At 33.9% G+C, this 144,179-nt stretch overlaps 5 protein-coding genes across 6 annotated transcripts; all 5 read left to right on the top strand.

Annotated features, from left to right (window-relative positions):
• The first annotated feature begins 8,901 nt into the window (after window positions 1-8,901).
• LOC106710952 (esterase FE4) lies at window positions 8,902-11,883 on the top strand. 2 transcript variants are annotated; one of them, XM_045678206.1, is made up of 4 exons: window positions 8,902-8,952; window positions 9,493-9,620; window positions 9,683-10,953; window positions 11,201-11,883. In XM_045678206.1, the coding sequence occupies exons 2-4, from the start codon at window positions 9,561-9,563 to the stop codon at window positions 11,370-11,372; spliced, it is 1,503 nt and encodes a 500-aa protein (XP_045534162.1). In that variant the 5' UTR covers window positions 8,902-8,952; window positions 9,493-9,560; the 3' UTR covers window positions 11,373-11,883. The 2 variants fall into 2 exon arrangements, with proteins under 2 accessions (XP_045534162.1, XP_014358629.2); XM_014503143.2 differs by lacking the exon at window positions 8,902-8,952 and having other exon boundaries at window positions 9,409-9,620.
• Window positions 11,884-14,391: 2,508 nt separating this feature from the next.
• LOC106710949 (esterase FE4) lies at window positions 14,392-17,169 on the top strand. The gene is made up of 3 exons (XM_014503140.2): window positions 14,392-14,719; window positions 15,228-16,498; window positions 16,989-17,169. The coding sequence occupies exons 1-3, from the start codon at window positions 14,540-14,542 to the stop codon at window positions 17,167-17,169; spliced, it is 1,632 nt and encodes a 543-aa protein (XP_014358626.2). The 5' UTR covers window positions 14,392-14,539.
• Window positions 17,170-34,620: 17,451 nt separating this feature from the next.
• Window positions 34,621-35,598, top strand: LOC106710974. The gene is made up of 2 exons (XM_045678451.1): window positions 34,621-34,928; window positions 35,420-35,598. Exons 1-2 carry the CDS (start codon window positions 34,710-34,712, stop codon window positions 35,558-35,560), a joined length of 360 nt encoding a protein of 119 aa, XP_045534407.1. The 5' UTR covers window positions 34,621-34,709; the 3' UTR covers window positions 35,561-35,598.
• A 22,864-nt stretch (window positions 35,599-58,462) lies between these two features.
• On the top strand, window positions 58,463-99,562 carry LOC106711997 (lachesin). The gene is made up of 11 exons (XM_045678380.1): window positions 58,463-58,633; window positions 70,228-70,405; window positions 72,315-72,421; window positions 80,837-81,044; window positions 82,161-82,322; window positions 85,750-85,878; window positions 87,830-88,004; window positions 88,904-89,013; window positions 89,271-89,333; window positions 92,876-93,043; window positions 99,471-99,562. The coding sequence occupies exons 2-11, from the start codon at window positions 70,333-70,335 to the stop codon at window positions 99,560-99,562; spliced, it is 1,287 nt and encodes a 428-aa protein (XP_045534336.1). The 5' UTR covers window positions 58,463-58,633; window positions 70,228-70,332.
• A 27,106-nt stretch (window positions 99,563-126,668) lies between these two features.
• On the top strand, window positions 126,669-131,301 carry LOC106711999 (ionotropic receptor 75a). The gene is made up of 16 exons (XM_045678379.1): window positions 126,669-126,674; window positions 126,751-126,895; window positions 126,968-127,155; window positions 127,227-127,380; window positions 127,460-127,555; window positions 127,856-127,935; window positions 128,004-128,131; window positions 128,349-128,406; window positions 128,501-128,616; window positions 128,899-129,107; window positions 129,408-129,455; window positions 129,699-129,883; window positions 129,963-130,101; window positions 130,301-130,463; window positions 130,590-130,778; window positions 131,214-131,301. The coding sequence occupies exons 1-16, from the start codon at window positions 126,669-126,671 to the stop codon at window positions 131,299-131,301; spliced, it is 1,992 nt and encodes a 663-aa protein (XP_045534335.1).
• Window positions 131,302-144,179: the final 12,878 nt, after the last annotated feature.

The following is a 144,179-nucleotide window of genomic DNA, read 5'->3' as shown; positions in this document are numbered from 1 at the left end:
ACTTTTGTTTCTTTTCATCATACGCATTTATCTGTGTGTAAACTTTGATCTACATTTTTGACATTATGTAATGAAATAAATTTGAGTAATATCACAAGATGTTGCACTGCTTGTCTTCATCAACTGTCGCAACATGTTGGGGAAACTATTTAATCTTTTAACAAAGTAACACATAACCTAATCCATCACATCACATCCCCAATACCAACTTTGGCATAAAAAAATTGTTTAGGAATAGAGCTACTAGGCTAGGCTACTTTCGCTAAAGTTAATCGCTCTCGCTTATCAATAGATACAGAGTCGATGGCATTCCCTAGAGCCGCGAGCAAAGTATCGGCGCTGGTGTCTGCATAATTCACTACATTGCTACCGACTGCAGCTCCTGGCTGCCACGATGCCTGCAAGATATACTGTCATAACTCTATTTGGTAACATCCCGCAAAGGCATTACCCAACGTATCTAGAATCCACTCGAGACCAAATACAAAGCAATTAAAATTGTTCACTTTAACTTAATTGAGATTGAGCGCAACAATTTGAGATTCACTGCGTTGGTTATTTCCAATTTACCTTGAAATACGAATACCTCTGCGGAATATATAGTTTGTTAGCAATCAGGATGTTTCTATATAAAGTTTAATAAATAAAATTTTAATTAAGTAATAAACAAATAAAAATATGACCGCTACAATACTCTTCATTGGTAATATATGTTCGAGGAAAATGTCATTATCGAAAATTAAGTTAATTTTTTTTTTTTGTAATTAATATATGTACATATATTTGAAGATTTGACTATCAATAAGACGAGAATTATGTAACAGTTGAGCGATGCTTACTTCCGCTTCCTAAACTTAACTTCGGCAAATGGGTTTACGTTCCATTGCTCTTATTTCCTCTGGGAAATCATTCAGAGCTTTGTAAGGTGTCTTCAACATTGTAGAACATCCACACCTCCACAGCTCTACAACTTGCACGCTCGCACACTGCATTTATTTTCAGTTTCAAAAGCATGAAGTCATTTTGACGCCATTAAATAGATCTCCGATGTTCTTTTGTTTTTACAATTCCAGTTAAACTAAAAAAAAACGTTAAAATTTTAGAAGTGCATTTTGACACCACTAATATTTTTATTTTTTTATTTGAAAAAAGTTTATCCACCAGCTGATATATAATTCAAATATATTTCTTAATCTAAAAAAAAAAAAACGGTACAAACAAATTTATTTTGCTTACAAACACCTGTGTCTGGTTAAATTATTTCCTAACTCGATCACGCAACGTCAATACACATTGTATTGAATAACCACGTCCATATAAAAGATATTTATGTTAACAGAGTGTAGTTTAGACAAGCTTTAAAAGTGTATTTCACTTTTATAGCCGTTCGTTTCGCGTCCCGCGCTCCTTATCGCGAAGTGGGTTGTTATTTTATTATTGATATCGTCAATGGTCTGCGCTCTCCGCTGTTATGGAGGTAATATATTTTTTAATACTTCCGAATGTAGGTGGAAAAAGCCGATAAATGGATACTAAACGTATTTAGAGATATCTTCAACATTTATCACAAAGGGCCTCTTCACAAATTTTCTATTGTTACGACCACAACTTCCGCACGGAAGGTGCAACGTAGCAATGAACGTCGAGGTTTCTTTATTTATGATACTCGCGTTACTTTATTTGATTTCAAAGCAATATATTATGTAAATATTGAGAATGTGGTAATTTTGATAGAAATCATTTAAAATGTTAGAAAAATTAACAGCATTGTATAAATCGATCCGACTTACAAATTTCAATTACAGAATAAAAAAACAGACGAATAATGTTAATACATACTGTATTGTGCAATATTAAGGTTATCGCTCTGTTTTTTTTTATAAACTCTGCTTAATCTGACACGCCGACAACGAGTGCATGTAAAAGTAGATACATTTAAATGAAATTATTATCTTAAAACTATTTACATCCTTTAAATATCAATTTGTATAATATATTATACTAGCTTTTACCCGCGACTCCGTCCGCGCGGAATAAAAAAAATAAGTAGAAAACGGGGTAAAAATTATCCTATGTCCTATTCCTGGTTCTAAGCTACCTGCCCACCAATTTTCAGTCAAATCGATTCAGCCGTTCTTGAGTTATAAATGGCGTAACTAACACAACTTTCTTTTATATATATAGATATAGATGTGCAAGCATCTGATTGACACAGTGTATAGATCAGGAGGCCGCCATTGTCTTTGGTACACGGAGCAGATAGAGTGGAGCGTTCGACGAAATTGAATGGGACGAGAAACGCATTATAGTGTTGCTGGGAAACTAATTGCAGCTGCAGGTGTTTCGTTTTAATGAAAATAGCATTTCTATTTCGATTAATTTCTCTTGAAGTAATAGAACTCTTATCTTAGACCCCCTAGCTCTTACGTGGTAGGTAGTTTGTTTCAAGTCATTTTTAATGTATTATTATTTTATAACTGGGTTTGTATAAACTAGAATATTATAATAGATATATAGAATATTATACGATAAATAAATTACAAAATCAAAGGAATGGTTTTGTCAGCGCGGTCTGTTCTAACCGTTTCTGTATAAATTTAATCGAACGGTAATAGCCGCGACAACCGCAAGCCTTCGACTCTCAGCTTGACGTAAGAGAGGAAAATTTAACCATTAATTAACTTTTAAGTGCAAATGCTATTAATATTCTCGGAAATTGCAGTTCAAGTTTTATAAAAACACACAGCAAACCATTTCTAAAGTTATTCCACGCTAAAAACATGCAACTCTTTATGCCTACATCTTCTGAAATGATGAAAACTATGAATATTTCATTTTCCCCTCGCGTACCCGCACTCGAGGCTGCCGCTCGAGATGACGCGGCGGCGGCAATGGCGGCGGGCGGCGGCGGCGGGCGGCGAAGAGCGCAGTCGAAACCGAAATGTAAAAATTTTATTAATTCTTCTTTTCAATTTAATTTCGCGAATGAGTTTCAAAGCTGTAGAAATGTTTGCAGCACAAGAACGTCTCGACGCAGCGGCGCATGTACAACTTCTAAAGCCTTATGACACAAGCCACGCTAAAATGTCTCTTAATTACCACTTAGTAAGGACACTAGTCGCAAATGTTTTTTCCTTACAACTTTGTCGGCGCGGGACTTTGAGTGCTGCACACTTCAATTTATCGTGTGGTACGAGGTAACTGTTATTCGCATATAAAAATAATGACACTAAAATTTCTTTAAGTTTGAATTGAAAATTTACAACAGATGTCCGTATTAACATCATTTAGTTTTCATTGTATCATTTTATAAATAACTAACTGTCATCCGCGACTCCGTCCACGCGGAATTAAAAATAAACTTAATAAGTAGCCTATGAGTTCTTCCAGACTATGTTCTATATACATACCAAATTTCCGCTCCGCTGAGACGTTCTGGAGATAGCTTCAAACAAACATCCATCCATCCATCTAAACATTCGCATTTATAATATTAGTAAGAAGTAAGACACAACTTCTGTATTAGCAAAAGGCCTAAGTACTTATATGTATTATGTATTCCTAATTATTCCCATAAGAACAATAATATGTAAGTATATTGTGTTTGCACATAACGTTTTTTTATGTGTACAAATATCAAAATATAGTTTCAAAATAAATTAGTTTTCTGCATTTTTTGATACTGGAAAATTACAAACTTTAAAATGTCTAACATGTTAAAGATTTTAATTGGTTAAGGAATATTTTTATAGTTATATTATTAGGTACATATATCTGTATCAGCAAGTCGCCACAGCTCATGGCGCGCGCCGCGGTGTTTGTTCAAAAACGAAGGTTTTCTTGAGACGTCCTAGTATTAATTTTCCAGCTGCATTTATGTCAGTTTATTTTTCAACTGTAAGCTAATTTTACGCTGGATGTTGACGTTTATGAAAATTAACCTGCGGAAATCGTTGAGGGAAAAATAAACATTGCCTCTCACTAAGACTTTTTTAATTAGTTATAATTAAATGTTACTTATATACATAGATAATTAATATTTGTAAAGGTGTTAGTTAAGTTTGAGACTTTAGTTAACTTAGATATTATTAATATGACAAACAGTTTCTTAAATATTTTTGTTATAATCTTGATTATTTATTTTGTTTTGACATATAAATAAATAACAGCACCAAGGAACACAAAATAGTTTTTGCATTTGGTTATGTTAAACTTAACCACATCCGAGTTACTGAGGCACAACATTCTGGTTAAAATACAAATTTGTGTGTGTGTGTGTGTGTGTATCAATAAGATAATTTAAGTTCATCATGGTACAGTCGCGTTCAGTTGACATCTTATAATATGCTGCATACACTCGCAAACAGTGTAACCGACGTGCGTCACAATTTACTAGCGGCAGAACTAACAAGACGCCCATTGTGACGGGACAATGGGAGCTTAACGCGAACCCGTTTAGCCTTTGTCAACGATGACACCGTCGGCGCGTTGTAGTGACGTGCCTGATCAATATTAATCTTCTGATAAACAGATCGAGATCGAACGCACTTTACATGTAAATGCGAGATAATGCTTTTTGTGGTATTGGGAATTTATCAATATCAAATACACTATCGGTCGTTACTATAACCGATGATTTATGTTGTTACTAGATTTTTTTTTATATTTCCTTTAATTGACTTAAGTAGCCAACTGAGAACCTAATATAATGATGATAAGAGTACCTTAACGATAATCAATACGCGAAAAAATATAATAATGAAATAGTACACTTAAATAAAATATATATGTATTTGTGAATCTCTACAAATGTTGACAATAATCTTCAAAAAAAATTGTTTTAATTACTTGTATTTTACTTGACAGGTTTCACATCACTACTTCAGAGAAGCGTATAGGTTCAGATAGAGAGTTATAGCACTGCTTCGATCCAAGATATGTGACGTCATGTGTGTTTTAGAACTACAAAGTAAAATCGCTGTTTCAGAATTACCTACCCGGTAGTAACTGACAATGTAGATACGTATATAAATTACTCTGTCATCTTTCGACAACAGTATTCAAAGTCAGTACGTTTTAGAACATATTGTCGTTGGTGTAATTAAGGCCCTTCGTACACAATTTTAATCGCTAAGCGGCATAGCCAATCGCCGACATTTCTGTCTGTCCTCGCCAAAGAGGTGCGCAACCTTTTTTGTCAAGATCGTCATGAGAAAAGCCTAATTATGATATATATTTTTTTAATGATTCATGTTGCAGTTAATTGAGTTTTGGTTTGAGAAAAATGGTTTTTTTATACGAAGATTTTGTCATTCTCACTTAGTTTTAAAAAAAAAGACAAGTCACAATATTATACTCAGATATTGCAAATGTTATAAAATGACTGTAAGTGATTTCACTTAGAATGTATTTAAATTAAAAAGTGTAGAGTGAACGTGAGAGGTGGTTTGTGTTACAAGCGATAACTTAAGGAGGGAGCTTAGAGCTTAGGGTTTAAAGTGTAACTAGCTTGCAGACACATTATCTTGGCCTCCTGTGATCTCGGCGTCACTTGAATTTATTCCGGGGAGATTCCTTTCAGGTGAGGGAAGGAATAGTTAATGCGGGACTTTGCTGAATTTAAGGAGGCGGGGTTTAAAGGAAGTGAACGTAGCACGTTATGTTTTAAAATATTCTTATAACGTCCTGGATATATAAAAGGTTTTTTTTACCACTTTTTAAAAGGGTTTCAGGGTAAAATAGATTCAATTTGAAAGATGTCGTCCAATGAGAATGTTGTATTTAATGGGTTTCAACATTTAAATGAGTTTGGAAGTTTCCTCATATCAATAGAATTTTGTTTTATTAAGAAGTTATTAGGAATTTATTAGCTTCGTTTTAGACATGTCGTTTCAATTTCTTTGCCCCAATTCACATTATTGGTATTCCTCGAAAACAAATTAGACATCTTTTCTGCCATTAAAAGACTATTTATATACTTCTATTACATGTATAAATAATTTGCAAAATGCATTTAAATTTAATTTTTACAACATTAAAAGCATTACGTAACATCTAGCTAATGGCACAGCACTGACTTGAATACTTGGAAAATGCAAAGCTATTGCTGTCTCAGCGGAGTTACAACACTTGAGAGCTTGTTTCAATCTATTCATCGCCGAAAATATTGTAATTGGAAAATCGGGAACAAATTGCGAACTTTTGATCGCTCAGGAGGCTGTCGTTACGGACGTTAAAGATTACCTTTAGTCCCTGTCAATCTGTCAACGTCATTTTACCCAGATAAGGTATTATTTTGTTACTACAGAGATTTATGATGATCTAATAAAATTATTGAGTACTTTTTTATGTTATTACATTAACTATACTGAAGTATTTCCTTCCTTTACCTTTACCTGCAATAAAAAAGATTAGTGACGCTTATATTCCTCTACTCCGTGAAACACTAAGAACACTTTTAGTTTTATGCAATACAATAGTACAAACATTTCATATGATAAGCTTGCACTCAGCAATATTACGTAACGTATTTTTTTAAACAATTAAGATATAATTCTCAATTAAACAACGGTTTATAAACACTAATATTTTGATAATCCTCAAAGCGATAACTCATACGTGTCCCACAACATTGTTGCTTATCTTGTCAGTCTTTCTCAATAAGATTAAAATATTCAATTAATAACAAGACAAGGGGCTCAGGTTAACGTAAATAAAGACTTAAACCTAGGAAGTGTCGCGCTCGCTCTTCAAGTTATAAATGAATGAAACGCGAAAGACTTAGCGGATGATCAATCAATGTCTCCGGGGATAAAATGAAGTTATGTCTGCGCCGTCGCTTTCATTATTGTCTCGAAATGTTTCGGTTGTTTGCTGTTTCTTTAAATGTTAGTCTGAATCATTTTCATTTTATGCAAAGAAAAATAAATTTCATAATAGTATTGACTATCTCATACGCTTAGAATAAGATCTCAAATACTTAGATAAAATAACTATTGTAGAATCGCAAAATGGCTGTTTCATCTTTGAAAAATGTTTATTAAACCTTTATAATTGTGTATAATTTGGGTTTCCACAGCCGAAACACTTGTACAAAAACATACATTAACACAATCTCCTTGGACAAAAGCCGGTTACTGTTTAAAATGTTAACCTGGTTAGTGTTACATACTGCGAGCTATTCTCCGGCTCATCCGCGTTGCACACGAATAAATTTAAATGTCCGCGGCGAGGATCACGAGCGGGTAACATAATATGTCTACGAGTTAGTTATAGTTTATACGCGGTAGCACCTTTATTGTACGAGCATAAGTTATAGCTTATTACAACAACGAGCTTTCCAATTTATTACCTGACTTATGTTTAATATTTGGACATAGAAACTTCGCACTCGCCTCATTTTGTAGTCAGCAGAAATAGGATTAGATAGTTTGAATCTAACATTCTAACCATTTAAAGTTCACAACACGTTCAAAATAACATGATAGGTATTTGTGTACTTTTTGATCTTCAGTAATTGTATTATTTTGTTAATAATTATAGTACGTATGTATTGTTATACTCTTTATAGACTAGCTATTTGTAGTCTATGGTAGTCTTTGATGGATGACTTTCGATTTAAGTTCGCACGTGAAAAGGTCGCTTACAATAAAGTTTTGTTTAGCTTCTGTAGTATTTATTCTTGTTTCAAGATATTGCGGACGAAAACTCTCCACAAGTTTAAATTTCTTCGACTTGTTACTGTCTGCTCAATTCCTTCACAAATTATTAATTACTTATTCGGCTTAACTTAATTAATTTTTTTTTTTTTTGTAATCCGTTAACAATGAAATATAATATAAACTAAATAATTCAAAACAAGAGTATAATAAACGTATATAATAATAGTATAAAAAAGAAGCAAATTGGGTAAGTAATTACATCAAGTATTATTCAAATGAAGCTCACATTCCTTTACCAACGTTGCGGGGCTAAGACTAATATACAAGCGGTTAGTTACAGAGCTCGGTCAGTTGAATTTATTCCTCAGAGATAACTCTCGTGTGAGCGTTACAGTTAACCTCGTAATTTATGCGACCTTAGATAGCTTCCATTTGCGTCACCTCCTATTACTAGTAGCTAGATATTATCATCTATAATTCTACTCGGACATCTAACTATTGATGTGTGGAATTTTAGCATGAGTCTATTAAAAATATACAGGTATCTACCATACTCAGAGTCTCTTTTAGTGGAGAGTTAGTAAAACAAACTCAAAGTTCGTGACATTTCGGTACTCAGACTCAAATTAACCCATAATATACATTTTATTAGTTTAGTATGTACATTTAATTGGAAGAATAAATAACGTCTCTTTGTGTATGAATCTGATCCAGAAATATGAACGCTTTTGTAAATTGTCTCTTGCTTTTTTTCCTTTTGAAATTCTATATTGAAAAAAATTATAATAAACGAAGTTAATGAATGACTCGTTGCTCGTTTGAATAAATATCTGATGACAGGGAAACGGGGTTAGTTCATTACGAGCTGCGAGTTGCGAACTGGGAGCTGGTAGGTGGTAGGTGGGAGGTCGCCGATAGCAGGCAAGCGGCAGCGGCAGCGGCACAATGCGGCACCACTTCAGCACGTACGCGCGCACTTTGTGTTGTTATTAAAAAGCCCAAAACTCGTTCCATTTCGACTTTTCACCGTTATAAGTTGAATCTTCACAGTTTTAAATGAACCCGCAACTATTGTTTTAAATTGTACATTTATGTAGGAATTAAACTTCATTGAACTATTACGTGTTTTCATTTGTACAGTCTTTGCTAGTAGACTTTCTCGTACAAGGTATAGTCGTTACATCGAGTGATCCGGAACTATATTAGTAGCTAAACACTATGCTAGCCTGTCCGTATTCAGACAAGACCAGGAAACCAGGATAGTGTTTAAGTTGTCCGACATTTGTTATAGGTACTCATTATTAATTATAAAACACTTGGGACGTTCTGGTCTTATAGCAACAAAACCCCATCACAAAAAATATGGTAGTAGCTCTTTGCATATTAATAAAATTTCTATGAGACGTTTAATTTTTATAAATAAACTTTCAAATAAATTTTCAAAGAAGTGGTGATAAAAATTGCAACATTGTCTGCAGTTTACAATATTATTTTCAACATTAAACCGCATATTGAAATAATTTGATTAATCGATTAATTTCGAAGGTCATGAAAACAATTAGTAATGTCGCAACTTTTTAGTCAATAATTAGGTCGAATAACAGTCAATATAAATAAAAGATAACTATATGAATAACATCTCATCGCTAAATGTAGCAAATTAATCAGTTGTTTATAGGCAGCGTACGATTCTACTGTTTGATACGTTCAATTAATATTTTATATTGCTACGTTTTGTTATATTTTTTAACTAATAAAATAATATGAATGTATTAAAAAATGCGACACAAAAAGAATTTAATTTTGTTTACTCTACTCGTCTCAAACTTAGTTGAACAACCGGCACCAGAAGTGGCGATCGAACAAGGAGTTCTGAGCGGAAAATTGAGTACTAATGGAATGTTTTACGAATACATTGGTATTCCTTATGCTACTACAAACAGCAGTACGCGATTTAAGGTATTTATTATTTGAAAGAATATAAAAATAAATGTTTAAAGCTAATAATGATATATTTTTAGGCCCCTGGTCCACCGCCTTCGTGGCAGGGCGTTTACAAAGCGGTGGATGAGATATACTTCTGTCCACAACCAATTTATATCGGATACATTGGTGTTGAAGATTGCCTCAAGATAAATGTTTACGTTCCTACAATGGCCAAACCACCTTTTCCAGTCATGGTGTACATCCACGGTGGTACTTTTATTGTTGGAGGCGGAGGGAAACTGATATATGGACCTGATTACTTGATAGAAAAAGATGTTATAGTAGTAACGTTTAACTACAGATTGGGCGTACTCGGATTTTTATGTCTCGGTATTAAAGAAGCTCCCGGTAATGCAGGTTTAAAGGATCAAATAACAGCATTACGATGGGTTAAGAAAAATATTGCTGCTTTTGGTGGAGATCCTGATAATATAACGTTATTTGGTGAAAGTGCAGGTGCTACATCTACTGCTTTGTTGTTAGCGAGCAATGCAACGTTAGGTTTGTTCAATAGAGCTATAGTTCAAAGCGGACCGGCTCTGTCTAATTGGGTCATAAACAAAAATCCCGTGCAAGTAGCAAGACTTCTAGCAAAAGCCTTAGGTTACAACGCTGATAGTAGATTAGATTTATATAAAATATTTTCTAAGTTATCAATAAGAGAACTGGTTGGAACAAATGTAAGAATTCCTTCTTTAAAATACCTCGATACACAACTAATGCATTTGCCGTGTGTTGAAGAGAATATTGTTGGAGAAGAAGCAGTATTGACAGATTTGCCGTATAATTTATTTAACAATAAATCTGAAAGTGTTCCAGTCATTTATGGATCTACTAGCAATGAAGGTTTATTCTTGATATCCGAATATCGGGCAGATATGTATGAAAATAGAAATAATTTTTACATGTTTGGGTCAGATTTGAGTTTTAAAAAGGAAAATGATGCAGCAAATGAATCACAGAAAATAAGAAACTTTTATTTCGGAAATGATGAAATAAATGCAAAGAACATGAAGAATTTATCCGATATGTACACACATTTGTATTTTGAAATGCCTTCCTTGTTTGAATCGAGGCTTCTAATAGAAAGAACAAACACAACAGTATATAATTACTATTTCGATTATTCGGGATCAAGAAGTTTCATGAAGATGCGTAGTGGTTACGTAAATGAAAATGGAGCTTGTCATGGCGATGATATATTTTATATATTCAAAGCATTGTTTTTACCTTTAACTTTATATCAAAAGGACCAAAAAATTATCAATACAATGACAACTTTATGGACTAATTTCGCAAAATATGGGTAAGCTTAAATATATTTTTGATTCTGGTGTTTGGTAGATTAAGCGATCTAGGTATGGAAAATAATTACTTTTAAAAATTAATTCTTTAACTTTGCAATTCAACAAAATCACTCATGTACATTTAATGCTTGCTTTCAACTTAACAAAAAATATTAATGCCATTGAAAATTGATTGGAAATTTAACAGAAATATATTCAGAATCAATTGTAATAAACGAATAAAAACAAAAGGATTTTTGATTTCAGGGACCCAACTCCGGATGAAACAGAACTTCAAATCAAATGGATGCCAAGTAACAAACACCAAATGAACTTTCTGTACATAGATGATGTCTTGAAGATGGGAAAAATGCCGAATCCGAAGCCTTATCAATTATGGAAAACTCTTTATGATAAATATAGAAAGCTTTCTATATAATAAACTTGAAACGCATCCGAGCTTTGCTGATTTCTATAAAACCGTAGTATCTAAGGTACTAAAGCTGATTGGAAAGATAAAGAGTTTTAAAATTGGTTCGGGAGCATGGAGTTAATATGGAACAAGCAAAGAAATCTGAGTTTCGTTATATTGGTAAAGACTATAATCGAAAAAAATGCGAATTTGACGGACTAATAAAATGTAACTCTAGAGTCTAGAGTGTTATAAATTTAAGTATACCCTTAAGAAATACACATATAAAGCAATTAACATTGAGCGGATAAGGCACAAATTGTACTAATAATAAGGGTGCGGGCACATATTAGTGACGAGCGGAGCGGCGCGTCGGTGGAGCGCGGCAACTGATCCGCTCTCGCTTGTTTTGTGCGCTACGCTGTTTTGTGTACTTTGATAACATCGTCCCGCTCCGCCCTTCCGTCGCGCCGCTCCGCTTGTCGTTTTCGTGTCCGCAGCTTACGTCACTTGTCTTACCTACTTGTCACTTAAGAAGTTAACGCCGTATATCAGAATAATTATAAAGAGTTGATTCAAGCTATTGTAACGTGTTTTAATTATTCATCACTTTCTCAATTTTCTTGCTTGCTAAATCTTGAGCAATTCATTATTAAAATTAAACTTCTTTACTTAAATTAATACTTGTTTGGTTAAGATGATTTTTCCTTAGGATTATTTGTTTTGATAATTAGTTAAGTGTACAACGCTACTTACTTTATTTTTTGATTTATTAATATTATCCAAGACTTTCTCACTAAAGAGTTAAGTATTGCATTCCCTTGATAACTCCCTATTTATTATTTTTTGTGGCCAATCTTACGTAAGAAAAATATTGAAATTTGATGAAATAAGCGCCATAATAGTAATACACATTTTTTGGCTTGTCATTTTAATAGTATGCAAACGTATAAATTATTAAAATTCAGCGCGACGCAATTCTTCGGGCGGTCACGTGCGGGATCGGGTTAAAATTCAACAGTTTTCGCCTTTCGTGTAATTTATTCAAGTAAAATTTCGGACAGGCGACGAGAAGAGAACGGCCTGTTTAGCTCGCCATCAAGTGGCAAGGGTGGCATTTCATATTAGAGATATTACCTTTTATTTTTCATTATCCTTATCCGTCCAAATTGGCCTAATGTCTAAAGTACATTTATAATTTTTTTATTTATTTTCCAATTTTGTTTTACTAAAGTTATATCGTATATATATAAAAAAATATTACTTTTGACCAACATGCCAAATAATTTCTAACGTGATTTTATTTTAATATCAATTATACGATCGCATATTTCGTTCTTATGTATTCCATATATGTAAATCATTGTTTAAATCAATTTATATCTGGATACGAACATTTTTTATTTCCTTAATCATTGATAGGGGATTCAATAGGCATGGGTCAAATTACCATAAGAACTGAAAGACTCTTGGATTTAAAATTTCCTCGCCAGCCTATAGAAAAGAGACGAGATTCCGAGCGGAGGTTGCTTTATTTGTGTTGAGATAGAAATCGACACGTCCATTAAGAAAAGTAAACGGTATCCTTCGGGGAGTCCTTTCATTCAATAAAGCTGATTTTCAATGCAAATAACACTTCCACTGCCGCCACTTCTTTTCTTGTAATTTATTCTTCGCGATAATAACATCAAACCAAATAAAACATTACTGACTATGTCTCAATCTGGAACACAAAGATAATTAAAATTAGGATTACGATTGAAATAACTTTGTTAATTAAGCGGCGAAACAAAACAAATGATGAAATCTTTGTTATTTAGCTGCCACAATTCTCAGTAGACAATGATGTGATTACAATCTGGAAAGTGGACCTAGCAGATCTAATAAAACCTGACGATTAAACTTACCTTAAACAATACCGATATTCAATTGCCTCAAATAAATGTAACAAATAAAATTACAATGATGTCGACTCTATGATATTCATAGTTCCAATGACCAAAGGCCACTCAGTTCTTAGCACTTTGAGGATTAGTTTTTGAGTCGTCGGTAATAGCTGACTGCGCTCTCCGTCTGCGATGCAAATCGCTCCACGGCGAATCAATTCAAGGGTCCGCCTCTGTCTCAGCAGAATTCACCACTTTTATATTCATAAGTGATGAGAAAGAAAAAAATGTGAAAATTACTTAAGAAAGTTCTAAGTCAGAAATTAATCATACTGGAATAAAGTTTTGATTACAATTCTTTATTTCCATCGCCTTGAGTAAACCTCTTAACTTCTTAACATTCGGAACGTATATTTTTGTGAATAAAAAATAGCAAAGTTTCTTCTATGCAACGTTTGCTAATTTGTCGCAAGGGATAAAGCAATCGTAAATAATCCACATGAAAATAATATTTTCTTTTCCACAATGTTAGCCAAGTCATGTCAAATATTATAAAAGGGACATATTTTTATTTATTATTTCATTACATTAAATACTAAAGTATATTAAAGTATGTTATGATAGCAAATCATTTATTTATTTACGATTTCCATTAGACAACAATACCTAATGCTTTCTTTATAAATACATTAGGATTTTGCCCGTGGTCATTTTGCTTTATAATATTAGTTAATACTCGTATGGCTGGGCACAACGCGATACTTACAAATTCCCTTTGTAAAGTCGACAAAAAGGCCCAACCTTTGAAAACATGAACCCTACAGTAGGCATACCACCAATAATTAATTAAGTAAATTCATATCAATTTAATGTTGAATTTTTATTTTTATTGCTTTGTTTATCGCCAGCGACGTCGAGCGAATAATTTACATTAATTATTTTTAATTACTAAATATAAATTATGTCAGAAGAAAATACATATAAAACAAAAAGAGTAACATTTACTGGTTGCTTTATTAATAAAAATATGGCTTTATGAAATTAATAGTATAAGAATAATGTACTTAAAATTATTAGAAGTGTCCAACAGGTGCGATGAAAAAAGCGATCAAATGTTCGTCGAATCTTACATATTTTTATGTACGTCAGTTGAAGGTCAACACGCTTGTGTAACGCACGCGTTTACAAACCCGAACTAACTGTCACGGAGATAATTCTGCTATAATCAGAACAACATGTCAATGATACTGTTACAAAGTTGACTTTACAACTATTGTGTTATTTGATAAAAAGTTATTGTGTGTGAACATGAAGTATAAAACGAATTTAGTACTATTTACATTGTTCGCTGCGAACTTAATCGACCAGCCGGCGCCCGAAGTGACCATCGCGCAAGGCATTTTGAGCGGTAAAATAAGCGCAGATGGAACTATTTTTGAATACATAGGCATACCTTATGCTTCAACAAACAGTAGCACGAGGTTCAAGGTATATTTTTCCATTAAACAAAGGTACCGTTGTAGTTCATACGCAAAGCACTCAGGTTTCACTTTAGTTAATGAATATTCTTTCATCAAATACTTCCTACGTTAACTTGTTAATTGATAAGGGCATTAATATAATTAAATGATTAACCGTAATTTAACCTTAATCAGTGAAAGTAATCAATATTTTAGTTCCAATTATTTACATCACATATAAACAAACCTGTTTGAGTAATTAACAATTCAACTGATTACTACTTGTTTAAAATAAACTAATATTTGATGATAATTTGTTATCAAAAAGAACAGTCAGAAGTTGATAAAACGTACAGGCAAAAGTACAGTTGATAATGTAATCTTTTGGCTTATGGACACGTAATCGTCATCCAGTTTGGTATGATAAAGAGGGATATTGAATTATTATTGTTTTCATTTAAATATACTAATTTTAATTTAGAATTTTTTTAATTCCTTTGCTATGCAAATTTAAAATGAAATGAAACAAATTCCAGGCTCCGGGTCCGCCACCATCCTGGCATGGTGTGTTCAAAGCAGTCGACGAGATACATTTCTGTCCACAATCAACACCCATCGGAGTTCTTGGTTCCGAAGATTGCTTAAGAATTAATGTCTATGTTCCGGCATTAGCTAAAAAGCCTTTACCTGTTATGGTGTACATTCACGGTGGAGCATTTTTATTGGGAGGGGGAGGGAAATTGTTGTATGGCCCTGATTTCTTAGTGAAAAAAAATGTTATTCTAGTCACGTTTAACTATAGATTAGGAGCGCTAGGTTTTACTTGTTTAAGAATAAAAGAAGCCCCTGGCAACGCCGGGTTAAAAGATCAAGTAGCCGCTTTACGGTGGGTCAAAAAAAATATAGCAGCTTTTGGGGGGGACCCAAATAACATAACTTTATTTGGCGAAAGTGCCGGTGCAACATCAACGGCCATATTATTAGCCAGCAACGTTACAGATGGGCTGATCAATAGAGCAATTATTCAAAGTGGATCATCTACCTCGAATTGGTCGATTAACAGAAATCCTGTCTGGGTGGCTGGCCTTATAGCTGAAACTTTTGGACTCACAACTAAGGATCCCTTGAAAATATATGAATTATTTTCTAAAATGTCTTACAAAGAATTAGTTTCAGCAAAAGTAAAGAAGCCACTTACCAAATATTTTGATACTCAGCTTTTGCATTTGCCCTGCGTCGAAGAAATAATTCCTGGCGAGGAGTCTATAATCAATGACTTACCTTACAATTTATTAACAAAAAAAACTAGCAGTGTTCCTTTAATTTACGGTTCAAACAGTAAAGAGGGATTCTTTTTAATATCCGGAGACACGGATGAATCGCTCGAAGAGAGAAACGGACGATATTTATTCGCGTCCGATTTGCTATTTCAGTCGGAGGATGAAGCAGCTATTGAAGCACAAAGAATACAAAAGTTTTATTTCGGCGATGATAAAGTAAGCATGAAAAAATTAATGAATGTGTCAGACATTTATACTCACCTATATTTCGAAATACCTCCTATATTTGAGACTGAAATGTTCATCGAAAAAGCTAATGCTGTCGTTTATAACTACTACTTCGATTATTCTGGTGGTAGAAATTTTGTTAAAAAGCGAGCAGGATATGCAGAAGAAAATGGGGCGTGTCATGCAGATGAATTGTTCTATTTATTCAATGCATTGCTGTTACCTTTTAGAATTAACAAAAAAGATATGGAATTAATTGATACGATGACAACTTTATGGACCAATTTTGCAAAATATGGGTATGTTGATATGAATTGATATTTCCATGTATTTAAATTTTAAAGTAATTTATACCAAGTCAATATTCTTTTAACTCGGTTAATTTTGTTAACGGGACTTTAATTTTCAAGAGAACTTCATAAATAATAATTATCAATTATTATGTGACAAGTAGATACATTGTGATAAGTTATAACAGTAATTGTTTATTGTTACGTTTCAAGTACCTACCTTCCTTAGAAACGTAGGCTCTAAGTTCTTTATATATGCAAGGATTACATCGCAGTGAATAATGAAACGTTTTAATGGAAACGTGATCTTAACACAGTGAAATTGCCAGATGTTATTGGTCCGCTAACTATCATCTGAAGATTTATATAATAAGTAAAATGAAAATAATATGCTGAATGTAAAAAAATATATTTTTGCAAGAAATTTTAACATTCCAAACACAAAGTGAACACAATTGTATTTTATTTATTTGCAGTTAAACATATTATTATATTTCAGGGACCCTACACCAAATTCGAAGTTAAACAATCGACACTTTCGCTGGACGCCAAGCACAAAGAAGCAGATAAACTTTCTGTATATAAACGATGATTTAAAAATGGGACCCATCCCAAATCCAAAGGCGTACAACTTATGGAAAACTGTATATGAAAAATATCGCAAATTAAAAGTTGACTAAATGTTTTTTATTCAATTTTATTTAAAAGGTCCAACAATGTTAATGCGTTTTTTACGACTTGTTGACTCAATTGTATTAAAAATTTAAAAGTATTACGACAACTGTCCAATGCTAAAAAGTTGACAAAATCTTTTATATTTTTTTTCTATTTCTTAAATAGGTACCTAGAATCTTTTAAGAAATTACAGCACAATATATTATATAGTTACCTATTTGTTAATTTTATACTAGGTTGATATTACTCGAGTAATTATTTTAAGCGATTGTTTATTTGACAAGTTAGTTTGTTAATTTGACAAGTGAGGTCCGCTGGGTTCTCTGGATCGCCGCGAGAAGGTTTATTGAAAAAGACATCATGCTACAGTTTCATTATGATTGAATTCCCTACAGAACAGAATCAGATATTCATGCTAAGAGATTAGAGGTAAATACAAATACGGTGAAATCTTAATACTCGTAAGTGAGAACTGGATAAACGAGAAACCTCTACATGCGAGAATAAATCGCGGTCCCTGGGATCCCTTATCCAGCTTCGTTTCACTTGCATTGTTTTTAAAAAGTATTTATGGACTGTGTTATTAACAGAAACTATGTTCGCAAATTAGAGCAATGTGAAGTAATTACGTCCTGAACTAAGTCCAGGTCCATTCGTGGCTGTGAAGATCCGATTTATATTAGTGTACAGGTTCCTCTGGTGTTGCGAATGTTCATTGACGTTGATGATCACCTCGGTGTTCTCGACGCTCGTTTGCTCCATTCTTATGAAACAAAAACAGCTACAATTGTCTTTAAAGACAAAATAATGAACTATGCTTAAAACAATATATTATATTATCATATAAATAATATTAGCATTCAGATTAATATCTTGCGTCAAGCACTTCAGTGGCTTTGTCATTAAAAACTTTTGAGGAACTCCGAGAATCTACTACAATGATTGGTTCTCATTTTTCTTTTCGATTATATAAGAAAACATATAAATTTACTTAATTAACTTCTCTTGTACAATCAATAAGGAAATATTTTTAATTTAAGGATATACATAATATTAAGAAGAAAATACTTTGGTCGTTGATTGAATTTTATAACTATTGATGTATCGAATAATTGACAGCATTTAGGTGTAAAAAAGGTATTAGATCCTGAAACATAGGACGCCCTAGATCTAAAGCTATGATTCTAAACAATTATGTATGTGGGAACTGAGATGACTCTGTCAGTCTAAAGAACCAACAATTTTCGAGATATTGAGTTGAACTTTTGAGTAGTGTGTGTTTAAATCCAAAGGTCCTCGTCCTTACAAAACATCACAGTTAATTTATGCTATAAAATGTGCAAAATTATTATTACAAATCAGAAGTATAAAGAACATTTGAAGTGTTCCCCTAAGGACATTCAATGCGCGGATTAACAAGATATCGCCCTTCGTTAGGATGTATGTTGCCCCGGAGCCGGTTAATTAGTATATTTTACGTGAATAAAGGTGATAAAAAGAAATTTATAAAACTTTTTACTGCTACGCGAAATTTAATAGATTTTAACAAGAATTTAGAGACAGAAAAATACTTATTTGCAATCATTGCAGTGATACTCGTATCTTTAAATGAAATTGCTGTTATTGCCTTTTGTGATGTCATAATATTGTACTTGTATTGTTGTACTTATTAATCTAGAGTTTTTATTTATCTTATTCTTTTTCTTCTACATGTACAATGTTTTATCAATATTATATACAATATTTTATTTATACTTATTTATTTCTAATATATTACTGTATAACATAATATTGTATTAGTAAAATAGTATCTTCAGTTCATATCTGCCCGGCACATAATTATACTTTCCTCTCATATACCGGATGACTGGTAGAGAATGCCTTTAGGCATTAAGTCCTCCTTGTACTTATAAAAGTGCTAAAGAATAAATAAATAAATAAATAAATAAATAATATGAGTACACATCTGTTTTATTTTAAATTTGATGCAGAAATAGTCAAGTACTTTTTTATGTTAAAAGAATAATATTAAATTCAATTACTTGTACAAAAACGTAATAATTATAAAATTAATCTTCGTTTTCGAGACGAGTTATTTTTCCTTGAATAATATACGTCAATGTTTTTCAATGAGAGTGAAATACATTTCCAAGTTTCGAGGATTCTCAGTTAATTTATCCACATCGCTCAGAGCGGGCGACAGACGAAAGCCCTTAAAGTGTTTTATTAGCAAAGCCATATTTTTGAACGTGAAAAATATCCAGGTGTTTGTCTTACGCAATCAAGCAGGTGCTGATGAGAAATGGTATCACATTACGTTTTCAATTCGACCAAATTTGATTAGAAAATACGTTCTAAATGAAAATGTATTTGATCTCGTTGCTCAAGGTACTAAATATTATTTTAATTAATTTTATGAATTGTTACGTCCAGAACTTATATAATTAACTCCAAGAGACTGCTTGTCTACAACTATACATAACCAATACAGCTTGACTGCAGTATTTAGTTTCTAGATGTACTATGACAATAATAATGACTACGAACGGAGGGATGTTAAGAGTTCCATACCCTTTATAGAGGAAGTTAGTCTACGGAAATTTCGACTACGTTACCAAGAACTTAGGAACTTAAGCGATAAACACCTCGTTATGTTATCTTTTCGTTTCAGCAAAGCTACTTTCGCCCCAGGATCTTACAATTGTGAAATTGCCTAAGTACAAAAGCAGTAAAATAAAATTAATGGGATTTGTAATCAAAGCTTTCATTGAAACGATAATAGGTTCTTCAGCGTTGGTTAGATTAACTCAGTATGTTTCTGAAAACCACTTCAATTGATTTGTAATTTAAGCCTCGATGAAATAGTTTGTTGTTTGCTGTTTTCATTGTATGTAATTTCGTTTGTCTTGTCCGTCCACTGGATTCATACGTTTAAAGTGGTTAAAAGGCAATGTACCCCACGTATAAGACATTCAGGATTAGTAACAAAACTTGTTAACTGATGTTATGGTAGTGTAAACATCTGTAAACAAATACTAACAGAGCGTAAAGCTTCCTAATTATGTTCGCTAAGACGACGGCCACGGCGCGGGCGGACGGGGCTGAAGGGCTTACCGCGATATCGTTCCACCAACAGATACAAGGTTGATACAATTTAATTTAGAATTTCGTATTGTATTTCGACTTATAACACAATACGAGTGAATATTCTTAAAACCGAGTTCATTTGTTCGCAGATTTTTTATGTGAGGATAATTAAATGTTGTTTTGCATATTTATGATTATAGAAGATGTTTTATTGTTTTTTTAATGTTGGCTTTTTTTTTAAAAGAACTGTTAAATTAAATTACATTATAAACAATCAATTTATCTAAACCTGCAAAGGTTTAGTCAAATAAATATTTTAAATATTCAATATAATATTTTGTTAGAGAATTTTTACCCTTTTCTTTTATCGTTTTAATTATAATGATTTTTATCAGTTTCAAATATCTTAATGTCTTTTATTCCCGTGTATATAGTCTCATTATCTATTCATGGTATCTTATGAGATGCAAATACGATCCGGAGCGTCGGCGCGGCGTCGGCCCTCACTTTAACATCCCTTAAAATCCCACTGGATACCTTAATCGTTTTAATTCCTGCTCTTGTTCACCTTTGGGGTCATGAATATATTATATAACAAATTATGCACAAAATACTTACATATATGTTTAACACGACATAATTTCAAGTATTTAATATTTTATTTGTCATACTTGATCTTGATCTTGAAATTACAGTTACAAAAAATAACTCGTTTCGTTTTTTTTTATGTGAATATGACTTGAAAGTAATTAAAATTAACTGATTTAATTAGCAATTTATAATCTTAGTAAATGACTTCATGGTCGATATTAAATCGTTTTCCACCGAATAATTTGATACTTACAGAAACTTTTTTTGGCAAATTAACTATTTTCACACCCTAAGCCATATTAACATAATTTTTAAACATGACTTTAATAATATGTAGTGTTCATAGAATACATACATACGTGTACAAGCCCCGGCGTATAACTCTCGACCCACCTAATTAGTTCGAGCCGGAACATTTGAGAACCGCTGAATAATTATGAAAGGCAAGAACCTTTGAATGATACCAAAAAAGTGACGCAGCGCACTGGGAAATTATTATTTAAACATCTCTGAATAACTGCTTCTTTTATATATAACGAGCTTTTACCCGCGACTCCGTCCGCGCGGAATAAAAAATAGAAAACGGGGTAAAAAATATCCTATGTCCGTTTCCTGGTTCTAAGTTACCTGCCCACCAATTTTCAGTCAAATCGCTTCAGCCGTTCTTGAGTTATAAATAGTGTAACTAACACGACTTTCTTTTATGTAATATATAGATAACTCATGAATTTATAACTCAACTGGATAAAACATTTTTCTTAGGGATTATTAATATGCACATCAAAAAATAAAGACTGACTTTGCAATTCTGCTAAGATATGCTAAAACTTCCGATGTAATAAAATGATTTCTGTTGGCTGTAGAAAATTAAAGTCAAGTAAAAACAACTTATCGCATTACAGTGCACTTATCTTATAGTTAATATAAAACAATTTTAGTTTTTTATACTAAATAATCAACGTATAGTGTTGCTGTTGTTTCAAAATAATGCATTTTAAAATATACCTTTCTATAAAATGTAGTGCTTTTAACACATGTCTAATTCAGATGGTTTTATACGCTAGAAGCTCTGAACCCTTTTTTAAAACATTTTCAAACTATAAACCGTAGAGTTTCGCTTTTAAAGTACATTTTGCATTGATGGAATATTTAAGATGAGGTCGTTTGAAAGTTTTTAAGTGTGAAAGCTAGTGTCGGCACAGGCGCGAACTTAGCCAGTAACATTTAATATTAAGCAGATTGCTTCGCACTTCGCAACGAGAGCAGGCTCCATGGAGGAGTATCTTACCACTTAAAGGATGATCTATACTTACTGTATAAATAAACCACTCTTTTATTGATACAAGTATTTCTAATACTAATTAATAGATTATTACATCTTAGACTGCAGAGATTGGTTAAGACGATTTTAGTCTTGTTCTCGATGTCGTTTCTTAAATGAATTTAATGCAATAGCAATAAGACGCATTTGAAGGACAAACTAAATCATTATACTGTGATAGCTTCGCTCAGCAAAGGAGCCGCTCATTCACTCTACTACTTGTCACGCAAAATTTGTTAATACACGTAGGAAAGTAAAGTGAGAAATGTTAATCCGTACAAAATATGTACTACATGTTTTTTATTATAACAGCACACGGCTCGTACGCAAATTGTTGGAGCTCGTTGCGTTATAATTGGTGTAGTTAGCGACATATTTGTGTGTTACGACGCGCGCCTCATGAATACATAATGGTTTGCGGGAAGAGGGAAAAATTATTCCGAGGGAACGAGTGGGGTTGTCATTAGAGAGAGCTCGTCTTCGGTAAATTAACTTTATATTTCAGTAACTACACGATGGAGTTACCTAAAAGCTGGCAATTATTTTTAGTCACTGGCGTTGGTCCGGGTATAATTACTTCAGGGCTTTGTTTGATAAATAATATATTAGGTTTGTATAAATTAGTGTTGTGTTCGTGGTCAATTAAAATGATTTTCATCGAACATGAAGTTTCTAATAGTTAAAATAAAAATCAAAGTAGTCAACTAATAAGCTGTTTACTGTTATGATGGACACAGTTTTCAGTGTTCTTCACCTATTTCAGTTTTCACGCTACAATCTTATTTTGTAAATGCTAAATATATTTTACTATATTGATAACGAGCAAGATAAGTTTAAAAGTAAAAACACCGATGTCGAAAGTAAGATTAAATGACAAGTTACAATTGTTATTCAACTGCAAGTTCAACAGTGAGCAATGCGCGCTCGCACTGCTTGCTTGCAAGAGGCTGCCTTGTGAGCGGCCACTTAAAACTTTTTGCAAGAATAACTTTCTACTACAAATTCTCGGAACTTGACTTAATATTTCTTATATTCTTAAAAGTCGAGAAAATGATACATTTCAAAAACTTATACATAATTTTAAAACTACTGTACCACATATATTACTAACAACTAAACAAATATCTAAAACCAAACATATGATAAAAAGTGTATAAGCGATATGAAATTGTTACATATTTAATGTACACATACGCTCTCTGGCGACTCGGGCGGGATTCATAGCCCGGTCCCAGGTGCCACGTCAATGTCACAATCATAAAATGGAAATAATAGGAATCCGGTTCGTTCATAACTCTATACCGAATGTACATAGTTATTTTTTTTTTCTTCATTTGTCTGTTGAATACAATTTATGTTACGTTACGTCACTAGAATTTCCTTGTAGTGTTTAAGTAAGCGACACAACTGCTTTTAAGTTCAAGGATTGGTTTTTTTATTTAATCTTGCAACTAGTACAATTCTGTTTACGGTCCTTTATACTAATACAAAAATTTGAAAAATTTAATTTTAATTGACATGAATTAATCCTAAGGAAATTCTACATAAAAATACAATAAAAAGCGTGTTGTGTTGTCGTGCAAGGCCAGGCCGCGCCGCATTTGTTCCTTTACACCTGCAAACTTGTTTAACAAATCAATAGAATGACGAAACAAATATAGCAATTCCTACCTATTTTCACTTTCCAATTGTTCAGCGGCGGTTGTTTTTGCGAACCCCGCGACCCCTCGCGGCTGATTGACGACACTGACAAGTTGAGATTGCTCCGCAACTCAACTTGTTACAATGTTTACTCAACATTTTCTATTTTATGCCTACCTGAAAAACATTTTGTTTATCCGCCTTTTAAGATTAATTCAGTTTTGGTTGTGTATACTTTTCCGTCACTTTTAGACAAATTATTTTTTTTATATAATTGAGTGATTTTTGTCAATGTTCACTAAATTAATTTTATACTTTACTTAAATGATAGGCTATTCTTGATGTTACGCGGATGCAAAATTTTTCACTTCTTTAGCAAATGTATCGCTTTCTTGAAATTGAAAGATACTATCATGTATATATACATTATCTGTGGATCAAAACAAAAACCTATGCCGCCTTATTACAAAACGTGGTCTAACTATAAAACCTGGTTTAAACCTACATTCGAAGTGGTTTATTTAAAATTCATATTACAAAACGTAGTTTAACGTTAAACCTGGTCTATCTATGGTAACAACTTTAAACCATTGCGTTCCCAGGTTTAACTATTTAGACCACAGATTTAGACTTATGTCAGAAGTGTCGAGTTACGAGTTTTGTGCCTTATCGGGTTTTTGTTAAAAATCTGATTTGGTTAATTTAATGGACATGGAAGACATTGAAGATATTGAAACAATGGAGATATTAGAAATGTCACGTCAACCTAATAAACGTTGAGTTCATTTGGATCCTTTTGTCGAATTGTCGAATGAAGATTTAAGACAAAAGTACCGATTTACCAAACGTTTTTCGGAAAAAATAGTGGATGGAAAAAGTAACGCACGATTGTGCGACTAATTGACGCAATATTTCCTAAAATATTAAAAATAAAATAATTCTTCTGGATCAAAGAAAGTTTTTAAACGTAGTAGTAAATTAAGTAGTAGGTAATTAATTATTTACTTTCTTCTCAGAAGTCCAATTTGCAGATCATTTTGCATATCGTTGATCCATTTTCAATTAGTTTATTGACAACTAGCTTTTACCCGCGACTCCGTCCGCGCGAAAAAAAAATAATAGAAAACGGGGTAAAAATTATCCTATGTCCTATTCCTGGTTCTAAGCTATCTGCCCACCAATTTTCAGTCAAATCGATTCAGCCGTTCTTGAGTTATAAGTGGTGTAACTAACACGACTTTCTTTTATATATATAGATACTCGTAGATTACACACGTAAAAACAAAGATCGGGCGGGGCGGACACTTTCAAAAGAATTCCGTTTGACGTGCTTTATTCTATTCCATTTTATATACATACCCGATAAAAGATTGCCAGATGTTACAACTTTCGCAGAAACGGAACGTTTATTATCGAATGACATTTAGTGAGCGAATGATTATCTGTCATAAGCGATTGACCGTGGTTCAAATTCATAGTTCATGAAGTTCTGGTTTGGTCTACGTTTTGTAATACGGATTCATTTAGACCATGGTTTTAGAGATTAAGCTAGACTACGTAGTTCGGGTTTAAACCAGAGTTGTTGAGATTTTTTGTAATAAGGCGGATGAAGTTTAGACAAAATTATATTACCTTATTAAAATGTTGTCATTGGTTTTAAGTTGACAATATGTTGTCATAAAGTTTCCATATTGAGAACAAAAAGATCTATCAACACTGATAGATATATTCGGTCATATAGTTTAATTGGTTCACATTTGGTCTAGACTCGAACATAAATAAAACAGTAGCCAATTTTCATACTTCGAAATGAGATAACCGATCTGCATAGAGACGACCCGTATATATTCAGCTGTAAAAGGCGCTAAACAAAGGGTAACAAATTCTGTGTGGACGCGAATCCGTTTGAAAATCAATATTTGTTTTAAAACGCATTTTCTACGGAGTTTGACTGCCAGTTTTATTTCACGTAGTTGGTTAAATTGTATGGACACGACAGGATTTTATGAACTTTACAACTATGGGCCCGAATAATTGTAACAAGCGCCATTGTATCGTCATCGACAAAGATTATGTCATAATTTACGCAGGGCCCCTATTAAATTAAATTAGTATAGTGTATTTTTCCTTTCAGACATTATAGTAATTAATGTGAGTTTTCATTCACATTCCGTTTTACCTACGATGTTAGATATGAAATGATTAAAAAGAATAACGGGTCTATAGAATTTTGTTTATATAATTAAATAATAAAATACTGGAAAAAGAAATCAGCACAAAAAATGACGAGCAGCTTTTTCCCACGGGGTGAAAAGAAGACTTGCGTTCAAAGTTAATTAGGCCATTCCGCGTGGATCACAGCAAAGCGACGGTGGAAGATTTAAAAAGAGCCTCTACACGTTGAAGTTCAACCTATTTTAATTGTGAATTGCAAAACGAATACCTGTAAAATAAGGCTCTAACTTCGTGTAATGGTTTATGCAGGATTTATCACAATTATACAGCACAACCCAATAATCTATCTAATCATTATTAGGTGGCGAAAGACATTTGGTTTTCAAAATCAGATTCGAGAGCTCCAGCTAGGATCATAACTCCATTATGGCGAATTTAATGAAAACCACTTTTGTTTTAAAAGTCCAGTAAAACACGTATTAAATTGTACACAATTATATTTCGAAGTAGCAATACAGTTTTTCGAGTTATACCGCTCTAATGAAACCTGGTCGGTATTATTGTTTTAAGTTGTAAAGAGCAGCGGCTGCGGGTGACAGCGCCACCTATTATGAACTTGAGAGCCGCGCACGAAGGCTTCAGTGCTGCGGCTCTATGGCTCAAGAGATGTAGCGAGAACCTCAACAATAGCGTTAAGTTATAATCAATTTAGCTTAATTTACAAGCCTTTTGTTAACAGTTAATCGCTTATTGCTATATAGAGGATAGTGGCCATGTTATAACGTGGATATTTTCGTTTCTCTTTAGTGGTTTATTATAAAATTAGTACAAATGGAAATATTTTTTTTGCAAATAAATGCAGAGTCATTTAATAATAACATCAGTACAGAATAAAGTGTGGTGGTATAAATCACTTGTGTAATTGATGCATTTCTACGCAGGATGGGTACTTAAGATTTAAATTAATAATGTTTATAAGGTCCCTATGACAGCCACAGGCAGTCATGTTAATGTTTTCAAAGGCATTCGCTTAGCGTTGGGTTATTATGATTAATCTACACTCAGCAACTATTTAAAAGACTGAGTTACTCGTATATGTACATCTGTTCAAAAACAATAAAAAATATAAAAACAACATTCGCTCCAAAATTGTAACTTACGTCGCAACTGGATTTGAAATGTTTTCAGGATATAAAAAAAACGATTCGGCCTGCTTTTGTTAGCGACTGCCTTTGTCTCAAACAAGATAGTTATCTGGTATTCACTTGTTTACCTGCTGTTGTTCTTTTTTAATAAGCCGTGTCTTATCTTTATAAAGGACTGGACATCTACTTTAATGACTTCATTGAAGTTACCTAGTTTATTCTTTTATTTTTAATTTAATGAACAGAAAATGTATTTTATGTAAAACTCGTATAAAACATCTAACAATAAATAAAAAAAAAAAACTTATTCGACACTCAGTACACTTAGCTTTAACTTGTAACGGCTTAGATTTGACTTGATTATTTCGGGCGATTGCTATTATTGGGCGATGTTGGTCTCGAGTGGAGGGCCCTTCCGCCGAGTGCGCTCGGCTAACCGTAGAGCACTTCATTGGCCCTTCGCTGCGAACCTATTACGGTGTTTAGTCGATACTCACGGGAATACAAACATTTTATTTTGTTGCGATTTTGTATCCATTTATAGATAGAACCTTGGAAGATTACTAATAAATGTTAAAACGTGTGATTAATATGTTGTTTGTATTTTACAGAATTTAAGTGTTTCTATTTTAAAAATATAAATAACATATCGTATTGTGTTGGTGCTACATATGCCTGTTATTTCTCGTGTTAATATGAAACCGTAAACTCATGCTCGTAATTTTCATCTCTTAAAGTAAGTGTTCTCATTGTATCACTGTAAAGACCTGTTTTATTTTTCGGTTATTAATGTGGTTTATTGATGTGAAACATCTATTGGATCACTTGTAAACCGAATTGTTGGCGTGGCGACGCTTGCCGTGGCGACGGGTCGCCAAGCTATACTAAGTGTTCGGTACAGTTGCACTGTAGTTCGCTACTTTTGAATTTGGCGGTTTTAATTGTTAGAGAAGGTAGGTCGACACATTTTTATTCTCCCGCACAAGCGGGTAGTTGGAAATCCCTCTCCGCTACGGACGGGCGCGGGGCCTGCGGGGGGCTTGTGCGGGGAAGGAGTGAGTCGACAGAGCGCATCGAGTCAGCATAAAAAGTGGTCGGCAGTTGGATAGTTCATCGGACGTGTCTTATATTTAGCGTACAGGGTCGCTAAGTTAACGGTTCCGCGTTCGGTTCGATAAAGGACGCGTCTATAGGGCGCTTACGGGAAGCGGTGCATCGGGTGCATCAGGAGTGCAGCATTGCTGGCGCCTTTAGACTGTATGACTGGGACTTATTTGACTCGACTGACACCGACAGAGTGACCAGGCACCTGCTGGCGGTGAACGGGGCATCGAGTAGGTGAGTGCCACTTCATATAACTACAATATTTACGCCAGGCCTTGTGATACGTAGTTTAAGGCAGGTTGTGCCGCGGGACCCGAACCCGTCGTGTACGGCACAATACGATGGTAGCAGAGCGTGGTTAGGTTAACACGTAGGTTATAACCGCGTGGTTATATTCGGGTTACGTGTTTTTCGGGTACGTATTTGCATTGCTTGGCGAAATATTGTAACGTCCTTCTCGCGCGGAATATAACGGAATATAACGGAATACAACGGAATACAGAATATTATAACATATTACGTCGTACAATATTAGGTTTTTAATCGGGTCGTTTACGTTAAATTTTTAATTGTACGATTGCTACGTAATATTTAATTATACGGCGGCTTTTAGGGTTCCGTTTATTGATTTCGTATAGTTTAGATTATTTCATTTAGGGTACTTTCATAATAGTTTTATATTTGAGTAATTTCACGGGTTTTTCTAGTATATTTAAATTAGGGCTTTTTTACGTAACGGTTTTTTTGTAGTTTATGTTACGGTGCATAATATAATTTGGTGATTTTTTAATTTGTTTTTTTTATATTACGGTTAATAATTTAATTTAGTATTTTTTTTCGTTTGGTAGTTTTTATGTTACCGTCGATAATTTAAGTTGGTCGGTTTTCATTACGGTTGTTTTTTTTTTTTTTTTGTTTTGTTTTTTTTTATTATGTAATTCTTTGTAACGGGTTTCATACATTTGGTTAAGGCGAGAATTATCTACCCACCATTTAGATTTTTCTTTATCGACTATTTGTAGTAAGCAGTTTCTGGAAGCGTCGATAATTTTCTACCTTCAATTTTATTTATTAATAAAATTTTGAACTTTATTAATTATGGCCGGCAAATATACCGCTAGGATATCAGGCGTGCTGAGATGGCTCGGCTCAGCGGTTTTGAATATTTCTAGGCCGGACCGTGCGCAGGCCCTTATGGCTAGATACCAGGTTTTAGACGATCAAATGGCGGATCTATATGCGGCGTACCGTGGCATTCTAGAGTTAGGTTTAGAAGCGGATGCCATGGCGAAGATTAATGCTGACATTGATCAGGCCGACGACCTGGCTGATCAAATTATTCAGGCTGTTGGTTGCCTTAAGGGGTCAAGCGCTGCTGACGCTCGCGTTGCTGCGGAGTCGGAGGCGTCACCAGCGCTCATGAGTAGATTGCCGCTGCTCGATTTGCCACAATTTAACGGTGACTTGGATCAGTGGGTCGCATTTAATAATTTATTTGAAAGCATTGTTCACAGTCGTAGGGATTTGACCCCTGCTCAGAAGCTTGCCTATTTGTTGGCGTCGTTAAAGGGAGAGGCCAAGGGCCTTGTCCAACATTTAGGTCTTGTTGACGGTAATTATGATATCGCCCGGGACTTACTCAATCGTAGGTATCAGAATGTTCGGCGATTAGCGGATAGTCATGTTGCTGCTATTTTAGGCCTACCTAGGATTTCGGTTACGCAGTCGTTGCGCACACGGCTTCTTAACCCGTTGTTAATAGCGGTCAACGGTCTCAAGGGTTTGGATTTACCTGTGTCCACGTGGTCGTTTTTATTATTACATATAATTCTTTCCAAATTACCTTACGATTTACAACATAGATTTGAACTGGAATACGGCGGGGACTCCGCCACTCATCTTCCCAGCTTTGACAACCTAATTTTATTCCTGGAGGATGAGTGTCGTCGATCGGAGAATGTCCCCCCTCCCCCTTCGGGGCCTCCCGTAGTTGCTCCTAGAGCGAGGCCCACGGGTAACGAACACCGTCCACCGGTTTGGGCGCGTAATAGGCCACGGATTTTTTACGCAGCGATACGACAGGCACAGGACGTTCACTGCAGTTATTGTCGGGATACAGGACACGGTGTTACGGGTTGCCCCAAGTTCCGGGAACTACGTTGGCAAGCTCGACGCGGTATTGCTCGCCAACGGTTTTGGTGTTATTGCTGCTTGGGGAACCACCCTGTCTCGCACTGCCAGTCCACTCGTGCGTGCGGTCAGTGTGGAGGTAGGCATCATCTCCTGCTGTGTGGAAACCGCAACGGCTCGCACTCGCCAACCATTCAGGGGCATGTAACTTCCCCTGTTCATAATAAAAATACGGAGGAACATTGGTCTGGAGCTATGCAGCGGACATCAGGTCGCCGTGATGTTAGGTCTCCACCACGGCTTAGGGCATACCACGGATGGCAACGTGTTCATGGTTCATCAGCGAGCACGGGCGGGGGGCCGCGTGACTCTTGTAGCGCCCCTCAAGCTGCGGCAAGGGAGCCTGGTGCGGCCGGCGCTCGCTCGCCACTTCACTTCATGGACTGGCCTCGGTTGGAGCTTCGCCAACCGCATCGATCGGATCATCAGGTGGTAAGTGATCAGGATCGCTTTTCCTCCACACCGCATATAAATAAATCTTCGCAGGAACGATAATTCGTTCCACTTTCCATCGCAATGCATCTCATCGCTTAGTACGGTTTCGCTGTCCACCGCTCAGGTTCGCGTCGGTTCTCTTCGGAGTAAATAGGTAACCACGTGCGCGGTTTTGGACTCGGGTTCATAGGGATGCATTGTTTAAATACGGTCGGTGGAACATTTACGGTCGCGGATCGACCGGGTACGGATTACGGATTTATTCGCGGAACGGGTAAAGCGAATTGGATAGTTACATGGATTTTATTTGGCCACTTGGTGATAAAGCGAGCAGTGGCAACTCTCCCCAAGCTTGTTTAATTTTGGGTTTCTAATTTCGGTTTTAGACGCAGCCAGATATCGTCTGGCTGGGGCGGGGGACTGTTCGGTACAGTTGCACTGTAGTTCGCTACTTTTGAATTTGGCGGTTTTAATTGTTAGAGAAGGTAGGTCGACACATTTTTATTCTCCCGCACAAGCGGGTAGTTGCAAATCCCTCTCCGCTACGGACGGGCACGGGGCCTGCGGGGGGCTTGTGCGGGGAAGGAGTGAGTCGACAGAGCGCATCGAGTCAGCATAAAAAGTGGTCGGCAGTTGGATAGTTCATCGGACGTGTCTTATATTTAGCGTACAGGGTCGCTAAGTTAACGGTTCCGCGTTCGGTTCTATAAAGGACGCGTCTATAGGGCGCTTACGGGAAGCGGTGCATCTGGTGCATCAGGAGTGCAGCATTGCTGGCGCCTTTAGACTGTATGACTGGGACTTATTTGACTCGACTGACACCGACAGAGTGACCAGGCACCTGCAGGCGGTGAACGGGGCATCGAGTAGGTGAGTGCCAGTTCATATATTTACCATATTTACGCCAGGCCTTGTGATACGTAGTTTAAGGCAGGTTGTGCCGCGGGACCCGAACCCGTCGTGTACGGCACACTAAGATATACATATGTATACCTATATATTATTATTATTATTATCATCATTATTATCATTATCATTATTATTTTTACTATTTATTTATTTATTTATTTATTTAATTATAATATGTAATATTTTATGCATATTACTTGTACACACACGATGTTTCACATCTGCCAGGCGTCCCATGACGGCTCACATTTTTTTATTTCAACAGTTCTGAAATGAAATTTGACTTAAAAGACCAAAAGTAATCGGAAACTCACCAGATATTGAGACCGCGAACTTATTGGACCTGTTTTTAAATACAAACGTAAATACTCTTATGCAAAAATAAACTGTGACATTACCTTTGTCCTATAAATCATTTATAGACCGCTTATGAATCTTAGTTGTATTATTTTATAGGATAATACTAAAATATTTGTTTCCTTAAAGAAATACGTGAAGCAGCTCAGTGTGAACACATCCGGAATGCCCTAATCACTATTTAATTATGCGTAACTTCACTTCGCGCTGCCGAAAAGAGCTAAAGTTGGTGCGATTACCCCATGTTTTTGTTATTAACCCCTCCTGTCTACACCCTTTCTGAGTACATTACAATCAAATGTCATATTAAATGGTTGATAACGACGAAATAAGTAGGTTTTTGTTATTTCGGAAGTTACATTACGCACATTTTATTGTTACTACCGAATTCGAATTTGATATTTATAATGTTTCATTTATTACTACGCAGTTTTTATTTCTATTTAAAATACAGAATTTTATGAAGATTATTAAATATCAATGACAGGAAGAAAAAAGAAATCGTGAGAAGTGGCCGAGGGAACTTGCTGAGCAATCTTAGTACACTCAATAGCAAAAAGTGCGGAGAGAAATGAAAAATATCGAATTTCACAGGCACCGTAGCGTTCTAATATTAATGCTGGCGGAGCTCAGGCTTACGAACGCAATAAAAACAAACAAATTGCACGTAAAATAATACTGTAAGCTCTGGCGGTGTCTCGCGGGAATTTGTTCTGATGCCCTCTTAAATCCTTATTTATATGATAACGTTATAATTCATCGCGGGCCACTTGGCCGCCTTGGAAAAAAACAACCTTTTTAAGATTTACCTTGATTAAACTTCTTTCTCTATTGCGAAAACTTCTTTCTTCATTTAAAACTCTATCGAACTAAATACTAACAAATGTTACTGTAATTTTTAAATTTAAATTTTCATAAGAGTAGAAATCTAGTCGGTAAATTTCCAAGCGGTATTAAAATTTTACATAATATATTAAGTAATAAATTATTTTAGCCGATCTTGATAAGTTCCTAAGGAACTGTATCTACAGGTTTTGGTAACACCATAACATATATATATATATATATATATATATATATATATATATATATATATATATATATATATATATATATATATGTATATATATATATATATATGGTTAATAAAATTTCATTACGAAAGTTGTCGTGGATACATTGCAAAGTTTCGTTCACAATTCATTATTAAAACGATGTATAGCGTCACTAAAAGTTTTGTTATAAACTGCTGACACGTTATCGCGTCGTAAAACAAAAGTAATGACCGCGCTGCGTGGCGCACTGTACACTGTATCCATCTCACAGAGTATCTCTTTGTGGTGCGGACTATTTACTTCTGAATATATTTCATAGCCGTTAGAGAGCACCAAACAATTTCTCACGGCAATATTTTACGTCCCCATATTTTATGGATAATAGCGTTACCTCTTTTATTTTTTTTTTTATTTGATTCAGCGTTCTTAGTATTGGTAAGGTTATTATCTTCTACAGTACATTTTTCGTAAAGTAGCATCAGTAAATTTTACCAACTTCATAGTTCTCAACCAATTAACATCATAAAAAAAGTCATAATGTGATTTATTGATTTTTGTTCCGACGCTCCCCAATTACGGGAGCTGCATGTGTATCTAAACTTTAACCAGAACTGTAGCAAAACTTTGCAGTGTGATGAACCTTGATTGATTTTGAATTCTTTTAAAACTTTAAGAATACTACACAATTCGTAGTACTTAGTTATAAAATTTAGTTCGTAAGAAATGGTCTGTCATAACTAAAAAGTAATTACCCCTTATCATTCAATGAACTCGAGTAAACTGTATTTATTCGTATTAATTAAAAGCTTATTTCTTACTTAATGATTATTTACTATAAGGCTAAAGAAATACGAAAAACGACATCAATTTTTAAAAGGCTTTTTTTTAGGAAAAAGGTACAACGAGCTAATTTATAACTTCAGTCTGAACACATTTTTCTTAGAAGGAAAGAATGGGAAGGGGAAGTGATTTGTCCTAAGAGCTGACGCATAGGTGGAGGATATATTCTCTTTCTGTCGATTAAAGGTAGGCAACGCATCTGCAATTGCAGATGTCTATGGGCAGCGGTCGCTCCCGGCAAACGAGCAAGCGGACTCAGGTGACCGCTTGCTCGTTTGCCAACTTATGATATAAAAATCAACTTATTAGTTCAGCATTTTTACGTAGTTTAAGCAATTACACAATAGAAATAAAGGAATTGCCGTTAATTATCTTATATGATTTTGCATTTTAAAAGAGTAACATTATTTCCATATCCTGCTTTCTTTTTCAAAAAGAGTTTCTTTTTTAATCATTTAAAAGAACGAAGGTTTTCATCACATACTCATTCAAATGATTTTATCTGAGATTACTTGGAATGTATCCGTTTTGAGAAATACCATTGACAATAGATATTGCGTTGTCATGATAAGATCAAAAACAGATATGATTCACAGAACCACTCGCTGATAATTCTAACTTTGCTCTAGTATAAAATACAGTGATTCCTACATATTTGCACGCGGCTACGCTATTAATAAGACGTTTATTGATTGATGCTCAAAATAGTGTTCAAAATGTCGCCTTTATCAGTGTCTGTTTTAGTGTTCTGTGTAATTTTCCTTGGATGTGTAACCACTGATCATCTCAATATAGGTACGAGCGTGAACGGACAGTTGGCATACGTCAGTAATGTAAAAATGTCCGCCATACCATTCAAGGTCCGAGTGAAAAATGTATTTTACACCAATGAAACTAGCCCTAAAGTTATAAAGGTATGTTATACGTACGTATGTTTGTAATTGTATTCGTAATGTAACAAATCAACAGATGTCTAATGTGTTTACTATTTTTAAATGAGTAGAAAGAATCATATTGGTTGCCTGTTGTTAAATCTTGACACACTCGGACGGTTGCTAATTGTAGTATTTTGCAATAGAGTCAACCCTCAATGCAAGCTGTGTCACGTTTATTGTATGCTGAGATTTTCAGAAGTCAGCTCGTTAGGACTGCTTCCATTTCGCTGGCTGAGTTTTAGAAGTGTATGTAAAGTTTATTATCAAACTAGCTTTTACCCGCGACTCCGTCCGCGCGGAATAAAGAAATGCACACAGGATAAAAAAGTTCCTTTGTCCGTCTCCTAGTTCTAAGCTACCTCCCCATCAATATTCAGCAAAATCAGTTCGACCGATCTTGAGTTATAAATAGTATAACTAACACGACTTTCTTTTATATATAGATAATAGATCAAATGTTTATATTCCAGGGTATAACAGCCATAGATTCCCTCAACTCAAAAGCAAAGGCGACAGTAACAGCAGGCGGCGTTGGAACCACTTTCGCTAACATTAAACTGAAGAGTGAACGCGGCGAAGGATTGGATTATCAAATACAAATATTTGTATAACATTTATAACTAATAATTTATCAAAATAAAAGTATTATTGAGCATGAATTTAACAAAACAGAACTTTTATTATAATAATACACAACAAGGTTACCTGTAACTGCTATCACTGTCATATGCTATGATTCGAATTAAATTTTGATAGTTCCAGAGCATTTTATAGCTGAGCTTGTGAAGGTGTTATGTAAATTTAAAGCGAGGTGAAAATGTTTGGGACACAGCTCGCTCGCCGGCCACCGGTAAGTGACGCGTACGATATAGACTAGGAGCCAATTAATTTCAGCCAAGCATTTTGATTTTTCTCTAACTTTAAAAGTAACCAATATTCACCGAGATGAATGACCATGTTGAGATGTTCGTTCACTGTTTGAACAATAAAGACAAATAACGTTTTCCATCACATCAATGTGTATAATTTACGAAAAAAAGAACTACGACTATATGAGGACATATGACGGGTAAAAATAAAGTTATTGGAGACAACACTTAGTACATTATTGGACACCTAAATTTGAAAATAGAGTATTATGAATATTGAAGATAGATCTCAATTTGTGTGAAGTTCTACTTAGACATAATTATCTTTTTTCACGAACATATATAATGTATTAGTAATAAATTATATATACGAAAAATTATCTGATGAATGAATTTATCTATATTTATACAATCAGTTTTTCGTGCACATTTTCAGGCTACAGTGCTGACTCTCGGCGGCGATGAATATGCAGCGAGCGGCGTGGATGTGGGCGTGGCCTAAACTCTTGTAAACCTTTGTTTGCCCGCCGATATTGGATCCCAGGCTTATCGTCCACTTTGATGCAGTCCACCGAAATATTTACTGTTTATCTCACGTCAACCCTAGTGGGACTACACACTCTCAAATGAATATTTTATGTGGCGTTTAAATTTTGTGAATTATTGGATTTTGTTGTCATTTGATCTGTTGGTTTGATGTTGGCACGAGGCATGGGTATGTAAAAACTAATTTAACATTATTGGATATCAAAGTATGAGCACAACTTTGGAATAATGGGGAAATATGTGTTACTATGTGCTTGATTGATACTATTGTGTACAATTACTGTCGTGCAAGGCTCTAGGGAACATAAACTAACCTATAAGCTGTAAGTACAGTTTGAACCGTAAATCTCTGGCGGACAGTCGCCGTGCGTCTTGCGTGGCCGATACGTTCATCCCTGAGGAACAATACGCTCTGGCACTTGCTTGAATTGTTGCGATACAGAAATATAATGGTGTTCTGTAATGTACCTACATATACATGCTACAATGTAAATTACAGAATCAGTTCTGAAATATTTCTAAAACAAAGGACAAGTGAATTTTAAACATTGTTTTCAGTTCAAATTTTAGTTTCAAATACATTTAGCATAAATCGAAGCAAAACCTTTTGTTCTTTTTTTATCCTTTTTACGAAATCGTGAACAGGATTTGTCTAAGTACTCGTATACCGGAATGTATATTCTCCGCTCTTGAAATGTTTGTTATCAGCGCGGAGCATTTATTGCACAAGTTTACCATATCACAAACTTCGTTTAGCTTGTTTGTAGACAAAATCTTCGAAACAAAGCCAAGTTTCCAGTCAAACTAACAAAGACTATGTTGCATTGGAGAAAATTATATTAAACTCTCCCGAAAGCTAATTTTGTAACTCCTAGATTAATTTCTATTGCGCTGCATATAAATATGAAAATACTAATGCTAACTAATTAATTAAATTTTAACTATTAAAAAATTTGAGTTGACATCAAGTGACGTGGATTAATGATTTCAACCATAATACAAAAATTTTAGTCCTATTTAAAAAGTTAACAAGATTACGCACAAATTGGTAATTAAATGGAGCTAAAACTATAGCAAGCATTTGGTAGAATAAGAAATAAGCAACTACTAACTTAATAAATCATATAAACCTCATGTTAAAAAGATATGAAAAGCGCAACAATATTTGCAGCACAAAACAGAATATCCTGCTGCAAATCCTAAAAAGAGCACTATGCGGAGAGAAAAAAAAATTATTTGACGGCGAAGACAAAGACAAGTCCGCGCTACACATTTGCGCTTCCCTCTCCACTCAGTTGTCCTTACATTTTACATTTCTGCATCATATTCCGCCGTCGCAATGAAAAGCAAAAACTTTTCAGGAAATTCAACGATTAAAGTAAAATGAACTATACGGCTTTAGCATTAGGGCTTAAAACTAAAAACCCGTATAATTCGTAAATTCGGACGCAAGGGAAGAGAGTGGCTGGTTTGAGGGAGACACTAAAGTGTGGAATAAAAGTGACTTGGAAAAAAGAAATAAACAAGAAATGAACATTCGCAATGGATCGTGTAAAAGATCGCTGGTGAAATTTATATCATATTAATGATTCAGATGACGGTTTCATTTCATTATTCCGTAAGAATAACTACCGATAATAAATGTGTGATGAGTTGATAGTTCGAAAACTATATTATATTTCTGAAACTGAATTGTATATGTAATAAAATTACATATAATAGATACAAAATTATTTCTACTGTGACATAATTAAACAATTGTAAAGCAAAGAATTTCATACGCATGAAGCCAGTGTAATCGGATTGCCTTTATAAATGGACACCGCAATCCTCGCCGCCGCCGCCGCCGCCGCGCAGTGGATCCAGTAATGTCTGCTTGTAATGCATTTATAACGAAATATGATCAATTTTGTGCCATCAGAGCCATGGCCGAGCGTGATAATACGATGTAATGCAGATTTTATTTTAGTTACCAACATTTAAATGTAAATAATTATGGTAACACATTCCATTGGACAATTTTGCTATTAATGGACATTAATACAAGTCACAGAAAACTGAGATAATAGAATACTAAGTTTACGTAAACATGACATCAAATTGCCATTCAATAAAACTTGCTTATATTCAAATACAAGTAAAAATTAATATCATGTTCGATTCAAAGTTGCCGTTTATATTGTTTTTTAATTACTTACTCCTTAGCCACGTGTACTCACTTGGTGGAACTTCATTCGTTCGAGTCACGTATCATTTTTACAACCGCCTCAGCTGCTCGTCGGGCGGGCAATTGGAAAAAAACACGTCGTTTAATATTTCATCTGGGCCTCTCCCCTCGCCCCCCGCATGCCGCAATCGATATATTTTAAATTCCAAATTCAAGTTAATAACCCCTGCTACTTTTACAGCACCAGTCTAATCCTCTGAACATAAAAGTCGCGTTGCCACTTTCTGCAGTTTCTTGCCATTTTCTGCCGCTGGGTGCCAAACTCAATAGGTCACCCAGAGGAAACGCAATGAATTCTTTAAGATCACTTGTCAACAATGTACCATTGTGATCACGTTCACATTTACCTGGAAGTGAGATAATTTTTATTTATTTGTATTATTTGATAAAAAAAAAATACTAACAGGAACAAATCTCTTGAGATGTCTTACGGAATAAATTAAAAATCTTTAACGAATTGAAGCGCCATTTAATAAATAGAGCGACTTTATAATGCTACTTCTTAAACAGATTTAAAAATCCAATTTTGACATCTAAGTACTACTCGTACTAGCACGTTTAAAAGTATTTCAAATTTAAAACCTTTTCAACGAGCGTTGGTAACTTTGAAGTGTTTCACGTTCACAGATAGCCTTTTCTCATACAAATTGTGAAATATTGCAAAACGTTATGTCAACTTTGGTTAGTGAGGAACAGGAAACTTCCCAGCGTCATTGCTGCCGGATGCAAGAGGACAAATAAAACGTGTACTTATAGTTGTAACATGAAACAAAAACTGCATGTCTTTTTTTGCAGTACTGTCATATTTTATAGTTGAAGTAAACCGTTGTTATAATTGATTATGAAGAATCTATTAAAATAAAAACAAACCAAGTATAATGTAATCGTAATTTTATTTGAGCTTCATTACTTCAATAGTGAATAATTTATAGTTTAGTTAATATTTTTTCAGTTATATTTTACTCATTTCTCATACTTTAATATAATTAAAAGCTGTTTCATCTTACATAATATAGTTTTAATTCACGCCGTTTTTTATATTCCTTTTTTATGTGCGAAGTAAAACAGAACACTTTAGTTTAACTTCACAAAAAGTGTTTATGTTCTTCAATAAGTTTAAAATAAACGTACGGCTTAGTTTTCTTAACAGTTCTAGTCTAAGCTGTGCATAAATTTGAAAAGAAATTCTTTGAATTTTGTCTGGGAAGTTCAAGGCTCTTAGCTATTTCAGTAGCAATTGAACACAGGAGATTGATGACCGCTGCCTTTCAAGTTACTAGACAGTCTTTTTTAATTTCCCAAGTTTAGAATATAATTTTTATTCTTGCCTATCACATTCAGCCTACAAATCATAACTAAGAACCACCCTTAGTGCAGATTTAGTACGAGCTACCTTTAGTATGGGCTACTTATTAGGTTACGTAATTATTAAACCGCTCTGCGTGGCAGTTATTAACGGTTTTGCAATCCGGTTTAAAAAAAAAAGTTCGAAACATATTAAGAGAACAATCGTAGTTTAAAAATGAATCGCGTGTACAAAGGCTGAAATATTAAACGGGTTCAGCGTATCAACATGATAATGGGCCTCCGATAGTGCCGGATGCATTCCGCGTCGATACATCGCCGGGAGTTCCCACCACCGTGCGGGATAAATTCGTAATGTGGAAAGAGCAGTTTTGTTCGAGGAGCGAGTTTGGACGCGCTGTAATGTGCGACGTGACTCGCTTTCAGTTATCGACGGTTTAAGTTTTCCACGGATTAGTTCGTATCGGCTTAAATATCTCAAACTTAAATCGTGCACGTATGGTTCAACCGTGCTTCAACTCATACAACTTTTGGGAATATTTAATTGGAGAAAAGACACGGATATGCAAAAGTAATGAAATTCTCTGATCACCAAATTGAGCTAATAACATAAAGTTAGTATGTTATACATAAAGTTAGTATATAACATATAAAATTAGTGATATTTCGGTGTTTGTGGTTATCAGAAGAGGAGACAGCAAAGATAATTAAATTCTAGGAATGTGTTTAACGATAGTAATAACTTGCACGGTAGCCAACGTGCAGCGAAATGTCACCTGAGTCGCCGCTCTTTTGTTTCCAGTGAAGTTTCTTTTTTCAAATTTATTCTACTGAATCTATATATTACATGCTTCAAAATAAAAGATACTTGGGAAATAAATGTGAAACTAATGATGTATGTTGTATTTTAAATAACAAATATGAATAATCGTGATGTTACATAACGAAATTGCTTATAATTAGTTTTTAAATTATTAAAATACTCTTATTATCTACATACAAAAATAATTTTATAACTGCTGCTTTGTCCGCTTTTGTTTAACTTTAAATAATAAAATGGAATATCGCTTAAGCGTTTCAAAATGTTAACCAACTTAAAGTCGATAGGATAATCCCAATTTAAAAAATTAAAAACTACTTTGTTGGTTGCATTTTTTTTTACCTCGCTTACCGTATTGCGGTACTTTATTAATTAAATGTTCAAAAACTGTGACGTAGCATAAATTCAAGTTAGGGCACAAAACAGGCGGCTATTCTGGAAAGCGCAGCTACTCAGTTTTCTTCCAGTAATTGCATTTATTTTTCAATAACATGATAAACTTGTCTTAATTTTTTATTATTAAAAATTTGTTTAAAAAAACCTTAAAATTTTCATTTATCAATTTATCATTTGTACCACTGCCTTTATATTTAAAACTCTCTCACGGTAACTGCTTTATCATTTTTAAACAAAGAACGATTTTAGAATTTCAATGTTATCCATTGACGTTATCATGAGATGTATACAATTCTTACAATAAAATAACAAGCAATGTACTGAGAACTTGTTATATGGTAGATCAACGATGGTTTTCATTGTAGTGGTAGCTGCTGTTGATTCATGGCTCGGCGGACGGTAGCGTGGAACTGGAATCATCAATATCGGTAAACGGCGAGTTTGATATCGCCCTGCGTTATTGCGGACCGTACGCTTCCTACGTATTGTGGTACCATTCTGTAGATACGTTGTTGTACGTTCTCTCCGGTAAATTATATGAAGGATAATTTCAAATTCCAATTGGATTATTGGAACGAAGTTCCTTGTCGCGCGTTGTGAAAGGGGGCTAGACGGAAAAAATTCTTACGAAAAGTTGTCACGACACTTTTTGCTATAGTGAGTATGTTAACGACGAATGAGCGCTACTTCACCATGGCAACGACGTGACAATATATAACGAAAATTCATAGAAATAAAATGTACTTCTTGTGAAGACTTAAGTTTTTTATTCATAGAATAAACATTGGTTCCTTCACTAATTAATCGAAAGGAACTTCGTTCCATCCGGGTGTCCCTTAACACCTCTCAAGTTTTTATATTACTTTTAAAGGTAATAATAAATATTTCTTGATTCGATATACATCTTACTAATATTATGAGTGCGAATGTTTGGATGGATGGATGTTTGTCGGAAGTTATCCCCAGTACGGCTTCATGGATCTCGGTAAAATTTGGCATTGATTTTGAACATAGTTTGAAAGAACATATAGGCTACTTATTAAGTTTTTTTTATTTAACTCCGCGCGGACTTAGTCGCCGGCAAAAGATTTACTTTCAGCAGTGGAATGTGTCATTGATTAAATTTAATAGTTAAACTCTAGCAGATTCAACTAAGATATTTGACGATATGTTCAAATAAGTGTGTCATAAATAATCAGCCAGTACTATCAATGGGTTCCAATTTTTGTTTTTTTTTTGGGCAAAGAAAATTTAACATCTTCATATGTTGTTTCTCTCAATTGTTCAACAAAAAGGTAAGATAACTTGTGTAATAATAATAATAAAGTATTGAATAAAGTTAACAATAATGATTTAAACTTTAAAAAGGTAACCGATAGAATATTCGTTCAATTTACGTTACTTTTTAATAAAACAAATAAAACGCTAGCGCTTTATTTCAGAGAATGTACCAGTTTGAAAGATAAATCGCTCGTCGTTTAACCTCGAAAGGGAATTGAATTTATTTTGATAGTAATTTTTACTTTGCTCATTGAACATCGCTATTGTGGCATTTATTGGGCGATTGCAGTTTTATTATTTTTAAATATTGTAATCATTTCACAAATTCAATATTACATTTATCTCACGCAGATGGAAACGAAAGTTGAAATTTAGTAAATATAGCACTTGGATATAATATTATGTACATATTAGCATGTCTAAAAGGGGATTTTGTTTAGTAACTTATATATAACTTGCTGTCTTATCAAAAATAAATTTATATTGGTATGAAAAATAAATAGTAGCCTATTCTCAGACCTACTGGGTATGAATATAAAATTTCATACAAATCGGTCAACCCGTTTCGGAGGAGTATGGTAACTAACATTGTAACACGAGAATTTTATATCTAAGATAGATTAAGATCATATCACTTTTCTTGGTAGTATTATTACAAAAATAACAAAAATTCCGCGCCGGCAGTAACTACACAAAAAATGAACCCTTTTTTTATTTTAGTGTAATAATATTGTGTAAATTATATTCCATGCTAGAGTTTCATAAGTTTATAAAGTCATTGTTGTCATATCCAACACGAGCAAAATTTATTGGAAGCTACATGTTGTATTCAAAATTACATCGGAGTATGTTTCCCGGGGGATCGGCTGGTCGGGGTTATTTTCATTAATACGTAATACAAACTATACGCGGCCATTTTGTAACCGATATCTAAATTTTATCGTTTACAATGTAATTAACTCTCTAAAATATATGGCTTAATATCCTTAGATGCTTTCATATTTGGTTTATATATACATACAATAGTTAACAGTTATTTAAAATTGCTAGATCCCGTAACAATAATGTGTGTCTTCTAGCTCGATTTAAGGTAGGTAACGCATCTGCAACTGCAGATGTCTATGGTCGTTTCGATATTTTGACGTATTTAGGTGGCCACTTATTCCTTTGCCACTTTAAAATTTAAAAAAAGAATTATGCGGCATTATTTGCCATGTGATTTACATTGAATTTTCGTATGACGTCTGCATTTTGCCTACCATCTCTTAAATTCTCTAAAAAAAACAGAGTTAGCAATTTTGTATATAAGTTCGTATATACGTGTCGCACAATTGTAAATACACAGCTATGTACTTTGTATTTATTAAAACGTATAATTCTAACCTTGGCACTAGTTTTTATGCGACTTGCTCTTAAAAAATCCCTCCGTGTTTTCTTTGGGATACTAAAAGCATCCGCCTTTTCAATTTTATTACAAAAGACTGAAAAAATACAATTGTTTAACATGAAGCGGAATATTTATTTTTAAATCTGAGAGACCAAAGTATCTCTAGTTATTTTAAAAACAATACGCTCTCGGTTTTTACTTAGATATATTTCTACAAATTATTATCTACTATAGATTTCACTTTGACTTTTATATATTTTTAAATTAAATGAATATAAAAAAATATTCATAGTAATAAATTAACCACATATATTCAAACCGCTCTAAAGCCACAACCGCCCTTGTTTTCTTTCCAAGCTGAGAGTGAAAATGCAAAAAAATCTGTGACGTCAAAGCGTTGTTCGCGATGCAGTATCCGAAGCTATTTGTCAGAGTAAATGGAAAGAGAGGAGATTAACGGTGACGGCGACGGTCAGCGGAATGATCGCTCTATCGGCATGTTTTGTCAAAGCTACACTAAGCTTACTGAGGAACATTTTTACAATAGCATTTTACTAAATTAACAAACAGATAAGAATCTAAAATAAACATTCCGACTTAGTTTTTTTGTGGCCAGACGTGAAGAATATTTTAAATATGTTATAGGTTTTAACACTATTGATAAAGTCAATTTAGTTTCTTTCAAACTTATAGTATACTAGCTGTCGCCCTCGACTCCTTTCACGCAGAATTAAAAAAAAAATTATAAGCCTATGATCTACATCCATGCCAAATTTTATCGAGATCAGTTGGGCCGTTCTAGAGATACCTTCAAACAAACATCCATCCATCCAAACATTCGCATTTATAATACTCGTATTAGTAAGATTGTACGAAGTCAATACATATAAATTTCAGTAGTCAAATGCACTAATCTTCTTTGGAAATGTGCAGTGCCCTTAATGTGGTATTCGTATACAAATATGGCGTGCAAACGTCGAAGCTATCCAATTAGTAGTTCACAGCGATGCGTAATACAGAGCAATTGCTTTTATGCAAGCTCACGGAAAGCGACTCGGCACCACTCATCTGTTCTGCGATTAAATAACGCTGTTTAAACATCGAGAAATGTTGGCAAACGATTATACGGCATACGTATCTAGTTGAAACATCGAATATTTAATCGCGACCGAAATTCATTCGAGCAATGAAATTATCGAAAATCGAATGCGGTTTACTTCCAATTGAATATTTGTGAGACTTTTATTTCCAATCATTGATAAATTTATATGTTTTTACGGGAATAGAGTAAAAATGGCAAGCCTTTGCTTAATTTTCTTCCAAGATAGCATTGAAATTAAGTGTTAAGGTAACATGCAAAGTATAGTCTCATAAAACGTGTCTATTAACACTTGTTACTCTATGAGGCCCTAGTACTTTTCAGATCAATCATTCAATCTAGCATAACTTTTCTGCGTCAATTTTTCTCTTTTCACGAATTTATTAATTTTAACATATTTCATAATAAGTACTCAGTAACTCATGAAGTATTTTCAAATTACAAAATAACATGTGAAGTAACTCGACATATTTTTAAAACACGCAGTTCAGAAATCAGGTTATTGACAACTTGACATAATTTAGTCGTTTAATCCACAATTTACATTGAAATATTCGTGTTCGCATATTTTTTAACTCTAAAGTAATTTAATTTTATACTTTTAACACTACCATTTTAGAAGCGACGAATATTTGTAGTGTAGCAATTTTAAATTTTGATTTATAAATTCAGTCCATCTCTGCTGACTACAATTCTTTGAAAAAGCTAAGAGTCTGATTGTTTTGGATAAACAGTTTTTTTTTTAATTCTAAAAGAATTATAATTTGGCTAAATCATGAGATTATGTAAATTATGTAATTAATATCTGTGGATTCTAAAATCAACGAATCTAAACGACAAGCGGAATATCCCGGTGGTGATGTACATTCCTATGAACTATGCAAACATTGTAGATTAATGTTTTAATTTGATCCAGAAACGAGCACCTGGTTTAACAGCGTAATCAAAATTCAGTTGAGCGGTCGGCAGCAGCACAGCAGCGCCGCCCGCGGCGAAGCGCGGACGCAGCGCAAATTAATAATTACTAGTTTGCATCTTTGGATTCGTTTGTGGAGAACAATCGTTTTACATCTCTAAAATTCAGAAAGGAAAATAATTCTAACGGTTATCTTTTTCTGAAACCGAACAACGAGTTACATTAACGGTGCTATTTTGGCTATGATCATGTAACTTACTAAAACGGAACGATAAAAGTTTAAGTGATGAATATTTTTGTTAAACTTCACTTCATTCATTTTATTTATTGTAACAAATGCAGTTTTGGTCCTGTTAATGTTAATCTAGGGCATATTTGTCGATCTTTTCAAATATTCATTATGCTGTCAAAAAATATTTTATCAAGTAAGCAATTAGTGAGCATTAATGTGATTATGAATGCATATTGTTGCTGAACTTAGCTGCATAATTCATGCTTGCACTTAAACAGTACCTATCGAAGCAGGAGAGTAACTGGACTATTTCAGCTAGCAATTATACTTGTTTGTTCTACGATGTCCCTATCCATTGCAAATTTCACTTCAAATAGTATCAATATCCTTATGAGTAAACAGACATGTATGAGGTATATCTTGATGTTGTAGCTCGCTGCGTCGGACAATAAAGATTAATGGTGAAGGTGAGAGGGCACGCTCGTTCCGAAGCAATAACTCGAGTGTACATTGACGAGCGCTACAAATTTACTTCATTCAAATGTTGTTGGTCTTAAATCATGACTATTATCGATATGAGAAACTTGTTACCTATATTTAATCTTTGAAATTATTAGATAATTATAACATTTAAGAAGGCGGCAGCATTCTATGATTCCTTTGGAAAAGGGGAAAGACAAAAGTGAGAGAAGGGGAGATAACAAATCTTAACAACATAATAGATCTTTTTAATCCGTAGAAATTTCGATTTATCCGGCATTTTATTTAATTTAAAGGGTAAGTCCTCATTTAAATAAATATTTTAAGATGAGAATTATTTTAAAATACAGTTTTATTATCATTTATGATATTCTCCAAATACTTGTTCCTTAACAATAGTGCGAGCGGTTTGGCCGACAGCCAAAACTTACCAGGAGCACAGAGGCTTGTGCGGTCAATTTGTTACAAGCAAATTCAATGATGTCTCGGAGTCAATTTGCAATAAAGGCTCATGTGCTAACATACTCGACAATACCATGAATTAGAAAAATAGCAAAATGTACGACAAGTTTTGTCTTCGTTGAAGTTGAAAGGAAAATGTGAACGGCGCATGTAATTAAGGTAACTGGAACACCGACAATGACGTCATTCAATAAAATCCGTTGTTGTGGTTTAAGTAATGCTACAGTATGCTGCGCTACGCTGCTCTACGCCGCTCTACGCCAGGCTACGCCGGCTGGTCCGCAGGGATTACACGGATATAAGTTACTTACATTAATGCGGCTTAATGCAGATCACATCGAGTACGGTAATTTTACTGTTAACACTTATCGTATTTAAATTAATACTGAATCAATTAAATAGCTTCCTTAGGTACAATCAAGTTGGCTAATAAAATGTGACACTCTTTATTTTCTTTCAGCATTGATGGTTAATAATCAATAAAAGGCTCAGTCGAACTAACATCAGTTATAGTTAATGTTTTTGTTTCATCACAGGCTTAGCGTTAAATATGAAAAAAATTATATCTGTGTCAGTCAGTATTGATTATTATTTACACAAAAGACATATATTTTGGGTAACAAAAGTAACTGAATTCAACTTTATACGTAAACACCAACATTTGAATGTGAAATTAATATTCTGACACTAGTGTTGGATAAAGTTTATCTCCTCTTTGCAAAACATTCCGCTGATCAAAAATGTTGCAATCCTCGGGCCAAATAATCGAAACTATTTGAATGTAATTCATAATAATATTTATGTTCATAGCAAGAAAAATAAATTTGAACTTATTTACATTTTATTTAAAGTTTTGTCATTTAACAGAGCTGAAATCAGCCAGAGTTGTATTATTTTGAAAAAAAAAAACACATGATTTCTTTTTTTCACTTCTAAAATAAAATTTGAGAATGTGAAAGAAAAACCACTTTATATTCAGAGCATTCGATTGGTGCTGTAAAAGGCGAAGTGAGTATTGACTTGGATTGGAATTTAAAATATATCGATTGCGGCATACGGGAGGGGGGGAGAGGCCCAGATGAAATATTAAACGGCGCGTTTTTTTTCCAATTGCCCGCCCGACGAGCAGCTGAGGCGGTTGTAAAAATGATACGTGACTCGAACGAATGCAAGAATTATTGCGGACTTGACTTAGTTCTCAGTTAGAGAAAGAAATTAAAAATTAATTTTAACTGAGATCGCAACTAGAGTTCTGTGTACTTTGACTGAGTTAACTTTTAGTTATTTAAAAGAACGTGACTTTGGGGGAGACGTTTTTTGTACAAATGTACTTACAAAATTAAAGTAAATTTGAGGTATTCAAGAATTTTTCCTTCGTGAAATATAAATCTTTATTAACTTTACGTAGTGCAATTAAAAATAAATTGCTTCTTTTCTTGACAGGATAATTTTATTTCTACATTAAATTTGAAAACATTCTAACATATTTCTAATTTAGTGACATTACAATTTATTAGTTGGATCTGAAAAGGCAAGATAAGCATTGTAAAACTACGACAATGCTTACGTTACCATTATCAATAACATTTTAATAAAGGTTATTGAAAATAACAAAAAATAATTTGTAATTTGCACATATTTAAATCGTTGGACATTATTCTTACTGTCATTGAAACGGTTTAAGTTTTGAAATTGTTCCATATTATATTATGCAATTCAATCTTCTTCGAATACTAAACTTCAACAATATATATTTGCTTAAATATATATATCTTCTAGGTATACGATTTTATTTATTCATAAATACAAATTAATCTTTGAGTTGAGAAGCTCTGCGCGACTCGGGGGAGGCCGTAATATAATTTTCTTATCCCCGGTGCATCGTCTTTGTTCGTATAAATGGAAACTTGGCTTTGTTACTAAAATTTTCTAGATAAACACTACAACAAACTTTGAAATGCGGAAAATTTATACAATAACTGCTTTAATGGGAAATATTTGATATTATGAGGAGTAATATTGGAGATAACTTTATTGAAATAACTTCTCTATTACAACTGAGACATCGACCTGAATACAAATATTATTATGTTTTGTCAATTTCCATTACATCATTAGGATAATTAAAGAAAATGTGTTTGCTTTTACAGTATTAAAATCGATTTAATTTAAATTAAACAAGAATTAAAAGAAAATCACTCCAAAAAACTAACGTTTGTACTTTAAATACCATGTTTTGATTTAGTCTTAAAAATATACATAGAAGTAACGTTTGCGCGATGCAATTCCGACATGTGCTCTTGCAGACAGATTCTAAATAATTTTTGTAATGTAAAAATTTTGAGTCGCTATAATACACTATAGAGACATGTAAACCCAAGGGTTAATATTGTTGTTATGCTTTACAAAATAAGAAGGAATGGTAATGATCAGTAGAGCTTGTTTTGATGCAATGTACTTCAATGGTCGAGCTCAAATTTCGACCTCTTGTCTATGATGAAAATTATTTGAATGCTCCTTTGGCACTATAAAGAGAAAACGTTGCTACAGTTATTTTTTTAAAAAGAAGCTGGTTTTTAATTTTATTATTAAAAGATTTAACAATCAACGAGATTAAAATGAAACATAGCTTTTATTTTACTTTTTATTTCCGTTTTTGTCACTTTTTATTAACTTATATGTAAAAAATTACATGTTATTAAAATTACCTTATAACCTGAATAACGGTACAGTTTACTGATTGGAAAATTGAAGCAATTACTGAGGCATAATTGTGTAGCGAGGCTTTTGTAGCTGCCTGCATTGTCGATGACCAGCTCTGACTAAAATTATCTTTTATATTAAAAAGTTTATTAATAAATTTAAAATCAGGCTTAAATCGTAGATACTACAAAATATAAAATTAAAATAATAAATCTTGTTAAACAACGTTTTTTATATCGTTAACGTTTGCTGATAATTTTGAAATGTTACATAGTTTTAAGTAACAATTCAAATGCAAACTTTTGTATTAAAATTTAGAAAAATACATTGTGTAAAAATACTTTCCTTGATAAATGTGAGGAAGTGAGTAAATGCGGCGGAAACTTCTATTTTAAAAGGTAAGGAAACCTACATTTGTTAGCCGAGAACTTTAAGTACGAGTTATGATTGTTATATGGAAAGAGTGAACAGTACTCTGTTTTAACACTATGTATTTTTTTAATTTTTGTACATCAATTTTTATTCCAACAAAAATAATAGTACAGAATTTCAAGGAAAAATTAACATATGACAATGGCTAATCAAACCCTAGACCAGTACAGAAACAGTTGAATACGATTACTGAAAGGTTAAAAAAACATTAAATTGTGTCAAGTATTTCTTACACTCGTTTACGGTCACAAACTACGCACAAGTGCAATTAACAGGGAAACAAGTGCAATACGTTAATAACAAATGCAATACTCGTAATATTCGCAATTGAGTTCCACAACTACGATTCCCAGATTTAGCCTTTAATAATTCTTACTACGAAATGAATGATGAGTTTATTTTGGCAGTAAATCGGCATATTTGATGGTTCAACTCATCGAGTACGAAGTACTCGCCGTTAATTCGGGTAATTTAAACAGAAATTATCGTTATTTAACCGTTAAAATGGTAGATTATTGCTGCATACGTTTCAAAGCGGTCTTGCATCAATGTAAATGCTAGTTAACACACGTTATTGACAACATTCAATTTAAACTGGTCATTTAATATGTTGATGTTGTTTGAAAAAATAAAGAAGTCAATGTTTTACTTTATACAGAATTTACGTAGTATCGTGAAAAGAAAGATGGCTTTTAAAACTATTTTGTACAAACCTCGATACAATAAATAAGGGTATTAGATAACAGAGTGGTATATTTTTGCAATTGTAAAATGTGGCCCGCAAAGTGCTTAGCATTGCTTTGACAAAACACGCCGATAGCTCGATTATTTTGCTGACCGTCCTCGTTAATCTCTCCTCTCTCCATTTAGTCTGACAAATAGCTTCTACTCCCAGACAAAGGTGGTGACGTATTCTTTTCAATTTACACTTGGCTTCGCCTGAAGCTTTTAACTAAATTAAATAGGTGACACCTTTTTTTACAATAGTTAAGGATATTTATACCAGATAAAGGTTAACCTCCATTTGTAATGGAAAATAAAATAAAACATATCTCATTTTGAAACTTTGATAAACATTCTTGCTATACTAAGAATAAATATTAATTTTGCAATTATATTTCTTAGTACAAAATTTGTTATTTTACTTTAAAAGGCATTTTCCAGCTCTAAGTGCATGCAGCCAGTATTACATGCAGCTTCCGAAATATCAGTTGGGATTCCTCTTCACCGCATTGCTCTAAACATTTCATTGTTGTACTTTATATTAACGTAAAGTAATAGTAACTATTCCAAATAATAATGCTTTTTTAAACCCATGATACGAACATATTAGTTTTGTTATTATATACTGTCACCTTTAAATATTAAACAAGATTATTTTTAAATAACCTTTGTTTATGAAGTTTCATGTTAATTTTAATGACCCCAGATCATGAAGCTCCAAGGCATGTACGGTAAATTACGATAACCGTAGTACACTTGTTAGATTTTACAAAAATATCATTACTTTTGATGAATGATAATAAATTCTTAACATAGGTACCTATCATTACATTGAAACCCTGACTTTCCTTTAAGAATGTTTTTCATATAAAATGAATAAGTGAATGAAAAGCGGATGGATAAAGGCGTTTACTTTGTATAGATGTGCGACGAACCTTTCTTATCAGAGGCGAGGACTCAATTGAATATATTTGTGGCGGGGCTATTACCAAGACTAAATCAAGGCCTAATGTAATGTTTACTGAGTAACGCAACATACTCATATTCTCTTTTGATTACATCTCGAATTACATGAAACAACAGAATAAGAACCAAAGAACAAACATTCATGACTGTTTAAATGTTAAGGTGAGTATAGACTACAACATTTACTTGTAACAGAACAACGAGCCGCTCTATGACATGTTCTAGTGTATCATCCTTACACGAACTAAACGTGCTTTGGAAACTATGCTTTTACCCATATTATACCATTCGTAAGAACGTTACATTACACAAAAATGCTCCAGAAAATTTTGTAGTCTATACTGACCTTTAAGCCACGTATCTTTAATTATAAATGTTACATTTTGTTTAAAAATTAATATTAATTATTGTAATTTATGTTGATAATTTAAAACGTAGTTTCTTAGTCACTAATTCCAGCATTTTTTCTACAACTAAATGGGGAATATTGCAACAGTCTACAATAAAGACCGTCAAAAGGTATCAACAGAATTGAGTAGGTTAATTTGAAATTATTGGAGTGTACTTTTTAATATCATCTACGAAGAGCTACGTTCTAGTATAGGCGCTGATGTAGGCCATTAAATGGGCAGACATGCACAGAGCAGTCAATGTTGTCGTACTTCAATGCAATAGTCCATTAAGAGTGAGTGTAACGATCACAAATGTGTTTGCTACGGCGCTATAACTTGCCCACGCATCTGCACCTACTACTCCTTACCGAAAGCTCTTCTTAACAAGTATATAAATATTGTTGACCCTAAATTAATGCTGGTACGATGGTTAAAAATAAGAAGTTAATATTTAGAAATTTACATAAAGTTTTGTTGAATAATTTATTGGCTTATCTATACCTATAGCGCGCACTCCTGAACGGAAAATTGACCCAATTACTGAGACATAATTGGCTAGTCAGGCTTTTGGAGTTCCCGCATTATTGAGCCTGAACTAAAATTTGTGTAAAATCACAGCTTTTGAACATTTCATTAACAAAGTGCGCTACACCACGCCGCATAAAAACTGCCATCAACAAAGGAGATTTAATTTTAAAAATTTCAATAATCTCATCCAACTTGCTACAAGTACGTTTGTCAATGAGTTGCTATGAATCAGATTTACCTGAGTTTTTATTGATGTTTTGGTCGTAAGTCGTAAGTCAAACAAAGGAGTTTTTAGGTTGTTCGCATATTTTTAATGAATTATGGAACGTTATTTACACAACAACAGTGGTAGACGCCAGCAAAAAAAACTTGGACGTGTAGTAGACGTAGGATGGGGAAATATTATATTTCTGTGCGTCCCCTCCTCCGTCGATTAAAGGTAGACAACGGATCCACATTTGCATATGTCTATTGGCCGCAGTCGGTACGCTATTTCGGCGAATTTAGGTGGTCGCTTGTTCGCTTGCTAAGGTGGCAAGTATTACAAAAAAAATATAAGAAATTGAATATGATGAAATTTGAACGTTAAAACAAACCTTTTTTTTCTTATACAATGTTTTCTAGAAAATAAATAAATATCTTTTAAAATACATAATTTTAATAAAAGTGTTTTCCCCTGGCGGTAAACGGCAGTATACAATTATTATTGGAACACTTGTGGATGGCCATATATTTCTGTCTCGCTCCCTCACTGTTATCTGATGCCAGTTGTTATCAAGGGACCCCTTTGATATCTTACGGTTATCTCAAGTATGCTCTTAGGGAATATAAGGAACGGTAAAACTTAAACCATCTCTTGTGACTTTTTCGTTGTGTTTCCGTAGAGAAAATTACTCGAAACGACTTCTGTTTCTTAACCAAAGTTATCGTATCAGTGTGTTCTTTACTGTTTATTGTATATTAAAAACTACAGGATTAAAGAAATCTTAAAACGCATACAAGTAATAAATAATTAGAGATGCCCGCGCCACACCCAGCCGGCGACACATGGCCGCGCTATCCAGTGAATTACAATTATGTATTAGATTTTTATTTAATTAAAATTGTTGAAAAATATTTTTTTCTCATTACATTTTTTAAATAACTTTAACATAGTTTTATTTATTTTACTAGTGTAAAAGTTGTCATAACAGCACATATTTGCTGCAATCCCACGATGAAGTTTGAAATATTAAAGCCAATGCGGTGTAATTCAAAGAAACTTAAATCGTTCTCCATAGCACGGAGCGAGTCACGTCGCGCGGTACATCGCCCAAACTTGCTCCAGCAAAATTGTTCTTTTCGCATTAGGAATTTATCCCGCTCCCAGCGCAGGGTACGATACATGGGAACGGGATTGAGAATTGGATAGTCATTACCATATTGATAGACTTAATATTTCAGTCTCTTTATGCGGATTAGCTTTGTATGTAAGATATTCTAAAATTTAAACTTGTGCAATTTTGTAAAGACGCTGTCTTAGTATCAGATAAAGCAATAATTATAGCTATCTGACAAAGACAAAGTAACAAAAATTCTTAGTAAGATTCGGAACTTGGAACAAAATAAAATAATCTTTTTGCATTAATTATTGTTATTCTAAAATTTTATAATGTCCATTAAGTATTATTTGTAACCTATTGTTGAAATCTTTCCACGACATTTTTTATCTCGTTGGATTCGAATCTCTGATACTTTATGTCAGTTAAAATCTAAGTTTACCATCGTCACTCGACACTAACATTCTTTCCAAAGTAATTAATTTTAGCAATGCCATAAATTTCATTAGTGATAATTGAAAAATAACTGGAATTCTTTACTTACATTGCATTGAGTTCTGTCTTGTCTGCCATGCCTCAGTTTAGTCTACAAATGCCATTTATTAAGAGTACACTTAAAAGGACTAAAACTTTACTTACATTTATCAAATGTACACCTTATTTAACTTGTTATAAGGATTAAAATCGTAACGCGCTATCGCAGTCTCGGGTCGTTTATGTCTTATCTATGAAAGATGCAAGTTGAGTTGTTAGCACAAAACTTTAACTTTTAACTTGTACGACATAAGAGTAAATTTCCATTGCAAATGATACAGATGAAACGTTGTTCTTTTGCTCAAAAGGTAGTTTCCAGTACTAAGTGCATCGAGATCTCTCTACGTGCATCCGTTTGCAATGTCAGTTGGAAATTTCTCGTTACCGCAATAATCCGCGCCCAGGTTCATATAACATATTGCAATATTTCACAATTTAACATAGGAAAATTTATCAGCGAGCATAACAAAGCTGCGATGTGTCTACTCAATTACAACAGCGCTACCGACGATGCAATATGGCATGGTAAAACAGTTGCCTTCGAAATGACGTCACAAATGAAACTATACTCGAACTATTCATATTTTAAATTTAAAATTCTTCAAATATTGCAATATACTTTTAGCAGTTTTGAATATCTCCTCGACTTCAATAGATGCGTGTGTGAAATCGAAATGAGCGGCGGTCGGCGAGCCGTAGCGAGGCGTGTTTTGTCTGAATAGCCCCGCTAGCTACAGTAGCCTCGTTCTCTTTACAACCATCACCCTTATTTACATTTGTATACCGGCCACTTCGATCATCCTTTCTATATACACAGAATCTTTAATAATATCATACATATAGTTTTGTATCTTCCGTAAATATATTACGTATATTTGTATAATTATCTGTGGTTGAAATACAAAAAATAGATAACGTTTGGTAAAGTTTTCAATATCTAACTAACGTCACTAACGTATTTCATGCAAACTAGATAAGAAAACGGAATGATGCGTATAAATGCTTGTAGGTGTATGAAACGTGATCGAACGAGCACTTTGAAAGGATGTGCGCTGAACCTTGCTTATCAGTGGCAGAGGTCGCCTGTAAAATATACCTATAGCCAGAGTTATTACAGAGCATTTCAACCCTCGGAGCGGACCATTCAATATCGGACGTCAGGCGAAAAACTAGAAAAGCTACACAAGCTTTTAAAGTACGCAAACAGGGTTAACATTGACATCCTGCCTTTTGAAATATTGAAGAGCTATTTACTAAGATTAAAACCATATAAAGTAGTAAGTACTTTACACGTTTAAACATTACGTTTTATGTTATTACAGTATTTTAGTGCAAATTGATACTAAAACTAAACTAATGTGACGGTGTAAATAGGATTTATGACCTTTTAACAATAATTTAGTGCGGTAGTATCCACGTCCCGATACTAATTTGAGTTATAATTTAATTTTAGTTTAACGAATATCCTAACATAAAAAGTTAGATGTATTATACTAAGAGTGAATATGTATAAATTATAAAACTTATTCCTAATAAAGTAACCTTTAAACACTAGTATCCAATAATCTGAGGACATTTAAATGTCATTACATTTATGCGGTCGGTTTGGCAAATAGCCAAAGCTGTCGCCCGGCGAAGAGGTCGTTAAGATTGTAAATTTAAAAAGGCTTAGTTCTCAAGTATTTCTTGGACAAGTTTGCACTGTTACGTCTATATTATTATTAGTTTAGGCTTCTCTGGTATTCAAATATTGTCTTTTAATTAAAATAGACAAGAAGATATTGAGTATTCCATGAAGTATCATATTTTGATAAAACAAGGAAACATTTTTTCGCTTCAACAGTTAGCAAATTCTCCAAGACATCATTGTCTGCATGGTCTATTTCATCATCATCATCATCAACTCACTATACATTCCCACCGAGGGGCTCGGAGCCTATCCCAAGTTAGGGGTGACTATGCCACCACGCTGGCCAAGTGCGGGTTGGTTGACTTCACACATATCATTGAATTTCTTCTCAGATATGTGCAGGTTGCATCACGATGTTTTCCTTCACCGTAAGAAAGTTAGATAAATGTACATATGTAAATCGAGAATCGAAAAACACATTAGTATATGGAGGGATTCGAACCCAGGACCTGCATATTGCAAGTCAGTGCCCAACCCCTGAGCCACCGACTATTTACTATTATAAAATTGTCTGAATTAATATCTCTTATTGATACATCTGTATGCAACTAGCAGCAGAACACGCGAGTGAACGCAATCTGACGGAATGGTGCGAACGATGCGAGGTGCTGGGGGGTGGCGCGGGGTAGTGCGAACGGGGAGGTAATGTTCCAAATCAATCTAATTTGTCAATGAAAGTCAGGCGCAGACGTTGATTGCTTCATGTGCCAGTAAGATGTCGCTGTTGACGTCGCACAGTAAACATATTTTTCTTTTTAGGAAGATTTAATTTAGTCGTTTTTGAATACCTTCCGCCCTAATTTATATATTAATATTTTTTTTAAATTGTAAGTCAGTGTGTTATGTAAAATTACCACTAATCAAACCGACATGGAATTTAATACACATGAATTAGATATCAAATTTTAGCTTGCTTGTTAGCTTTAATAGAAATAATTTTGAAATAGATATAATAGTACTACTAAATGTTAAATGCGAACTAAACATAAATGACACGTAAGTTATTGACGGCATTTTAGCGCTCATGTCACCTGGACGATTTACTAATCGGAGGCAATTAATGTTAAATGAGGAATATGGTAGCTTGGAAATTCTCTTACTTACCCATTAGCGTGGACATTTATTACATGAATTCAGTGATGATTGCTTACTCGATAAATTAATTTGAATTTTAATAACATGTATTTAATTTAATATATCACGTTGCATGTATTACTTAATGTTTATAAATATCAGTTATGTTGATATTAAAATAAAACAAGCTAAAAACGGTCAAGAAAGAAAGAAAGGATAATTAGGCGACTACAAGCACTGCACAATTATCCTAGAATTTAAATTCATGTTTCAAGAACTTTTCAATTCGCAACTTTCCATCACTTTTGATTACATATTTATATATGTATTCCTTCGCTGCTCTTGTGGTATTGTTTTCCATAAAACGTGTCTAATTAACTGTCAGATGCACGTTCCTCGTACTGTTCTAAAATTACCTGCGCGCCTACTTGACAAATATTCATTAATGTTGTAAAATAGTATAAATGTTATTTAATTGTTAAAATTAACAAACATTTAACATTAATTTGAAGTTAACTCATTGCTGTAAATCTGAATTTTCAAACATTTGATAGACAATATTGCCAAACGCATTCATGCTCGTCTAGAATAGTGCTGGATTTGACTAGGTTTATTATAATTACATACAATATTATCGCACAATTTCTACTCAAAATTTCTACGTACAAAAACTACTCGTCAAGATATTTGTAGCATTTCATGAAGAAAGTCAAAAATGTTTACAAAACGTCATCGTATTGCTATGAGTAAATTTTTTTGGGATAACTTTAATCGGATTTACACTATCGCCTACATCAATGTGGTTTGTTGACGGCCAGCGCGGGTAGCAGACAGCGGACAGCGGACAGTTATTCGGTGTAAAAATGGATAACATGCGTCAACATCTTTTGCCGTGCAGCGCCGAAAAGGCTAATGGAGTACGATGCAGCATCCACTGCAAGGGTTGAACGACCCAACGCATGCGCGGAACAACCCTCTTTTCGGGCTAAATGGCCAACGAGCTGTCTTAGTGCGCGTTCATTCTAACTGCGATCAAATTTCGATCTTAGCATGTAACGTAGTGGATGCTTTTGAATGTGGCGGCGATCGGCTGCGGTGCGACCGGCAGCGCTCAGTAGGTCGTGGCTCGCCGCGGCCCGCGCGCGTCTTTCTAGCTCGTAGCGCCTCGTAGCTCGTAGACCGGGAAACTTTATGAAGTTTACGTTATCGTAGCCGACGGAACAAACGACGCGAACTGTTTTTCTTGTTTTAAAACTATATGATTATTGTTTTTGTGTTACAATTGTGGAATTTACGAAATGAGGTGAGGTTTTAATGTGTTATTACATATTTTTATTTATTATCTATTAAAGTTTGAAAGTTTTATACTTTTTATGTTAATGGTTTAAATTTATTGTTAACTATTTTTATGTGTTTTTAAAAATATAAAATTAATTTATTATTATACAATATCATGCAACTTTTAAAAGTGTTGATGTGTAATAAAATTCATTGATAAAGTTATGGAACGTTTTGATACATTAGTAATTCTAATAAAAAATAAAGTAAATAATAAATAACAAGGTAGCATACACCTCTCCTACAGCTCATCGTCGCAGAAGAACATGTATAAATTATATTAAATATTTATTTTGTATCATTTCATTATTAAATAAAAAGTGTTATATTCTGTTATCTATCTAAATAAAATCCATGTATTACAAAATATATAAAGTAAATGACAGGATGAAAATAGCTGCCGTGTTTTTATGTTTTTAATGATGCTGCACTCACTGAAAATATCCTACTGTTTTAAGATGGAATTTAACATTTGAGTGACTTTAAAACTCACTTTACTCATAAAACTTCACGTCGTAAGTTTCAAGTACTAACACTTTTCACAAGGAAAGACTTCTATTTTTGAAATGTGCCCCTCAACTTTACGACGACGTATAGAAATTAATGTACCTGAATAGTTAGATGCTGATTGATACAAAGCCTTTTGATTGGTGCTAAAATTTAAAAATAATATTGTATTCGTAACAAACAATGACTATTTATTATCTTTATTAGTAGAGATGTCGAAAAGCATTTTACAAAATGTAAATTTATATGCTATTTTGAATTCAACTAGGAATCAATACGGTATCACTTAGTATTTATTAAATAGTGCGTTTGCAGAAACTATTAATATGTTATGCAATTAGAGTCAAGTGGCTCTAAACACTAATCTCTAACACAATTCATAATTGAGCATAGTGAAGCGGTTCTGCATCGCACATGTCATACACGATGTCGGTGCTTCGGAAAATTAATTAATCTCCTCCATATTATCTATTATGCGAATTTAAATTGCAGGTAAATTAATTAATTTGAAATTATTTAATCGGAACAATTGCAATTATGTATTGTTACGTGTGAAACCCCTTTCATCTCTAACGTTACCAAATATAAGTTAATATATTTGAATTAATCGAATAATACCAGCAATTTTACCATTTCGTGATAAAATGCAAAATGCTTGGAAGTGAGTATTTTAAGTAGCTGTTTGGTATAAAAATTAAATATTAACCAAACTGAGCGATGGACATTAAAACTGAAAAAATAGCAATTAAATTACTCATATTACTGTAATTACTTATACTACAGAATGTACAAAACAATACAAAATAAATACAAAATGATAAAAATAAACGCTTTCTATATTTTCGAAAGAAACTCTAATATCCTATCGTATTTTTTTTATATCATAAGATGGCAAACGAGCAAGCGGTCACCTAAATTTACCAAAATAGCAGAAGTAACCGCTAGACATTCGTAATTGCAGATGCGTTGCCTCTCTCTATTCTACGGATACAGAAAGATAATTTTTCCCCTTCCTATGCATTCTCTCCTACGTCGAATCAAATTCCCCTTCCCACCCTTTTCTTATAAGGAAAGAGGACTTAAATTAGGCCTCCGTATATTCATATTAAATTCATATAATAAAGTTTGTTAACATTTCGATACAATGAGAGGGAGTTTAGAGGCGATACAGTATTCAGTACAATAGCACGGGTAGGTGCCGTCTTATTTGAGATTGATTAAACTCAGCCGGCGATTAACTGTGAATATTGAATAGGTTCGTTGCCGTCGCTTAAGTTCAAACTACAGCTTAGATTGATACTCGAACAAGTATTGTTTTAAGATGAGATATTGATTGATAAAATATTCTACTTTATAGATAACATAATTTTCGATTATTTAGAATTCCTAGTACTATCTAAATTACTGTTTCAACAGTAAAACCGTTTTACTCTCATTACTAAATAATTCGAGATGCATTAACTATTCTAAGCTATCTTCCTCCATTAGTTCAACGAGGAAAATAATTACTGGGTTTTAATGCAAAAAAATTGCTTGTATTTTATAATAATCGTTGCCACTATTTTTTTTAATAATTGCAAATGTTGTTATTGTTACGAGAATTTTATTTGTTTACTTTAGTTAACGGTAAAATTTAAACGGTTGAAGATTTAAAATTAGAGTTATAGACGTCCACTCTTATATTTATGCTGAACAAAGCCCTTCCATTATTAAAAAAGTTATGGTTCCATGCGCACAAATTAATATAGCAAAATAACCACCGTTCTTATTCTATTATGATCATTTGCTTTTTATGTAATTTAATTACTATAATTCAGATTGATTTCTAACTTAATAATACTTAACAGAATAGTAGCTATAGTCATAACAGACATCAAATACATAACTAAAGTGTTAAAAGCTTTACAAAAAATTGAGCATAAAACGTTAACAAATATTCGAAAAAAAGTTTAAGAGCATTTTGAGCATCATTAGAATTCTCGATCTCAATTCTAATTTAACTTTTAACGTCGCCACTCAAACTCTATTTATTTTTAATTAATTGAGAATGAAAATTGTGGCGATATTTTAATGCGAAAGATTATACTCCTAGATTCTAATATTCTATATTTTATAACTTAATCATAGTTGCAAATGTTTTGCTACCTTTGTAAAGTGGTAGGATTAAAATTGGTAAAATGAACTTAAAGTAATGGGGTACTGGATTTTAATCTTCAAAATGCTTTGGCAACTAATTCAAACCAAATTCAAATTCCGTGAATTCTTACACCGGTCGAATTGCTACGACTGTTGCCATTTAGAAGCTCTAGAAGTACTAAGTTGAAACTTCCTTTACTATAGTTTCATATAGTCAGTATACCCATATCCAAAACTCCGAAAATTAATTACACAATCTCAAAATATTCATACATAATGTTGTATTTCCAAGTATCAGTGGTTTAAAATATGGTCGAATGTTACATAAATAAAATAGGTAGTGCACCAATAAGTAGACGGACAGTGAAATCTATAGATGTTAATAAAATTGGTGTAATCATCATCAATCTGCCCTTGTCCCTACGTAGAGTCTGCATAGTTTGTACTACTCCTCATTACATCTCTATCAGCTGTCATATCTGAATTCACCCTCTTCTTACGCAAATCCTCTTTCACACATTCATCTATACTTTCTTTGGTCTTCTTCTACCTTTGTAGCTATCCGTGTTTAATCTCATTAATTTTTTAGACGACTTTAAAAAGAAACTATTTTTATTTGTTTTTTTTTTTCTATGTGTGTTACCGCGACGCTAAGTCCCTGGTGCTCCGATTTTGATAAAAATATTTTAATCGAAAGGTAGTGCTTGCGGATGGGTTGGGAATTTTTTATTTGTTTTAAGTAACCATTTTTTTTGTTTATGTTATCATATGTTTATGTCTGTATGTAATATTGAAAAAAAATATTTCGTGTATATGATGTATTATTTCCTAGTATTTGCTTTGGCTATAACGAAAAAACAATATTATTTTTATTTGTCCGTTTGTTCGTCTGTCCGAAAGCCGTGTTTCTTCCGGGTAATCTCCGATACAGTAGCTGGCCTAATTAGGCGATACTTTCAATGGAAGGTAGCTGATGCGTGCGGGCATATTTTTTTTTAATTCCACGCTGACGTAGTCTCGTGCTACTGCTAGTATATAAAAAAACTCTATTTTAATCCCAAAGTAAATATTTCACTTCTTATCGTTTTATTCGAAGTAAATATGTATTTTTTCAATTTAATCTGATAACATCCATGAGCGGATCTCAGCATAGTGTTCGTACACATTTTATGTTATTTTCATTTCAGAATATTTTATTTAATGTCATGCAAAGTACAGTGAAAAGAATTCTGTTATTTGTTTTTCTGCTAAGTTTCTTTGACAACACCTAAGTACGGATTATGCATTTCCAAGGAATGAAACGCGTTGCAAAATATAGCCTATTCTTAAAAGTAACTGTATAAGGTAGGCTTAACTTATTTATATGATTGTATAAAAGTTTTTTAATGGTATAGTTAGTTTAGACTTTATTTATGTTTACATATATTATGAACAGTTACAGTCAATGTTCTTTTCAATATCTTCATTATTTTATGTTGAACAAATAAAATTTATTTTATTTATTATTTACATAGTATTAGAAGAAAAACTGTTAAAACATAAAAGTATTTAAAGTAAAATAATATGTGCAGTATTGCCTGCTTATCAGACGATAATCTGTGCGTTGTGCGCAATAACGCCGGGCGTTTGTTGCGGCACAAATTACGATATCATCCTGACGGAGGCTAAGAGGCGAGTAACATCAGTACAGTAGTTTCACACTGGGGCAGTACAGTGAGGTAGTACAGTAGGACAGTACTGTTTTAATAGTACAGTCAAAATCTGTTATAACGACATCGAAGGGACTACTCATATTGAGTCGTAAAAACCGATAGTTGTAACAACCGGTGACAGGTATTAATAGGAAAATTATGTATATTCATGTAGGAAATTAAACCGCATTTTGTTTACTTCAATACAAACGTATAATATAAAAGGACAATATCATTTTTCCATCATTTTTGTATGCATAAAATCTGTAATTTTAGTTTGTTTGAAACACTTCTGTCGTGCATACACATTTTGTAACTCACGTTGGATTTTAATCAGCGTATCGTCACAATTTCCCTGCATGTGGAACTCTTCATTAAAAAGAACAATCTTTCGTAATACACTAACAGCATTAAGACCGTCAATCAAAGTTGGCACTGTAAATTGTTCTTCCGAGTCTTCCTGTTCATTTTCGCACTGACAACAAACTGACTAAAGAGATATGACGAAGCGGGCCTTGAGGCTACGGCATGCATTTGCTTTGTTTCTAAGAATTACAAAAGACCCTAAACTTTGTTTACTTTTACGATAATAGCCATTGACTATTATACTGTGCCAGATGTGGATACTGTTACCTATTCAAATTGTTTACAATACAGCTGAGCCGGTCGTTCTACAGATATAATTCTCCGAAAACATTAACCAAATGTGGTCGCTTAATGCGGTATGTCGTAGTAAACAATGTCGTAAAAACCAATGTTTTCGATAAAGCGGTCATATAACATTCAGCCAGGACCTTTGATTTTGGTCATTTTAACCGGTATGTTGTTCTAAACGATGTCGCCATAAACGGTTTTGACTGTATGTGTTCAATCTGTAGTAGTACTGCACTGTCTACCGTTCTGCCTTCGTGTGAAACTAGTATTACAGCGTAGCACTCTTCGTGCGGACACACCGACTTCTGTCGTATCGTAAACAACAAACATAAGCATTGTTATGGTAACAGGCTACCCTATATGCTTATATGACGCTCATTCTTATAAAGTCTTTCACTGTAATGCATGGTTAAAGGAGATAAGCTTTTCTCTTCGACGTGAAAGATATAGAATATTCTTTCTGAGTATGCAATGTAGTACATAAAAGTATTTCTGAGCAAATCCATTATAGTATGTATGAGTTATACTTACTGAGTATTTTGAAACGAAAGATAAGCGTTTTAAATTCAGGTAGAAAATCTTCTGACCTAAACAGAACGCAGATAAACGCAGTTATGTTTAAAGATGGGCAATGGCTGATTTCACAGTCATCAAATGTTTATTACTATTTATTGATATTTGAAAATCTTCAATAGAATAAAATATAGATGGAAAGTTTTCCGGCAAACAATGAAGCCTTCATCTGTTTTCAATTGCGTGGAGTCTGTCTGCCAAACTTGTCGAGCCGGGGGCAGTGGGCGCCGCTGTGCATTTCAATGGTCCAGCCTCCGGCGCGCCTCGGGGAGTCGCCGCAAATGCGCTATTGTTAACAACGACTGGACAAATATTCACTCGATACCCTAGTGATTTGACCATGCCTTAATTTTGCAGAAATATCATTTGAAAGAAGCTGACGACATTTTGAATACTTTGAAGTACTGGTGTAATTTTTATTATAATTTTTTTTCAAGAACATAATTTTATTTAGAAATTTAATATTAAAAAAACCCTTAATGAACATAGTTTAGACTAAAAAAATTGTGTAAATCACAAAACATAGGTTTTTTATAATACTTTAAGCAATATCTTCAAAAGTACCGGCAAAAATACTAAAACTTGTTAGCGAGAGCACTTGTTGGAAGGTTCATTTAGCGGCTAAATTAGTTTTCTTTTCTAATTATGAAAGCAAAAGCAACAGTCGCCCATTCAACACAGACCTGCATCAAAACAAAAAGTATAAATAAATATCACATAATAATTAAATAAATACATCATAATGAATTGTTTAACAAAAAAACTTAAGTAAGAAACATTCGCGTTAGTTAATTCGTAGAGATTTTTTGTGACTTATTTTATTTACTTATTTTTTTGTACAAAAACGTGTTAATATCATTCATTATTACTTTAGTTTAAAAAATATATATATGAACTTTAACATGACTGACATACGGATAGAAATTTAATAGCCATCGAATATTTGAACAAGCTATATAAATATAGAGACCGTGAACTGATAACAATAGTTGGAATTGCAAAAGGCAATTTTTTTTTACTTCATTATGTCACATTGTTGACATTTAATTTCAAACTAAACAAATGAATAAAAACCACTTCACTGTGACTGCAAAATAAGCTTTAAATAACGGTTATCGTTCTTTGTGATTTAGTATCATTACATGTTGCTTTTTATACTTTATGTCGCAACTTTCGTTCGAACTTTAGATAATTTATGCTCAACACTAGAGAGCCCGTTTAAATTTGCAACATGAACGTAATAAATAACTTAATATACATTGAATTAAACTTTAATTCCCACTAACATATACACTGTCCTAGCTTTCGATTTATATTTAGTTCTACAATATCCTTTATTTTAAGTCAAATGTGAACTAACATTTTCAATGCAATATTGTTACTCGTTCTTTAGTTGAGTGCCGAATGTTAGCAGCAGATAAAATCCTTAATTCGAACTGCAATGCGCCTGTAATTAGTGTGGCTTTGCAAAAATTACTCTGGTCCGCATTCGGTGCAATAATAGTCCTATTAAATTCTTGTATTCTTTTTTCTTACATTTTAATGAAGAAAGGTTATGTCTATTTCGATGTGTACAATTAATAAATTAATTAAGAACGGCTTAACTCACGTGTGATTGTCCGGTGACGGCACCTACTAGTTTGGGACCTGTCAGAGGTCCGCGAAGTCCACTAAATAAAGACTCGCCCAGAATATGGACCCCCGACGGGTCCGAAACGAGTCGGTGCCGTCACCGGACGATCACACTTGAGTTAAGCCGTTCTTAATTTATTATTATGTCTCACGAAGGTTTGAACAATTTAAGTGTACAGTTAATTAAAATAAATAAGGAATGATGAACATTTTGGTGATAAATGTTATCAACTAAACAATTATAACATATCCAAAGGTAATATTCAGTACTAAAATAGTTTATACTGATACAAGTTAATCATACTTGATAAATAACTAGATAGATAAACATGTTATCACAACTTGTACAGTTAAAGTTTAACATAGGGACACCTACACATTTTAAATGTCAACATTACAAGAATTGAAATGGACTTCATTTATGTTTTGTAGGCGTGGGATTATTGTACGTTTCTGCTACATAATTCATGTTAAAATATATTTTTACAAGAATTATATAGATATACAAAGCACGGCTATAAAAATAAGCGGAGTGCTAGATACCAAACGATATATCATGTCTCAAACTAAGCCCTGTACTATTCGGGTGAGACGACCGGTGTTTATGACAGTTGCTATGAAAGTTTAAATGTTTGAAAGCGATATGGATTACCTTCTTACTGTGAGTTCGCATTACCGAAACATTTTTATAAAGTACCTGTTATACCAGTTATATGTCAATAATCAAAATTTCAATTTTATAAAATTTAAAAAAAAAAAAAACATTTCATGAGTTCTTTTATAAGGTATGTTTCACGACGATTATTAGCAACAGAACATTTTTTGTGATAATTTATTGGCAATGGAAATGCACGGTTAAAATTTTATAAATCTATTGAACTTGTACAGTTACGATGGTGACAAAATACAACATTAAATAAAAGAGTTCAAAGATGTCTGTTCGAAGTTTTTCATTTTGATTGAGTTTTTTTATCTGGAAAAAAAAGTAACGGAAAGTATAATTTAATTTCCCAGTTGGTAAGAAAAGTCAGAGAGTGTCTGCCAATTATTTTGTGAGATCAGTCAAATGAATACTTCTGGGTATCGAAACGCTCCTTTAAATAATTGCTTCGTAGAATTATATTTTACTACTGCTTTTCTTTTCTATCTGTATTTTACAAAGTGAGCTTTTGCTGCCAAACAATGTTGGGTTCGATTTTCAAAAGTGCATGATGATAAAAATGCTTAGCTCGTGTTAGTTCTCGATACGTTTCAGAGTGTAACTCGAGTGTCACTTACAAAACAAACCTTCAACACTTTACAAAGGTTAATCAAATAGTTTTCTTTGTTGAAATTTTAAACGTATTAGGTAAAACTACTAATATTTTAATTTGGCCGCTAATGGTAACCTCTTTTATACATAAAGCCCTTCATAAGTCGACAGCGACCTCTTCCGCACGGCGTTTAATATAACAAGATGAGGCAAAATTGTTTCAAGTCACGCTCCTTATTACCCCAGCAAGGTTTCAGATTTTCATTTTAATCGCATTATAACCTTTGGAAATATTCATATCTTCTTTGAGAAAAATTGAAAGGGCTTTAAGTATTCAGGGGTCCAAGCGATAACCGATTTACACATTTTCAATAAGCAGCGGCTGCCAATTTGAACAGCTGGTAAAATTGCACGCTCATAAAATGCGGTTATATATACAGAATTTTAATATATTTCATTTGAATTATTTACATATTTCAAGTTGTGTGCAAGATTAAAATAAATTGGAAAAAATCGCATAAATTAAGGATAGGGCAAAGAAAAATATGACCCCAGAGAGTCTTTTCAAATATCCCGGATATTACAAACGGACATCAAGCGGAAACTTCGCGGCACAAATATTATGAATTTTACATGCGATTACATCAAGTACAAATGTAATAAAGTTGTTGGATGCGATGGCAGCGATGGCGGGAACGGCATTTTAACCGGGGCCTTTTTAACAAAATGAGACCGTTTTCAAGCTACTTAAACTTACAAAGTCCGGGGAACTGCCCCCGGGGCAAACTGAGAGGCATACAGATGAATTATAACCGCGCAGCGTCCGCTCGCCGGCCCGGGGCGCTCGCTCTCTATTGCTTTTCAATTTGCAATTTTATTATCTTCGAGATAAGAAACGATTCGCTCTGCAACTCATAAATATCGGTCCGGAAAATTTGACAAAATATTTGTGCAAACATTTTTATCGCCGACGATATCGGTGTTTGCTCACTGGGTTTTATATTAGATTTGATGTGGAGCAGTCGATGTCTGACCGCCGCCGCGCCCCCTGCCTGCCTGCTGCCGCCTGAATCTACAATGTTTATGGATAATTCCGCCTTTGTACAACGCGACGTTACCGAACCATCAATGGAATTTTACTTTTACTTTGTTCGTTGGAATTACTAATAACCGCCCCCATTTCCCCGATCATACCCTAGATTTTTAACTTTATAATATTTACAATGTAGCCAGGAATATTTGTTTTAGTATAACTTTGATACAATCACCAAATAGTATATTATTTCATTAACTTTCAGTGTTGTTCAAGATGTTCAATGAGATTCAAGAACTGATTTACAATAATAGTTTTATCTAATTGTCTACTGCAATGACGCATTCGAATCTAACCGACCGAGAAATTAAATTATGGATCGGTTATGGCTGACTTAAGTATATAGGTATATGATTCGCAGACGATTCGCAGACGCCATAAATTGCGCAGAGTTTGAGACTGACTAACTGTTAACATCTGTATCCAATTTCATTAGAATTTTAAATGTATATTTAATATGACATCAAAAATTACGTTTAAGTCGTTGTCCATTAAAATTGTCATTAATAATTATTGAAGAATATTGTTTTTTTTTATCAACTGCTAATTAACTTGTTTATGTCTAAAGACACTTAAAGTAATTTCCATGTGGCATTCATTCATTCAACATCGTGATGCAACCTGCACATGTCTGAGAAGAAATTCAATGATATGTGTGAAGTCAACCAACCCGCACTGGGCCAGCGTGGTTGACTATGGCCTAGTCACCCCTAAATTGGGGTAGGCTCCGAGCCCCTCGGTGGGGACGTATAGTGAGCTGATGATGATGATTCATTTTGCATTCAGTTTTTATTTATATTCTGTTCAAATACTGCGAGCATAACTTTCTACACTTTTAAGACTTGGGACATCCCTTTACATCTTTGTTCCCTTCAATGTTCGGAAGTGAGGCGGTTCCAACTGCGGTCTCAGATCAATCGTTCAAGGATATTAAAGGGACTTTAGCGCTAATGAAACTCGTTTTTAATCAAAGCCTAAAAGTTTTCCTAAATAATATTACAATTTAAATAATATTTAACGGAAGATTAAGAAAATTTGAAATTATCTGCATTTTTTATATAGGACAGTGCCAGGGTAAACAGTTTTCTCCATTTATTGCCGGTTTCGATTCCTTTTCTTGGCACCAACACAACTCACAAGTCTTTAGTTCAGAAAACATGTAATATAATAACTTAAATTAAAACAATTATCTGCAGAATTTTTTACTGTCATTTACCTCAGTCGATTGCTAAGCGTACAAAAAATAACAATATCGTGAAGCTACTAGCATCACCTATCCTGCCTTACGTGGCTTTGTACAACAATAGAAATCCCCTTCCCCGGCGTGCGGTAGAGTCAGGTAAAATGGAGCACGTTGGAGCGTCATCAGCTAAATAGACGGCGCGTTACTAACGTGACGACACACAAGAAAACCGAGCGTGTAAATGTCGCATTTACTACCCTGCCAACTTCTTTGTTTATCATGGCCTCCGTACTCGCAAATAATTGCACTCGTGTATTGCTTATTTACTGACTACCGCACTTCGAGTAATTGATTACTAAGGGGAGCCTAAGTGTAGATTTTTCGGAATAATTCTACACATAACGACACTAAATGGGCTAGTAAAAAAGTAAATCGTTCACGTATTAAACTCATCATCTAATGCTTTCAACAAAAATCAAATATGTTTCTTATAAAATGTTAAATCTGTCACAAATGCCAAAAATAACTTGAAATAGACAAAGGTATCGATTAGAGCAATACAAACGACGGATTTAGATCAGGCTGTGCTTTGAGCTCGACGACCTATTGCCCAGCACCAACCTTCAATAACTCAACGTCAAACTTTGCAGACAATTAATTTATAAAAACATTTCAAATCACACTTTTTAGTAGTTCTATCGACATTGATAACTTTTATATTTGCGGTTTAAAAATATTTAACAATACGACTAAAATTTTATTGAAATTATTATTAGATATGATGTTACTTATAATATTTAGTATTATATATAGTAGTAATAGTATTGTCTTGTTACAGATACTAAAGATTAACAATGAAAGTGGCAGAACATCTGATACAGTGTGCAACTGAGAATAGTGACGGGTAAGAGAATGTGAGAGAAGGTACAGAGCTGATGTGACCATGAGCTTTCGACGGGGGTCCTTCAAGAGCTTTGCTATAAGCATCATACAGATCATTACGATCATCTCTCAAGGTGAGCTTTTTTTATTTGAAAATATTACTTAAGTAATTACATCGGTCCGCGCGGCTTTAAAAAAACTTAATAAGTAACCTATGTGTTCTGCCAGAGTATGTTCTACACCTGTGCCAAATTTCATCAAGATCCGTTAAGCAGTTCTAGAGATATCTTTAAACAAACATCCATCCATCCATCTAAACATTAGCATTTATAATATTAGTAAGATGTGTTTCGATTTCATTATGATTTTTTGAGTTTTTTTTAAACTGCGATGAACAAAATCTTTAATCAATTCTTATATCAAATCTTATACAATAGTACAAGTGGAATAACCATCGTAATACGGGTCTCATTTCGAAGTTCATGATAGTGAAACCGAACATCGGAGTCTCATCAAGCCACGAAGCGATGAACATCATAAATGAAACTGTTAATGGGCTAACTAACTTTGCAAAATTACAACAAAACTTTTCAAATAAAAGCAGCCTCAAAGGGCGCAGAATCTTAATGAAGACAATATTTTAAAGGGTTTCGAACTTGGTATAATTAAATCTCGCTTCTCACATCTGGAGCCGCATGTCTGCGAACAATCGCCACCCAAGTTATTTGCGGCGTCAATCTGTTTAGGTATAGACAAAAGTTGTGCTAAAACTTGAGATATCGTCCTTCAAATTCTTATGTTTTAGATCTACCAATGATTATTCAAATGTAACATACAAATCATTGTATTACATTAGTTGATCTATATAGACCTTTTTTGTGTGAAAAAGTGTCCCATTCTTGAATAAAAACCTATAACTGTTATATAAGTACTAATGTTAACTTCTAATAACATTTAAAAGGTTGAAATGACATATTTAGCTACTTATTTATCTTTTTTCAAATTACATTTTCTTGCTTATAATTATTTTCAATTCTCTAATCATCTCATAGCTCATTAGTCATTAGAAACCTTAAATAAGAAAAATATTCAGTCCGTGAGATAACTTTGGAAGTAATCAATTCACTGTGGAGCGGACGAGCACAATAGAGATCGTGTTCTTTGAAAATAAATTCGCCAAAATTTTCTTTCATTTCACCTGAATGAAACTTTTCAACTTTAGAAAAAAATATGAACAACGTTATAATTACGTGGGGTATGATGTCGGGCCCGCGGCGATCGTGTCCTCGCTCCGTGCGCTGATGAGTTTGTTAATATATTCCAGTAATTATTATCATAGCTCCGTGCTTGCTAATACACAATGTTTCAAGAATATTATTAGCTCTCAAAAACCCTTCAAGCAAATATTCAGAACTTGTAGTTCAACTACAGAGATATGTCGAATTATATTTATATATAACTCCTTAGGGTAACAATATTTTGTCTTCAATAAACAGTAAAATATATTTAAAAGGTCGTTGCTCGAGCATCATTAGCGGGAATATCACTTACAAAGCGATCCATTGCTTGCCGACTTCAGCTGAACATTATCAAGTTGCTTAATAAAGGACGGTTGCCCGTCATTACAAACACTCTCGAACTTTCAATATAACAGTTAATAGAAAAATACTAACGTCATATATTTTCACTTGTAACTCATGTTTCTTCAGTGGATGAGCCCGCAATAAAAGTAGGCCGCGGTTAAAAGTAAGCAGCGCATCCGCAAATGCCTATAGGAAATGGTCACTTCGTATTTGCGAATTCTAGTGCCATCTTTTGCTATAAAAAATTCTGGCTAATAGGGATACCACACAATACCTAGAAAAATACTATGTTACTGGCAAATAGCGTAGAAAAGCTTTTTTCAACGCAAAGCAAATCGCTTGACCCAGACCAAGTCAAGGCACATGAATAGCTGCAGGCAGCAAGGGTAAGGTTAACAGTAAAAAGGAGGTTTATCTAAATTGTGGTATTGTAATGTAACATAATGCGTTTGTTTGTAAGTGCTGACGGAGGAGCCGCGCTTTGCCGAGCCCATTCCCAACGTGACTGTGGCGCTGGGCCGCGACGCCAGCCTGCCCTGCGTCGTCGAACATCTCGGCACTTACAAAGTAAGTTGTAATACACAATAAAGTTACTTATAGTGAATCTCTTGAGCTGGTTTCAAATGAATGTTCATGATAACTCACCTTATTATAAAGACTAAAAATGTTCTCGCTGTAGTGAATTTTAATTTACAAAAACAGTTTTCAAAACAATGTGTTTCATATATTAGTATTATTTCATATAAATTATAAACAACTACAAAACTACAATTTACGAATGTAATCTCTCTTTAATTAGAATAAAAACTATACATTTTTTAGATTGTCTGCTACTTTAAAAGAACGGAAAACGGTTGATTGCATTTTGTAAGTAGAATTTCATTGTTAGGTAATTTATATATAACTTTTATTTTATCGAGAGTAATGTAACAGGAACTTCCAAAGAATTGTATTACTTAGACATGAGATTTTGTTGTTTTTAATGATTATTCATTAAAAAAAAACGTTCTACAATTGTAGAAACCATAAAGTGGAAATTACGTCGGATAAATTCGTTCGACATAGAGGAAAAAAGCGATAATCAAAAATAATAGAGTACTATATCTTTTAAAAAATAAAATAGCAAAAGTTTTCGCAACGGCAGCGCAACGAATACTACTTTAAAGGAAATATCGACGTCGATTGCGTTTAAATATTGCATTTTATGTGTCGACATCTCCCCGAGCCGGCATTATACGAATCCTTTCGAATAAAAAACGAAAACCATTCCGGCACCGATATTCAGCAACGAAAATATTCGTTGCGGGAAAGCAGAGAACAAGTAAAGTGGAAATATGGCTGTTCATATGAAGCCCCCGTGGCCGCTCGCGAGTTACACGAAGATTTGCCTATATTTACGACGATCTCTTTTTTTTCGGGGTGAATTTAATACGTACATACGTTAGAGCAAAGAACAATTTATTGGCGATGTCTTCATCGCCCGATATTTTACCATTTTTATCTCTACTGCGGCCCATTTTTTACCGCAGCTTATCTAGTTTTCTACATCATTTATTTGAATGAAAAATATTTGTATATTACGAGATTTTTTTTCTTAAGTCGTCAGCTCATTATACTCCTCCACCGAGGGGCTCAGAGCCTGCCCAATTAAGGGGTGACAAGGCCATAATCAACCACACTAGCAAAAGATAAATTATATTATTATGAAACCATGTTTCTGTTTGCAAAGCAATCAAGTTAAACAAATAATAGAGAATTTAAATATGTAATTTTCATTGCTTTCTTTACTTAAATTATCAATAACGACATAATTGCTATTTACATTCTATTTCTAGGTGCTTGTATACCGTCTAGTTTTAAGACAATAAAAATCTAACGCAGTATAAAATTAGTTCGTTGGTTAAATTTCTAAATTAGATGGCGTTATAAATAAACATCTGATATTTTCAATACGTCGCTGTAAATGTACATTCAATATTCTTACAGCTCACAGCGCCGTTTCAAATTAGACTTGTGAAAACAGTTCAAGTAACTTCTCTCCAAATATCAGACATAATATAATTATGTTATCTCCGAACGCTCCTTTCTAATTCTCTTACTCGAAGCGCGAGTTGTTCGACTCAATGAAAACCGTTATTATACTAATACAGTCTTCCTTTGAATTGAGTCGAGATGAAGCGATATTATGTGTATTCACTGTACCAACTCGTGAGTGGAACAATCGAAAAGTATAATTGCTTTCGAAACGGTCTTCTGTTACTTGCCACAAGCGCTTCCCAAACTTAGTCCTCGAACAGTTAAATGTTACTAGTGTTTGCAAATTCTGTACAATTCTGTCTAGTTCTTTGTTTTTAATGTGTTTTACATGTTATATTTATAATTGGATGAACCAAATGTAGTCGAACCAGAAATAAAGATAAAAAAATCATACAATTATGAGCAATAAAGTCTGTAGCGGTTAAACAAGATAAACTGGTGTAGAGTTACAAATGTTAAAAAAATGTTTCAGTAATAAATACTTGGTTGTTTTGTAAGATAAGTAAATACAACTGCATACCCACGCCTTTCTACACTTGGCAATTGACGCGGCGCTGTCGGGCTCGGCAGCGAGCGGGGTGTCCCGCGGGAAATCTGCCGCAGCTCGTCAGCGCCACATCCTCTTCGCCTATCGACGCCGGTATGTGGGTGTATTTGCTTAAAGACAAGTCAATTACGTCTCTACGTTACCGCTACGCTACGGTAGTAAGGCAAATTGACTTCTATTTCAAGCGACATGAAAACTTTCTCGAACGTTTATTTTGATTGGACATTAAATACTTAAAATTTCTATTATTCGACTAACTTAATGACTTTTGAAACAGAAACATGGTTTGAAAATTTTCCATCGAAATGTTCTTTACCTTTTTTGGATGCTGCATGACTATTTTTATGAAGTTATCTTAACGTTCGAGGAGAAAATTAGAAGTAAATTAGGTCAGATGGTCATCCTGTTTAAAACCTTTACTCCTTATATTCATAAATTCGTTGTATAACTGTTAATAACATGCGATATATCAAAGCAATTCATTGCGCGACTACTTTTGTTTATACAGAGACCCAATTAACTTATTCATGAAAGCGGCGGGCAGCGGCGGGCAGCGGCGGCGGCGGCGGCGCGTGTGTTGTCGCCTAGATAATAATTAGAGATTCAGAGATTAGCCCGCCATTATAATCTCGGCTAACTTCTCTCCCTTGCCTTTATGTTATAACATATTGAACCGTAACATTGTTCTAATATAATTTTTGTAACTATATTACTCGAGGGTACATAAATTCTCCAGTTAATTATATTAAACAAGGTTACGGTTTTGTTGAATTAATTGAATTGGATCTGAATAGAATAGTTATTTTAATAACTAATAGCTTTTGTCTTTTGTTTAAAATGAATTAGCGTGACTTCATCGTGATTAATGAAGTCCTTTATTTTTATACATTGTTACAGATGTACCTAGTGTTATATCTTGGAAGAATTAAAAAAAAAATTTGATTGCAACTAGAACACATGTAAATTATCTTCAGAAACTAATTCAATTAGGAAAGGCGTGTAATCAGTTTATTATGTAATGTAAAACGTGAGCGATGTGGAGCGGCAATAGATTAAGCGTTGGTCGAAGTTGAGCGGCGATCGTGCGCGGCAGTTGGACAGCAGTTGAACGACAGTTGAACGATGGTTGGACTGTTAGACAGCTGACCGAGTAATCGCATTATTCAAATCCTTTCATATACTTTAGGTCATTAGTCAACGTTTTTCTTAAACCATGTCAATTGATCGTTCATTAAGAATGAATGAGTTGAAGAATGCGAACTTAATTTGGATATTTTCGAATTATTTGAATAGAAGCGTAACAATTTACATGTTCTATGCGAGATACAAATCAGATAAATATGTACTGAATCTGTAAACAAGTATAAAACAAATAATAGAAATTGATCTACGTTAACATAATATTGGTTGTTTGTAAACCGAACAATATATCGTCCCTCTGTTTCTGTGAATATGACTGAAGCGATAAGTCATACAACTATTGATAAATGCTCGCTTCCCAAACAAATTCGTGCATAACTTTTTATTTACATCAGGACAATAAAAAGACGAACTATAGTGGATATGGATAAATTCAGTTTCAATGGACCATGAATAACAGAGTGTCAAAATTATCCCCTTCAGTAATTAAGTACGCGGGCGGAGGTAGGGAAGGGGGGCAAGGTCTGCCTCGCGCCTGTATCTTGCACTGTAACAAATAAGTTATTCATGAATTTGCCGGTGCCCTAATTATTTATTTTATTTTACGAGACCTATTATCTGGATACAGCCACGTCGTAAATACTTAAGCAGTAACAGAGTGCCCCTGAATTTTAAAGTAATTAGAAGGGTTGTTAATTCTATTCATTTGTTATACTCTATGGATTACTTTACATTTTTATTGCGCACAGTTTTTGGTTGTCATCTTGTTAAACTAATTAAATTTTAACTCAGCCATTTATAATAAAATCTAGCCATTTACATGAGTAATAACATGATATTTATGCCTTACTACATTAACGAAGGTATGTTTATGCGCAAAGAGGCTATCTAGGTAAGTTCCTAGACGACGCCTAATTTATCCACCATCATGTAACGTGCAAACATTATTACGTAGCCTAAGGCAAGAGAAATAAGTGATGTACATCCTGCTAGCTTGTGACAAATTACATGCAAATTAATAATTATGTACCTTATAATCATTTGGTGGACCAACAAAAAAAAATGATACCAAAATGTAACGTCTTTGTTAAACTCTCTGCCTACCACGTTTTGAATAATAGCTTCACTATAACATTTAATGTAGGAGTGAACCTTATTAATTTTTTATTACATATAACACGGAAAGAGGAGAATATTCAATAAGTAAAAGAATTTTATTTCACGGAAATAAAAAGGCTGTAACACTCTTAAAACGATATTAGAAAGATTCTCTACCCTAAAAGGGCATCATTGGAAATCGATTTAATAAAAAGAGGCAAATAAAATGGCGATATGAGCAGCCGAAGGGAATGCTTTAGGGCTAGGGGATGTCGACGGGTCCCTAATCAAATATACCTTAACTTCAACCAAATCGATTGAGATTTACAATTTCGGGACTGCGCAGGCATTCCGAATGTTATTGTTTAATTTATTTTCCATTGTTTGCGAAAGGAAGCAAACGTATGAATTTGGTTTAAGGTTGTACGGGTCGCCAGTGAGCCCCCGGTGATGTTTCGTATTTTCTGATAAATGTCATTCAAGCTTGCTTTAGAAACAAATGCAGTTCAACACAACACTACACTTTCACGTACGTATGTATATTATAAAATAAAAAACTTAATATTACAGTATGTCAACGCTGAGGCTTTTATTAAGCCTATTTTTCTATGTTGAGAAATATTATTTTTCACCATATGTATAATATTATTTTTATTACCGTACTTTTAATGTATTCAATTTGTAAAAAAATATACATCATGCTTTATGTTTTCTAAAGGTGGAATATGATAAAAACAGTAAGTGGCAAGAACGAAGTTACAAGACCCCGCATCACTAAACAGCGCGTAGCGAAGTTGGCAATACGCGAGATAACGTGCGCGGCTCACTTTGAATTGCCGTTAAGTATGTGGTGGGAAATAAAAAGGGAGGCGAAGAGGCTTACCGTGGCTTTGTGACTCCGCGCGAGCCGAGTTTGCGGAGACTTTCCGCCGTTCCCACTCTGTTTGTTCACGTAACATTTGCGAACTGATTAAGTATGGGATTTCGATAGGAAACTTTGTAAGCGGTTTCTTTTTCCACTTGGAATTGTTATTTATAAACCATGACTTTTTTTCTTTGAATACAGTCAAAAAAAATTATTAGGAGAAAAAAAAACCAAATTTTTTGATTAATTTAAAAATATTTAGATAAATTTGGAATCTGTTAATAAGGGACTGAAAGCTACGGTTTCATCCAGTTAAAAACATGTTTGCGATTCGTCGAGCGTTGCGGGCAAGGGTGATAGTAATGAATGCAATTTACGACAGACAGTGACGCATTAGGAGAAGTTAAAATGTCAAGGAGTAACAAGTGAAGTCGGCTTTATTAAAAAGCCAACAAAGTCTAACAAGGTTAATACACTCGCTACTTGCATTTACAATGTCTATAACATGGCGCGGTTTTCGAGAGACTAAGACTATTACAGCAAGATATGCATTCGTACGATTAACTAGTGCATGGAATAATGTTGAGAATAGAAGTTCTAATTTTATGCAACTTCATTCTTCATAATAGAGCCTGAATTAGTTGCTGCTTTAAAATAATCGTATGTCGCCAACGTGCTTCAGATATTTCATACCTATTCTACTCTGTTACGAACTTCTTGCTTCAATTCTTCTCATCTTAACTCTCACCTTCCGTTGTGCTACTACGAAAAGCATGAAGTTGTGTCCAACGTCTATAAATAAATTGGCTCTAATTTAGGAACCTAATTACACTAAAACATTTGTACAGTTAGGCTTGTACGATGTAATATTTTGTATGGCGCGCGCTTAAGTTGCGGAGCGTAAAGCAATTACTGCGATCGCGCTGGTGGCAGGGCAGGCGTGCAGTATGCAGTATGCAGCGTACAGTGTGCAGAATGCAGCGTGCAGAATGCAGTGTACAGTGTGCAGTGTGCCCGGCTCTCGTGACGATGTTTGCTTAAAGAGCCAACGCTGCATTTGTGCATTTCCAAATGAGAACATCACATCCACGCTCTGCGGTACATTAACTGCATATTGTATGACATCTTTATTCTTTTATTATGGACTCTCTTTTTCTGATTTCATTTTGGTAACTGCGTTTATGTGGGAAAAGAAACTTACTGATATGTATTTTTTTATACACTAGCTATCGCCCGCGGCTCCCTCCGCGCGGAATTAAAAAACATAATAAGTAGCCTATGTGTTCTTCCAGACTATGATCTACATCTATGCCAAATTTTATTGAGATCCATTGAGCCATTCTGGAGATACCTTCACACAAACATCCATCCATCCATATATTCGCATTTATAAAATTAGTAAGATAGGTATCTTTACGAAATAATTTTAAGACAACTTTTTAATCTTATCATATAACATTTCATATCAAAAAAAGCTCGAAAAGAAAGCGCTGCACTTTCACATTCACTTTTTCAAAGGAAATAAAATTTAGTAAATGCAAATTATCAAGTGCAAAAAGCATGTAAAATCCATTTCTTGGATTGCATGGATTCAAGTAATACCAATGAATTTGGAATAGTCGAAGACAATCCTATTATAGGCTTTAGGAAATTCACTACGTCATGATTCATCTTCCGAAGTTCCGGCCCGTAATAAAGTTCCGAGCACCTTTATTCTATATCTCCAGACACGAATATTCCGTTTTTAATTATGTGACGTTATTTAAAAGCACTTCAGGATATTATCTCAAGACATTTTTTTTTCCTTTTGGGTAAAAAAGAAATAGGTGTTTTACATCTATTAAAAATAAATGTTTTGTTTGTTATCACCCCGGTTGACAAGTAGAAAGCAAAACAAAATATTCGATCCTGTCTGTTCTCACGTTGTGCGGGCGTTTGTTGGTGCACATGCCGTTTAGACAAGCTGGATGCAACACGAGCGCTCGATAATCCCACAGATTCATGGATATCGTAACAGAAGTAGATGGTACGAAGTCAAGTTGAGAAGTCTCATAAAATATGCATGGTATTGAGTGGTGCGCAGTGCGGCACTGCGATACGGTCGCACGTCTGCGGTCTCCCAGGGTAAATTTAACGCGGCTGTGACTTTGTCAAAGTAAACAACGATGCGTGGTTCGGTTGAGTTTCAGCTAGTTTTGGAGCTTAATGTACATTTGTTTGTCTTTAGGTTTCGAGATTACGAGTTACGCGCGTATCGTTTGCACAAGATTTGAACTAGAATTAATATCAGTCAACGTAAACTGTATTACAACAGAAGTCGCTTAATCAAACGAAACTTTTGAAAATCGTCTCCACTCTTCAATCTTTGTTGAAAGATGGTACTTGCTTGTTAATCAAGATTTTCTTATTGTCTTCGTTGTTGCAGCATTATCTCATACGTGTTCTGGAGTCTGCTTTAGATCCTATTAATGTGTATAATTGATTCGTAATTATATTTAGGTGTTGTTGTTTACATAAATATTTTGAGAAGCCGCATATTTTCATATGCCAATAATAAATACGAAATATATATATGTTTGTCCAGTGCCGGGTTCACACTCGCCTTATTTAATAAATACAACACAAAATGCAATAAACCGAACACGCTCACAGGAAATTGTAAATAACGTTTAAAGAATAGAAAATTCAATTCCAGCACAAAATCAATAAGAGAAAGTAAACCGGCACATAATGGGATAGCGGGCTATGTGGTTGGAATTCAATTTCCGATAGAGTTAGAACCAAATTTATATTGAAGGTTAGCTCATTCCCCTGAATAGCATAAATTGGAGGCAATATTAGTGTTACGACTAGGTAAATGTTTGCTTTACTAAAATAACGCCGTAAGCTTCAGCAAACGATCAATGTTTTATTGTAATTTGCTGATTTATTAATGAACGAAACTATTATTAGCAGAAATTATTGAAAATGCTTTAATTGAATAAGTCTGTTTAACACAGACTTATTCAATTACTGAGTATGTAGCTGTCAGGTCTAAAAAGAAAATTAAAATAATTTAAGTTATTGAATTCGTGACTTAAATACTATCGAAATAAAAAAAATATTTAGTCAAATGTTAATGTAAATGTTAATGTCAGTCATTTCTCATATCTGACTAAAGTATGGAAATGTATGGATATACATGAAACAATAGATATATGCCAAGATCCATAATTTTCACCTTCTCTACTAAATTACTGACTTTATATTCTAGTTATTTATTGTATAAATATATAAGAAATAATGTATGACGTAGGTGGCGTGGATTCACATCGACCGTCAGATGATCCTGACGATCCACCGGCACGTGATAACGCGACTCGCGCGCTTCAGTGTGTCGCACGACAACGCTATGACGTGGTTGCTGCATGTCAGCCAGGTGCAGCAGGAGGACCGCGGCTACTACATGTGTCAGGTCAACACCAACCCCATGATCAGCCAAGTCGGATATCTGCAAGTTGTAGGTCAGTCATTATAAAAGTCTACTACGAATTCTCTGTGGTTAAAGACAGCCTTCGTGTAAAGCGCTTCTACAACTCATGAATTAATGCATTTATCGCAGTCTAATATTTCAAGGTAAGAAGACCCTCAACTGATAGAAAAATTTATAAATTATATTATAAAGGAACCCACACACGGAAAGCTCGCATTTTTTTCTTGATTCAAAATAGTTCTGTAAAATTTATAAACAGCGAAGTGCATGAATTAGAAAGCAGAAGTGATAAAGATTACTATTAGAAATTGAGAGAAGTATTCGATGATGGAATCTTAATTACTGCCCAGAATTCAATGCGGGGTGGAGGGGGTTTTGGGGGGTGCGGTGTTCAGTAGAGTTAAAACTTTTAATTACTCGCCTTTGATATCTCACCGATCTTAATAATTTACTTTCATTTGCTTTCTCTTAATAGCTTGTGTCATGTTGAAGGAATTTTTAATAATATCTTACCTTACCTTTAATTTCTAAAAGTAACAATTATCTTTTTTTCAAACATTTATTTAAAACACTTTCTTTACCAATTAAAGTAATTACTTAAATTGTTGTACACTTTCTAAATTAGCTATATCTCGAAGGAATTGTTTAATGAAAAGAAAAATAGATTGACGTTTATAAGCAGGAAGTATGACGAAGTTACCTCAAATGCTTTAGATTCATATGAGTCGCAGTTAACTTGTAGGATACTCTACACCGGGCGCGTGTTGGCTCCCGCGGCGGCGATTCGGCATCGTACTTAGTACTTTATACGACCACAGTTCGACACAAACTTTTAAGTGGAAATAAAATGAAGCTTTTTTCGTGTCGCCTTTGAACCTTCGCACGTTGCAGATGTTTTTATATCCATTTGATCGCTTTCGGAGTCGAGCGGCAAGCGCTCGCTTTTTATATTTTCCGCTTTAGCTTTAATTTATTAATTTTTATTTCAATTATACATCACTTGCTCACGATAAGTACGACACAGTTATAAAACTATATTGCTGATGTGTTTATAGTTTACCGGTTGTTAAACGAATGATTATATTTAACTAACTCTGAATTCCACTATGGAATAATTTTTCTGAAATAATCTTTGATTTTCTTGTAGTGCCACCGAACATTTTGGATGAGGAGAGCACGCAGTCGGCGGTGGCGGTGCGCGAGAACCAGAACATCAGCCTGGTGTGCAAAGCGGACGGCTTCCCAACACCCAAGATCATGTGGCGTCGTGAAGATGGGCAACCCATCTCTGTCGACAGGAGGAAGAAAGGTAGGGTGGGTGGTAGCCTCATTGTTCATCAAAATTGTGACAAAACAATAGCACTTACGAATGTAGAGCTAATTATATAACCTTCCTATAAGTGCATTTTCAATTGACGTTTACAGTTTAATCTTTTATAATATTAATAAAAGAAGTAAGTATTATTATCATAGCTGAAGTGGTACGAATTGAAGTCCTCGTTTTATAAAGTAAAGTAGTTTTAAAATGAGAAGCTCATTTAAGCGCTCAATTGCCCCCGGCGGAACGCTAATGTAAAAACTTAAGCGTTAGTTCCGAGCTACTCATGTTGGTATGGCTCGCAATAAAACGCGACGCTCTTTACAACCACTAGACCGGCCGGTGTGCGAGGCTAAAGAATACGGTTAGGTAAAGATAATTATTGTATGAATCGCTGAGTGATGGCAGTTAATTAATCCTTCGAAGCACCCTCTTGCAGCAGATGAAGGACCCAAATATGAAGTTTAATTTAAAGAGTGATTTCGTTGCGCGATCGGAACAAACGCGTGGATGAGCTCTCGACGCTAATTGTGTGTGACCCGCTAGGCCCCGGAGCGTCGCGGACGTGTCACAGACGACCGCGGTTATTATTTGCAAAGGACGTCCATCGTCAATGTTTTAATTACGCGTCGAGTCGAAAACTGTTCTCGCTTTCAATCCGACGCGTATTGTGTCCTTTATTTGGATTAATAGAATGCCGAAACGCTTTTTATTTGCGCCCTTAATGCGGGGCACGCAGCCCGCCCTCAAAGTGGTGAGGGTGAGAGATTTCGGCCTTTAAACAGAGTAATTTTATATGTTTGTTCGGACTTATCTGATTATTTATAAGATTGTCATTGTTATTCGTTGGATTACGTCACCTTTACTATTTCTAAATATGTATTGAAATTCACTAAATATAATAAAGAAATACATTTATGAATTCACGTAAAATTAATTATTAAACTACAAACTATGCACTCGCTCTAACTTCAATACTATAAACAACATATTGAGATAATTTAAGTCAATTTAAATTCGATGTAAATTTAATATGTACTTTATTTAATACGGTAATTATATATTATTGCGCACTCATTGAGTGTGAACAATCCACAAAACGCGCGAGCAGCGGCTGATGTATGCACAAGCAACCTAGCGAAAGCAACACATTTCTATAAAATTTTGTTATATAACTACGATTATCACAGTCCTGATGACATATTTCTTTATCGTGTCATAAATCTAGGCTTCGTTCAAAGAATCTGATCACAACTGGACTTGTATTAAAACCAAGTGCGAATGTCACCGCAACACTTCTGGTTGTTAAAATGTAGCATTGTCACTTATCATCGGAAGCACTCTGTTACTTTTGGCATCGCTCTTCCATAAAAAAAGTTGTCCACTCGACCCGAACTCGAGCGCGTGTTTTTTGTCACAATGAACGCTTGGAATGCACCGCTAACTAGAGCCAGCGGTCGTTAGTCGCGGTAATTGCTAAATATATTCGAGGGGCAGAGTTCCCTCATTATATTCATTGTGCTCTCTTGCGGTCCCGGAACGTTTCGTAATTGTAAACACAGGCAAACTCATTTGGCCACTTGATGGCGCTGGCGGCGACCCCCGCTGGACGTGCCACGAATTTATACTTTTTACGACTTTTAAGTTAAATTGTACGACATGCGGCGAGAATACTAATAAATTTGAGAGTTATGAGGGTCGCCCCCAGACCCGGGAATTAACATCTTTTCTCTAATTTTTGACAAAACCCTTTACTCAATATTGCATTCTTACAGTTGGTTAGACTAAACAAAATTTAACCTTTTATATTTTAATGATATTTATCTTTTGTGGGTGTCCCGAGGGCTGTTGTGCGGTAATTTTAATTCAAGTAATAAACATCTTTTCACCTGTAGATTAACGTGACGGATGCTTTGAATGATTTTAAGTGGCATTCGTTATTTTTATATTCAGTACTACAGTATTTATTTTTTAAGAAAACTATCAAGAGGAAAGCCAGTGGCATTACCGAGTCAATCGCGTCAGAGAAAGAACACAAATCAGATGGCTTATCCTTTTTACAGTTGTTGACACTCAGAGAAAGATTAAGTTGACGACAAAAGAAAAGTTGAAAGCGCGCCGCCATGAACACAACACTTGCAGCTGTTCAAAGTTCTCAAAAAGAGATTCAAGTTGACCTGCGAGCAAATTGTTATCATTTAAAGTTGTTTTTATTTTCACTGCCATATTAAGAAAATTACATTGATGTGAAGTAAAATATCTAAGTAACTAATTTGCGTACTAAGCTGAATAAAAGTATAAAAGCTTAGTTGGCCTTTATAAGTTTATTCAGCTTTACTTACTAGAATAAAGAAAAGGGAATAATATATTTTAATTGAAATTCTGTAAAAAAAATAAGTAAACAAAAAAATAAACGGTAAAACAAATTAATGTAATAAGAAATAACTAATGCATGTTTCAAAATTAGTTATAAACAAGCAAACATGTTTATTTTTAACAAATACAGTTTAAACTTAATTTAGTTAACCCTATGTTTTATGATAAACTAAATTTAGTTATTTAAATTGAAATCATTTACGACTCAGCGGCGTGAAAACATGTTTCATTTTATATTAATTTCAAACAAATTCAAACCATTATTGTTTATTTCGTAGTTTATCAGATCTAAGTGAAATCATTATTCGTCTTTATTAGCCGTCTTTTATGTCGTTAGTCTTTATAAGTTTATATTTACTAGTTAAGCCTTTATTTGCCTCCACCAGGGGGCTCCGAGTCTACCCAAGTTAGGGATCCAGGCCTTTCATACATCATCATGGAAAAAATGTATTTTCTATAAAAAAATTAAAGTTACAAAAATAACAATATATCAATCGTATGGAAAAAACGAGACTAGTTAAGATCAAAAATAAATAACTTTGAAGCAATGGTGAATATCTCCCATGACTAACATTTTTGCAAGTTTAAAATGGTTAAAGTTTGAAAAACTGCGACATAATTTTTGTTTTGTTTTTTGATCGTTTAAAATTTGTATGAGGAATACATTGCATAGTGTTAATAGTGGTACATTCAACAGCAAAATGCACTCGTGAAATAACATACACTAATATTCGTAATGAATACTAATGCAGCCGTTTATTCTCATTTTAGAACTATCACCAGAATACATTTTATGTTTTGTTTATTAGAAATAATACAATCTGATGTAGCATCAGCTGCTTTTTTTATTGTTATTCGTCCTTAAGAAACTTTACTAATTTGAAAAATGTTAAACATTTAGAATTATCTAAAATTCAACTCAATTGATAACACCTTTATCGGTTAAAGTCTAGTGAAAGTCAAGGGTAGACCCATCTACATCTGTAGCTATTGTAATTTCAATATATTACTGTACTATGATATACATTACGCGTTTGTTTAGTGACGGTGTACGAGGGGGACAGCCTGAGCCTGCAACGCATCAGCCGCACGGAGATGGGTGCCTACCTCTGCATCGCCACCAACGCGGTGCCGCCTTCCGTCTCCAAGAGGATCATCGTAGACGTTGAATGTGAGGTTCCAACTTTATTCTATTTTTCTATCGTTCAATAGAGTTAAAACAATGGCTATCTATAGCAGTGCATAATATAATCTTGTACCATTTTTATTACAAAACGAAAATAAAAACTAAAAGTCCATTCTCTAATTGCAAACAACTGTCTCCGCAGACCTAATTTGCGATAGCGACCAAAAAAGAAACAAAAATTGTGACTATAAATAATTTACGGATAATGCGCAGAATTATAGGGACGTCGTTGTATTAAAAATGAATGCGGTACTCTTTGAGACGTAACAAAGCGAGTTTTTTGTGAAAAAAAAAATTAACTTCCCCCTTTATTTTCAATTCTTATTACGACGCGCAGCTGACTAAATAGAATGGAAGATGGCCGCCAAGTGATAATTGAAAGATAATATTTTAGCAATGTGCACGCCTCGGCGATGATTGCTCTTGCAGACGATGATATTGATCGCTTTTCTGTTGCCCGTTTTTTTTTTGATGGTATCATATTTTAATTAATTTGTATCGCTTTAACATTGATATCGCTTGAATATCTGGTGTTCTACTTATCATCTATTAAGGAAAATTTACAATAGTAAAAATAATTGATTAAACACTTTCGAATTTAAAACAAAATAAATGGATCGCTATTTATTTTACCTGCGACGTTCGCTTTAGTGTCATGTAAACGAATGGCCAGCGGTCACGCCATTTTTAAATGTAAATAATGTTTCGGTTTCTGATCATTTGAATTGTAACTTTATTACATATTTATGCTACATAGTGTGCAGCTACGGCATAGAGTAGAGGACTCTTTCTACCATATGAATAGAGTAAAAGAGATATTTGTTTTTGATTATAAAAACGTTGGTTAAACTTTAACAGCGATATACTGGAGCGTAAATGAGCCGTTATCTGCCTAGCATTATGATATTGGATCTCATGGAGCACCATTTTCATTTAGGTCCTCTGAATTTTGTGCACCTCCCAACTAGGTCACGTAGATTTGCATTTTAATCTAACACCTCCGCATAAACACACACATTATTGGTTTCCTGCGCTCGCCGTGCGTTGTACTTCCTCTGCGTCACTGATACGGTGCCATTTTGTTTTCATTCCATCGAATATCTCTTTCACATATTTTTCAGTAGTAAAATAGAGACTTTTTTCCTTGCTTTACAATAATAATTTAATGGTGAAATTTCAGAATATTTAATATACTTTAAGGATTGTTTCGTAAGGTGTCGTAAACATATTTATGTAGCGTTTGTTCCCTAAACCAGCTAAGTATATTTGCATGTATATTGCATAAAATTTAGAGAAAGTCGAAACAATACACTTATACACTCTATTTAACAGTCCATAATAATATAATGTCAACTCCCGCCTCGAGAAATAATGCGAAACGTGTTCATTGCATTAAAACAATAAAATATATGGCAGTTCAGATTTTCTTATGTTAAGGAGGTCGTTATAATGAAGTCATTCGCGATAAGCACATAAAAAACGTAGAACTTTATAAATATTTTAAAGCGTCGTAGAATATTAAGGCGTATCACGCAGTAAGAGTAATATTCTTCGTGAAAATTGCCACCATAAACTGGCGGAATGTGAATTACGTTCTCAAAGCGTGGATTTTATTATCTGAACGTTATGTGAAAAATTGCCGGCGCCGTTCGGCCGCGCTCGGCAAACTTCGCCACTATCCATCATAATTGAAAGTTTATAAATTGCTTCCCACTTCGCTATAGTTGCAGCAGCCGTCCCGTCGCGCTGCTGTCCCATTGCTCTAGATTGATACGAAAATAATCGCCGCACAAAACTTTAAATAACTAAGATTAACCGACTAACTTTAAACAGCAACTAAAGTTGCAAAGTGCAAATGTTGAAAAAGAAGTAACAACTTTCAATTATGATGTACACTATAAGTTGCAACATCACAAAGTAACGTTTATTGTTATAGTTTCTCCAATGATATGGGTACCGAACCAACTGGTGGGCGCACCGGCAGGCACCGACGTCACCGTGGACTGTCACACGGAGGCGCACCCGCGCGCCATCTCCTACTGGGTCTACGACAATGTCATGGTATTGCCTACTAAGAAGTATGCCGTTACCACTGACGAGAACTCGTACAGGTGAGAGGAGGTGGTTTAAGAAGTTTTAATTAAGAAGTACATAACTTTAGGATAGGTAATTAGTAATGTTCTAATACTCTTGAGTTTGCGACATAAATATTATAATATATAATAATAATAATTTAAGCTTAAATAGAATTGAGATATTTATAAGTATTTACGTAAATAGAAATAACACTCCTGAAAAGGAAACTTAACGGTGAACGTTAAATTGAATAACGCTGCCACAATAAATCTGTCTGAGGAAAATTATATAATTAGAGAGCAGGTTGAAACCTCGCGCATCTATAAATCTTACTGAAATACCACCTTTGCTGAAAGTGAAAATCGTTTTTACTGAACTGACTGATTTATTTGGAAGTTGTTCAATTTCATAGTATTAAAGTGTTACTATATTTTAAAAGTTTAATCGTAAAAAATAAACTAAATATTGATCCTACGCATAAACGTTACCACGATGGACTTTTTGGAAAGCTTATGTACCTATTCTAAAATTAAATTCCAATATAAACTATGGGCCAGATAATATTGTGTTTCTGAAATTTCAATATGAGAGAGAAAATGGAAAATTTCAATACAGTTTGAATAAGTAAATGGGTAACTAAATTGTAGCTAATACAATACGTCATAACAATTTGTTGTCCCGAGTGACGTCAGCACACCGCACTCACCGACAATTGAATTTATTTCTCGCTTTATCCAAAAATCAATTTACATTTCCCGGAATTAACCACAATAATGTATTTAAATAAAAACGTATTATATTTTAAAGAGTTTATTGTTTTAAACATTTTTATAAACAACAACTTTATGAAAAATTGGTATTTAAAAGTGTATGTACTTAGTTTTAACAAAGAATTTAATGTTACATTGTTTAAAATATGTACATATAATTTTAGGGCACACATGAAGCTGACAGTTCGAAATCTTCAATCCGGTGACTTTGGAAACTATCGCTGCATTTCGAAAAACTCTCTCGGTGAAACTGAAGGATCCATCAGATTGTATGGTACGTATTCAGAACTCTATATAATGGGGGTTTTATAAAAAATAGTATTAAATGAAAAAAATCACAAATAATAGTACAATTTCTCTTCTTAAACTAATGTTGTATTTTTGTAATGTACTAATCACATAAATGAAATGAAGTAAAATTGAACTGTCTTATATCTGACCTAGTGTGCGCTTGTGGCATTAGAAACGTTTCTTCTTTTCTTCTCAAAGCGCCTAAAGGAGTAAAATTTTGTTTAAAATTTTTGTAACCAGAAATCCCGATGCCGTCGACGTCTCCCAAAGCAACAGAAATGAAGAGTACCGCTAACAAAGAGAGTAAGTCTTGATTTAGTTTATCATTTTTATTTAAATTTTTATGACGTTTTATCTGATTTCTTTATATCATTATTTCACATTCATTTTCGATATTAATTAGTAGAATTAAGTATGATTAAACATTATATTATTTTAATCATTGCATTAGGATTCATCATAAAAAAACTTTGACATCATCAATGATTTGGTTTTTCATTAGAATTCAATACACGAAGATGCAAAAAGTGGACATCCTGTTGCGAAAAATAAAAATCATTTCAAGTTATAAAAATATATTAGGTTAAAACATTAAAAATAAACTGTTCTAATCGCACATACTAGTTTAAATAAAACAATATGAAATATCTGCGCATGAGAATAAATTTTAATCGAAATTTTACAACAAAAAATTTTAAGAAAAAAAAATAGCCGACTTCAAAAAAAAAACAATCTCAAACAAAATGCACTCAAAAGTAACCTAAAAAAACGAATTTCAAACAAAATGCACTCAAAAGTAAAATAAAAAAACAATTTTAAACAAAATGCATTCAAAAGTACCATAAAAAACAATCTCAAACAAAATGCACTAAAAAGAAACAAAATAATGACATGAAAACTTCTTTCTTTCTTCTCTCTTTCAAAAACCCTCTAAACTCTAAAGAAAGTTCTCTTCTTTCTTGTAACATGTCTATATTGTATAATTATTGTTATTTCGCAGTCGGTGTCGGCCGAAGTAAATATAATATTATACATTTTATATTTGAGATGTATGAGACATACTTACGTTTATGTCCCTATTTAGGCCGAAACCGACTCCAAAATAACAATAATTATACAATATAGACATGTTACAAGAAAGAAGAGAACTTTCTTTAGAGTTTAGAGGGTTTTTGAAAGAGAGAAGAAAGAAAGAAAGAAGTTTTCATGTCATTATTTTGTTTCTTTTTAGTGCATTTTGTTTGAGATTGTTTTTTATGGTACTTTTGAATGCATTTTGTTTAAAATTGTTTTTTTATTTTACTTTTGAGTGCATTTTGTTTGAAATTGGTTTTTTTAGGTTACTTTTGAGTGCATTTTGTTTGAGATTGTTTTTTTTTGAAGTCGGCTATTTTTTTTATCTTAAAATTTTTGTTTTATTTCACAATTTTTAGTGAATTTGAAGTTCAATTACAAATTTCCTTAATACTTTTAGAGAATTGTTAGTCAAGATCATCTCGAGCGTATTGCGCGCTAAAGTTCCCAAAACCAAGTGACAGATAGCTGTAGTGAGGCGACGTAAGCGTTGATATTTGACATGTCTAGTGCTGCGCCGATACACCGGCACAGTGTTGATTTTTGTCTCTAACAATACATATAAAGACATAAATAAGACAAATAAAGAAAAGGACTTTCCTATTTGATATGTGTGTACTTCAATTCAAAAACTAATTTAGAATGCAGCAGATAACCACTTATCCTTTAAACAATGAAATAATTATCAAAATCGGTATACAAATGGAAAATTACCGAACTAATACATCGTAGCGTGCCTTTAATTATGTCCAGCCGCGTGCCGCACTAGCATTTTTCGAATGCGCGTAGTTTTTAATTATTTAATATCTCCCAAACTATTGATCAGAATTACATAGTTTAAAGGCTAATGTAATCTGCATTTAATACTCTAGCCATCAAACATATTTATTTGGATAAGGATTCATATCGAATGTAATATAATAGCGCCGTAAGCTTACGACGCTGTTTTTCGTTTGCATTTTAATCGAAGTTTGTTCACAATAAGATGGTTTTTGTGAGACATCCATAGATGATAGATATATGCCACCGAAGACTGTTATTTAGCAAATTTAAGGATCTATAATTACTCCATACATCATTTTTATGTAAGTCATATAGTTTGACCTACGTAAGCCCAGAAAGCAAAATTGTGCTTTTCGTGTAGCATTTTTCGTTTCCGCGTAATTTTATTCTTACGATATCTCCTAAACTATTAGACAGAATGATATAGTTTCAATTGCAAATATAATCTACATTAAATTCTCTTGATAATGAACATGTTTATTTACATAAGGGTTAATACTGAACTCGAATAATAGCGTCGGAAATAGGACATGAATTTAATTGATGTTTCTGAAGAAAAAAATGGTTATTGTGAGAAAACTATAAAAGATAGATATATGCTATCGCTGACTTTTATTTAGCACATTTAAAAAGCTACAATTCGCCATACATCATTTTTATGTAGGTCCTATAGTTTAGCCTACGTAAGCGCTGAAAGCAAAAATGTCCCTAATTTTCGCAACAAATTTTGAAGCTTTATTCAAAATCTACTAGTCTTCTAGTTATTTAAAAAAAAAAACAAAAAAATGGGACCCACCTGCAAGCACTTCCTTTCGATTAAAATATTTTTCATCAAAATCGGACCACCAGGGGCGGAGTTTCGCGGTAACACACATAAAAAAAAAAAAAAAAAAACAGTCGAATTGATAACCTCCTTCTTTTTGAAGTCGGCTAATAATGAGAAAATGTGTTTACTGAAATACACTTCGCAAGGATTTTCTACGTCTTTTGGCAACGTTCCAAATGGACGAAACCGGTTCGACGGCATTAGTAAACTTGCTACTAAATGCCAATTAAATTGCGCTTTCAAATACCTCTTGCTACATCTTTTCACTATTGCAAACACAACGCCAATTTATCAAAAGATCAACTGAAGCATTCCGTGTGCCAAAATACTTTATAAATATATATATTTTACAGTAAATATTTTTATGCATTTATCTCAGTAACAACGTTTTACATTTGAAAAAAAATGCATTTGATAAATTAATTATTAGGGTAACTTATGAGGCAGACTATTTAATACTACGCCATGATCCCCTTTTTAACCCATTCAATTACACGAGCGGAAAGAAAAGATTTGATTAGAAATATTAGATTACCGCTTGTCCACGATTTCACTTGATGTGAAATGATGTGGTCAAAAGGTGGTATGATCTAGTTAAGTAAACGTCTAGTAAACGTTAGAGTAGATTCTAAATATTTTATAAGGAATTAATTCAAGTTTTTAGATTAAATTTGCATTAGGATTTTTTGAAATTGGTATATTCTGCAAATTTAAAATTTTTAATTACGTTTTATTTACGTCTTTGTGCTATAAAGTTACATTAGTGTAACGTTCATTGATCGACGACGTCCTATCGCAAAACAGTTAACTAGTTTAACTTGTTTCTAATTACTTGGGAGTGACTTAGCATCCAACTCTAGAGACATGTTTTGTTGCTACCATTTGATATATTTAATTTTAATAAAACGATATATCTACTTAAATTATGTCGGTTTAAATTTATTCGTTCTCGATAATTAAGGGTTAATATTTATCATTCCAATTTTTAACATGGAATTCGAATAATTATTTTGTTCATTACTTAACAATTATGGGTTAGATAAACGTCAATCTATGTACATGTTAGATAAATATGTTAGTCTGTGAATGCCATTGTGCAACGATTATCATTATAAAGCAAGTATTACTTATGTATCCATACTTGATATGCGGCGCGTTGCAGGCGTGAGGCGGGCGAACGTAAGCCGCGCGGTTCAGCGCGAGCATGTGCGAGAGCACGAGCGCGAGGCAACGGAGCGGCCGAGTGTGGTGCGCGCGCAGCTCGACCGCGCGCCCGAGCGAGACGCCGCGCACCACGTCTACCGCGCCCCGCATCCCCAACACGCCTCAGGTACGCCTCATCTCACTATAATGTCCTCCAGATTAGTAAAGCCCCTTCACTAACCAATAAATTGACCAAGGTCTACCCCGACCCTCTAGAAACTTACAAGTCGAATTGCTAAAGGCCCTATCAAGTCCAAATTACATATTTGTTTTCTGAAAGGTTTCTACGAACTATAGATATACCAGAAAGAGCTCCACAATTGGGAATTTCAGGCCATTCTTCAATGTAAAATCTCGTGGAATGAACAGGATTATATATTGATATAATTTCTAGTCGATTAAAGTGATTTTTTTTAGAAGGCCCGTTTCCTTTTGTAGACCTAAGATTTATTAAATTTGTCACTTGCTAAACTCTCTAGTTACTAAATTCTCAAGTTATTAAAAGCACACACAATTTGCTTGTGCATGAACTTAAACCAAGCACGTCGTTACGAAAGTCCAAGTTTTCCTATTTATGATTTTTTTTTGTACAATTTCGATGTCAGTTAACCATATCGTAGTGTATCGTTACTTATTAAATAACATTTAGTAAAGATTTACGTTTAAAAAATCCATTTGGCAATGTAAGAATAACAACCATGAAAACTCACCGCTTTGTGGTCCTTGTAACAGTATACTACATTATTAACGTTGTTGTCTCCGTTCGCGTGTTTAAAAATATATGTATGCGGAGGTTGCACACAAATGGATCGAGAGAATCTTGAAAGACTTTTCTGAAAGACGTCTCTTGTTTTATACGTAATGCTTGAGGTTTGTGTTTTTTGTTGGGGGATAAATATTTTAACGGCTACGGCTATAATAATATTAAAACTAGGACTAACAGTTTGATGTTTTACGAAGAATAAATCACGTTCAATTGTTCGTACTCTACTCTTTACTAATTATGATGAATGTGATATTAACGATTTGTTAAATCAATAATATTACTGTACTGTAAGTATTTGAAGTAAATTCTAGATATTTGAAGATTTTTTTTATTATCTTAAAATGTTCCTCATTGAGTCATAATAATCACCTGTATATTGCGTGATTGTAGCTCGAACTATTTGTTGGAAGTTCAATTATTTGTAGTGATCTGTTTAAAGCGGGCGGATCTCTTTTCGCGAACATCCAAATACAGATTAAACATTCAAGGAGTTCGCATACACACTTAGACCTCATAAATATTCAAAACATACCGCGCACAATCAATTCTTACAATTCTCAAGCAGACAGGAAAAATATTTGAATAGTCGAATAATTTGATATAAATCAAAGACCGTGAAATCAGCTCGGGTCGTAAATAAATAACGATTATTTTTTTGCATGTAAAATAATCTGCAGCATATTTTATACGGAATCCAATATTTCTTATTGTTAACATTACAATTATCACGTATCTTACAAATACTCGACTATCATTTCATTTGATTGTCATTTGTTACAGCGTAAATACTTCATTTTCGCCGACTTTATGAATTTTTGACACGTATTCCTTATAAAACTTACCGTGGGTTTTTGATACCAAAATATCAGTTTAAAACAATAATTTTATCTCTTTTTTGTCAAAAATAATGACAGGGATTACAATATGTTTTATACAGAGATTTTGTTCTCAGAAATCCACGGTTAGAAACATTAATAGAGAGAATACTTTTCGCGCATTGTTGTTCTTGATGAGGAAACAATAAAACAAAATCTTATTGCATCCTGTTTTCTCGTAACCTAACAAAAATTAAATATATATATCGTTGGTATTTTGCGCAATAATATTTTATGAAGAATGACATAATTCATTCATAACATACAGCATAGTTAATTCTTTTATTTTCCTCATTTTTTATTTCTTTGCGTTTAGCCATTAAGCTTGCGAATTCTTTTGCAAACATTTTATGTAGGTATTATTTTCAGAATGCGTTCGCTTCCTTTTCCCGCAGTGACAATATTAATTGTCAAAACATAAATTTAAAAATAACTAAGTCTTTTTCATGGCGTTACTTTTTGGTGCCATAACTACTTGATTGTTTTATTAGAACTTGATATTTGTGTCGCTAATGTGTATTTCTCTTATTGTTTTAGGAACGGTTGACCACCGATGCTGGCGACATACCTATTTAGTTGTAATACTACTGGTACAAATCGATTTTCTAGTCTGATTTCTATAAGGTAATGATGTTTAGTTAGATGAACTAATTTGTAATAAAGAAATATTTTATTTTAAAAATAGTAATTACGATATTTTTTATTATGTTAAATTAAACAATATTTGATAAAAGTTACATATCATAATGAAATCTTATTGCCATATTCAAACATAAGATAAAGTTAATGAGTTTCTAAGAAACATTTAAAACGATTTTTAGATTATTAAAACAGATGAAATAAAACTTCGGCTTCGTTTTATAAGTATTTAGAAATCTTAGAGTAAAATTATAAAACAGAACAAATTTATTTATTACATATATGAAAATTTAAGTTATAAATAAATTCTGTGAGATGTACTATTAATATTAGAGTCTGTTTTGGTCTACATGTACTCGTAGATTGCAATAGTTATAGACATTATTGTATTTCCTCCATTGATCAACCTTAACAAAGTCAACATGGCTTTTGATTCAGCCTCCGTGACGTCACAGTACATTACATCGTACAGATAATACATATTTAATGCTTTATTCATCGCGATGACGCTTTGCATAAATTTTATAACTTCCCTTGTAATATATGTGCCAAAATTCGAAAACTTTTACAATGTCTACAGACGTTTAACCTTTTAATTAATGTTCAAACATTAATGTTAATTTAATATTTGTGTAATGAAAGTAGTTTATTCAGTTTCATATTTGTGTAATTTTAATGTAATTTAACTAGGCTTGATCCTCACGCTTGTTAAATGAAATGTAAATATTATTGTAAACAAACTAATGCACGACAAGGTAACTATAACTTCTCGAGTTCTGTTACCTTATAATTACGTCGTTTGTTATGATACCTAAAAGTAATATGTTAGCAACAAGACATATCTTTTATTAATTTAAGAGATATAACTAAGCTATCTATGTTTACGTTACTTTCTAAATGTACAGATTATTGTGCGATCTTGTCATTGTAAATAAAAAAGTTAAATAAATTAGTATAAAATTACAGCATTACTGTATTTTTAATTCTGCACCTGACTGTACCTATTAATAATAGTTATTTGATAAATTTTAACTAAAAAAAATGCTTTGTCTTGAAATAAATATGCCTAAAAATTCCGTCTATAAAAAAAACACTTCAAAAGTTCGTAATGTACGAACAACTTGGCAGCTAAATATCTATATCCTTTGTAAAAAAAAACTTGCACATAAGTATAATCCACTAAGAACCCTTCAAAGATTTCTAGTATTTGCTTTTTACATTTTCAGTATTTCGTTCGTTTCCGTTCATTCAGTTTATCTATTTTAGACGTAGCTTTTATACTGTAAATTCTCTTACCACGTTTAGGAACCATTTATCAAAGATTAAAGGAAAGTAACAAAGACCAGAAATAATTAAAAAAGTGTGCACACAGAGGGCGAGCGATAGGTCCGGAGTTCCGCGACGGCGACGTACAATCTTATCAGGCAGCCATTTTCACTTACTCTTGACAGACGCTATCGCTCGACGAGAATCGATGGTTCTTTTTAATTGATTCCCACTTCCAGCCAGCACTCGCGAGCCCGGCTCTTTACAATCGCCCCTTTGTCTTTTTCTAATCGAAATTCAGGCCGAGTGGCGGAGAGGGCGTTAACGAATTTTTCTTTAAAGAATACCGTCACAGCCTCTCCCCAGAAAAATAAATATTGTCCCTTGAAATGGCTCCCGGCACGACGAATATAAGTGTTTGATAGTAATAATTTATTCAAGCCTAAAAAAAGAAACTGTTGTACTAAAATACCCGCCAATGAACAGTCGTCGTTATCTTTAAAGGCTTCTTTTTAAAATATACAATATATAATTCATAACGTTCATGTAACACAAAAGGCTCACTCGAGACTTCACTTGAATCTTATAATCTGACAGTAATATTAAAATTGTAATTATCTCGAAGTATTAAAGCAAATAGGACACAGCTTCCGAGAACATTGAGAAAGAACGATTAAGACAGCTCTACAGCGCTACAGCTCCAGTAGAACAAAACAACGTCTCAGCAAGTAAGGCACTTCTTTAATTGACACAAGACACCGCAGCCGATGCTAGCTAAGCTTTCCCACTGCAAATAACCGCACACCGTTTGTATTATACATTATATAGGTTAGTTTTATATTTATGCTAAGAAATTTTAACAAAATTAAGTATTATTGTAATAGTATTAAATTTAACGAATATTCTGCCGGGTTTTCTGTTTTTTTCTTAATCCTCGGCCATCTGCCCTCCCCTGCTGAAGGAATCCCGTGTGGTTACAACTAATTAATTTACTTGTTTTTATTTGGAGATACGGTAATTCTCCTGTCAAGGAATGGCGGGCCTTTCTCCCCTGACTCATTCACTCATTCATCATTCACTTACTGACTCTCTCATAGACAACCATAATCTCTGAAGTACATGTACCTACATATATATGTATGTATGTATGTATACTATTTGCTACAGACATAGATTACTAAATAATAAATAGAGACAAGGTTAATTAAGTGAGGCGAGATGAGCAGCACAATAATGTTGACTTCTAACTGATTCAGTCGGCAGATATTCACAGATTTCACGGACCACAAACGACCAAGGGGATATTTATAACCCAAGATTTTTGACTTCTAAATTTTACTACCTTAGCATAATTTTGTATTGAAAAAGTTACGTGCTCAGTACGGATCAACATAAGCTCTGATATTCTCAATTTATTTTAAAGTTGAAGTGGGTACAATTCAACTTAAGTGAACTGAACACAAAAGGTTTCTTACAATGAATGTACAGGACACTAAAAGGGCTATCTGGTGATTAAAACTGTCAAAGTTTCCAGGTAAATGAGTAATACAGTACTTTCAGTAGAATCGTAATATTTGATATAAACAATCCTACCGAAAAGAAATGGTGGCGACTATAAAATCGTTACAGTATCGTGTCGTATCGCACTCTATAAAGGCCACGTCGTTAATTTCAGTAATAGTTAGAGGCCGATTAGACGCCGTTAAGTTTCTCTGTTAATTTAACGATGACAGTTAAGTGAAACTCGTTTAAGTGATAACAATTATATGATAACCAACTGAATATAAGTAACAAGTTTCATCAGAATATGTCTTGTGTAATCAGCTGCCACATTATATCTCCGTCACCGTTCTAAAGTTTATACGTATGTCCGATTAGAGCTCAACAACTTAATGTTTATCAATATATTTTATTACTAAATTATATATTTTATTTTATTATATTTTATTACTATATTTTATTATTTTATTACTAAAACAGGCATACAAAATTACATATATGTTTTTACAAATAAAACAGGGAAAATAAAAAATGTAATGCAGCGAAGTAATACCAATTCATTGTTTTGGCAATGAAGACACATCGCACCCTGCGCCGCGCCGCCGCGTCGCTGCCGGCCCTGTAAGGCGTAAGTGTGACATGGGTAAACCCTTTTTCTTCATAAAACGAGCACACTTTTGCCGTAATATTTTATATTTAAAAGCAATATAATATTTTTCCTGCGGGAGCGACCTTGCTTATGCTTTGGTTACATTTTGTAAGGATTCACGTCACGATTTTTCAATATTTCCCAGCGACCGTTCTCCTCGTATTGAGTCAGGCACAATGCGACATCAAGCCGGAAATTATTTTATTTCAGCGAATGGAAATCCATCGTTTCAACAAATGTATAAAATAATACGAATGTTGAAACGCTGACAATTAATTAATTAGCTATATTCATACCACCATTAATATTTATTTATCCTCACATTTTTGATAGATCAGACTTTTGCAGACATAAAAATAATAATACACTAGTTTTCTTTGTCCCTTTCATTTTATATCCGCTTTTAAATTTGCCTCACAAACATGTTGTAAACGATATCGTATTTGCCAATGACAGTTGACCGAACAGCAAACAAATAATATCCGGCATTAGGCGATGTGAATTATACTTTATGTCCACAGTATCGGCTATTCTTTTTATATATTAATCAATCTTTTTTCCAGTATCTTTAAGTATGCCACAAAAGCTGAATGTTTACTTATATGATAGGCGCATGAAGTTTTATTACTTTATAGTACGATAACATTTCACTTCTAATTGAAAAAGAAAAATCTGAAACATAATATAACCAAGCTCTATATTGCATTGAATGTTACTCAAAGCGTGAATATAAACAAGAAAATTATGATTTCAGAAACCGTTACAACAATAATTGAATGTAAAAACAATAGTTACAGTGTTTGCAAAATAAGAGATTGCCATGAAACTTGAAATTGTAATGTTAAATATTCTGCTCCAGATGGTTTTGACCGCGTTGGTGATGCGTCCAACGAAGGAATTGTTTTCTTTGAAAAAGACAACACAAACAGAGAAAACGAAGAGTGTCAATGACATGATGCGACCAGTGAGAACGATGACGCCAACAATAACAAAAACAACAGGGAAAACGCAATCAAAAAGCTATCTTGAAAGAATTAGAGAGCAGATTTACAGGACTGGACCGACTAAATCTGTTAAAACAAGAGCCAGATCCAGTTGGAGTGCAAGTGCGAGTGCGAGCCCTAGGGCGAGTTCGAACGCCACTGCAATAGCAAGTCCCACAACCAAATATAAAAGAAGGCGCACCACTGTGACTACAAAACGGACAACTAGAGAAATAACAGCAAAAAATTTGTACGAATGTAAATTCATACTGCGCAATAACGTACCGTATGGCAGTACGTGTTATCCTATTATGGATATGAATAAAATAGAATTATTGAAAGATGACACGACCACAAGCACAGCGGCTCCGGGCGCAAACACCTTACCTCCTACCACGAAGCCCATGCCCGTGCACAAGGAGTGCGCCAAAGTTGCTTTCTGCAAATTGTTTAAGTGGAAATAAATGAAATACAAGTTATACTAAGTATCAATTATGTAACTAACATTAGTAACATATCCCACTCATTTATTATGATTGTTTGTGACTATTGGAAATTAATGTTATAATTCTATTTAACGTCCTAATTTACATTATTTTTAAGTAATGGTAAGCTATGATGTTATTTTAACTATCATTATATTTATTTATAAATAAATCTCTGGATAAAATGGTAAAATAAAATTTCTCATTAAGTATGTCAGTTAAAAAATAGCTTTACAATTCTTCTTCAAATTCATCTGTAGCTACTTGGTACTTTATTAACATAAGCACTTATTCGAATATTAGCTGTGTGGTTCTTAGATTTGTTTGCGCGATCGGCGAGCGGAGCGGGAACGAGATGGGAGCCGCGAGATTGTTGCAGCTGAGTAAACAGGGGCGGAACAATTACCTCCCGACAATATTATGTCTGTTTCCAATTCAATTACACCCAGCTCAGATGTATGTTTGTTTATACTAACAACCTTATTATTTTATGCATCCTTACACAGATTTTATATTAATATTTCACTGAAATAATAATTAAACATCAGGAAATGTTAATAAAAATTAATTGATTATTTAGTTATTTTTTAACCAGAATTTCGGTTGAACTTTGCTATTTTATATTTTAAAAGGTTCAAAAGAACACAAGTGAAATTGTTTAGGAAAATCGTAATATTGGATGTACATCCAGTACGTAGAACATGCTTATTAGATTAAGCAATATTATGATGAAGCCACTCGGCCGGGACGTTTCAATATTTTTTGCGAGTGGCAGTGAGCAGTGGGCCCGGTCCATTCGACATGTCTCTCTTTATATATTTGTGAGGGCAGACATAAAAAGTGACGGGCGTCGGGAACGTGCAGGGGAATATGAAGAAAGGGGATTTACCCTCGTCAAGCGGACGACGGCGGCCGTAATAACTACGAGCAAGCGAGATAAAAGCAACTCAGTGTTGGCGATGAACTCTAGACTCAATGATGACACGTTGTAGGCCACTGGAAGTAAACAGCTTTTTACGTCCAACAAATTTACACTTCGCTAAATGGCGCATGACGTTAATATGTTTCTGATGCCGCCTCGCGTCACGCTTATTGCCCCATACACACGAAAAACACATTTCATTGTATCAAGAAATCTAAAAACCAATACTGGCCGGTGTTTTGTTTTTATTGTAAACAGAGAATAGGGTATCTTTCTTGAAAAATACATTAAAATATAATCAATGGCGACAGTCAAATCAATCATTGGTGACGGTAAAATTGAGAAGTAAAAGGTTAGCGTGGTATGGGCATGTTATGTGGAGGGAAGAATCGCATGTGGCAAAGAGAACGTTAAGTATGACTGTGGATGTTTACACTGGTAGAGGTAGGCCTAGGAGGAGATGGATGGATTGCATGAAAAGTGACATGATCAAGAAGGGGATCAAGGAAATAGAGATGACGGCAGACAGATTGATTTGGAGGACGGAATACCTGGTGCACCGACCCTACGTAAGCGGGACAAGGTCAGGGAGATGATGGCGACAATAAAAAATTTGTGAAAAGTACATATGTAGGTATTACATATACAATTTTCCAATATTCCATATGATGAATCATGACATCAGACTCAAAAAGCTGACAATGATGTCTGATGGCATAGCAACACATGAGATTAATAATGTAGAATATTTCATCATCATATTTCAGTCGTTATTGTATTAAAAAACCGAAAGATAAATATATATAGCGGGATATAAGTGTATTTTATATAAAAGCTAGTTAATAAATAAAAGCGTGCACAGGGAAAGGAATGGCCATCAGTTGATCATCTGGCGGACTTAACCCGCGTCAGGCGTCAGCCGCGAGCCGCGCGCAGAGACAGACGGACAAGGGGATTATAATATTGCGGAGCGCTCGCTGCTGCTTCCCCAGCATTTTTATTTCCAACAAAAAATCATAAATTGTGTTTGGGATATGAGTGAAATTTACCCGTCCATTACACGTACGGCGTGAAGCGAGCCAACGACTTTTATTATTAAAGTGAAAACGATGTTGTCTTTCATTTTTTTTTTTAATTTTGCTTCTATTGAACTTGTAACAGTTATATCTTTAATTATGAGATTTTTTTATAATGATTCTTTAATTACTTGTTGACAAGACAATTACACTACAATGCATTTATAATAAAGATCACAGGATTTTTTGTCTACGTGTATTTAAACTATGCACCTCAGTCATTTAGGTAAATTCAGTCGTGTCCCTGTTATGAATCAGTAATTGAGTCACTTCTCAAAGTAACCGCCTCGCTAAATTAACAATGTTCACCAAACAAAGTTATTGAAACTTGCATCCAAAATTTGCATGCGGCTCTTACCTAGTTAGATGATATTCAGTAGACATCAGACAAGGAAGTTGATATTGATCGATATATGAGGTACGAAGCGCTCTAAGTGTTATCGCTAAGTTACCGCAACTGAGGCAGCAACCTCGCCTGCTGCGAGAACTTGCCGCATCTACAACATCTTTATAATTAACTCACAAATATTATTAACTTGCAATTTTTACTCAGAAAACTCGAAAGCTATATATTTCATTTTAATTGGCATCGTTTCACCTATTCTACTAAATAAGGTTAAGTTAGTGATAATGACAACAAATTCAATTCACTGATCTAAATGAGTGCACAAGATAAATTTTACCAATTTAGTGTTTCACATCGTAACGTGCATAAAAATGTGATAAATAAACATTAAGTTGAAATTCAACTATACTGAGGCAAAGACAGTGGCAAGGCAGATACTGGGGCAGACAGCTCCTGCATTTTGTTTTGCTCGATGCTTATTCTGTCAAAGCAATAGTTACGCGTACTGGTCACGCGCCGCGCGTCGTACCGACCGCCTCTTCGCTCCGGCTTTCTTAGCGGAATTGCTTTGTATAAGTTTAGCTTTATTTATTGTCTTTTTCAATCATCTTTATTCCTCGCAAACGACGCTTCGGTATCATTATCCGCAATAAATTGCGCTATAAAGAAAACCTCAACAATAGTTGCGCTAAGGTTTTAAGATTTCAACCGACAACTTCTATTACTTTAATTTAGTTACGGTACTTCTGTGTCTATATTAACTAAATTTTAGATAAAATTACTTTTATAAATATATTATTTATTACTGAATTAGTACAGTAATAATAAATTCCTAACAACTCGCGCGAAGTTAGGAGCCGCCGAGATGTTTGAAATGAGTTATAACAAATCATATAAAATTTCACAGTAAGACTCAAATCCTAGATGAAATATATAACATAATAAACCGCGATTTATAATGCTTATTTTACAAATGTATGCTCATTTTAAAAGTTGAATTCTTTTTTGACGTGATAAAAAAAAGATATTATTGCGTCAGATAGCTGTTAGCCGGTGGTTGTTGACCGAGTGTAAGCGGGGGCGGGCGCGGCCACTCTGTGCCATACTTCAACACCGTCGCAACTTTTATTGAAAAACTTCACCCGAATTTACATACGCACACCTAACATTAAAAACGCTTGAAAAATTTTACATAACAAAATCTTTTATTACACTAAGTTGCAGTCATAAAAATAATGATTAATTGTCTGTCACTATCATTTAAATAAGTAGTAAATTGTAATTAGTTCTTTCACATAAAATATTTTGAATAATAAGACAACGCAAAGCGAAGGTACACAATGACATTGCGATTTTAAGTTAATATTGTACCAAAGTAATAATACGTGATCGGACTGATAAATTGTTGCTGTCTTTTCACTGTGATTTGTGATGTTTATTCTTTATATTTAAGTACACAGGTGATGACATATACTTCGATTTGTAAATGATATCTGGGAAGTAATTTAGGTACAAAGTATATAAACATTTTATCCGACTAACAAGTGGGTTATGTTTTATGTGTGTAGGTTTGTTTGTATGTAAATTTTATTGTAACAGCCTTGAGCGTAAATGACTGAACCAATTTTGATGGATGAGGTGTCAGCCAATTAGGCTTCTTCCTTTGAATGCACTGATCTCTATAAATTTCATTGATTGGAAATTAAAGCTTTTTATTAAACTTTTATACTTAAATGCGTGTGTTGAAGTTCCCGACAGTTAACCCTAATCTTTATTATTAGTTCAAATCGTCACCATTTTATGCCTTCATTACTACTACTATTTTGATTTTTGTCAGTTCATGTATAGAGGTCAGTGCTTAAGTGGACGTGAGAAATAAAATTCTAAATTAATGAAGGAGTTCGAATATTTTTCATCATAACTATTTTTACATTGCCAAATCATTTTTTTCTCTGTTTACGAGTATTTTCTAACATAAAAAAGTGTAAAATCTTTGTATTAATGTTATTTCTTTTTAAATGTTTTAAATTTAAAATCATTGTTTTAAAATGCAGTCAATAGATGGCACTAATATATATTTATATATTTATAGAGCCAAAGTCGGTTTTCAGTTTCTTTTTTCATTAATATTAGCTTAAATTATTATTGTGTCGTGGTTTGCAAACTCTTGTAGGAGATAAATTGGCCAATGACATCAACTATAAGTAAGCTTATGCGACATATCGACTAGCTCTCACATTCTCTCATAATCTAAAGAACTGTTTGAATGATCCGTAAGACTCCGGGTGCGACAGTAAGACCCAAAAAATTGCAGTTGTTTTTTGACTAATTTAAAGACGTGTCCCGCGCTAACACCCTCTCTTACTAAGCGACGACCAACTTGCTATCGCGAACTTAATCTACACCAAGCTTATTTTGAATTCAACCCTCGTATTGCGGTGCAAATAAAAGGCACACCTTATTGACGTGAAATATGTGGAGTTTAAAATGAAGATAAATCTTTAATGTTTTTTCACAAAACGATTGTAGTTCTTTATATAGGATGTAGTGATGTTTTCAAACAATAATATTTATTGTACTATTTATTATTTATTTATTGTATTTAGTTGATAAGACACCAATGTAAATAAAGTATCAAGAAATGCAGCAAAAATTTAACAGTAACAAAAAGTATGAGACTCTTTCTTGTCTTTATCATCGTACAATAAAAAAAAAATATATTTGTTATCGCTAAAATGTTTTAATTTGTACCACACATTAGATACCTTGGGAGGTGGAAAATTTTATTGTAAGTTTCGAGCAAGTCAATTGCGCTCTGCGCTTCGAAAAACGAATTATGTATTTAAGACCGGAGATCTTACCTACAGTTAAATCTGAATTATACATTCTTATCTTTATACAATACATTAACTGTATATCTGCAAATATACAGTAAGACACTGTTTAGTAAAACACGTATATTAGCCATTTGTTCGCCGGAGATTGTTAATATGAACGTCAACGTGGTTATAAAAGAGTTATATTAAAACTACTTCTAATCATGATTTCTGGTAATATCTTATATCAGCGCGCCATAAAAGGCTAGACATATGTTTGGGTTAGAATGTAATGAACAGTTAAATACAAATCTTTAAACTACACCTGGAGTGAGCGTTTGATAGCTAATTATAATTATATGAATAATATAAAAAAAAAACAAATTACAGTTAATAAAATCGCATAAGGGATTATCTATCCTGAAAATCGACTTCTAACAAAATATATTTAGTGTCACTCACTACCACATTTTTGCGATGTTTGTCGAATGTTTAGTTTTAGCTGGAGATAAGTTCTGTGACTTTAGATAAGAGTAGCTCTTATAACTTAACTTCTAGTTTTGGCACTTAGCAGTTGAAGGAATTGGGACGTAATTTGTAAGTATATCAACAACCGCTCGACGCCTATAACTTGAACAACAAAATTGTGATCAACTTTCCGAAACGGAAAAGTTTCTCTGTTACTTGTAAGAAAGTAATTTGCTCTTTGACTTTATAAAATAGTGTATGACAAAAGTTTGAGCTTCACACTTTCTCGTTGCATTCTGAGTTCATTTTCATGGATATTTTAAATTTACTATTTCAAACTGTTTTATTTTATTATGAAAATTTTATCTTTAATTTCCCACAGCTGCCTTATTGATACAGGATGTATTTATGTTATAATTAAAGGCAGTAAGGACTTAAATACAATAAAAATCATATTTATTTAACAAGCACTTGTTGAAACCACTTGAATCTTTTGAAATAAATTCTAAAAGCCAAAACACTAACACAAATGTACAAGTTGCAAAAGAAATCACTTAATTATTTTTATATCTGAGTAGAAAACAAAGCTTCTGATAAAATAGAAAAAGAATTTGTCGAGCGGATATCGTTATATCTGTCAAGTACTTTATTTTCTAAGCAGAGAGGCGTCGGACCGAAAATATTTTCCGCTGTCACGTCAGTCATGCGGCCTTACTTCTCTCGTCATGTAACATGTTGTAACGCGGGTAACGCGACTCCATGGAACCGCAACACTTCTGCCATCTTACCTACTTTAACGTTATATTAAATACTAGCTTTTTCCAGCGACTCCGTCGGCGCGGAATAAAAAAAAAAAGAAAACGGGGTAAAAATTATCCTATGTCCTATTCCTGGTTCTAAGCTACCTGCTCACCAATTTTCAGTCAAATCGATTCAGCCGTTCTTGAGTTATAAATGGTGTAACTAACACAACTTTCTTTTATATATGTAGATATTAAAACATATTTTGATAGTTTTGACGCGGAATGATTTTTCTTTATACTAAAATACAGGGCATTAAAAATTGGTAATATAAGGTAAAGTAGGTAGTGAAGTAATTTAAATGTTTTTTTTTTCTTTTATGTTTTCCAGTACATTCTAACATTTCAGTTTATTTTTTTAAAACTCAGATAACAGATGGCGATATTTAATCTATAAGAGCCCCAGTCGGTTGGTTTTCTTATTTTTTTAATTAAGTTTACGTTATTCTTATCTGTAAAACCATTCAGATTGCTTATGCGGTCTTAGCATGCTCTGTTTAACGCCTTCATTAAACAAACAAAAGTTGTATAATTTAACAAAGCATCTGATTGTATACCGCATTATAAATTTTATTTGAGACCGACTCCAGCGCGAGTCTGCCAGCGCGGCGGCGGGCGGCGGATGGCAAACACTTTGCGGTTGCCGGAGTTCGCGGCGCACACGAACAACCAAGTAACTTTTATAGAAAAACTTATTGCGAATTACCATATTTTACGTTGTATTAAACGCGATCGTAAAACATCAAATATACGTACTTTTTGTTATACTAATTATAATTTGCAATAAACTACAGACGGATAGTTTATTTTATTAGAGTGAGATGTGAACAACATTACCCACAATTGTTGCATTCACATTCTAAAGGCTTTATTGGAACAGTAGGTAGCACAGCTTCCAGTATTTTATTACGTGCAAGTAGTGCTGCGTGGGACACGGTTGGTTCAGTAGAATACAAAAAAAGAACAAAAGAACTTCGAATAGAAAAACAAAAGTAAAAACATACATTTATACACATGAAAATTAAATCTTCAACTTCTCTAATAACTCGATCAATCCAAAATGAAACACAGAACAACTATACATTATTGAAAAGGTCATATGGCAATTGAAAGATAATAAAATTATTGGTATGTTAATTAAAATCAAACAATGAAAAACAGAGTTCAATTAAAATGCAATAACATTTATTTAACCGGATTTCCGTTTGATTCAGTCTATACGACTCTGTCTCGAGGGAGCGGCGTGCTTTACACTCGAGCCGGACAAAACGAATGACCTCTTAATTTAAATATCACTTATTGAAAACTCTTCTCCGTTGGAAATGATGAACGGTTTTTCCGTACTGTTAAATTATCACAAAACTTTTCAAGAAAAACGCTGGTCTTATTTAGTTGTAATCAAAATAACTCCAACTTAAATTTAATGGGAATCCAATCGAAGGATCTCATACAATAGCTCAATAGTGCGCAAGGTACATATGCAATTTCATCCAATACTTTGCTCCTGCACTAAACCGTAAATACGCAATATACCTAAGTGAAGAATCAGTTCGGCTCGTTCCGATTGTGGCCTATATTGTGCTGCTCAATAACTAAAAGATGCTTTTAACTAGCGCTATGCCGTGTCTATAGGATGCTGGAATAGAAAAGACGAATTAAGGTCATGTTTACGGCTAACCTCGATAGAAAATTCTAAGGATTTCAAACTTGTAAGGTTGTATTTTCCGCAGCTTCGAATTGCACACGTATGTAGTTTCAGTGAAAAATGAGCCAATGGTAAATTTATGAATAGGCCAAATCTCAAGCTTTAAACGCTAATTTGTAGACAAAAGCGTTTGAATCACGCCAACGTGGTAGTACATAATATAATAAAGGTTTCGCTGCTACCGTACCTGTGAAATAACATTCTAATCCATGTGATATCTTTAAAGTATCACACATGTTCACATTTATATGCGAACATAATCCTCGTCATCTAATTAAAGTAAATCCGCGAGTTAGTGCGGCGCGGCACAAAGCGCCACCAAGTTAAATAATTAGCGCGGCGGGGCTGAAGCGAGGGCAGCATGCGGGGCGCGGGGCATGGCGGGCGGGGAAGGGGCGGGGGCTACATGACTGACAAACTGAACAGTAGATGTAATTAGTTCACTGGATATAATTAGGATCTTTGTACACAAATATAATATTCAATATAAAGAGATTTTACTCTCTTAGCGACTTACGCAATACAACGTCATAGAGGTTTGTCACACAGGCACGCGTCGCGGACATACAGTACTTTCGTTGCCGACGCCAGTCGCTTGCTACCTATTTGTCAAGATCGTTGCTACAAAAACTAGCATGATTTTCAAGATGGCGGAGCAAATCCATGCAGATTTTATTTTATAAATCCGTGTTAGTCGTGTATATCGCGACGACATTCCAATGTTTTTTGGACCGCGCGCCAACGACAGTAGCGAGGAAAGGATCGAACAATAGTATCTGAGGTTGTATTAACCTTTTGTACGGAGGGCCTTAAGAACATTATGAACATCATGAAAACACCACATACAAATTTAGTACAAACGCAGTTTAACACGTGACGAATTTATCCTGAATTTTTTATCTCAAATATTAACTACCATTCTACAAAAATAATATATTTAAATATCACGGACAAATGGACAAAACATTTTTGGTTAGTTAATTTTAATACTATTATAGTGAAACTGTGTGAGTGACGTCCATTGGCAGAGCTCGTGTTCGAGTGGCATTATGCATACGTCGCTGCCGACACAAATCGCTCGCTATGCACACATTGCGCGGGAAATGCAGCCTCGTCTTCGTTGGAGCGAAATGCTACATTTTGATGCGCGTGTGTCATGTCATACGTCGCCGGATAAACCATACTTAATGTGAGATCGAATGTCATTGCCGTTTCCCGATATTATTTGTACAACGCGACGACTTTCATGCTATGAATAATTTGTAGAATACATTTGTGAACAAATAAGTCTGATAAAACTTTAAGTATATCTATAGAAAAAATGGGCTAGATTTTAAGAGCGAAAGAGATGTCTCTTTTGTGTAACCTCTTAAAATAATGAAGCACCTTTAAAACACCGAAGTAACTAATGTCTTCGTTTGAATTGATCACAACGGTATAAGTAAAATATTTAACGAAGAAATCTCCCATCAAAGTCTATTGTATTTTATGGTACTTATGTTTTTAAAAGCATTTCAGATTTAGTGCTGTTAAGTTAATTACTAACCGCTTGAAGCTCGTCAGCCAGTTCACACATATCCGATTCCGTGATACTACACTCCATAGAGTCCGTAGTAATTTGATAGTGTATTTGTGAACGTACGCTCTAAGGCTCTCTATTATTCCCCAATGACTGGAAGTCAGATTGCGGACAAGCCGGTAAATGATGCACACTTACTTTACTGTTTAGTTTTCATGTATCTGTGAAATCGGGCAAAATTAAATGTTGTAATTTTTCCTTTTTTTATTGCGTTTTTATTTATTTCGGCTTCGCAAATTTTTTTCCGGCCCCAAATGAAATTGTAGGTAGTTTTGGTGTATCCTTGGATGCCTTAATTTTTTAACTCACGTTTATAAAAACACATTCGCAATGGGATGACGTTTTAAATAATTTTATATTTATCCAATTGAAACAAAGTTACGGCGATGCTAATTTAGTACGTAAGTATGTGCACTAGACATTATTCGCTAGTGAAGAATAATCGTAGTAATATTGAATGTGAAGCAGTTGCGATGAGATTATGTCGTTCGGAACAGATTAGAAGTTTACGGCTTGTCGCTGCCTCGATAGAGTTGAACGTATTAACTACATTTACTATAACAACTAATAGATATCCACTCAAACAAAATAGTATACTGTATAATTTTTAGCCGTAACAAAATTTTTGCAAAACAAAATGTTTCGAAACAAATTAATTATTTCTTTCTATTTTAAATATTGATGATAACATTACTTATAGCGATTTACAAACAAGTCCATTAATACTAAGACAGATTTCATCATCATCAACCTGCCCTTATCCCTATGGAGGGTCGGCACAGTATGTACTACTCCTCCATACATCTCTATTAGCCGTCATATCTGAATTTACCCCCTTCTTACTCATATCCTCTTTCACACAATCCATCCATACTTTCATTAATACTAAGACAGATGTATGAATAGTTTATTTGGTACAATTTGTACTTAATTTCTAAGAAGCGTGGATATGATATTATAAATTCAACTTGAAAAAAATGTAACTTGTCACAAATTAAATAAATTGCCATTGATGTATTGTAGTAAGCCCCAATTATTAACTTTCAGGTTAATAAATAAATTCGATATTTTTTATTCAAGTCCAGTCAAAAAAGCAGCCAATTTAGCGGTCGGTTTATTCAATGAAAAGCTCCGAATAAAAACTTTAAACATTGCACATTTTGTCACAATACAATACGATACAATAGTTAATCACATTTATAACTAATGTATGTTAATTATGTGACATAAACTCGCATTCAGAGATAAAACAGACACGTGTGTACAGTGCATTATGTCGTATGGAGAGAGCAGAGGCCAATTGACTCGCGCCAAGTTATCTCACAACTTCTCAGTAACGACTGGATTCGGCGATGGCGAGCTGGCGTAACGCACAAGAGATGAGCGATTTATTAATAACATTTTATAGAAAAATATAAAACTGCTTTTCAATCACAATAAACAGACTTGTTACTCATGATATGCACATTATTTTGAATAACATTTAATGAGAATGATTACATTTCTGCTTTTATATGAACGTCATGGAATATCGAGGTTGGTAACGTCATAAGGTCGCTATTTTTTTTTCGTAAATCACAAAGTAAAAAATCGAAATAGAAGAGGATGTTTACTATAAAGTTCAGCAAGAATAAATAATATTGCAAAATAAGCGTATGAATTATGCCAAGAAAGACGAGCTATGAATTCATAGTGAACTTTATGCAGGTTAAACTTTTAGCTGAAAAGTTGGTCGCCTGACAAACGAACCGACCTGAGGCGACGCGATGCGAGTAACGTATCCTTAATTGGACAAATAAAACGTTTACAATATTTATGTTAGGTATCTCTTAGACATAACAATATTGTATCGCCAAGTACATATTTTTGGCTACTTACTAGCAGTAGCTACCACTTTATTTCTTTCTGTAAAGTAAATAATCTCGTATTCAGAATATTAGAACAAAATTTAAAACAAGTTTATGCGCTTTGACTCTTTTTTGTCCGTAATATTGAGTCTTTGCCCAGTTTGATCTCTGTTTTGTATGAAATATTGTTTGTGTTGTCATTTTCAGGGTCTGAAGGAATATCAATCAATAAGATTAAAACTAGCCAAGTGAAATACATAATTACATAGCGGACGACGAGACCGGTGGAGGCGGCGGCAGCGCCTTTCATCTCAATACAGACGTGAATGCAAATAGCCTTATTGAAATCTGCGGAACCTTTAACTGACCAATGAATAAACGATAATTAATCTTTAAGGCTTTAATGTTGGAAGGAAATTGTATGTATCTGACTTGAATAAGCGCTTTATAAATAGCGTAATAATTTGGCCTTATTGAAAAATTAAAGTCCCGGAATGAATTTACTTTATTTCAAAAGACAATAGGTTACTAAGCCCATAGGTTAAGTTAATGAAGTGTAAAATACTTTACATCACTGCTATTTCCTTTGTCGTTCAGTTTTATATAAAGCTCTTGTTATACGAAAAATGTTTGTTTATTACAACAAAGTTGGTGAGTTTTAAAAGCTGTAAGTATATGTAGTGATCACAGTGTGTCGGTACGCACGTGCGCTAGTTTTACACTTGATGCTAATTTCCCAAAGGACGTATAAAATGTATCACGATCTCGTACACAGCGACACGCCGCCGCCGCCGCCGCTGTTGGGAAAGTTACTCCTCTTACAATATACTTCATAAGGGTAAAACTTAAAATTATTTACTTTCACAATAACTTGGTAGAAAGTCTTTGTTTTTTAATTGATTCTGTTGCACTAAAAAGGATTAGGAATTACACATTTTTAAAATGATAAAAAGCTGAAAGTCTTTTTTGTAACTTTAGAACATAAAATTAATAGATAATAGATTTTGTTCTACAGCACAAATACTACGTATAAATAAACTATAAAAAAAATACAAAGTAGAAACAAAAAATGCAAAATTAAATTCAACTTTTGTTATTTTTTTACAAAAGAATCTACGTATTTCTGTTTGTCCTGAAAATGCCGCAAAACAAGTTTTTGTACAATAAAGCTTCCTTCAGCAGAGACCGAGTCTTTTGTGCTTGGTACGTTCTGCTCTAATTTTAAACTCCACTGCTGTTCTCTCGTTACGAATCGATTGCAAGGTGTCTATACAGCTCCGGGAAACACTTTGACTGATGTATTTACTTTACAAAACTCCTTTACAATGCGATTCATTATTTTTCTTAGAACTGAGAAATGTTTTTAAAAGTATAGGAAGTAATTTATATTGATATTAATTATTTAACATTTTCACATCGTTATTTATATATATGTTCAATACAAAAAAACCGTATCTAAGCTTGAAGGCCGGTACTACATGTCCGAAGTAGAGGTAGGTAAAGCCACAGGAATTCTTAAAAAAAATGATTGTGTCTAACGCACAAATAAGTAAAACTAATTGGGCTGATGTATGAAAAATACATTTGACATTGCATCTGTACAAGACAAATCCTCAAAGGAAAATTGTAAATAGTAACACTTAGTTTCCGAAAGTCTACGAGGACGAATGACGGAGGATGTGCGATGTCAAACGAGTGCGCTAAAATAGCTCTGATTTAAGTTGTCTCTGAGATACTTATCTGTGAAGATAGATTACGTGGAAGATGTTTCTTCTTATTTCTCACTTCTATATTGGTTACAGTATCAAGCTAAATATTCGGGCAATGGTTTAAGGTTAACTAAAAGTTAAGTTAACTAAAAATTTGATGGCGAAAAGTTATACGAGTAAAATATTCTTAAAAGCCGACAATAGCCAATTTCTCTTCTTAAATATCTCTCAAGGGATTGATTGTTCGCGTAAAATGTCTTGTTAGTTTTCATAGTTTTTCTTGCATTTTTTCAAGAAAATTACTCGATCAATTTGTAGTATCGGAACAGAAAATAAGTTGTTATAAAAACTTTGTGGTTTTATTTTCCTGACACTTCAATTTCCATCATTTACTTTTAAATTTTAGTAAACATTTATAATGAAACAGAGGTTAGTTATGTCTCATAATACCTTATCGTTATCTAAAAGAATACCGACTCTTTCAAATTATTGGGTTGTCCGATAAGTTCGTGCCGATTTATAAGGACAATTGAAACGGAATTTCCTTAAATTTTAGTGTACTATTTTTTAAATTATATTAGAACCATTCTATATTACAATGTCTTATTGCTAAATAATGTAACATCAGTACAATAAGTTATTATTTGTAATGGAGTTATAATTTGATAATATTGAGTAATCGTCCGCGGAGAATAAACAAGAACTGATCGCATCAATTATTAGAACGTGGGTCAGATAGCGCGCACAAATCGACATCATTACCCGCTACACGCCCAGAGTGTTACAAATGGTTTTTTGTTCTTTTTTACAAAAATTAATACTAAACTAAAATTTTGTGATGCTTCTGTAATTATGACAAATGATTTTAAGTTTAAAAAAAATCTTTAAACAAATGAGTGAATGTTTAGTATAAGCTTATACCTAAGCTAATTCGTATTTTATATGCGACTCTTAAATTAAATGTTTAATGCTATTTCAAAATAATATAAACTAAGTATAAATTGAGTAAAAATATCCGCAAAAAAGTTCTGTTTCATGTTATCTTTTCGGCATTGATTCGGGTTTTGCATCAACAATATATTTACATATTGTGAACATATCGCGAGGCATTTCTGTCATGTATTGCCATTGTATCTGCATGGAATACCGCAGATAAGCATTACAAGTAAATTTATTTGTTTTTTTTTGTTCGATCAAATTTTGATTTAAAATACAATAGTGTTTTTGAAAAGTGTACAAAATTCATTTATAGCACAATAGATGTAGCACGCTACTTAGTCCGCGCGGAATTAAAAAAACCGTAATGAGTAAGCCTATGTATTCTTCCATACTTTGTTCTACACCTATGTCAAATTTATCAAGATCCGTAAGGCCATTCTGGAGATACTTTCAAACAAACATCCCTCCATCCATGCATCCATCTAAACTTTCCCATTTATAAAAGTCAACACGCTTATCGTCCTTGTAGTGAATCGCCATCCAACGCTTAATTAATTCCAATTAAGGGGAATGTTAGTAGTATGAAAAGATGAAAATAGTGTTGGAGAAAGAAAAAAATACAATCATAAGGCCCTTTAACGTTTACGAGTACATTTTTTTAAATAGACTAAGACGTAATTATGAAAACAGCTCTCGTAATAAGTGATAGACTAAATTGAGTATAATGAATTACCGTCCTTAGGGAGTAAACAACAATTGATCGTATCATTTATTAGAGAGGGGTTGTCGGGGGTGACGGGAGGCAGGGCTGGCCGACGCGGCCATTACTCACCGCGCCGCGCCGTCAAACATATTCCCTCTGTAGCGCCTTTTTTTCTTCTTAAACTCCAAAAAACACAATTAATGTTGGTAACCAATTTAGTACATATTGAGATCTTACATTTAACAGAGCCAAAAGCAACATCATCTGCTTCTAAATCTGCAAACCGGCTCAAGAGCTGCAATGCCACGAATTATCAGAAGACAGCGTCAAGTTGAATTTACCTCTGGGTAGCGTTCACTTAACTACTTACTATCTACTAACTTCTTTGAAAGAAAAATCTTATATAATGTTAATAACATATGTATGTATAATGAAATTTCAAGCGCAACTCTTAATACACTTTTACATTCACAAAAAATGGCACAAGATTTGCGTAAAGAATGTCATGTTTTATGGAACACCCAGCTCGGCTAAATTAAATTAGGCAATGCAAATGTTATTCCTGTAATAACTCTCTCAAGATTATATAACACTACCACACTAACACAAGTACTTGTAGACAAATCTGCAATTTTTAATTAAAAATTATTACGTTATATGACATTTTTTGTAATAGTGAAGAAGTCATACTATATGTAAGATAATTTTTCTATGTTAAAGAAGGACCGAGATATAAATAAGAGACAGCTACGTAACTTTCTAACTGTAGGTCACACTGCCGTCTTTTGATACTTTATTCATTCGTATAGAATCTGTACTGAAAACATTACAAACGTGTTAGCAGCTCTCTTTCTCGGTGCAGCGACATGTATAGCTACGTGTTGGACAACAAAGAGACGAACACAAATCATGTGGGAGGCCGAATGTCCATTGTTGTCAACTGACCGCGATTATTCACGTACAGTTAACTTTGACGTATTGAAGGGGATTTGTCCGTCATCTATTTGTTTTGATTGGCGCTGGCGAACGCTCTGCGAACTAATTTACGACCAACGAGATTTACCTTGTTAGGATGCGGTTATTTATTAAATATTTTGTTAACTCCATGTGACAAGCTTTGTTTTCAAAAATAACAAGTAAAGTAATATTTTTTTTTAATCCAACATTACAAAATTCGGCAGGGGAGTGGATGAAGAGTACAAAGAATGAGATGATTTTTTCTGCACATCCTCTCCTCGGTTCATTAAAGACAGAGAAAGTTCTAGGGACAGCAGTCGGGGGTCAAAACGAGGTCGTAATTTCAGTAGTGCATTACTTATTATATACATTTTTGTAGTTAATAACCCGCATTCTGTCACTTATATAAATTCTCCGAGCTTTCCGTTGTTTTTACGATTTTTTAATAAATAAACAAATAGCAATATCGAATCGGAGAATTTCCAATAGAACTGTGTTTGATTTATATTGTGTTCGCGCGAAAAATATTTACTGCAGCGTAATGTAGCCGTCGGCATCGAGCGCTTTTGTTTAAAAACCGTCAGGGGCAGATGTCGCGGCGAGCGCCAACACTCTGCGATATCACTCGATATACGTTATTGAACGTAGCAGTTATAAGAAAGTAATGTTATTTTCGATTATCATTATATAAGATAACCAGGAGATTTCTTCTTCTCTTAAAGATGTGTAAAAAGTTTAAAATTTTACCCAGCGTCCAATCGATTGGGAAAATTAACAAAGGCTGGTCCTACCACTGTGTACAGTTGTATTTCTTAATAAGCCATAGTCTGTTCCGGTGCAATTTCTTATAGGGGCTTGGTTATCGTTTTCATCAGTTTAAAAGACACATTCAGGTAGAATATCAGTAATTTAAAAGCAATAAAGAACATCGGTCGATCATTAAACATCAGTGACAGAATATAAAAATTTTATGACAACGATAAAGTTAGCGGCCGGTCCGCAGCCGGCTGCCGCACCGCAACGCCGAACACCGTGTGACCAACAATAACATTGAATGTATTTTATAAGAATAAATTGCTCTTCATTGAATTAAACTATTTTTTGCTATCCGCACGTTTGAATATTACAACAAGAAAATTTCTCTATTAGTTATTCATAGAGTATTGAATATTATCAAATCATCAAGATTAAATCCAGCACAAGCTTTATAACTTGATAGACATTCAATAACCGAGCACGGTTCTTTGCCGCAACTTCAATTATTTTAATACTTTAAATCTTCAGATATTCACTAGCAGTTATATTAAATTTTCATACCAAAACTGTACTGCAAGTGTACATTCGAATACTGCGGCTGAAGATTTTCGTGGAATTACAAAGACGGCAATAAAACCGTGCTCTGTATATTTGATGCGGAGCGCGCTTCTAAACATTTGCTCATCTCCTGGTACAAAAGCGGTCGTGTTCTATAACATGTGCCTAACAATGATTTTTCGCATTGTTTTCTTATTGGCTCAAACTGATTGACTGATCTGTGATTTTTAATATTCGAGAATAGTCTCTTAAATAAATATAAGAGTAATATTTTACTTTTCTTTATGTTATTAACTAGTAAATAAATATAAAAACAAAAAGTAATAATTATTGTATCACTAAAAAACAATTTCTAACAAATTAATTATACCGATGGTAAAAAACTAAACTAAAATATGATGTATTATAAAATCGTATTAGAATTTTACATTTACCCTTTTCAAAAACTTCAACGAACAAATATCTCGAAGTGACCGTTTTACAGCGCGCGTAAAAGTTTTACAGCCCGTCACAGTCGTAAAGCAACCTGAATTATGAATAATGTATATTAAATTGTTGTTCAAACGTCATACAGCTACAGCACTGGATAAATATATTCACGTGGAGTCATGTGAAAATACCAATATTACATGTTTTTAATTCTTTTACGTAAAAGTTCCCTTATTTCATACTAGCTGTCGCCTGCGACTCCGTTCGCGTGGAATTAAAAAAAAACTTACTAAAAAGCCTATGTATTCTTCCAGACTATGTTAATGTTAATTCTACAACTGTGCCAAATTTTATAAAGATCCGTTCAGCCGTTACGAAGATACCTTCAAACAAACATCCATCCATCCATCCATCCATCTAAACATTCGCATTTATAATATTAGTATAATTACTTGTAAGTAAAAGTAAATTGTATGAATATTTCTGTAGTTTGTAACTTCTGCATTTCTTCTATATTTCCATTTAGAACTTCTAAAGAGTCATCTGGTTATTTGGTTCTTCCCTTTTCTTTCTCTCGTATTTTGAATTAACTAACGCTTCTAAAAAGCGAATTAAAATGAGTACTTTGGTTATAAGGGTGAAAATAAGCTCATAGAATTGAGAGAATGTTAATAGTGTGACATAACAAAATTCCGGAGAGATGTGACAGCACGTGCATATGTAATGCACGACCAGACAAACGAGCTGCGAACAAAGGAGAACAACTTTTATTTTAAACTGGATTAAGCAAGTTGTCTCGCACGCGCCGTTCCAGCGACGCTCTCGCCACGAAAGGTCTTAAGTGTTTTAAGAAAATTAACACCCGGATTGTATATTCAACCGTAGAATTTGTGAGAAATAGACGTCGTAACTTTTGGCCGCAAGTCACGTTCTGAGAACAACGATATAAGAATTTTACATTAGATGAATACGTGCACAATTTTGCATATATCACGTCCATGCTTATAAATATTCTAGTATTTAATTTTAAAATATAAAGTGACGAGACTGTCAGGACATTCACCTCAGTTATTACAAACACCATACTATTTAACAGTAAGGTGATTGGAAACTTAACCTCAGTCAAAAATTTGGGTTGAAAACCTCACGCCTTTCTTCATTCAGTTAACGTTCGTTTGGTCTTCCTAAAAAATGTTAATACAGAATAAATATAGGTCGGTATGAGTTCCAATCCATATTGTAAAAGTGAAGTATTGTCGCGTTTTGTGCGGGATTAGTTCCCAATTGAAACGTGCCGCCGCGGCCGACGAGTGGCGCTACCGTCGCGGCGTTCTCGCGCGGTGGAATTCCGCTATTTCAATTCCAATCATCCTCCAACTTTCAACAAATACTCGGAGCTTATTATATGATATGAATATTTATAACATAAAGGACTAATTTTTGAATTCTAATTACGTTCGAATTAAACAGCACCTCTCTAGATAAAAATGAATTGATCGAAATCAAACTTATCTTGATAATTCTTTGTCCGAAATAAACCAAAATAAATAACTCTATTACGTAATTTCATTGCCAAATGCGGTAATAAGGAATATTTCCTCTCAGGCATATTTGCGATATATTTTATTAGGGTTTGACAGAAGTGAGAAGGGATACTCTTGCAATATAGCGGAATGGCCGCCGCCCGCCGCCGCCCGCCGCCGCTCGTCCGTTCTTGTTATAGTAATTTGAACGCTCGCCTAATACCTAAGCGGGTTGCCATAAATCATCAATTTCCTATTTTATCTCGTCTAAAAAATCATTTACAAAAATTGAGTTATTCTCGATGGCAAAATTCCCTAAAAAATCTCGCAGAACTAAGCTATGAAAGATATATTTTTATGTTAATCTTGGAAGCATCTTAGAAACATAGTGAAGAAATCTTTATACATAAAAGTTGATTGACAAAAGTTTTTAACGTCGCTTGTTTACGTTTAGATTGTTGTAGTAACAGTAATTATAAAAATTTAATCATTTAGAAGAAGAAGACAGGCGTGAAGTGGAAGTAATTCTGCGTTTCGTCCGAGGAATATGGTGCCGGAGGCTTAATTTTAGTCCTCTTTCACCTCGCACCTTTTCTTGTAAGGAATGGGAAATAACTTTGTCAATGATTTGATGTAGGGGAAATGTTCTGTTTCTGAGGAGGGGTCCTCGGTCGATTAGAGGTACGCAAGGCATCTGCAATTTTGGATTTCTATGGACAGCGATCGCTTCGCTATTTCGGAGAATTTATGACCTTATCATATGAAAAAAATACTTTTAAGTATTTCATCAAGTGAAGACAATGTTTATGATTGTTTGTAATATATTGTTTATAATTTTTGGAGCGTACTAATTGTGAATTGATTTTGGAGTCTCGCACATAAACGCTTTTAGTTAGACAGCTAAAACATCCATTGGTTTTGTTCATCAACTATCGTGATATGTCAAATTTATGACATTTCTCCAATATATTGTTTTATGTACTTTTATTCCCTGTTAAATGGACAGTATGGTAATTTTGCGATTTTATAATAATATAGTTAAAAATCTTTTAGTTAACCTATTAAAAAGAAGAAAGTTAAATTGACGTTAACTATGATAATGAAAAGAGACATTTGTGTGGTAAATGTTTGAGGTGAGTCATCGGAGCGCGCGCCTCGCACGCCGCGGTTATAAATGACATCGCGGAATTAAGTCAGTCCCATTCTGCTGGAAGCAATGTCCCCGGATTACTCATACTTTAAATAATGCCACGCCACAGAAAATATATACATACATACATATCAAATGACAAACATAATGTGTGGAATATTTTACTCTCCCTTCTGTTAAAAGAAAAAAATATAACACAGCTTATCTGCAAGCTCAGTAAAGTTCTTGATTAGAAAAGATAACAAACGAAAGAACTCAAAGGTGACTTAAACTATGCTTTTCAAATCCCACATTTTAATGTACTTGGAATTAAGAAGTAAAATTAAACAGTATATTTGGTTTTACTACGACATTTCCTATCACATTTTATGAGCGAACTTGAATCATTGATTTGTTTATGTGTTTTATACAGCCGCGGCGGAGCAGTATCGTGCGCTAACTTATATTGAAAAACTTTACAAAGCAATATAAACAATTTTACACATTGTAATATGAATAAAAATTGTCTGATACACCAAGATGTGAAAACTTTTACAGAAGGATTGATTAAATCATTACAAATGATTACAAGTTTCAACGTACCACCTATAGTTGCCTATAGTTGTTGTATAGTTCAATTAAATACATTAGAAAATAAAACATAAAGCAGATACTGATGTACATCAACCTATTTACCTATTATATATTTTACCATTTTATATGTTAATACTTTTCGTGAGAGACGATGTTCCGGAACAACAGCAGGTGTTTAACAACAATGGCCATTTACATTTGTAAATGATTATTCAACATGGGCTTGTTGTCTGAGGGCTGAGGGACACATTGAAAGACATTTAATGTACAAAGAATTTTATTTCCGAGTATTTATTTGAAGACAAAGTTAGCTTGTATCAAGTATAATACTGGTAAATAATATTTCACACTGGCTCTTGATTGCCGCCGTAAAATTCATCCAGAGTTCGGTACAGAATTACGAATCTCAATTAACTGAATATAACGTAATCTAGCCGGGTTGTTCATATTTATTGGTATCATTATTTGCACCATTTTATTGTATTTAGAGTTACTTAACTAAGGGAATTGTATAAATAAATTTTATTAAATATTCATTTGTTTTGTATTTCTTCTTCTTTATAAATATTCTAATTTTAAAATATATAGTAGTTTTTTTACATTGAAAAGACATTTAAAATTAAATAATTCTGTTCTCGTTTATCTGCACTTAATTCACCTGAAATAAACTGCTGCTTGAAGACAAAGATTCAAAATGAACAGCAAATGTAAAGGGCACAATTAGTTTGCGAGTTCTTACGACGACGGGCCATAAGTCCGAGAGACAGGCAACCGCCGCTCGCCGCTCGCCGCTCGCAGAGATATCGACTCGTTATGTATTCTCAGAGCACCCCTAAACCATTAATAGCTTGCTTTGCAGCTTCCCTACTGTAATCGTTAACCTTAAACGAATACCAACTTTACTGCAATCATTTCTGTTCAATCCGGTCTATTCGTGTAACTTGTAGTGATGCTTTTGTACGAAATGTAACATTATTTTAATGAAAACTCTCGTATCAATATTGTATAAAATATTTCATATTGATGCACCGGAATCGCAGAAGCTGTAAATATCACTTTAAATTTTGGCATCAGACAACATAAATAAATGATTGGCCCCTCCCCCGGCCCCGGCGCGACCTCTGCCCCCGCCCCGGTGCGATCCAATGCGTCCGAGATAACTGGTCGTGAACAATCGCAGACAACTACAACGAGCAACGAGGGCTGACAACAACGCACATTTGCATTTATAAATCATTCATGAACAGGCACAGTGCTGCCTGAGAAAACATTTTGCGTGATTGTTCTAGTTACAATTTTGACAACTGTCCATACTACTTGACAGGATATGGGATAGAAGAAGGTTTTGATTTGTTCCAGTCAATTTACACGATTCCCGAGGCATTGTTTGTACGAACGATCTATAACTATTTATTTTTCTTCATATATTAACTTACATTAGGAATTAGCAGTTAATTATTAAAAGTAAGAAAACAACTACATTTTAAGTGGAATTAAAAAGTTTGTGATGAATTAGGTTCAGTTGACAATCTAGTGCACCTATTTCGAGATGATCGTTGAGAGCACTTTTTTAGCAACTGAAATTGAACTTTGCTAAAAGCTCCGGCAATTGATTGAAAGCTACTAAGTGCAGTGACATACGAACTTTCTTTCCACTGTGTTTTTTAAAGTAATCAACTCGTTTCAAGTACAAAGCGTGCTGAAAATGTGGCAAAAACAACACGCATAAATGTTTGACATATTTACGTAATATGTTGTTGTTAAAAATTTCTGACAATCTTTTTCCCTACTTCAATAGAATTTACAAAATTTTACTAGTCTTCTAGTTATTTAAAAAAAAAAAAAAATGGGACCCACCTGCAAGCACTTCCTTTCGATTAAAATAATTTTTATCAAAATCGGACCACCAGGGGCGGAGATTCGCGGTAACACACATAAAAAAAAAAAAAATCAGTCGAATTGATAACCTCCTTCTTTTTGAAGTCGGCTAAAAAGTGATGAAATACTTACCGATTCACAAGATTATATAATTACTTTTCAAATTCACATTTATAACTTTAACTTAAAATATATTATCTACATAATTTGCCTTCCTCCAGTTACCATAACTGTGTAATTTGTGTGGAGTACATCAAAAACCAATGAAAGTCGATGAAACAGAAGTTTACATTATAACGGGCGGGTGTATTTGCTCGGAGCTGTCGGATAATTGAAACTCAAACAGGCAGAACTCTTCGATGGCCTTATAAGCACGTTTCAATTGTAACGTTAATCCATCGTCATACACTTACAGTAGAGGTCTGAATGTCCATCTGACTGCTATCGGGGATGAGGTCCGGACCTCTTGGGACATGACAATGATACTCACGATCTCAAAAGTCAACTGGACTATTTTCATATTTGTTCCAGTAAACAATTTATGTTGATAAATTTTCATAAATAAAAATATTATTTGTCTACGCTACTACACGTCATTTTCTGCATTTATTCAGAAACCGATGTTTTATTCTACTGCTGCGACGACATCGCAACAAGGGCTTCTAGAATGTTCCGTCGATGGAATAGTTGCGACGTCATCGCCTAGATAAAAAGGGCTTCTAGAATGTTCCATCAATGAAAAGAAACTTCATTGAAAAATCTATGGGATTCGAATGTTCGAGAAATTACTAGAAAAAAATACAAAAGAGGATCGAAAATAAGACGATCGAAATTCGGCCTAAGAAGAATAACAAGTGAAAAGTGGACGTTTAGAAGATGTGAAAGTGCAAGTGGTGAAATGCAGTGTTGTTTAAGTGTTCATTAATAGTGGTTCAGTGTGTAGTTATGAAAGACAACTGTGTCAGTGCTCGGACATTTTATACAGTGAATCCTGAATCTATAAGTCGCAATAAATCTAACTATATCTGTAATAGTGTCTTAACTCTATCCCTTACCTCACGCTCGTAACAATTCTTTCTAAAGTAATCTTTTTAGTTTTATTTTACACTTCAGCATTGTATTTGAGTTCTGAATATTGACTGGTTTGGTTAGATTTTTTCTTATTTGTTGTCAAGATCTATAAAACACATAAAATAATAATTTATGATACAATATTTATGAAGGCGTACAGCTATAAAATCAAGGTTTCTATAAAATGAATTCATTGATAAGCAATATTAGTTTGCGAGCGGGATTGCCTTATCTCATACAATCCTATCGCTTCTTTCGGACCCTTTGACGTCATTGGGTACAAGTGACGCGCGGTAGCGTTACCAAAAGTTTTATAAAAATCTTTTTCATAATTCACTCCTTTTTCATACTATTCTCTCTACTCGTAGTTATCTTTCAACGTTGCATCATTTCAATAGTGTATATAACCGTAACCTTTAATCGGATTTCTTGTTTTTTTATACTTTTTTATTCCCGTTTCAGAATCACGTAAAACTCTAGTAACGTTTTAACTGTCGAATCTCCCGTAAGAAAGTTTAAAAGCCTCGGTTTTCAGTCAGGAACTGATTTCGACAAGATTTTCACCATACGAGAGCTTAAGTAACAAAGTGAAAAGTTGTGTTAAAAGAAATCTATAGCTGTTTTTTACAAAAGTTTATATAATTTTTATTATTCAGATAACAACCAACTCGTTTAATTAATCTAGTAAAAGACACATTAACTGATTGTGAAATGTGACATCTTTCTCTAACCATCTAAAGTAAGGACTTTTTCTTATAAAAGTGTAATTTATACAAAAAAGTATTTACTCGTATTTATATTTTTAACGTTGAAAGTGAAAGCGACAAGTAATATTATAATATTCACTATTAAGATATGCCTAACATCCCCGTAGGTTTAAATTAACATTTTTGTTCCCTATTATTCTGACACTTGCCTGACTGACAGGAGGGGTTTTCCTTAACATTAGATTATCATTTTCAGTAAAAAATGAAAACAAATAAATCGCTACAATAATGCTTACTACAAAAATACAACGTCTTAAAATATTTAATTTTTCTTTAAAAATCTAGTAATGTCTTCTTTAAGGTAAGTAGTGACCAGAAATGTATTGGTATATTCTATCTGGTTGCTGGCATTATGACAAGGTGGTAACAATATAAATGCAAATTGAAGCTGCAGCGCAGACTTAGTCGTCGGAGCGACCCCTAACGACAATTTTAATGACCCTGTTTGTACACTTAATGTACCCTATTAGGACTAATAAACTGTCCTCTATATGACCTCGTATTGTAAAAAATTTAACTATATCAAATAATTAAGAGAATGATAGTAATTATTTACTAGGCTTGCCTGTCAATCTTAGCTTGTTTATGTTGCAAAACTAGTTGGTGATAAGCTGTATATTGCTGATCAAATGTTTGCCATAAGTTCTCACTAAATATTTTCTTAGCCTTTGTTAAATAAATGGTACGCGTAAAAATAAGTCATTGTTGTTCTTCATTTTAAATGAAGTTATAACAATTACAAGGGCCTTTTTGACGATATTAACGACAGTGAACTTGTCTAGGTTCGAGTGTAAAGAACAAATGAAGTGAAAAGGTAGCGCGGACTGTGCGGCCGGAACGCCTTCGTCTTACTAAAAATTTATTCGAATTTTCGTTCGCCCGCGGCTTTGGGAAAACAATTTGAGGAAGATACCACGAAATTGTTTCGCTGCTTTTTTTGTAATAGAATATTTTATAAAATCGTAACGGTCCCTCGTGAGACAGACGAATAAACGCTACTGTTTTTTTTCCTCTGATATTCTCATCGGCTTATTTCACAAACTGAAATAAATACGATGAACAATATGAAAAGATATCATTTGTTACCAAACCTTTCATGAATCTAAATTGGCTGATATTCTCAAATTAATATATTTGGTGATTTTTAAAAATAATGGTTCAAATTAAATTGGAATTGAAATCCAAAAATGTATAAGCAATTTATTTTGTGTGGATTTATTATATACTTTTGATTATATGAAGTAGTATACCAATAAATAAATGAGTCTGTTATTGCTTGACTATCTCCTAATGCATATAACAGATACGTTAGCGACGGTCACTTAAGCATCTGCACTTTTTAATTGTGTTAAAAAATACACCTCATGTTCATCGAGACAGCAAAATGTTGTGACAAGATGCAGATATTGAGACAGCCTGTATACCTATACAATACAACAATAGCAACTTGTATGCGCGGTTCATCTTGTTTATTTATTAGTTCAGTTGCAATACGAGACAGGAGGCTCGTGTTTACTCGTCTAGTTTCGTCGTATCAGTGTTTCTATTTTGATATCTCTCGTTTTGTTTACTTTAGACATTGCGAGCGGCATTGTTCGAAAGTTTAAATTGTATTTTATTATTAAGTTTACAATGAAATTCTGACAAGTTAGAATGTGAGAATATCAATGCAAATATGATTAAAATACTATAACTAAACCATAAACCAAAGTACAGCAAAATGAACTAATAAAAAATAGCAAAAAAATTAAAATAATTTTCCTCTCTGAGCATTTGCAATATCTCTCAAGGTCGCTCTGTCCAATTGAATGACATTTTACATACAATATTTAAAACTTGCACGAGTCCCGCCGCGCCGGCGCTGTGATTGACAGGATAACAATGTAATTGCAGGCCGTCGTTTAATCGCCATTTGTCCATCACTGCTCTCTGTCGACCTCTGTCAAAATCATACACAAAATGAGAATTGACTTTTGAATTTATAGTCTTACACATGCCTGCCACTCCGAATACGAACATGGAGGTGAGCGTAACAAAAACAACGCTATTAAATTTAAATTTTATTTAATAATATTAAATAGTAATGTCTTGATTTTAAGATTCAGATGCTGCCACTCTTATATCTGTTAGTAAAGCTGGAAGTTGTGGTGACATCTCCGTCGCTGATTGCTGATCTGTCGCTGGCTTACTTCCAATCGAGGGATGTGCGGCATCTTAGTTATTTATCTTGTAATACGTATGCAGGTAGGTTAAGTATTTTAGATAGTATATAAACTAAGGTGTTCGGTATATCTGCTATAATCTTGTACATTTTAGTTACTGCACATTATGTTGTAGAAACTAAGAACATAGTTGGCAATTTTATTGACCAAGGAATAAGAACTTCGGTGATTATGATTGACGAGGAAACTAAGCGTCTAGAGCCAGCAATAACACAATCAAATATTCCTCTAGGAATTTATCTGGACGCATCTTGTACGAAAGCAAAATCATTACTCACTAAGGTACGAATAAAACTTGTTTATCTTTTCGTACTAAAAAGTTAAATGATAAGTAATTCAATATTTCACAATAGGCTTCAAGAAATAATTTATTCGACGCCCTTCATATTTGGCTAATTATAAACTACGCAGAAAATAAAACCAATGAAAGAGAATTGGACGCTATACATTTCTTTCTCCAACTTAATCTAAGCGTTAACACTGATATTGTTCTTGCAGATTTTCGAGGTTAGTAAGAGCTTTTTTTTCTTTTACTATTTTTTTAGTCGTAACTTATTCGTCTTTTCTAATCTCATCAACCTTACAGGGGACTATTATGAATTAATTGATATATTTAATTACGGCAAAATTCAAGGAAATGGTCTAGAGTTGCAACATTATGGAACATGGAGTAAAAAATATGGTATATTTTTACATTGTAATTAGATGCCAGGTTTTACTGATTCACATCATTCTTAACCACAGACATTTACTTTTAGTCAATCTAGGGCTCATTAGTGTGCTTAAAGCGGGTTGCTTAAATTAAAATCAGCTCACTATAAGTCCCCACTGAAGGACTCGGAACCTACCCTAAGTCCTAACTTGGTGATTAGGTCTTCGCCCACCCTTAGGTGACTAGGTGTTAGTCAACCGCGCTGGTCCAGTGCTGCTTAACCCTTGAGCCACCGACGCAATTTAGTATTATAAATTATTTTCTTCGTAGGAATAAATACTTTTTCAAACAATTACAAATACAAAGATCGCTGGAATTTCCACAACCTAACATTAAGAGCGGTGTCAGTGGTAAGTATTACTTACATACATTAGTAAGTTCATTTTATTACAATTGACTAAAGCATGTTGTATTGTAGATTTTGGAGCGTCCCAAAGTGTTCAGACCGGCGATGTTGACGGAGCTGGGCTATACGCCCGGCGTTTCCGCAATGACCAAGGTGGTCGCGCAGCTGTTGCATGTGCTCATACAGCAACATAACTTCAGGTTAGTAACCGAGGGACTTCCTTAGAGGACACTATGTGAGACCCTTATTATGTGAAATCTACTGACTACTTAAGTGACTGTTAAACGCTCTCAGTTCGGCAGCACCGTGAGTTTCTTCTGCCAAAACAAAGCGCGTGTCATTTTTATATTTCACAGTGGTCACCGCGGTTATACAGACCCACGGGCAAAGAGTTGTACTTGCCTTTTGTTGTTACAGATTCAACTACACCATAGTCGGACGCTGGATTGGCTCACCGGAGAGAAATTCTACTTTGGTAAATATGTTTAAGGACCTTTAATTCCACTTCGTATAGTCATATTAAATTAGATTAACATTTGATCTTTACTGTATATATATATGTATAACAGGCAGTCACTAATTCCTTGTTCTGGGGCGAACAAGACATATCTTGTACGTGTGCGAGGATATTTCCCAAGTGGCTTAATTGGGTCGATGTATTCTTCCCTGCTACAACTACCCTTGAGTAAGTATGAACTTTAATTACGATAAAATATACGAGTATAACATTATTTAAAAACCCAAAATTGCGAAGTATAGAAACAATTTTCACCCGACAACTCAAGAGGTATTTTTTTATTCAATTCATCGCCTGGCTTTCAGCCTGTAGCCAAAATGATTGTACTAATTTTCACAAGTGAAGTATGTTTCTTTCCCTATCTCTCATAGTGCTACATTCAGGTCAGATGATAATTATCATGAAATAATAAAAGATAAGACACAAATTTAATTTTTGTATAACTTTAAGGACAAAATTCTACTACCTAATACCGGATAAGGGTGTGGGGGACTACGAAAACCGTTTCCTAACTCCGATGTCACCGGGTGTTTGGTGGTGCTCTTGCGCAGCTGGCGCCCTTTGCGTAGCTGTGCTGGCCGCCGCCGCGTGTCTTGAGACAAGACCAGAGCCCCATGTGTACGCTTTCTTTAGTGTTTTCGCTACCACGTGCCAACAAGGTAAGTGATCTGCTCACAAAACTTAATATTTCACATTACATCTAAGATTCAACCATCGTAAGTATATAGCAACATTTCTTCGACTTCTATTTGCAACCATAAACACGCTTCGCAAAATGTTAACTAATAATATCTAAACTGTCAATATGTCTGTCTCTCATAATAAACCGCCATTAATGATTAAGCTATTTACAGACAAATACGTTAACAACGGTGTGGTAAGATGTAGAATAATTACCATTTAAAAATACGTTATTGTGTAACTTATTATAACTATGTACTTATTTTTTATGTATACAGAGTATGAAGACGGAGTTCAAATCTTACAGGAAAGTTTTTCTAGTCAAGGTAAGTACGTGTTTTAGCAAAGTTCTTGTTTGCATTTTTACTCTACTTGTTTATATTTCTATCAAATATTCAAAATCAAAGGAGGAACAAGCATAATCAAACTTGTTTCCAAAACTTCAACCAAAACATGGTCACGTCCGACTTTCAAAAAGTATAACAGTTAAGTATTTGCACTAATGTGATAGGATAGAACAAAAAAAATGCACATCCAGTTTTACGAAATATTTACTTTAACCTGAACAGGGCGACGCCTCATACTTCTTGTAGTTGGTCTGACAAGCATGCTACTCTACAACTACTACACTAGCAGCGTGGTCTCGTGGCTACTCAACGCCGCCGCACCCACTCTACACGACCTGGACACATTGATGAACAGTGACTTAGAACTTATATTTGAAGACATTGGATACACACGAGGATGGCTCGATGTACGTAGAAATAATTATATTACGATAATGAAAAAAATGTGTTTTCAACGTTTTTTTTTTTAAATTCTGTTCCAAACAGAATCCTGGCTTTTTTTACTACAGCGGTTATAAAAACCCAAAAGAAGACGAACTAAGAAACAAAAAGGTAATAAATGCGAAACGGACAGTACCTTTACTGCAGCCCGTCAACACCGGAATAGAACTAGTGCGGACTGGTGGTGAGAATTAATTCGATCATCTTATGTTTAGTTAATTATAAATCATTTGAAGAACCTTTATTACCCAGACGTAGATAACGTACAATAGTGTTTTATTAATGTTTGTTGTCATATTTTAAGTGGCTTGAATAAAAATGAATCGCTTGATCTAATGAACATGATTTGCGTTTCTTAATACGTAATATATTTCTAACGATAGCCTATGCTTACCACACGGAGCCGTACACAGCTTACCAAGTGATATCGAAAACGTTCGACGATACAGAGCTGTGCAAGCTGGGCTCGCTGCAGATGATGCAGCCCGCGCAGGTCTACATCATGGCGCAGAAACGAAGCCCGTATAAAGAGTTTTTTGTTTGGAGGTATGGTGATGATAAAAAGGACGAGTAACTAGTCTCTCTAGCCTGTATTTACTACAGAAAACTTGACTTCTAAAATCCAGAGAAACTGAGGATAAAATATTTGGATATCAAAATTTGTGGTTGCAGTTTAATGCGTCTGCAAGAGCGCGGGCACGTGCGTGCGGCGCAGGGCCGGGTAAGCGGTCCCACGCCGGCCTGCTCGGGCAGCACGCCGCGCGCCCTTGCGCTTGGACAGGCTGCGCCCGCCTTCGCTGTACTTGCTGAGGCCACTTTGCTCAGCGTCCTCATCTTAATAATTGAAATATTATGGCACAGGTTGGTTTAAATGGAAGAAACTTGTAAGCACTAAGTGGTGTAAGCTGCGAGCTGAACATTTTGTGGCAGACGATAATTTAAGCATGGAGGTATTTATGATAGCTGAAATCCGAGTGGATAAGAAATACATGCATATCATCATCTCCCTGGCCTCATCCCACTCAAGTGGGCTCGGCGCACAAAGTTTTATAGGTCTTAATGTGTTGGTTTATTTTTTACTGCCGTTCGCCTGCCTGTCGCCAACCCAACTTGGGGGAATAAAGTAAATGAAATATTTATTTTTTAAATAAACTAAAAATAAATATGTACTATAAATATATGTAAATACTTCAAATTTACTTCAGAAAGTACACAGATAACCGCTTGGTGTTGATGATCATTGTACATACAAATACGTTAATATTTAAGTTATTAATAACAATAAATTTATTTCAGATTTACAACGAGAAAATCAAAAGAAAAAATAAAACCCACGAAGCATAAGACTAACTTCAAGATCAAGTCAATTCAGATCCAAATATAACTATCCTTTTTGGTTCAATTTTCGCATTTACAAAATAGCACGCATTCTTACACTTTCAAAATTTGAAAATAAAAACCTTAGAGTGTGAAATCCTTTGCCGTAGTGAAAAAGTGTGTTATTAAAAGAATAACTGTACTATACTCACGTATGTGTTTTATGATAATTATGAAAAAATATTAATAGTATTTTTTTTATCATTTTCCCTTCCACCTAATAAATTGACAATACTCAACACGTTTCAATAGTCTGAACAGCTTGTTCAACAGTTTTTTGTGTGAATTCAAAAACAAAATGTAATTTTTTGGTTTATTTGAGCACACACTTATGTGTAAAATGAAACAAGTAACTCGGTCCAAATCCCGAAGAGCGCATTCAACATTCACCCTGACACTAGAAATGTCTGACACCAAATTATTGTTTGAATGCAAGTAAAAATCATAACGAGAACATGAAAAGCGCATTGCTCGTGGCTGAGTGTGCGCCCTCATGGACCTTATTGTAAATACTAATGAGGCCCTCTCCTGTGCGGTTTGAAATGAACATCATCCGCGAGGTGAGACGTCATACCTCACACCGCCACACCACATCTCACCTCATGGCTGTCGCCTTTTCATCGATATTTTAATGGAAAATTGTATATGTTGTGTCTTAAACAAATGCTGCAATTGCAATTTGCAAATGTTCATAGGACACTTAACTATTGCTAACATTTGATTTAAACAATTTCATAGACCTAATATACATAATATCTTAATATTTAGTACTCTGTTAGTTAAATTAAATTATAACTGGGTTATTTTTCTCAAAGCTTAGTTTACTCGTACTATCTAACTGCCACAGTTAAAAACTTGTCAAAAAATTTGGTTCCTAAATATATTTAACACATTCCAAAGTTTATATTCCAGAGAACGAGAGGAGTGGAGTGATCGCGCTAATTGAATACTTTGCGCTCGATTAAGCTGTTTCACCAAATTAATCCGCCCTACACCTTGTAATGAAACAATTCAATATCTTTATACTGATTTTTCCTGTTAATCCTCTGTAATGTTGGTCTTATTTAAATATAAATACGAGACGAATATTTTTTACTTGTCTGTATTAATTAATTGAAAATACGATGCAATTCCATTTGCGAGGTGATATGACACGATATCTACTGATACCTGCCCATTATCAGAAATCTTTGATATCTCTAACATACTAATATCTATGCTCATCGGCAAATTGCTAACTATGTGCAATTTGGACAATGAATTAAAATATAATCTGTAACAATCAATGTAAATTAGAGTTAATGAACAATTTTGATTCAAATTCTTATGAAAAATTAAAATTGGAAAATTAGATTTTTTTATAAATATTTGTACTCTTATTCGAAAAATTAATTATTTAATTAACTTTTGCATATGTTTCTTGTCACTGCTGGTAATACTAACTTAGCAAATACAAAGTTACGAATGCTTCATTCGTCTTCCATTGAGTCAGTTATCTAGTTATGAAGCATTAATGGTCTTGCACTTACAATTAACAGAAATGGAAGTCCATAAGGGGATAAGATCTTTTAATAAATTAGGTCGTACTTTGTGCCTCTCTGCAATGAATTATGTTAATTGCTGAGGCGTAAGAGATTTAATTGCGACTTTCTTCTGTCACTTTCAACTTATACTGAAGCAAAGCTTTACAATTTTCTTTGTTTAATCTTTTGAATCTATTTTCTGTAGAGATAAGGAAGTTTTATTAACCGTTATGCACTCTCAAAAATATTTATTTCTATGTAAAGACTGAGATCTTTTTTTAATATAACCTAAGAAAGGCCATTATGCAGTTTTACCATAGTATTTTAATATAACTTAGTTTAACAATATAATCAAAATGAATAAACGGATTTTAGTGGCCGTGCTGATGTTTACAATTTAAACAGAAACAAAATGTTATATAGACACGGTAATTATTACTTCTGTCTCCATCATTGTATATTTTATTTTCTGTACGTAAATATATTCTCGAAAACCATCCTACAGAGTTCGGTCTGTACTAACCGCACCTTTAGATTTATTGGTCGCGTGGGAAATTCGTGACGTGTTCCCACTACAAAAAGAACGTATTGCTTTAAGAGCCACTCTGTTACACGACAACTACACTTTGTTAATACGAGTATAGATGAATTCTATTTATCGGTTTATTTTTTGTTCAAAATAAATAAGGTTTTATTAAATAACATTTATTTTATTACAAAAATTTTATTTAATGAATGTATGTCTCACTTACAAGTAAACTTTAAAATACATTAGCATTTCATTACCGATATTGACACTTGGAATGCAAATTTAATCACTTTCTACTTGATAAGTAAATTGTTTTAACAAAAGTTAATCTCCACCTTCTTCTCAAATACTTCAATGAAACCAAGTTGGATTTAAACAGTTAACGCACAATGTTCGTGTTAAACGAACATTTGTATTAAATAAGGCTTCTTTGAGTGGTTTAATTAAGTGGATAGTTGTGAGGCGAGACGAGAAGATAATTGAATTCCAGCAACAGCACTCCAGCGCCCTCTTACACTCAACTTGTGCTCGTGTGTAAACTGCTGTACCTGAGGCCCGCTTACGCACGCATTACAATGTACTGGTGGCCCGCTGCTTAATTATATATTTAATTTTACAATTAAAATATTTCAAATATTGACAAAATGTTGTTTTTATAATTTTGCTCATTTACGTATTAAATAAATTAGGGCAGGAGAATGATATCTGGAACTGAAATGAACAAAGAAATGTGCAGTTACATTGCACATTTATGATTTATAAAAATTCTTGTAGTTTTATTTTGATGCGGCCGTCGCAGCGCAGCAGTAGCACACTGCCCATAAATATCAATGGCATGGTATAAATAACAATTGAACAGCCGCTTCGTCGGAGGCCGCGGGGGGCCGCGGGGCGCGCGGGGGGCCGCGGGGGGCCGCGGGGCGCACGGGGGGCCGCGGGGGGGCGCCGGACACGGTGCATTCAATAAAACATCGCCAGCAAAGAAAATTCACATTTACTACAACTTCCAGCAAATGCTTTGATATTAATACTTGGTAATAAATAAAAGTGTCTTACTTTTAATATTTACTTTAATTTCAACATTTCGTATTAAGAAAGAAAAATAGGGAAATAAATGAATACGAGCTTTTGTAGAATTAGATTGTTATATTTCTAAAAAAGGGAGTGACGAGTGAGATGAGAGAAATCGATGTGGAGAACTAAAACCTGACGCGCCGACCTTACGTGAGTGGGATGAGGTAAGTTAGATGATGAAGATGATAAGATTATTATATCTCTATACTACAATAGACACAATCGCTAGATCAATAAAAAAATATGTCGCTTTTTAAACCTAAAAATTATACGCTATAATTGTATTTAACCTGACCTCTATAAATAAGGTTCGTAAAAGTTGTTCGATATAAATTTTACTTTGCATAGAATAAGAGTAAAAACGATATTATGTATTCTAAATTTGTTTGATAAAGTTGGCCAATAAATTCCGCAGATAGTCATAAAATGAATTTTATAAGTTGGTAAGCACGAGTTCAGTTGAATGTTATTTATTACGCCGCAGAAGTTTGCGCCGCGGCTAAAGTAGTTTGCTGTGACCCTAATTAAAAACTTTGATGTATTTGCAACAGCTAGTTTCCTTAAGTTTCAAAAGGTATAAAACAACAAATTATTTTGTCAAAATGTAAACCAACATTTCAACTTAAACACACTAAATACTTAATAATTTCTTCAATGCAATACCTGAAAAAAAATCTGTTTTATTGTAAAAGATCCATTCTAGAAAAATGGCCGTTGCTCTATTAGACAATGAAACAATGTAAGTAGTAGAAATAAGGATAATTCTCGCATCCTCTGTCTACACTTCAATGTAAGCGTAAAAATTATTTTTATATTACAAACTAAAGTATTCACTCAAACTAAGTTTTGAAAAGAAGTAAAAAGTAAATATTTGTATGTTTAAAGCAGTATTCCCTGAAGTGTGTATAACTTGTATGTTCAAAGCAAAAAGTTAAGTAGCCGTAACCCGCGACGAATTCTCTTTGCCACAGACTAACCGAGCGTTTTGTTTCTCAAAGCCCCATCTACGTCTGTTCTCCGATGCGCCCCCTCGCCGCCGCGGCCCCCTCTAACGATCTGTTAGCAATGTACAGTAGAACATAATTTTCTACCACCGAAACGTAAGGACAGCGACAAATCTCATACGGTTAATGTTATGTTTTGCTGATGACTCTATGAAGACGGATGTCGCATATATTCGCGATAGACCCTTAGAACTTAATCATGCAGACTCGACGGAAATTAAAACGTTATTGTCTACAGCTGTCATGACATCATAATAATATACTATTGAGTACATGTGTATTAGTGACATATCTTACTTATATTATACATATGAATGTTTGGATGTTTGTTTGAACGTATCTCCGAAACGGAGATTTGGCATACTTTTTACGTTGTTATATTCCGCGCGGACGGAGTCGCGGGTGACAGCTAGTTTAGAAATAAATATAGTTAGATATCGCAAATAAATAATAAAAATTAAAGTATGTATCATGGTAAATGGTATAGAGTGAATAAATAAATAATTTAATGGTTATAACTGTAACCAAACAATATTATTGCCGTTTCAATAAAGTTGTGATTACGCTCAAATAAACATTTGACTAAATGTTATAAACTACTATAGTTGTTGTCACAAAATATTATTTTCCCTGTTTATTCTTCCATAATATATTTTTCATATGATGTCGATTATTTCTCTGTATGAAATAAATGTCGCGAGTTGTGAACGATATTCGTAGAAGCGCGCTACGCGTGCTACGCGAGCTACACGAGACTGCCTTCGGCTATAAAATGTAATCGCGATAAAAATAACGTTACGTTAACTGCTATTAGCTTTGACACTTGCGTATTTCACTTTGACAAGGAAAACTTAAATTTACAGTTAACTTTCTGTACATGCACATTACGTCAAGTAAAATAATACTACGTAGTTACTTCGGAAATCCATTAAAGATGCATTCTTATTAAGTACTAATCTTTTGATTGCGTGTGAATGGGAATTGAGTCTTCATTAATTCAATTATAAATATTTTTTCTTTATTTTAGTAACAACATAGTGTAAATATACAGTGAAACAAATACATCAGTTTATTTTAAAGAGATACATTATGATGTAAGCTGGCTCAAATTGTCATATGCAAGTGGCTCGTGCCGTAAAATGCGCATCTGCAACCCTCTGTACCGTGCCGTGACCTCTTTGTGACAGCGCCACCTAGAGCCCGCACACTTGCATAAATTGTCTGCTGCAAAGATTTAAATATACACCGTCACTCACGAACAAAGACTTTTGTTGCTGCATTAACTGCCAGATAATGTTGCTATATGTGAACCGTAGTTTTTAATACGCTTATTTACTTTTCAAGTTTCTATCTATCCAATTAAAAATTTCTACTAACTTGCAGACTTATGTATTTTACTTACTTTAGTAAAGGCTTTAGCAGTTTTAAGACCACTTTTTAACAATTATACGAGGACTATCAAAATAAATACATAATTCATAACAACGCCATCTATTTTAGATTTAAATTAACTATACTATTTTGATTTTTCAAACAATTGATGAAAAATTATCTACTAACTAGAACAAATTAGCGTCACAGCAATTTGAACTTATATAACGAGCAGTTAACCTGGCTGGCGCTCACCGCTCGACGTTCGGCTATGGGCGATCTGCACACGGCTGAAGCGCTAAGCGCGCTGCTAATACGCTTACTAGTATTTGTGTTTACGCACAAATCTGGCAAATTGTGTAATTCTCCGCGCAAAAGCGACATTAATGCAGCGGCGGTTTAAATTAATTTCAGCTTAACATATTGTTCTTTAATCTCTGGAATAATTTAACGGACAAATATATTCTTTGAGCAAATTGTACATAATAAATAAATACCTGCATTGTATTCATCTTGTAATTTAATACAAAGTTGACAGAAATCTTATATTATTTATACAACTGGATTGTTAAAACAAATACTTAACATGTATAGGAAATGCACAATTTATTATTATTAGCAACATCTATTAATATTAAAACGCACTCATCAAAACAACAAAATCCTGATGACATGAAAAACAACAATGGATTTTTTTGTTGACTACAGCGATGATTAGTAAAATTGAAATTAAATTGTTTGCAAAATCAAAGCTGTCTGAGTACTTTCACATAATAAAATTGAAAAAAAATTCTCAGAAAGCTTCGTCGTCAAAAGTAAATAAGACCGTAATTAGTTTTCTATTCAACACAAAGTACCATTTATCTCAGATAACAAATTAAATATTCTATTAAGAAAATAAGCACTAATAAATGTAAAGACAATAAGCTTTGAGATTACTATGAGAAGAATTTAAAAGTTAAAAGCTCGTAGTTTAAGAGACAAAAGCCATTCGTGAGACGCGACAAAGTCGTTGTAATAACAGATTAAGCTCTGCCGTTGAGCAATAATTTATACACGACTGCGGCCGCCCATAGCTGTGTTAACTAATACTGCGCATTTTATACACTATTCAAAAAATTAAAGGGTCCTTGTACAAGTTACGATCACCATCTCCACAGAAAGCTCCACCCCTTATAAAATATCAAATTCGGTCAGAACACAAACACAGCGAGCTGTTGATCTGATAATATACTAGCAACGCAAATTGTTCTGCGGGATCGCGTCTAATCCTATTTAGTAAAGGGATAGCGCGGTATAAAATAGCACACGTTCCGGTTTAAAGCTGCCTATATTTTGTGCTCTAAGCCCGCAACCGTATGAACAGTCGTCAACAATGATATCAACACATGCACCAAACGTATCGGACCATTATACTCTTTATGCAAATAGCAGCACAAGTTAAATTTGGTGCAAGCGCTGAAATATTTGTAGGTAGTTGTTGTGACGTACGTACAGAATAAACGGCGAGCTGCATCATGCCTCTGCGAAATGATTAATGAAGGGAATTAGCGCACCTCACTTTAGCGTATACTCTTAGTCGCACCGCGGCTGTGTCAAGTGATTTGTTCAGTCACGCCATTTTGAGCCTTACAGGTATGTAGAAAGAGCCGATTATTCTTTACAACTTTCGCATTTGGCAGCTTTATCTGTTTTGCGCTGTGCATTTATCTCTCAGATGCGCCAATTAATTCACGACATACAAATCTTGATGGACGGCCACGCACATTATAATATTATTGGTTATTTTTCGACGTGTAAAATATGTGAAACACGAGCAGAAAAGATAAAAGAATAACATAATGAAAACTCGCATATATCCTCATTCTTCCATCGCAGCCTATTTTAAAACTTTCAGTGTAGGAGGAGGCTATCTATGCCTGAACAAATCGTACCTCCTACTTTGTTCTCATGGCAAAATTAGCTAAAGTTGTTTTATAAAATTATGCTTTGCGGATAAATGTGTATAAAATACTTTTAAAAAAAACTTTATAACAATTCAAACCCACAATCTGGCGGACTTTTGTCCAAAGAGTACAGAATATACGTACTAACTTAAAACGTATCTTGTTTGTTTAATGCATTATGTTGCAATAACTAAGATAAGATATTATTATTCTTCAGATTGAAAAGTAATATATTTGTAAACTATAATAATATTTGCACTTTCAATGTTCATTTTATTGTTAAAACATTAATAATACAGAGAACAATACGCCGTACGTTTTTATATTCACCTCACGGGAAATTAGCAGCACTCGCGACCCTCCACTCCCTCCACTCCTTCACTACTCACACACGACAATACTAACGTCGAATTAACTTTAAGTTGCGGAAATAAAAACATAGATATGTTACACAAAGGTGATACGAATAAACATGTTGATCTTATTACCTATATAAGTAAGTAATAAGTTAAGACAAGCAGATATTAGTAATGCAAAATATTTTAAATTTTTACTATGTAGGAATATTCTTGATATACTGGGCTAACATATTACGTTATATCAACACCCTTTATGTTATAAAGTCAATAAATCTATTCACCTGAATAAACATTTCATTTGCATTTTATTTCGCAGAACAAGAATTACGTGGTCACATCAACTGTATTGCACTTTATACGAAAATACTAGATACTGTTTTTTTTTTAATTTTGATTTCGGTAATAATTCGTGTCATGGAATTTGTAAATATACCTGGACAGGATTTGCAAAATGAATTCAAGCTAATTTTATTTTTGTACTCAACTTATATTTATCTGTTATGAAAATTCGAGAAACGTTGTAATAAAGACAACAGTAAATCAATTAGTTTACACGTACAGTTTAACCGATCGCGTGCTATCCATTGAGCTATTAATTTGAACTAACTCCAGTATACGTTGTTGATTAAGGTGTAAGGTTCAATTTAACTAAATAACGCCGGGAACATATTGGCCGCTGACCGCTGCAGACGTTCCACAATGTGCTCCCTTTGCACTAATTACATTTTAGACTATGCCAGATATTTGTTAATGTTAGCCGCGTTATTAACTTGCGCATTAATTATTGCATTTCGAAACATTTTTCCTCGTTAGTATTACTTTAAATTATCGTATAGCGCTATCTAACTAATTTGTTCAAATAGTATTATAGTAAAACTGTATAAAAACAATATTTATTCATATGCTTCGAGTTGTTAATTTTAAATGAATTTAATAAACCTATGACTCAATTATTTATATTTTCATGCAAAAAAATTTCACACCTTTGTTGTGATAAATATTTAAAAGTAAAAAAGGGGAAAATATAATTTGTCAACGGGACTACATTTATTTTGGTTGCTTCAACTCAATCTTACTTTTATTCCAACTTCAGAGAAAACCAATAAAATTAATATCTTTAGTGGCGGTAATCATTTTTGTTTGAATAATATCGTGAGCTTTTTCAACAGCGCGAGCTTTCTTTTTGTTATAAAATTTAATAACAAGGTCGGCAACCTTTAAATCAGATTTATCTTCGGGATCAATTATATTATACAGAATATGATATTATCCCTTCAAAGATAAACATCAAAGAAGCTTTTTTAAGAATCGTCTTAAGTTTGACCTGACTAAAGAATAAGATTTACAACTCCAGTGAACAAAGATATGTATTTAACGTTGTCTAATACAAGTAATATTATTAGGACAAGGTAAAAGTTCGATGAGATATTAATGGCGATTCTTGGTGTTTTATAAAATCATTATTTATATTTTAAATCTCACATATTGATTTAATTATAATTAAAATACTGGTAATAAACGAAAAGAGAACATAGTTTTAGATTTTAAAAAATAAATTGAGCTCTGCAGACCTTACCTATCACTGTAATCTGTGTAACATTTTTCATCAAAAGAGTTCACATAAATGAAGTGTTCGATATGTCAAAACGTACAAAAAAGTAATTTACATAAACATTAGAAGTAAAGTTACGTAGTTGTACGTGTTAGAAACGTTCCTTTGAGTAAAGTTTGGAGAAAATAACTTTTCATTGGCGAAGGAAACAAGCGAACTTTTTCTATTTCCTGGACTTTGTTCATTTCATCTCTTTACAAAACTTTTAAAGGAGTATTGTTAAAATATGAAGGTAATTTACAACTGAAAAAGAACAAAGTAGAAATCGAACAACGAAAAAAATTTGAAAACATAAAGTTGTTATCGACTTTCTAAATAATAAGCTAATATGTCAGGTTTATTTACTTGGCAAGCCATGTGCATTTGTATGTAAGTGGGTATAATAGGCATTGAAGATATGATGGCAATTTAGCTAAGTAAGTGCTTTCATGTGACGTCACTGAAACTAATCCGCCTGATGAAAATAACCGAACCGTACAGTGTCAGATAAACCACTACTATAACTATGATTGATGAGAAAGAATTGATTGTAAAACTATATAGAACACAGACTACAAGTCTAGTAACGAGTTCTAGAATTTAAAACGATCGTCACTATCGTAGCGTGTAGCATTTCGTACACTCTCGTCTAAAGCACGTAGCTTTACAAATGAGAGAATCTACAGCGTGTGGCATTTCCAATGAGTGTCTAGAGAACGCTACAATACTACATTATTTATACATAACTTACTTACTTCGTGCTTATGATATGGCACTAGAAGCCGTTCCTTAACGCTTTACTTTACCATTTTAATTTTTAAATAGTGTATAATACTTTTAAAACATGAGCTATAACATTCTAGTTGTATCGGTACCATTCAAAAATATCATTAATCAACACACATTCGCTTTTATTAATATTGTAAAGTATACTTTATGATATATCATTGTTCGACAAGTTATTTACGATGTGCAATGACTTAAATTAATGCATTGTGACGTGCATTGAATGCGGCATTATCGGGGTGCACTCGCCTCACTTGGCATCACTCCGTCACTCCGCTACGCCGACGGCGGCCGGTAGGCGGCGCTGATGTCAACCTTGTCGTGTTTACTGTCTGCTTCGCTCGAACATCACTTGTCTACATTCTATACTACACTATCACTAATATACATTTTCCACATGGGCGGAACATTGAAAATATACGCCGGGCAGTGCAGTGATATTGTTTGAAAGTACATTTAGGATTGCGTGTAACAGTCTTGCACTGTCCTACTGTATTGCATTACTGTTCGCCTTTGTATGAAACTAGAATATCATGTGAGGCATTACTTCACCCACATAGCAGAGTGATTACTTGTGCGTTACCGTCTTACCAAACACCGTGTTTTTTAGGTTGTAAGCCCAAAGTCGGTGTATTTCATACATACATTTACATAGCTCTACTAAATTACAAATTCTTTCTTCATAGTAAATATCCTACAGCTGAACTTAAAATATGTACATCTCTTTTAAAACTGTATGTTTAAGTCAGAATATGTCCATGTATGTATGTATGTATATAAAGTTAGTTTGCAGTTTGAGGATACATAAGACAGTCGCTGCACACGGGCGACGGCGAAGCAGCTCGCGTGCCAGCCTGCCTGCGTCGCACGTGACAGAAATACAAGAGTAATTTCTAGTACCTAAATGTACATGTCTTTATCTATAGGTACGAATAAAAGTTGCATCACAACTTGATATTGTTTCTCAGGTAAACATTACATAATTTTGGATTTTACTATTTATAAATTAAAATCGATAATCATACTGTTAATAGGACTTCGAATATTACGCTACATTAAATTTTATTTGCAGCCACTTCAGACATTATATTTATAGGGATTACAAAATTGACACACGTTCAAATGTACCTTCTCAATACTTTTTCAGCCGGGTAAAATTAAATACAAGCCAAATTAGTACCGGGAGCTATTTGTGCTACTATGGCATTAATTTGCTTAATGAGAGATTATCACGCCGCTTCATTTTACGGGCCACCAGTGGCTGACACCTCTCGTATCTCTCGCGCCTCACAGCATTCCTTTATTATCATAATCAGCGATATCATCATTGATTCTGCATCTAATGAAATTTCTACATAATAGAGTACTTTTTTAAAATCAGAACAATAAAGTGGGCAAAGTACAACAATTGTACAAGTATTGTGTATGATCCAATCTTGTTATCATCAACTTACTAAACGCCCCCACTGATGGGCTCGGAGCCTACCCTAAGTTAGAGGAGGGCCTTGTGCGGATTGCCTTCACAAATGTCTTTAAATTTCTTCGCAGATATGTGCAGTTTGCATCACGATGTTTTCCTTCATCGTAAGAACGTCTGATAAATTTACATATGTAAATCAGAAATCGAAAAACAAATTGGTACCGGGATTCGAGCCCAGGACCTGCAGATAGAAAGTCAAGTGCTTAACCACTGAGCCACCGATGGTTTGTCTTGTTATAGTTTGGTCAAAATATGACTAGGTATAAGGTTGGTTTCAATCTATAAAGCTTCAAATAATTTTCCAATTCAATTACTATCTGTTTTGTTAACTATTGTTCTGTAAGAAAATAACTTAATCTACTAGTGTTCAGGTTTTACGAAGGTCCAATTAATTAGCATATCCGGACGCTATCATTTAACCAGCGCGGCGCAGCACGAGTCCCCGGGGCGCGGTTTGACTGAGCGCCGTGGCTCTCTGCGGCAGCTTTATTGTCTGCAGCCGACTTAAATACTGCACCTTAGTTTTTATAAAGACAGACAACGACTGTCTGTTACCATTAAATAGAGTAAAAAGTCTACCAACCGTCTGTCTGTTATACAATAGTGTACAGCTTGTCACGGATATCTATTTAATCGCAATAATATACACATTCTTAACTGTTTTTCAAACAATAATATTACTAACGCGTCTAACCCAAGAACACTTCTCACCACATTCATATATCTACGAATACACGCACGTCGGTTTAAGGTGCTCTTAATATCATGCTATACTTCTTATATATTCCACTAATCTGATCTGTACATGTCGTCCTAAGACGATCTCAACCAATATATCCAACTTGACTTTCATCTGTTAATGGCTGTTTAAAAGATATTTATTTTCTACATCTATTTTACGAAATTTCCCATAGTATTTTCACATAATTCGCTCTTTGCGCGTAATTAAATCGTATACAGTAAGTGCATATATCGAGGTTGTCGTTCACAGCGCATTGTCACAGTATGCAGGTACCGGTAGGTGGCGCTGCAGCGACACATTTTCATGATTGGATGTTTAATTAAACCGTTTAAAATTCATTGCGTTATTCATCATGGTATTAATCTTTCCACTTTGTGTTCAGCTCGTCCGCTCACAGCCTTCTAATGACGTGCTTCTACTTTATTTCATTTTTAAATTTGTCATTAATAACACAATTATTAACGTATAAAATGTTATCGA

Source organism: Papilio machaon, chromosome 6, assembly GCF_912999745.1.
Source record: "Papilio machaon chromosome 6, ilPapMach1.1, whole genome shotgun sequence".
In the NCBI taxonomy this organism is placed as follows: domain Eukaryota; kingdom Metazoa; phylum Arthropoda; class Insecta; order Lepidoptera; family Papilionidae; genus Papilio; species Papilio machaon.
Note: the sequence above shows the minus strand (reverse complement) of the source record. Positions and strands in the feature narration are given on the sequence as shown.

Excerpts from the sequence above, each read along its gene's own strand:
- LOC106710952 (XM_014503143.2), top strand. The coding sequence starts at position 9,441 with ATGCGACACAAAAAGAATTTAATTTTGTTTACTCTACTCGTCTCAAAC. Across the intron at positions 9,621-9,682 it reads ACAGCAGTACGCGATTTAAG|GCCCCTGGTCCACCGCCTTC; the intron begins GTATTTATTATT and ends ATATATTTTTAG. Across the intron at positions 10,954-11,200 it reads ACTAATTTCGCAAAATATGG|GGACCCAACTCCGGATGAAA; the intron begins GTAAGCTTAAAT and ends TTTTGATTTCAG.
- LOC106710974 (XM_045678451.1), top strand. The coding sequence starts at position 34,710 with ATGCTCAAAATAGTGTTCAAAATGTCGCCTTTATCAGTGTCTGTTTTA. Across the intron at positions 34,929-35,419 it reads CTAGCCCTAAAGTTATAAAG|GGTATAACAGCCATAGATTC; the intron begins GTATGTTATACG and ends TTTATATTCCAG.
- LOC106711997 (XM_045678380.1), top strand. The coding sequence starts at position 70,333 with ATGAGCTTTCGACGGGGGTCCTTCAAGAGCTTTGCTATAAGCATCATA. Across the intron at positions 82,323-85,749 it reads TGTCGACAGGAGGAAGAAAG|TGACGGTGTACGAGGGGGAC; the intron begins GTAGGGTGGGTG and ends GCGTTTGTTTAG. Across the intron at positions 93,044-99,470 it reads GCATCCCCAACACGCCTCAG|ATGGTTTTGACCGCGTTGGT; the intron begins GTACGCCTCATC and ends ATTCTGCTCCAG.
- LOC106711999 (XM_045678379.1), top strand. Across the intron at positions 126,896-126,967 it reads ATCTTGTAATACGTATGCAG|TTACTGCACATTATGTTGTA; the intron begins GTAGGTTAAGTA and ends TGTACATTTTAG. Across the intron at positions 130,779-131,213 it reads ATTGAAATATTATGGCACAG|ATTTACAACGAGAAAATCAA; the intron begins GTTGGTTTAAAT and ends AATTTATTTCAG.
- LOC106710949 (XM_014503140.2), top strand. The coding sequence starts at position 14,540 with ATGAAGTATAAAACGAATTTAGTACTATTTACATTGTTCGCTGCGAAC. Across the intron at positions 14,720-15,227 it reads ACAGTAGCACGAGGTTCAAG|GCTCCGGGTCCGCCACCATC; the intron begins GTATATTTTTCC and ends AACAAATTCCAG. Across the intron at positions 16,499-16,988 it reads ACCAATTTTGCAAAATATGG|GGACCCTACACCAAATTCGA; the intron begins GTATGTTGATAT and ends ATTATATTTCAG.